The sequence below is a fragment of the Telopea speciosissima genome, chromosome 5 (genome assembly GCF_018873765.1).
Source record: "Telopea speciosissima isolate NSW1024214 ecotype Mountain lineage chromosome 5, Tspe_v1, whole genome shotgun sequence".
NCBI classification, from domain to species: Eukaryota; Viridiplantae; Streptophyta; class Magnoliopsida; order Proteales; family Proteaceae; genus Telopea; species Telopea speciosissima.
The window spans coordinates 5,730,100-5,873,768 of record NC_057920.1 but is presented as its reverse complement, the minus strand read 5'-3'; the positions used below and the strand labels follow the sequence as shown (position 1 = coordinate 5,873,768).

Here is a 143,669-nt window from a genome sequence, read left to right as displayed (position 1 = left end):
TAATGAGTATCATTCCAATCTGACGTCTGAAAGGCTCTCCCATCATATTATCGTCCCTTTAAAAATGTCAGGGGCAAAGCAGGTAAAATAATGATATTATTTACCCTTTCTGATCAGTGAAAACGACCAAGTTGCCCGACAGACAAGCGAGAGTGTCGCCGTCCATCAGAACAGCAAAGGACGGGGACAGATGTTGCCTCGTTATTAAAGGGGGTATAAGCAAGCAACCCCAGTTTGTTTAGTTGACGAATGCTAACCCGGTCTCTCTGAGGCACGCTCGCTCGCTCGCTCCAGGAGACCAGGACCGATTCGCTGCTGTAACTACGTCTTTGTAGAAAATAGCGAGAGACATTACGCATGAGCTGATGAGCAGAGCAGAGCATGGCATGGAAGTGACTTGCCGCGGTTTTATCGTCTCGAATATCGCCGCAAAATTGAATTTCTACTACTTACTTCCCACCCTGGTTGCATTTCTATACCTGCATTTGCGAAGACAGCGAGGAAGAAAAAAAGTTGCAGAGAGTAGTAGTGAAAGAAAGCGTCTCTCTGTTCTGCTTTCTCCTGACTCCTGAGAGACCTCATCTTGATGTTGCTGATTGCCTCGATCTTCGGCGGATTCGTTGCATATGCACGAGATTCTTGATTTTCCTTTGTTTCTGGAAAATTTTATGTTCGGATCTTGGTTACGGATCTGAATTTGCCAGCCATTTTTTGCTTTTTGCTCTGATCGATAGAAGCTAGAAGCTCTTTCCGGACCTTATGAACTAGATAAAACGTGTGAAATGGTATAGGGTTCCTGTATGCTTCAAAACAAAAGTTGCTTGTTATGGCTTCATTTCGACGAACTCTATCACCTGCTTCTCACGACCGTTCTTACCAAAACGGGGGTAATTCGTTTGTGGTTCATTCTCCAACTCATAAGCTTCTCTCTGGTTCCAACTACTCTTCGAATTCGCCATCTTTTACTGTGTTGGGTGTTGGATTCCGCCGATTCCTGCCTGGGATTTTCTTGCCGAGATACTTGCGCAAGGGGTATCCACCAAGGAAGCGATTCTTGTTTCGGTTATTGCTGTGTTTTGTTCTAGGTTTCGTGCTAGGGCTCACACCGTTTGGTGATGTCGATGACATCAGACGACATGACTTACCGTATGAGATCAAGCCACCCACTTTTAATGTACAACAGGACCTTGATGGTATCGTTGGGCAGGAGAATGTCGTATTGGCGAAAGTGAACCTAGATCTTGAGACCGAGCCTGAAATAGAACCACCACCCGGTGTTATCCCGCTGAAGCAGTTAATAATCGTAACTCCGACATACAATCGGCCTCTCCAAGCATTCTATCTCAATCGCTTGGGTCAGGCATTAAGACTTGTTCGGCCGCCTCTTCTGTGGATTGTGGTGGAGATGAACTCAGCTTCAATGGAAACTGCAGAAATTCTGAGGAACACTGGTGTCATGTATAGGCATCTTGTGTGCTCCAAGAATTTGACAAACATAAAGGATAGAGGTGTTCACCAACGAAACAGGGCTCTCGAGCACATTGAACTCCATCATCTCGATGGGATTGTTTACTTCGCAGACGATGATAACATCTATTCTCTTGAACTGTTTGAAAGCACGAGAGCAATCAGGTATTCTTCTCTCTTCTTAGGCATGCATCTTGTTGGTGCGGTTGTAATTAAAGCTGTGTTTTGTTTTACCTGGAAAGAGTTTCTAAATTTTGTTTTTAGCTAGTGTTTGGATCCTCAGGCTGAAAAATTCCATGGCTTGCATGGTATACCCTCTTTCCAACTCCCCTGACCAGTAGGATATAAAGCATTCACTAGTTGCGGAGTTCAATGAAGCAAGTGAATTTAGCTTCTTTTGAATTCTAAACCATTGAGCAAGTCCAAGAAATGAATAAAATGAAATTATCCATCTTCTAAGGGGTGTTCCAACTTTGAGAATCAAACACAGCCATATGGTCAATGTGCTTCATTGTTATATCTCTTTTGAAATTCCTTCCAAACACACTTGCTCTAACATTGTAATATGATACGAAGTGTATAAGCTATAGTATTGAACTTTTATGTATGTTTTAATCTGTTAAGTGTTAATACATGAAAATTAACTTGGCTTAGTTGTACACGCTCAAGAGTCACCAACTCTAGTCCAAAGTCCAAACATAAAATGTCACTGTGTGTGGTTCCTTCTCAACCAATGATCAGTAATATTTATCATTGGTCAGGAATCATTTTCATACGAGAATGTGGGATCTAGTAAAAATACTTCCCTTTCTCTGAAGTCTGAACAAAAAAATAAGTAGATTGTGGAAAATGGTGTGACATTTTATTTTTGTTTTGGTCTTGTGGTTTAATTTCAGACAAACTCAAAAGTACAAATTGAAATTTCTGAGACATGCGCTCTTAGATCATCATGTTGCCACTCTGGATTGATTATATTCTTTTCACATCCATGAATTGCTTAAAAGTCTGCCTGCATTTCATCTTTGTATCTGCTTACATGTTCTTTCTGGCTTATCAATGTGAATTTTATGTTTGGATTTGTAACTTTTTACTATTTCCACTTGTATATTGTGCCAATATCTTGATACCGAAAACTTCGTTTTCACAGCCTCGTTAACTCAATCGGACTCAGTAAGTGAAGAATCAGGGTTAATTTCAATTGGTCGATTCCGCCGATTCCAATCCGATTTTTAACTGTGGAAGTTAGTGATAGCTAGATGAATCATGTTATTTATGTGAAATTTTTGTGTTAGTTAAATATTAGGATTCTCATAAGCAAATTTTCGAGAAAATTTTATAGAATAGTATAGAAGTGGTTGGATTCTTAGTCTTCTCTTATTCATAAAACTAAGATTGATTATTTAATTGAGCCTTGGCGCAATGGTTAAGTTGCGCTATTACAACCTGTTGGTTGTGGGTTCAAAACTTGGAAACAGCCTCTCCTGCGAAGTAGGGGGTAAGGCTGTGTACATGTGCCTTCCAGACTCTGCAGTAGCGGGAGCCTCGTGCACTGGGATGCTCTTTTTATAACCATCCCACTTTAGGGGGAGGGAGAAAAGTGCAAAGGGGATTTTCCCTTGCATTATGGAGAAATCTTGGGATTTTGGCCAGATTTTTCTCCCTACAAAAGGACAAGCTCTAGGAAATTCTTGTTTTAGAACATTTCATTTTCTTAGCCAAACAAAATTGCTGAATATTGGTATGTTCTGTGGAACCCGCATATTGTCCTCTGCAAACTCTCATTTTCTTCTGGATTCTGCCCTAATGAATGCAGCCTGAAAGTATTTGATAATGATTGTATTATAATTGCTGGTAATCTGAAGAGTTGGAGCCTTGACATAGTGACTCATGCATTTCTTGTATGATTCACAAATTTAGTCTTGGTCATGCACAGACGCTTTGGCACTTGGCCTGTTGCTATGCTTTCTCAGAGCAAAAACAAGGCGATACTGGAAGGTCCAGTATGTAATAGGAGTCAGGTAATTGGATGGCACACAAACGAGAAGAGTAAGAGACTCAGAAGGTTTCATGTTGATATGTCTGGATTTGCATTCAACAGCACCATCCTATGGGATCCCAGGAAATGGCATCGTCGAACTTCAGAACCTATAAGGCAGCGAGACACAGTGAAGGAGGGATTTCAAGTATGCAATTCTTTTTTAAGTCGTTTTTTTTTATTAAATTATTTATTCTTCTAGGAAAATATCTTCTATGCAATGCTATAAACTCTGAGCTGCTTTGTATTTTCCCCAGGAGACCACTTTTTTAGAGCAGGTGGTGGAAGATGAGAGTCAAATGGAAGCCATACCTCTTGGCTGTTCTAGGGTGATGAATTGGCATCTCCATTTAGAAACTCGCAATCATGTTTATCCTAAGGGTTGGGTGCTTCAGAAGAACCTTGATGTTGTAGTCCCCCTGAAGTGATGAACTACAACTGTGTGATATCGACATACTGAGACAGGTTTGGTTCGTAAATACCTATCAGTATTTTGTATGCATTTCTCTGTTTTGCTAACATTCGCAATCATTTTTGGCACTTGGGGTGGTTGGGCGGCATGTCTCTGTAATCATCCTTGGCTGTTTGGGAAGGTGGGCATGTTTGAGATATTAAGCCTACTTAGTTGTCCAGAAATATGTACCCCTAATGCAGGACAATTACATAAACAAGCTTATTTTAGTGGAAATAAGCATTGGGTAGGTTACATATGTTTTTGGGACTTTGGTCCAAAGGGTTTTTCTTTGTAGTTGGTCACTTTAATGGGCTTAGAATGTGGGTAGATGATGGGAGTACGAGATTAGTCAAGTAGGATGAGTTTAGTCCAAATCCTTGGAGTTTTTTTGAGTCAAATCTTTATTGTCCTGTTTGTGTTAGAACTTAGAAGTTAGGTGAGTCAAGTCTTTCTGTTATTAGGAACTAATTGGGTTCTACTTTCCAGTTTATGCTCAAGTTTTAGAGTCCTAGTCTGGGTGGAGAGTCAAATACTAGTTTGTTTTGGCTATTTCAAGTAGTAATTTAAGTTTTAAATCACTTTAGGAGTATTAGAGGTTCAATTTATGAATTTTATATGGGCAAGTGTTTCGTGCCTGGTAACGGACTACACTAGCAGGGCAGAGCCAATGAGGGGTGACAGAATGGTTTCGTAAATAAGGGGCTCAGAGGTCATTTCATCTGAGGAGGAGAGAAATAGAGAGGAGGAGGTGCTAGCGTATGCTTCGCCCCTGGGCAGGAAACATTCTCCCATTTTAGATATCGATGTAGTGGCCCATGGCCTAACACACGAGTTCATGAGTAAAAAAAAAAGGGCGTACCCAGTGCACAAGGCTCCCACCACACACTAGTTCATGAGTTCATGAGTAATATTATTAAAGTTTTTTTAAGATCTGGATGTGTGGATTCATGGTGTGCTTGGATGGATTTCCTGCGGCGGTAAGGTGGATTCCTTAGTGAAAGAGTGAACTGTCTTCACATGCTAGCTAGATTCCTGCTTTATTTTATATCTTCTATCTTCTATCTTCTAGTTTTTATTACTTCAAGTCCTCAACTTTCAAATTAGTTTTCTACTTTTTCCAGAAACCACTGGCACCCTGTTTATGTCAAGTTTTACTGCTAGTTTTCTGTGTTCATATCTCAATGAATGTTGGTCAGAATTGGCCCAGATTTGAAATACAAGCTTCTAGTAGTACTAGAAGTTCTCTGTGCAGTTTAATCTGCAGTTTTGATTGTTGTGAAATCCTGTGGATATATTCTACTGCCAGAGAGCTATACTCGACCAAAAGATCAGGTCATTCTGACCAGCTTCTGTCAGATATCAGTGTTCTCCTTTAATTCTGAAATTTGAGTTGTTAATTTTCTGTTAATTGGAGACCCTGTTTGGAAAATCCTCTTGATTCCTATTGTTAGAATCTGGTTAGTCTTAGATTTGCATTAATCCCAATGGAAAGCATGAAAAAAAAATCTGCATTTTCTAATGGAATACTGACCATGAGGTTCTTTTTCTCCTCTACAAACTGGATTATTGTATTTTGTCGTCATATTTTCTTTATAGGGAAAATCGTAGTTTTGTTGCAAATAGGGTTTTGATTATGCAATTCTTTTTATTACCTCACTTGTTCATTTGACGGTGAAACTATGTTCTTATATATTTTTTGTATTTTGTCCCGACAGTGCTTCAATTGCATCTATTATTTCTTGGCTCCCCCCATATTCTCTGCTGATGATTATTACCAAGTCCACTGCACTGTTAGCCATCAGCAACCTTGGTATATACAAGCACTGGAAGTCACCTAGCGCTAAGTGGACAGTGAGTGGTTTATATTGCAAAAATTCATCCACTTAATATTCTTTTGCAGGAAGCAGCACTTTATATCTTGTGAAAAGTCGGCACTGCATCCAAATGGACTGTCTCAGTTGAGTATGTCAGATCTGTATGAATATCATGTCAGTGAGCTGGCCTTGTATCATCAAGCAGGAGCCCCGTTGCAGCCCTGCCTTAGTATCAGTGTTACAAATTTTGTTCAACAAAATTGCTTAAAAAGTGTATAAATTTTGTTTCATGAAATTGCTTGTGATATAAATTTCATTTCATGAAGTTGCCTTATCTCTGTACTCTGGGAAAATGATTGTACCTTACATTTACTGCCCTCTTTGGTTTCACACTTACATCATCAGGACAGCCTCAAGGACCTCTGGTGATTTGGATTAGTTTGTCCAAAAGAATCATCTGGCAGAAAATTAGTATAATTGGAAGTTCTTGACCGTCAGACTTTTTTATATTATTATTGCAGGGTGCCTACGGTTCACGGTCAAATGTTGTAGATTGTTTCCTTGCAAATTTTCATTTGTGTCCGGGTCCTGAGATGCTGTTAGTTTTGTTTGGATTTTGTGCTTAGGTACTGTGCAATAATTCCTGTGGAGGGGAAAAGAGTTCAGACTTTGGGATACAGTAGATTCAATTGATTATTTGGTTATAATACCCTTGCTCAAGCGGGTTTAGTCATTGAAATGTTAGATTCTCTTTGATGGAGTTGGGGGTTGTTTGTTTGTTGGGGACTTGGGTGGAGAGGGAAAGTGCTGATGTGGCATTTCAAAATCCCAACTCAACCTTGTTTGGTTAACCTAATGGTGAACATACAAAAGCTCAAACAACAACATTAAATGTTGTCTCATTAAATGTTTTTAATTACTGTTCATGAGAAAAGTAATAATCCCAACCCTGTTTCCCAAAAACACTGGTACCAGCCCCACAACATTCCCATCCCATCTTCCCTAGTTAACAGACATTGGATTGTTGGAATAATATTCGACCTATGGATGAAGATCCAGAAAAGTTGTGTTTGGTGTGGGAATAGAATTCGACTCAATTTTTCTGTGTGGATGCCCAATGTAGACAATGAACTAAACGAGGAACTGTGTTGGCGATCCCTTTCGTTCAAAGCACTAAATGCCTTAGAAAATTGTATTACGAAGATAAAATTTCAAGAGCATGTTGATCTATGTGATCAAGACCATCTTCGTTGGAACCGGGAGTAACAATCATATCCCCTCTCCAAATTTGAGTGCTTAATTTTCTGAAATTGGATTCTAAAACTTGGTCAGGCCTCAGGACTGGTTTTTCGTATTTGGACATGTTTGCCTTGCCGGATGACAAACTTCAACATTTAATAAACGGTTGGTTCAGGTTTAATTTACACATTTTGCTTGGTTTGAAAGTTTAGTTACAACTAATAGGTTCCAACAATCCCCAATGATGCATCATTGGGATTTATATTAGCAGTTATTCTTGTTTAGAGTATCACTTTCAGAAGAACAATTATGAGCATTACTTTAATCTCAAAAGCTTCCAATGTTTTTTAAATAATACACAATTACAAAACAAAACAGGAATGAGACAAGATGGAGACCTCCTACCCTCTTCAAGGTCGATAATAGGGATCTTCAAAGCAGATAAAACAAAGGATGGAAGAGGAGTGGCCATTGGCGATGCTAGTGGTCTCTTGACTCTCTTCATAGCAGCAAAACCTTCTTGGGATCAGCTTCAAATACACTCACAAGGAACGATGTGACAGTTCGCAGGAATGGTTGCTTCTTTGTTGTAGCCTATGCCACTCAATCACAGTGTCCAAGCCTGACTCTTTTAAAAACTAGTAAAGCATCAAACAAAAAACAAATTAGATTAGCCGGCAGAAATAATAGTAGTCCACAATATTCAGAGGCCCCCATGGGTTCCTTCCAGGAGGCGTCCATTATTCAATCTTGGCGGCTTAGCATTAACACCAGTAGCTTATTATAGCCAAAGGAGCTGCCGAGTTCAAGATGAGTATGGTGATTTTCCCCACCACTGTCCTCACTCTACTACCTGATATAAGTCTGCATAGGGTATTTGAAATCTCCCATTCAATTACCGAATACATAAGTCTGATAGTCTGAATAGATTATTTATGTGGGATCCATTTAGTGGCAGGCTCTCCTCCTCTCAATGTTTAACCCATGAAAAGATTTGTTGATATTAATTTGCAGTTAGTGATTTAATTTTCCTAACCCAAATACAAATAACAAAAAAACCATTAAATAGTGAACCAAAAGTTGAGTGCTGTCATGATTCATTCGTGCAGGGCAAAAAATGAAAGAAGTACCAGTTCCATGGCTATTCTATCACCAATTACATTTTTTATGAAATGTGTTTCTTGATTCTAAGAGATCAAAGCGAATGAAGAAAACTCTATGAGAATTATCAATTCAACATCCTTACCCAAAATGGATGAATTTACACAAAAGGAACTTAATCAAAATCCAGAAACAGGGTTTTCGGTGCTTTTTCAGAATGATCACCTCAGCAGATCCACTTTATGAACCTTTGTTCCAATTCTGACCCCCAATTCCACATCCCAGTCTTGATAACAATCCATATATGACTACATGATTGCCACAAGTGTTGACTGGTAGTTCTAGAATGAATGAAGGAGCTTAAAAAATGTGGGAAATTTTCAGGTCCCAATACCTAAGTCTTCATTCCAGCAGCCATTGTTTGTTTATCGAGCTGGGAATAGATGATAGGGCATTTGACAACTACGTGGAACTGGAGGATCAGCTTGCTCAAAGAGCAAAGGAGTTGGTATTTTTTGGGACTCTATTTGAGTCTGAAAACTAATATTCGAAGTTCCAAAATGAGAGCTAGATCACAGTATACTGTCACTTATGTTGGAGGTTTTGTTTTTACCAAAAAAAAATGTTGGAGGTTTTGTGGGACGTGCTTTTCAGCCTCTTGCCTTTTTTGGGGCTCACCCGTTCTAATAAAGCTTTCTAGTAAGTAACTAGAAGAACATAACATCAATAATAATCCCAAAGCAGTTAAAAGAATAAAAGATTAGGCAGCATTACATCAACATACCTTCTGGTGTTGGTAATCCAAAACTATATGTTTTTGCAGCATCACAATGACATCAACATCAGCATCTATCTGCCAGAAATAGGTTGAAGAATTAAAAAAAAAATTAATCTGAAAATCATAATAAATTTAATTGAAGTAAAAGAGAACAGAGTATAAAGTTGTCTCCAAACTACCACATAACTTTGCTCCTGTGACATTTGATGTTGGACATTCCCAGAAGTACCGGGAAAAAAACAAAAAAATAAAACAGGAGAGAGGAAGTAAAGATATGCTGGGATCACACAGTGTATCCTAGAAGACAAGGAAAAAAGGCACTGCGAATCCATAGTTGGGCATCAATGGTTATCCAAACCAATAGCAAAAGTTGACCAAAACACAAAGCGAGACTCGAGGTAAAAAAAAAGGGAAGGGAAGCAGAGTAGCAGATGAAATAAAATTCATAACATTACTACCTGAGCAACTAAGCGAGCAAGTAATGTCATTTGTGTTTGGCTACAGCCTGTCAGCTGTATTTGCTTGCATGACTTGAAAATTCTTTCAACTGCCAATTTAGTCACACACTTTTTTTTTCTGCTCCTGTCAACTCAATATGAGGAAGCGAGGGAAAATCTTTAGAGGTCTCTTTGGAGGCAGATGTGCCAGAGTCAACAGGAGAATGCTGATCAGATTCCAGTGCAGAAGATGCAACAACCCCCTCAGTCATGGTAAAATCCGTTGGAATTGATGCCAACAAATCCTGAACAGCTTCAACTGCAGAAATGGCCAGGGCCTGAAGTAGTATTAACATCAACCTCTTGAACCGGTTCCTCCTCCTTATTTCAATTAAAACCTCTGCATTTTCTTTAGATGATAGCTGATCAGTTACAGGAGCCACTGAACTTTCTGAAAGCTATAAATCATTTTTGAACACAATAGGTAATGAAGCATTTTCCACCACCATTACCACAGGAGGTGGAAGAAGTCAACTCAAAGAAGCAAACTGTCAATTCCAGATTGCATATCACCAGTATCCTCCTTTACAGATAAAGGCACTGACTGTACACTACCAGGTACAGCCACACGGCGAGGATCAAGACGACGAGGATCCTGAAAAGACTGAAAACTGTTAGATTGTACAACCATAACTGCTTACAACACCATAAATGCATGAAAGATTGTGAGAAAAAAAAACTTATTATTGTAATACTGAATTAAAGGGATAAAATAGTACTAAAACAGAATCTTTTCTCAGATAATAAATCCAGAATAGGGAGAACTCCAATCGAGTTCTGTTTAAGGGTAGTAACCCTTGCTGAGAATTTCAGGTCCATCCAATGGGGTGGATCTGACATTATGGATCAATCCTAATTGCGCTTGGAGAAGGGTATATCAGTAATTCACAGTTATGATTAAAGATCAAACAGAAGAATTATAAAGTCCAAAAAAAACTGCTATGATGAAGAAAATCTCAGAAAATGAACCAACAGACTAGGGAAATCGATCCAGCAATTAGACAATTCAAATCTGAACACAAGGGCAGAACTGGAAATATGAAATATCTCTAGATCAGCAGGTCTGATCAGTGAAAATTTCTGGTCGAAGGTCTTTTTTATGGTGATGAACAACTCTTCAAAAACTGAGAATAGTCTAATGGCCAGATTTCCTCAACTGGTAAAAACAAAAACTTGCATATGAATTTCAGATCAGATCAAGAATTGCAGAGTAACCAAAGAAAAACTTACTTGATTAATGGAGAGGAAGATGAGGAAGAAGAATCACAATAAGGCAGCATACCCGAACTTCATGCCACAAGGTGGTTGGAAGGATCAAACACCAACCAGCCTTGATCACACACAAGGATCCTTGATCAAACACGAGGGATTCTTCACGCAGGAAGAAGGGAAGCAATGGCAAAGCTTTTCATTAATCAAAATCCATGTACAATGATGAACCCCCTTCGAACTTATATAGAAAACTCAAAAACAGACTCTAACACTAAAAAGGAAACTAATAAGGTAAGTTAGGTAACCTAAACTGACTAGGAAACAGAAATAGTAAAAGAAACTGACTCAAAACAGGATTGGACTTATAGAATCCTAATCCAGCCTAACTAAAACACTTAATAACAATTAAAATAAATAAAGACACTTAACTAAGTAATCCCATATGCCTAGCCTCTACCCATAATATAGGGAGAAATATGATCTGACAAAATCAGGTGGTCAAATTGGACCAGAACTCCAATTGAGTTCTGTTCTAAGGATAAAGAACCCTTGATGAATATTTCAGGTCAATCCAATGAGTGAATCTGAAATTATGGATCAATCCTAATTGCACTAGGAGAAGGGTATATCAGTAATTCACAGTTCTGATTAAAGATCAAACAGAAGAATTATAAAGTCAGAAAAAAAACTGCTATGATGAAGAAAATCTCACAATTAATGACCTAACAGACTAGGGAAAACGATTCAGCAATTAGACAAATAGGGATTCAAATCTGAACACAAGGGCAGAATTGGAAATATGAAATATCTCCAGCTCAGGAGGTCTGATCAGTGAGAATTTCTGATCGAAGGTTTTTTTTATTGTGATGAACAACTCATCAAAAAGTGAGAATAATCTGATGTCCAGATTTCCTCTATTGTAATTCACGTAAAAAAAACCTGAATATGAATTTCAGAACAGATCAAGAATTGCAGAAACTCAGAAGAAAAACTTACTTGATTAATGAAGAAGAAGATGAAGGAAGAAGAATTAGAACAAGGAAGAACACCCGGGCTTCACACCGCAAGGTGGTTGGAAGGATAAAACAGCAACCAGGCTTGATCGCACACAAAGGTCCTTGATCAAACACAAGGGATTCTTCACGCAAGAAGGAGGGTTGCAAAGACAAAGCTTTTCATTAATCAAAATCCATGTACAATGTTGAACCCCCTTACAAACTTATATAGAAGACTCAAAAACAGACTTCAACACTAAAAAAGAAAGGCCCAATCCTTAACTAATAAAGTAACCCAAACTGACTCAAAACAGGAGTGGACTTATAGAATCCTATTCCAGCCTAACTAAAACACTTAATAACAAATAAAATAAACAAAGACACTTAACTAAGTAATCCCGTATGCCTAGCCTCTACCCATATTAATGGCCCATTACAAAGAAAACCCAATGGACGAAAGGCCCAACACATATACAACCCAACCCAAAGCTTATTTCTAATAAAATAAGGCTATTTAGATGATTTAACTGCATCACTTATGAGGCCTGAGGGTAAAAATCTATAATAGCCACAGTTTTATAAGCTAAGACAGCATACCCTACGTGGATCGCGTTTATAGTCACCAGGAAGACTAGGGACTGTGGAGACATCAGCCAATGATGTGCTGCCTGTTACTGCAGAAGAAGAAGGTGATGCAGCTTGTAGTGGGGCAGCAGGAGCCTGCACTGAAATTATAGGAGCGCTGGGTGCCAGTTGTGATGGAATGCTTGACGAACTTGTCTGTGAAGATACTGGAACATTCCCAAGTCTGCTTGATAAGGGAGGGGGAGTCTTAGGTAAGTGCCCCATATTAAATATAACGATATCAGCCAACAGGTCAGGATGGATTTTCGATATTAGAATATCAAGGGACTCGGCGCCTCTTTCCCCTTGTGCCAATAAAGTACCAATCATGGCAATCATTTGTTCCGCAGGTGTCGAGTCACTGTTAAGCAAAGGCAGCTTAGGAGATATTCCATTTACAGTAACATCATCCTGCCTAGAATCATCGAGTATCTTGCCAGGCAATGAGTTTCCTAGAGGACCATAATGAGTGTTTTTACTAGGAACTTCATCAGTATTTGACGGCCCATCAGTACAATGAAGCATAGGCCATTTCTTCAAATCCCCAGAAACAGGTAGTGGGCTTGATGATTGTTCATCCTGATTATCAGAAAATATATTCCCATTAAACAATGACTCAAAGAGTTAATGACAATCCATTAAAGAGATACAAAAAAAAAATTTATATAGGATTAGCACAATGCAAAAAGCCAAATAAGAACAATACTTGCCCAATGTTATTACCTTGCCAAATCGAGCATCACGGGAAGCACGCTCAGTATTCTTTATCATTTTATCACCCTGCCGAATTACTTGATCAGCTGCATCTCCAGCATTCATTGCTCTTAAAGCCCTATGTACTCGGTCACATGACTGACATTGCAAATAGTGTGTATGATGTGTCAGACTGTCATCCATGAATTTCTAAAATCTAAGCATGAGGAAAATACTTTAAATATCCACAGTTTGAAGAAGTTATGTTCACAATGTGCAAACATAAATTATAAAACTAATCAAGTCTTAATTAAGGAATATTAGAAAGTTCAAGAATGGCACAAAAACACTGGTTAAACCATCAGGTCAGCATGGAACTTCATGGTTTTGAGCATCTCAAGTGAAACCAAAACCAGCACATCAACAGCACAATGAATAGGATCACAAATAAATAGAACCAAAAAAAGTAAAAAATGAAAGCACAACAGTAGAAAAATATAAACTCTTCTGCTGTTGTCTAGGCAAGCTCTATAGTTGGAATCTTTTAGTATGACCATTGAGAAAAGCAAATGTGTTTTGTCAGAACTACTCAGAGAATGAGTATCATAACCTGATCTGCTTATTCTTTTTTATCATCTCAATTGTGTTATAGACGACAAGGAATTATGTGATGTAAACACTTGGGATGTAATGTTATTTATCCATTTGGGTGGGTTGAGGTGTTCTTTCTTATTTAAAATATCAGCAACAAGATAATGTATCCTTTCTCATGCCAAAACATGGTTACATGTACAAGTGAAAAAAGGATGATGGAAAGAAGCACCTGCGTCCAACTTCCCTAAATCAGAACCAGCCACACACACACACAAAGAGCAATGGCAAATTAAAGGACAAAAGAATTTGAGCAGATTTTTTCCTTCGGATGATCTCTATGACCTTGAATGGCAGGGCTCTTTCTCTCTGGGCTTCTTCACCCCTCTTTTGGTTAAGAAATTCATTATGTATCAAATATCAATGAGGAGAAAGAAGAGTAAGCTCTACAATTACATTTTGTACTGTGTGGGCCTCACTGAGTAACTCATTCCCATTGCTGGATTTTGTGGAGTTTGTAATGATTAGCACCCCTCTGCAACACACACAACCAACTTGCTTGATGTATCATCACATCCTTTGATTCTCCAAAACCCTTATTCCTTCACATAAAATTTCTTACATATGAAACATCTCAACCCCCTCCCCCAAGAAAAAATAATCACTTTGAACAGAAAACTAGCAAGTAGAAACAAATGGCATATCAGAAAGCATTTAGCCTGATCAAATAGTGTTGTGTCTCGAATTCTTGTACCGTTTTGAAGATTGCCGCTGCGACTTTTTTTGGTGGCAACCCAAATGGGCTTTTTTCTGAGATCTGTGACGGTAGCGGAGGGGTATTTATATGTTTTACCTGTCTTCTTCTAAAGAGTGAAATTTGGGGATTTTCGAGTTTAGGTTTCTGGGTGAGAGCTAGCAGCGCCGTTTTGGGTGTTCTTGTGACTTGTGAGATCTCTACATGTATCATCTTCCATTTTACATAGTGAATCATCTTCAGCTTCGCCCGTGGACGTAGCACATCGTATTGATGTGTGAACCACGTTAAATCTGTCATTTTGCTCTGTTTTTGTTTCTGTTCGTGTTTCTTTGGTGTTTGTTCTAACAAATGGATATCTATCTTCATGGTTCAGTATTTTCTGGCAAATTTAAGCTACTGAAGTAAATATAAACCAAACCGAAGAACCCACACAAAAGTGAGAAAAAATGATTACCTCTATAATGGCTGGATGGGTACACCTCAAGAACCCCAGGAAGGCAGTCCTTAAAGAGTACTGGATACTGGCAGCATGCCCACCTCTTAGTGTCTCAAAATTTGGGTCAAAACCAAGAAGTGAAGAAAGAATACTACTATAGTGGAGGGGGCGCCTCCTTGCAATAGCCGCAAGACTGTCAACCAAATCGTCTATATATCATTAGCTAGAATGAGATTATCCCAAAGAAAAGGCATAACAAGCATTACAAATATAAGGATTAAGGGAATGACAACATATATATTACGACAAGAATAAATTTACAAATAAGGAGCACAGAAAGATAAAAAAAAGGGAGAGCTTTGACCGGTTGAGCATGCTGCCAGCTTTCGGTAAGCTAGTGGCATACACCAATCACAGGACTAGACAGAGCAGGGCAAGGGGGATCTTTTCCAAAGGAGGAAGAGAGAGGAAGACACCCAAAAGATATCAATGAAGAATTACAGAGACAGTAGTACAGTTCTTTAACATAGTGACATCATCCTGGAGAAAACTTGGTCATAGGGTGAAAAGGTACAAGAATTTAATGGAAGGAAAGTGAAGCAAAACCATAAATGTCAAATCCAAAATGGTGGTCCTTCAACCGACCCTTCAAAAGAAAGCATCCAAATTCCAAACATCGGGGCAAAACAGTGAGATATCAACTGATTAGCTCCACAAAAAGTATAGAAGTAATTCATCTCGAAGAATTTCCATTAAAATCCTTCAATAGACTTCCCTCCCTTTTCTTTTCTTTTCTTCTTTTTTTTTTTTTTTTTTTTTTTTTTTTGCCCTGGAAAATAATATGTATAAATTATGGAAAGAACGGAGAAGGAACTCATAAAACCATGCAAGCACCATACATAATCAATAATCAGTATCAGGATACAGATCATTCTAGGGAAATACTGACCTGGATCAAATACATATTTGAACGGAGTAATAAAGCACCAAAGTTTCCACACAGAAGAAAATTGCAATAAAAATGCTTAAAAATATTTATCTTTTCTGCAAACATCATCTGTTTGAATACTTCACCAATAGGAAAGCTACCCTTGCCGATTCAGATTAGGAATACCTAAAATAAGAATCGGCTAAGGGATAATAAACATAAAAAAGGACAAGTAATACCCCTATCGGGTAGAACTACTTATTCTCACAATATTCAAGAAACATGGAAAGATGAGGTAAGAAACTAAGAATACACGAGTACAAAATCAAAGCTATCACACATAAAACTAACAAAGTTGCATAATGCTAGGCCACATTACCTATTAAACAACTACAAGCAAGGTAAGTAAATGCACAAGACAACATCACTATGGTAACCAGGCCACTGGCTTAAATCAGCCATATAAGATTAACACTGAAAACCAACCTTGATAAGTCATCAAGAAAATTAGATTTTCTTTAGAAATAAAAAATAAATAGTATGCTTACACCAAATTAAACATTTACATGTATATCATATGTCATACCACCAACAAAAAAAAACCAAAAGAGAATCAAACATCACAGACATCATGTTTGTAAATTTTATGACTTGTATTCACATCGTCACTGTAATTTTCTAGACTGGATTGAATTTTATCAAGATAACATACATAAATCATAGTGAGATTTCAAGAGCTCAAAAGTCAACTTTAAGAAAGGACAAATAGCAAAACTTGAACAGCTGGACATATTGAGTGCTCCATGAATATTTGTAGCAAGTATTTTTTTCATGAGCCAATTCCCAGGTGTCACCAAGTATATCGACATATTAAAAAAAGTAAAGAAGAAAAACCTATGAAACAGAATATACCAAGTTGAACATCAACTCCAGTACACAGACACATTAAGATAGCTCAGTACCATATCCAACCAAGCAGGGATTACACATACACATTAAAGTAGTTCGGCTTCATATCCAACCAAGCAGGGATTATCGGAAGCCATTAAAAAATTGATTTTTATAGGAAGACAATCATTTGAAGTAGGAAGTATCCCCCTTCTGAAATAAACAACTTCAGGGAGGGGGATATGGCGAAGAAGTAAATAACAGGGTAGGACCATCCAGTTTAGGTTCTTGAGCTGTCTAAAATGGATTTCAATTATCCTTCCAATAATTACTCGGTCCACAAGAAATGAGCGGAACACATAATAGGATGAGTGGCCGTTGATGCTCTTAATCCAATGACCAGGACTGCAAAAAATCTCCCTAGAGTAACCAAAGAGAGTGCTAATGGAGTCATCAAGCAAAATCTGACTGAGTATATCAACCTATAACAAAATGCCCTCTATGATGTAGAATGGACCACTCGAACCAGCAAGCAACTGAGCCCCAATTGGACCAGGTTCATGGGTCTAGCAAACCAGCCAGCTTTCTCTGAGTTCTCCAAATCGTGGGAGCTTAATAGCACAATTAATTGCTTTGTTTTATTTTCCTAGTTCAAGTAAGAATGTTGCTTTGTTAGTTGTTTTTAAATTCAGCAAAGTTGTAAGTACTCCTACGCATGATAGGAGTCTGATTTTCAGTTCATAGTTTGAATAAGACTTTATTTTGATCTCTATAAAGACAATGTAAGGCTGCTCAGCCATAATATGATTTGATAATTTTAGTTTTTAAGTTGCCATTGGCCTTAAGGATCTGTGACAGAGAGATTGTGTGGGATACCCTAGCCTATGATAGGTTTCTTTCCCCTTTTCTCTGTTCTACCGCCAGCCACTGCCTGTGACTGATCTCTGATCAATATCACTAGTTGCTGAAGTTGTTCTGTTTAATTCGCGTATGTTCTGTTTTTTCACTCTATTTGAGCAGGAAGTGTTTTGTCAATTAAACCCAAACGCTTAATCAGAATCCACCAAGACTTTGGGAAATCTTAGGTCTACTCTAGACCTATACTCCACCAGAACTTGGGGGCTGTTTGATCTGTTATTTGACTGCTACTTAAAAATCACCCCAATTCAATTTCTAATGTATAACACTCCTGCAATTTAAATTACACCAGTCCTGACTAAGGATAATCGTATTGCACCAAGCCACATTGCAGGCTCTGACTACAAATGTTACATTGTTTGTGGTGGGGGACAGAAATCGAGAAGAGGATTGAAGGAGGTAGAAGAAGAAACCAGAGGGGGAGGGGAGAAATCACACAGAAGAAAAGGGAAGAAGGAGACGCAGCAAGAGAAGGGAGCGTCCAAGAAGGGGGGGGTTTGCACACACGCACAAACTTTCTTTTCAATTCATTCTTCCATATCCAGTACCGTGGATTACAGCCCTATTTAAAGAAAATAAAATCCTAACTATATGGAAACTTGCTAACAAAGAAACCGAAAGTAAAATCCTAACTATATGGAAACTTACTAACAAAGAAACCGAAAATAAAATCCTACTAGATCCAAACACTCAAACTGGACCCGATTCATCTTGATTTGGGTTCACAAACGAGTTTGGGTCAATCCATCGAAATTGTCCTGCATCAACTCTCCCGATGTTGAGAAAAACTCGTCCACGAGTTTTAAAAAAGGAGAGGATCAACACCACTCGATCAACATCTATGATCAACAGCTTGGATGGGGTGAACGTACGGATGTAATCGTAAAGACAAGGACGACACTCCTCAAAGTACTTCAAGGGGATGACGAATTCTATGTGCCCAACCTTAACGTCGTCAGGCGTATTCATAGGGCCATATGTGTCGCCTTCCATTGTGTTCTTGACCTCCACAGTTTCAATCTCAAGTTCCTTAGGACCCGCTTGGCTGGTCACGATCAACACAATTGTTAAAGGGCCAAGTTCCTTGGTCTCGACCTCATAGCCCACTAATGCGAACATATTGCTTTCGATGTCTTCCACATGAGTCTCAATAGCAGGAACTTTGCGGGCTGGATCTTCCTTGAAGACAGAAATTATTGAAACTTCTTTATTCTCAATCAGCGTTGCTTCAAAGTCAGGCTCTTCAGGGACTGTCCTATTAGCAGTCGGGGCAGCCATTTGCATTTCATGGTTAACTGGAAGGTTTTTCAAGACCTCTCCAATCAAACGATCCAACCGTTCAAGTCTCGAGAGCTCTTCATCCTGTGTTGATTTGTTCATGAAATCCCATGACCATTCAGCATTGTAGTTCACTAGTAACTGTCTTAAGCATGAAAATCGAATACCCAGTGTACAACAATCATCATAAATATTACGCCCTTGAAGTGCCTTTCTTGCTGAAACGGCACTCAGGAGTGACTGATACTGGATAAGGGCTTGACTGCTTGAGAACTAGCAGACTTATGAAATGTTGTCATGATCTTTTCCACAAATCCATAAGGAGAAAATACCTGATGTAGTGCTTCCATTGTTACAGGATATAATAGGTGATGGATTGTAACCACGAGAATTCGGTTGCATTGTATCTGAGTCCTATAATTGGTCAATTCTGGTAAATATGGTGAAGTGTAGAACATTGATGGCACAATTGTAAATACAATGGGATTTATGATATCAATGACAGAATTGTAAATATGGGATGTTCAATTAGAAACATACAAGAAAAGAGTTACGGGTATGGGGAGGGGTAAACTTGGAAAGTAACAAAATTAGAGGAGAAAAGGAAATTAGAGGGAAAGATGGGGGTAATTCTGGAAAAATAAAGAAAACAAATAGGCAACACTTAGGGGTGAGGGTAATATGGGAAAATGGAGAAGCAATAAAAGGGAGGAGCCATGAGAGGGAGGGGTATACTTGGAATAAAAAGAAAATAAGGGAGGTCAGAATTAGATAAAAAGAGGAGGGCAGTTTAGGAAATAAAAATAAAGAAAGAAAAGAGAAAAGTAAGATCGTGGGTAGGGGGAATTACCGTCTCTACTTGTTAGAGTCTGATTCTGGTTCGAAACCAAAGAGGAAGAATGGAGGAAGGTGCTGCAAGGAAGGAGGGGCTTCACGACTTCGAGGGATGGCGGTAATGTGAGGGAGCTAGGTGGGGAGTTGAATCGCGAGAACTTCTGAAACAGGTATGTACCTTTTTGTTTTTTTTGTTTTTTTTTTTTGGCTGTCAGAGTTGTATACTTGTATCTCGCTGCTCTTCTTATCTCTGCACTTTTTTTTCTTTTTTTTTTGGATCGGTTCTTGCGGAACCAAGAAGCAGGGGGCGGTGGTTGTTAAGTGAAAAGGAGGCGGTGGGAATGGGTGCCGCTGGGGATCGAAGAGAGGGAGAATTTTTTTTTTTGGGTTTGCTGTTACAGCGAGGAAGAAAGGAAAGGGAAGGTGGGCTGGGTTCTACTAAGAGGATGGAACGAAGGGAAGGCGTGGTCTCTGGAGTCGAAGGACAGGGAAAGGGGCAGGGTTGCAGCGGGAGATGGGAAAGGGAGGGTTGCTGTGGGAAGGAGACAAACGATTTTTATTTTTTTTTTTTGGGTGGGAATAGCAGGGGTTGTTGCGGTTGGGGTTTCAGTGGAGTTGAAAGAGAGAAAGAAGGGTAGGGGTGCTGCAGAAGATGGAGATTGCTGTACCGGTAGAACGGCAATGGGAAAAATAGAAAAAGAAGGAGAAGAGATGGGGTTACTGTTACCGTAGAACAGTAATGGGAAAGGAAGTTTGGGAAGAAGGAAAAAGAGATGAGAGAGATTGAAGGGAAGGAGATGGATCTTTGCTCTTATACCAAATTGGTGGGGGACAGAAATCGAGAAGAGGATTGAAGGAGGTAGAAGAAGAAACCAGAGGGGAGGGGAGAAATCACACAGAAGAAAGGGGAAGAAGGAGACGCAGCAAGAGAAGGGAGCGCCCAAGAAGGGGGGGGGGGGGTTTGCACACACGCACAAACTTTCTTTTCAATTCATTCTTCCATATCCAATACCGTGGATTACAGCCCTATTTAAAGAAAATAAAATCCTAACTATATGGAAACTTGCTAACAAAGAAACCAAAAGTAAAATCCTAACTATATGGAAACTTACTAACAAAGAAACCGAAAATAAAATCCTACTAGATCCAAACACTCAAACTGGACCCGGCTCATCTTGATTTGGGTTCACAAACGGGTTCGGGTCAATCCATCGAAATTGTCCTGCATCAGTTTGTGGTCAAATTGGTCCCTTCAAAAAGAAAATCACTACCAAAGTGGCACACCAAAAATTGAACTCAACATACCATTAGGATAAAGCTAGCAACTAATTTCATACAGTGTGAAACCCATGCTAAATAGAGTAGATATGACTCACCAGTTGATTAGAGCGATTATCAAAGAGCCACGAAGGGTACTGGCTGATTGCAGCTGATCCAGGAGAAGACCAAGAGTTTTGCTTGCTTCCAAAGCGAAGAAGGCTGCATCCAGAATTGGGTGGCCTCCAGCCACCCATGAAATATTGAACATCAACCCCTTTCCTGTGAACAGTTGAAGAGAACGGCAAGAACTTGCAAACATGTCAACTGCTTCTGAGTACTTAAGTATAAACAGGCTAAAAACAAACAAGAAAGCTCAATAAAATGGAAAACATTAAATGCTTTAAAACATCTACAACTCAAACCTTTCAGTATCACAGTTGATCAGAATACGGTACCTTCTTTAGTAGATGTTTCAGGATCATTGACATCTGGTGTGAAAAGTAGAATGTACTTTTCCAAAAATTTCATAGCGAGCAACTTTGTTCCAACAGAACCAGGCTACATAATCACGTTTAAGCAAATTACCACATTAGCCAAATATTTGAAGCACCAATGAATAACAGATAGATATTCTTAAAAACCATCAGGCACCAGTTTCTTGTCAATTCCAAATAAGATAGGAATCAAATGGAAATATAGGTGGAGATTGTCATGACAATTCATTGGATACTTCCCAGTCTATTGAATCACAAACACTACAAGATGCCAGTAAGAATGACCATGAGAATAAAATTAAAATTAATAATGCAAAACCAGATCTAGGATGATCTAGCCTCACAATATAACCCAGTAGACAATAGCTCTAATCTGATTACAGTAGGATAAGCCAAACAAGTATACTACCCAGCAGCTTATAAAAGAATATTCACTTCCTTTCTCTCTCTTAAGGCCAAAGGCCTTAGCTTAGTGAGCGGATTCAATAAGTTCTTGCCAATAACCACGGCCGCTGAATAAAAACATTAAACTGAAAGCCCATACAAAATGAGCACCTAGGAACAAAAAAGACCATATGCAGATAATGAAGAACCAGAAGACTGAATTACCTGGGATGCATGTGCCCACCACTTCTTCTTTAGTAGGTTCATCTACAACATCTGGTGGTGCCCTCGTGGGCACGTTCCTCTCTAGGTCGGTCTGGTCTAATCGAAGTCAACTGACTCACATGGAATACGGGGTGAGTTTTCACCGAGCTGGTCGCTTGAGTCTATAAGCTACCTTTCCTATCCGCTTCTCTACAAGGTCTACTTTTTCCTTTAGAATGGGCCAAGCCTGTGAGTTGTTTAAGTAGGTTGGGCCAGGTTTGGTTGATTGTTTGGAGTTATCTCCAAGAAGGATCGTCGCTCCCTTCATACGCCTTGCTGCTTCATATTGAGAAAATCAAGAACCACAGTTTGAACATTCAAACAGGTCCAAGATTACCATCGAACCAAGATCTGGAATAGAGGAACAAACCCTGAAAGTTTCAGAAGATTCTGACAGCACATGGATAACGGTAGAGGAGCTGCAGAAGCTCAACCCGGCTATGCTACTACACGAGTCTTTATTCACCAGAGGTGAATTCTTCCAAGCCAAGGAGATTTGATGAGGACATCACACCAGCTGATCGTGGATTCAGAGTATACCAAAGGAGGCATCACAGATCTCAGTCATCCACTGCTTCTATGTGGAGTGATGAAGAGTTCCAAGGTTACCATATTGCTAGAGCACAGCCGGTGGACCCCACATGCAGTGGCATATGTCCTGCGCATGCTATTTATTAGTTTTAGTTTCACCTTAATTTTATTTTATTAGTTTAGTTTTAGCTTATTTTTATTTCAGTTTGTGTATTTCTATTTCAGTTTTAGTTAGTTATTTCCAGAACGTGTGTAACTGCTCTGTAACTAGGTTTAGTTGCTGAAATGAAGAACTAATGGAGCCCCTTTGTTTCCTATGCGAAAGTCTCCCTCTACCTCTCATCTTCTTCTTCTTCTCAACTTCTTCTTCTCCTCTTCTTCTCCTCCACGGTTGCATATTTCCTTCTTTTGCTGCCCATTGAATGCACTGATTTAAAGGTAAGATTGCATTTACATTCTTACTTTGATCCCTTTTAGTGCCTATTGTCTCTGTTATTTTCTTCTCTCTCCCTCTCAACTATTGTTCTGTTATGATGACTTTACATTGTTATGCTGCAGTAATATCCCAGAATTTGAAAACCTGAAAGAGTTTTAAAATATATATTTTTGCCCAGGGGTATTTTCATAATTTTACCTAAGGGCAATTCTTTAAAATTATAGTTATTCTTTCCTAATACCTTTATGCACAGAATTTAAGCTTAGTTGTAACCTAGTATTGGATGGCATAATGGTATCTAAGATACTTAAGAATTAAAGAGTGCTTTGGTTCTTTTTTTAAATTAATTTGTGGATTTAGTAAACAATTGAATTGTTCGTGATGTAGATCACAAGTCCATATGTACCCGCAGGAACAAATCCCAAAACCAGCTCAGCAAGGTTATGGATTCGATTGCTGTAACACTGTAAGAGGCAGCGTGGTCTGATGATGTGGCAAGTTTTTGTTGGTTCGATGGAGCATCACCTAAGGCAGCCCCAGCCCAGAGAGAAGCATGAAGAAAGGACAAAAACAGACTTCAAAAAAGAAATTACTGTTCACATGCACAGTACCCGAACTACTGTTCATGTGAACAGTGTTGTGGGTCCATAAGCCTTGCATGGAGAAGGAAATCCAAAGAAATATTTGAGATTATATGGGCCCCCACTGAAGATAGCAAGACAAGGCAGATTTTATTGCTGATTTAGTTAGTAACTATTTACTTTAAGTTTCTATTTTTTTTACTTTCTAATTTTATTTCAGTTTACTTAGTTAAGTCTTACTTAGTCAAGTCTTAGATTACTTGGTGTACAAGCCTCAATATTCTCTTGTAAGAGGCTTATAGTTGTTTCCTTTTACATTACTTCATATTTTCAACTTTCTATTTTGTGAAGCTTAGGCCAAGCTATAAATAGGCCCCATCAGTTGTACTTGAATCAGAATTAATGAATGAACTTTTGAGGCAAACTGTTGCACTCGACTATGGGAGTAAGACCCCTGTTCAACAGCTGGGATAACTGTGGGTGAGAGACCCAGGGCTGAGAAAGCCCATCCCCCTTCCCCCCCTTCTTCTCTATATCCACTTCTTCTTCTTATCCTTTTTTATCTTCTTCTTTCATATGTAAACAGAACAATAAAAAAAGGCCACAAAAGTTTCAGTTATTCAATTTGTTCATCATTATTGTGTTGATCCTGGCTGCAATCGATCTCCCGCTGGTTTCCCTGGTTCGAGGTTGACTTTTGCATTACAGATTGAATCATTGTTATCCGCTATTCCTAGTTTAATTTTGCAGGGACAACCCTCCAGCATTAAAATTTGCAAGATCAGTGTGAGAATAAAAGGCTGATACAAATCCTAGCCATTCCAAAATGTGTACCTCATAAGACAATGGTAAAATTTGACTTTCATCAAGTTTGAATTGACAGTTGAAGTAAATGCATACCTCCAAAGCAATGCCACAAACAACATCTTTGAACTTAGCCATCCACATCCAAAGTTCTTCACGCCACATTTCAACTCTACCAGATTGATGAAACTATGATTTCAAAAATATATATAAATTTATTAGTTTCACAACAAAGGAAGAAATAACCAACTGCTGGCACACATGAAAGTATAATGAAATAAAAAATAGATTATACTAAAAGATAGTGTGCACAAATTGGTATTTAGTGTGCACATATCGGTGCTATTGACAAACATAACAACAAAACTACAAGAAGTAAAATTTAAAAATAAATAAATAAATAAAGTATTTAAGTTTCAACTTCCTCCCCCAACCAACTCCCCACCCCCCCCCCCCAAAAAAAATAAAATAAATAAAGACCTAGTCCCTTGTTTGTTGAGGCATTGCTTTAAGCCTTCAACTTGTACATACAGTTCTACCTCTCCCTTCCAAACAGGGTGTTCTCTTTATCCAGAAGAAAAAGGAAAGAGGTAAAAGAGAGTGAAATTGAAAAGTTGGAAACCTTTTATGAAAAAATTCCTCATTGTTGAGGAATGTGGGCTAAGAGAATTTTATAACACAAACTAAAATGACCATATTCCCATATAGAGAATCCCATACTCTTCAATGACATGATATAGACCATATCGAGACAGTATTTTTCGCCCTTCTGAAACCCTTAGCAGTTATTGCAGCAGGTTTTTATCCTTCTCTCTCATCCAAGTTTCCAGGTCATTTTTGAGTTTAGATAGAGCCCATCAGAATCGATTTGAATGGAGAAGTCCTAATGTGACAAGGGTAACTTGGTGCTGAGTAGTGATTGAAGATATAAATCATAGTAAACAGCCAATCTGGCAATTGTTTCCATCATTTTTTATTTAATATAGCAGAACTTTCTCTTTTCCAGATCTTCTACAATCTGATTTTGGAGCTCTACATAAGCATCCCTTAACCCTTCTTCACTATGTTAGGTACCGAAACCCAGTTGACAGCAACCCCATCACAGCATAAATCCTTAACTGATTTTTTATTATGGTTCCAAAATATTTTTCTCTTTTAAACAAAAATGGAATTTCTTCACATCCCCAACATATAGCACAACACCACACATCCCTTACTATTTTGAGCAGAATGTGTTTTTTTTTTCCCTTTGATAAGTCTCGAGATACTGCAAATATCATCATAAACATTAAAACTTCAACATTAATATATAGCAAATAATAAAGCTGGGGTGGAAAATACAATTATGAAACCTACAAGAATTTGATACTTATCATAGCATGTAAACTAATCAGCATCAGCAAGGAAATATTAGAAGTCAATTGCTGAGACTGAAAAAGGAGATTTTAATAATATAATTGCAGAACTAAAATAAAGTATCAAAGACAAAACAACAACTAATCTCTACTACAAAATGGGAAATTTATGAGCAATGAGAAGAACCTGCAGTGCCATCTTTTCAAGGACGCTGCAGTAGAAATTTGTGCCACTAATAATAGATTGTCTCACTACAACAGAATCGGCATCTTTTAACAGTGCCAATAGTACTGGCATCAATATAGATGAATGCTCCATCACCTTAAGACCAAGCTCTTCCACCAACCTGCCACAAATAGAGGAACTGAGAGAATGACAACTGAACAAGTGATACCAAACAGGTGTTGATCAGTTCAAATAATACAATGTGAAAAAATTGGAGCACACATTTAAGCCAAAGGCAGCATTTACTTATTTAAAAAGATGGGGATAAAAGGAAAGAAATGTAATAGGTCCTTGAGAAGATGCCAAAAAACAAAAAAAACATGTAATGTCAGCAATAAGGACTCTGACGTTGAGCTATTAGGGAAGACAAAGTGCTGCAGATATTAGAGAAAGAGTTTTACTGAAATGTACCATGCCAATCCATTAAAAAAGATACAAGAAATCAGCAAGAGTATCACCATCTTCACCCATAAAAGAAACTGATACAGGTGTAAAACAGAGAACCAACGAGCAGATCATCAGATAGCTTATTCTCTGATATACTTCTTTATTTCATTAAGTATTTTATTTGTGATTTAAAAAGATTATTTAGTGTTGGCACTTGAGCCAACTTGATCTTGTGAGGGGTAAATTGAGAAGTTACTCATTTATTCTGGCCATACCATTGTATTGTTTGAGGTCTATCATTATTCTTTTGACAAACAGCAACAAAGAAAGGAGATCCGGGGACTGCTGCCAGCACTGGATGGCATGAGATCCATTCCCCTTGAATATTGTTTTCGGCCTATTAAATCTTGGTTTCTGCTGCTGTGTTCTGCCATTTGGCTTGTTCTTTATATCTTGTGCATCTGCCTTTATTATCTCCAGTAGAAACCCAATGCCTACAAACAGCAATTTATTCACACACACACATTCAGAGAATTGCTCTCTGGCAACGTGAACACAGCTGGACACAGGATCAGGATGCATATTTTATCTGGGAGAGAGAGGAAGGCTGGTAGAAGTTGACAACAAATTTTCTTTTTCTCTCAATGAAAAAAGACTCTTTTTTGTTTTTCCTTCCTTCTTTATTTACAATTTAAATTTCCTATTTACTTTATTACACTTTTATCTTTTAATTTTTCTCTGGCACGTCAATACTGCAGGAGTTGGACACAGGAAATTTCTTTTCTATTTCAAACAGACAAACAGAGAAAAACTGAGACTCAGACATTCTGGCAGACGGCAGCCAGTTCTCTTCTCATTCTATAGATGAAGTCCTCTTCTCAGAGCCCTATATCCACCATGAACATAGGTAAACAACTATCACTTATCGATATATCCTAGAGAATATATGTAAACTAGCTTAAGAAAAATAAGTATACAGTTAAGTTGTACCCTAGCAGGTTCATGAGTAACACCATGCATAACTCTCAACTCAACAACTAAATGGGGTCAAGTAACATCATCCGTATAATGAATTTCCCTTAACTTACCTATTAAATTAGCATTCAATAGTAGTAGTGAAGACAACAATAATAACAAGAACAACGATGACGACAACTGTTGCAGATTGCTGACTAGTGTCAAGCAACCAGGGTAGGTGCCAGACATCAAAATACATCTCATATCATAATCAAGTACAAAATTAGACTGTTCTACATAGTCTGCAAGCTTACATGTATTACTCTCACATGCAGGACTGACAAGGTTCATTTTCCCATATTTAACTTTATACAGAGGTACCAATACGGGTTAATTGCAGTATCTTAGCTCCAGAAAATATAAGATGTTTGGCCTCAGTTGTTGACAATATATTTAGTGACTTGCTAATTATTAAGTTTGGTAGAACTTGCTTTACAGAGGCTAAAATACATTTAAAACTTTGACATACATGTTACGAAATTAATAAACATTTATGTTAATACATAAATTCTAATATATATGACATATCCGCCTAATTGAAAAGGAGTCATTATCATAATTCCCTGCTTTCACCCCTTCAACCATTTCACATATCCATAAGAATCTCTATAGCCTTTCTTTGTTATTAAACAAGACATAGAAACCCTCAAGTCCAAAAGGCCCTGTAAATAGATTTACATAAGGTCAGAGAGCACTTTTCACCAGCACAAGAATGACGTGTTATATCTCCCAATTCCCATGGCTGGAAAGGGCTTGAACCTTACCTAATCTGTGAAGTTTGATCTCTAATGGTGGTCGTTAGATGTACACGAATCTAAGTAGGCAAGTAAGACTACAACTTTCTCTTCAACTACCTTAAATATTTTCTCTGCTGCTCAGGGATGTATTGAAATCAAGTTCAAGTTTTTCAACAAACAAATAATCAAGTTGACATTTGGTTTTGAACACTTCCAAGTAGCAGTCTGCTTCCACATAAGGAATCATCCCCCCCACCCATCACCCCGCAGGTCCCTTACCATCAATGAATTAAAGCAACTAAGTATAAATAAATCAGTGTAAATAGTTGGTAACTAGCCTTAAGCAGAGCAATGGGAAACCAATATTGAATGATGCACTAAGGAAACCATGCAGAAAATGATGATATTGCATCGTAATTAGAAGTAATAAGCGGATCAAATTTGAGAATAACGAACTTACTCGACGAGGGATTTCCTAACCAAGCTTTCGGGGGACGTTTGAAGCTCAGTAAGGTATGGAAAGAGATCCGCTGCAAAAGACGGTTCGACAGATAATAGATTCTCTTTCGCCTGTTTCAAAGAAGATAGTTTTACCGCCAAATCCCCGTGGTTATTCGCGGCAGCAATAAGAGAAAGTGCTTGCTCTCGAGAAGCTCCAGCCATGTCTGCCCCGTCGTATATAATCTCAGATGAGGGAGTACATGTAACGTTCAAGTTCAGATTTTAGGGTTTTACAAATTTTTCCTCGGCGTCCCTTCTGCAAACATTAAAACGTGCCAATCTCTACTGTACCCGCCGTGGCACCGTGTTCCCTCTTCTTTCGGGCAAATAAATCAATTTTTGAACGTTCACAACTCACAAGGGTTTCTTTCCCCATGAGGAGTGCGGTGTGTCGGAGGGAAATTTTACACGGATCTATGATATTTGGGATCGTTATCGCCTCCAGTACCGGGGGCGCTGCTGTGCGCATCGTGCGGCGCAACAGCGCCCATATGTGCATGGTGGGGCCCATGGTGCACACATGGGAGCAGCGCCCCCAGTACTGGAGGCGATAATTTTCCTGATATGTGTCGTATTTTTATCTGCTCCATTTCCTGTCCACTCCATTTCCCCAATCTCTCATAGAGGAGGGTGGACCCCATATGGGCAATGTGCCCGGGCAAAGGTAAGGTGGTCATTTCTACCCCCTCTATTAGAGGAACTTGGAGCTACCCAAAAAATGGAGCGGATAAAAATCCATGTAACAGGGGTGCAAGTTTGGGCCGGCGAGGCCAAGCCCATCCTGAGCTGGATAGGGCTTGGGTTGGACTTTTCAGCCTGCATGTTGTTCTAGAGTTGAGTTTTTCTAGTTCAATGTCGGGTTGGGTCAAGCTGGGCTAAGGTCTCGGTCTAAACCTGCCCTAGCCATGTGTATATAATATAATATAGTATGGGAGGGGATCGCTGCCAAGCAAGGGGGCCAATTAGAGCGCGGTGGCTATAGAGGCATCAAACAATGAAACAGGGGTGGGATTTTTCATTTCACAAGGGTAGGATGATCATTTTGCCTTTCCTGTGTCTAAGCATCTGCGCCACACAGTCTGGCAGCCTTCTTTTTCCCATATAATTTATAGTTATTGGAGAAAGAAGACCACCCAATCGCACAGCACATGCCACCCTACGCCCAGACACAGGGGTATGTGAAATGACCACTGGACCCTTGGTCATTCCCATCTTTCTAGGGGTGCAAGCGTGCATCGCTCATTTCACACACCCCTGTGTTTGGGTGTAGGTGCGGTGTGTGTTGCGGGGCCAGGTGGCATTCGTGAGCCCTATAGTTATATAGTATACATACACTAAAAAAAAATAGGGCTAGCCCTAAGGGTGTCAATTTAGAACGGGAATCAAAAATCAAAACCGAAACCATCCATTTAAAACTAACTGAATGAAAACAAATTTGTTCGATTTTGGTGTCAAAATCTATAATCTTTTCTCGACTAGGTTTCGATTTCAAGACCGAATCGTTGGCTTGAATTGAACTGAACCAAGTTACCCAATTTTTTTAACCAAACAGAGTTGCATTCATTTTTAATGTTTAGAAAAAAGTTCGGTGGATTATGGTCCTAACAAATTTTTTTTTTTTTGTAAGTTAAAACGTAAAAAATTGATCCAAACACCTAAAATAAGTCCCACGTCAAATACAAATCGGGCAAAATCAAATCTGGAATCGAATAAAACCGGTTCGGTTATAGCTTGGAAAAAACATGTTCATATTCAGTTTTCGTTTTCCACATGTTTTTTTCCTCCCTGTGAAGATGATACCATTCTCCGTGCCGACAGTGGTGTGACATGAAAGATCCCTGGCTAGATCTCTTTAAAGGGCTCACACCCTTATAAAAGCACATTTTATATTTATACCTTTCCTTTTACCTAAGGATGTCAAAATGGAATCGAAACTGAATACTAAAAGCGAAACCGATTGTTTATGACCGAATGGCCGAACCAGAATCTGCTCCCTTTACTTCTTTCGTATTAAAATCCCTTAGTCCAACAACCCCCAAACTTTTATTTTTCTGTTAAAGAGTTTATTTATCAAGAATTTAGAGATTACACCATGGGCATCTATAGCTAACCACAAGGTTGCTAGCCACAGATAGGAAATTGGCCAAACAATCAGGACTCCCAGCTAACATGGCTTGCAAGGGAGTGAGCAATTTCAAGCAATTAAGGTCTCCACAAGATGAGTTGCTAACATCTACAGAGGCCATTCCTATCAAGGTTGTAGATATCGGTATTAGTGGCTGTATTGATCACCCCCGATAATGATACCGATACGATACAGATTGGGCCACATTTATACTCCCGATCCGCATTAGTTGTATTGGTATTCAGTATCGGATACCGGAGATACCAACATTCAGGTTGGAGAGAGTATTCACCACCCTAGAGAATCATACTTGAGAAGCATTGTGGCAGGATAAACCTGTATGAGAAAGAAATGCTCCATCTATAACAACATGGAAGATTTGTGAGGGAATGTGGTTGTGGATGCAATTGATATTATGGGATTGCTCCTGTAGGACCTTAGTCCTTTTAATTCCTGGTTGGCTCCATTTGTTTAGATCATCCTTCCATCTTTTAATCATTTGGACAACAGTTTGTGAATCCTTTTGTTTACCACATAAACAAACTTCATTCATATGCAACCAAAAGCATGATGTGATCTCCGCAATATCTGATAATATGACTCTTCTATCTTTCTTAGATTATGATCTAATGACTTCATGGAGAGAGTTTGCAAGGATATGAAGTAGAAAATAAGTCTACAATGTTCCTGTTGTGTAGTTCAATGTGCCATCTCCTCCGAATCAGTCCAGATTTCTAAGCTTCTCCATCGAATCTGCATTGCACTGATGAATCCTTGCTGAATTCCTCTAGCCTCTGTTTCTTTGGAATTTCTTAGAAAGTCAAAACCATTAAAGTAACCATGAAGTTGTGATCATTAATAAATAATTTTTGCTCACACCCTGCTTCCTCATTAATAAATGATTCTTGCTCACACCCTGCTTCCTTTGTTTGTGGGTTGAAACTTCCATCTGTAATTAATAAGGGATGATCCTTGACAGGTAGATGGAGATAGCTAGAGCGAAGGATCAAGACTGGTTGGGTTGGGCTTGACATCAGAAGACTCATAATCAATATGGATATTGTTTTCCTACCTGATTCACAGAATGATAGGGATGAGCTCCATGAAACTTAAGCTCAGCACCTGAAATCTTAAACCCAATAGAGAAGTGCAAACATAATGACCTGCAATGCTCTCAGCTGCCAAACATTTTAAGAAAACTTGGTTATTTCCTGAGATTTGACTGAGTGACAAAGATGCAGTTTGTATGACTGACCCACCAATCGGCCTTCTTACCTGTCGAATTTATCAATATCATGCTGGTGGGGTGCCTATGCGTTTTCTCGTCATGGATGCAAGTTCTCATTTCTTAGGGCAAAGTTCAGTCACCATTTTGAATCCATCCATTGATGAACCTGACTTCTATATGTATATTATCAAAATAAATCAAAGCTGCTTTATCAACTTATGACACAAACTAACATGGCAGAGAGCATGTAAACAAGAAGAAGATCACGTCTTCAACCTGTTGAGTCTCGAATCCACAAGAAGAGGAGAGAAATTTCAAGAGAAAACACTTTGTAATTCATTATTGAATAGAAATCAACTTACATCCATCACAGATAGTAGACTAAATTGAGAATCTCATTTAGTCTAAACTGGACTCTTTTAGGCTAAGAAACTAACCAAAGATAACTTTTGAAAACATAATGATAAAAGAAAAGAATCCGAGTTTTCGGACCCGACCCGGCTTTGAATTCTCTTAGTTCTCCAAGAAACCGAGTACAACCTGTTCTATATCACAAACATAATATCAAAACAAATCTATATGTAACCCTATCCACTACACTTCCATTATATAACCTCTTTTTTATTTTCACACTCGACCAAAACCAGTACAATGTTTTCATTCCATTTCATCTTCCATTCACCCAGATCAGAAGATAGGACCAGCTGCAAGGATCTCCTCTGTTAGTGAGTTGTCATTGCCAATCTTGTAATTCAGAAACCCCTCAAAGTTATTCTTGAACAGACCTGCAAGCTTCAATAGAGTCTCCTCATATGCCTTCTTGTCTGACCACTGCAATCCAATACTCAGTTTGTCAGTGAAACTGAATCTTAGACATATCCAAATGCAGGGCAAATACAATATATAGAGCTAACTTACAGTGTTTATCGGATCCAGAATTTCTGAAGGCACACCCTCAATTTCGGTGGGGATCTCTAACCCAAACACTTGAGTCTTTTTGTAAGTAGCCTTCAGAAGACTGCCAGAGTGAATGGCATCGATAATCTTCCGAGTGTGTGCCAACTTGATGCGGTTACCTGAGCCATAGCTGCAAGGAAGAAAAGTAAGAAGCAATAGCAAAGAGTCAGCCAAACTCAAACTATCTGTATATAAAGAAGTTGAATATTTTGTAGATAATATCATAACAGCACATACCTTCCACTAGACCAGCCAGTGTTGACAAGCCATCCCGTGGCTCCATGCTTCTGCATCTTCTCAGCCAGCATGGCCGCATACTTGGTGGGATGCAACATTAAAAATGCTGCACCAAAACAGGCTGAGAATGTTGCCTGTGGCTCTTTTATGCCATCCTCTGTCCCAGCCACCTGTTTTCATCATCAGGAGGCCCGTCACAAAACTGCTCATCTCCTAATATGTAAATGGATTTTGAAGTGTAAAAGGAATTATGCAGCTGTGCCTTGTGGATGGCACAGAAGATCTGTACCCACTATGATTCTAGAGCAAATTTGGAACTTGGATACATAACATAACGATTTCTATCAGTTCCCTTAGAGATTGCATTAGTTTGAAATTTATAGAGTCATATAATACCAGAGCAGTGTAGCCACTGATGAAGTGGTACATGGTCTGGGCCAGGCTCAACTTGCTCACTGGTGGGAGCACACCAAATGCATCACATGCAAGAAGGATGACATTCTTTGGTTGTGGGGCCACACATGGTATCTTTGCATTGGGGATGAACTCAATTGGGTATGCTGCACGAGTGTTCTCTGTAAAAACAAAACAACATTAATCAATATTCTATTCATCTTTATGCAACTCTTCTTGTTCTCCAAATGGTAATTCTTGCACCTACACTATAAACATTGACTTAATATACTTACATCCCCCAAATAGGTTTTACCCGACGATACTTTTTTAACTACTAAAAAGTACAACCTTAGCAAAATGACTCGAAAAAGGGTTTGACAAGAATTTGACTTCACATTTTATGTTTATCACTAAGTCCATCTTTTTTTTTTTTTTGGCAAGAAATGAATAGAAAAGATATTGTACTTTCTTAGTTGTTTGTTTGTCAATGGAAAAGAAAAGAAAAGAAAAAATATTCTAAAATATTCTTCTTTCAAATTTGAAATCACCTTGGGGATGGTAAAATTTGCTTTCTTTTTTCTAACAAAATAATTAGAATGCAAACAAAACAACTAAATAAATAATCTGCAACTAATTTATGCTGCACCTTACCATGACCTGAAATATATGGCTCTTCCTCAAAGTATTGGAATGTCCCCAAGTACTTGGGAACTCGGGACAAAGCTTAGTGAAGTTGAATTTTAATAAATGGAAGAAAAAAAGAGGGTTCATAGGCTTGACAATTTCCTAGCTAATCAAAAGATTGGCAACAGCCCTTTATGATATTTAACCAAAAAGAGAAAAACAGCAACTATGACACACTTAGTATTGGAAAATTATATGTATGTTGTACTAGTTTACCTGTAACAGATTTGTCTGAATAGTCCACCTCTCTTGTATGCTCATCAAACACCACATTTTCCAGCACTGCCACAACACAAGGAATTTTTAATAAAACCCATTACCAGTCCTTATCTGATCAGTTGAGGTAGGGAACAAATATCATGTGGAACAGTTGTTCTATGCTTTCAAACTGAACTAATAAGGGTGATGATGTGTTTAGTTGAGAAGGCCAAATTATTACCAGTCCCGAACGTGATAGCATTCCAGATATCAGGTTCCTTCTCCTTGGAAAGATCAATGCACTTCGCATAGCAACCTCCCTCGATATTGGACACACCATTTTCACTCCAGCAGTGCTCATCATCTCCGATTAAATACCTATTATGGTCAGTTGACAGAGTTGTCTTTCCCGTACCTAAGGCAAGCATTGTCAACAAAGACTCGTCAGTAATAGAGCGTATCAGAATCAGACAATGGCAGGACAGATCACTGTACCTGATAATCCAAAGAAGAGTGCAACATCTCCATCTTTTCCCATGTTGCAGCCAGAGTGTAAAGAGAGGATTTGACGCTTAGGCATGAGGTAGTGCATGACGCAAAACAGACCTTTCTTCATTTCCCCTGCGTACTGTGTTCCAAGGATGACCATTTCCCTCCTAGCCAGATTTAGATCTATGCTAGTCGAGGATGTCATGTAGTGCGTGTAACGGTTACATGGGAATTTGCCTGCATTGTAAATGGTGAAGTCTGGAGTACCGAAATTCTCCAGTTCTTCAGGCGTAGGTCGGATACACCTGCCACCCCACACGGTTATCGTACTGTACACTATACGGTATAGGCCAATTTGAATTCTACCTAGAACTAAAAGAGGGTTATATCCTCAAGTGATAGAGATGAACAACAGAGTATCAAGAAGACTTATCTGGAGAAGCTTAATCTCATTATGTAAAAAGAGGAGAGTATTGCTTATTAGCTTGTTCTAATGCTTTACTCACATGTTGTGCATGAATAAGGAGTGGTAAGCTCTGGCTGAGACGATGCGGACTTTGATACGGTGCTCTGGGTCCCAGTTCAAGAATTGATCATTCACATACACCTGAAAATTTCAGAACCATCCCATTATCAACAATTCATTTTCATTAGATTTTTTCCACAAGAAGAATATCAGACAAAATGCAACACATCAAGTCTGCCAGACGATTGATCAGAGGTTTGAAGCCTAACTAATTCTGGACTCTGGAGTTAACATAATTCAGAGGACCCTTCAATCTCCAGCACTAACAAGCAGGTCTTTGTGGCATTTTATAGATCAATATTCATACAATCATGAATAGTGGGGATATTTTGTAATACACTTGTTTCCAGAATTAAGTTATCGTGAGCAGATTAACAATACAGAGTAGGAGAGAGAGTGGATGATACCTTATCCAAAGAGTTCAAGTAATCAACGGCTCTTTCTCTGTTAAGCAAGTAGGTGTGCTCGTCCATTTCAATGTTGGGTGAGCCCCTAAAAAGCAAAATTGAAAATCCACAAAAGAATGAATTCGATTAATCCATTCCATGGAACGATGTATCACGAGAAAATTAGAAAATGAGGGAGGAAAGGATAAGATGGGAATTGATCAGAAACGCAGAAGAGGAACAACTTACTTTCCCCACCAAAGTTCATCTGCTGTGGTGTCATCCTTCACCACACGTTTATCTTTTGGGGAGCGACCTGTCTTAGCTCCAGATAACGTCGCCAAGGCACCGCTTGAGGTAATGAAGGATCCGTGCTCGTACTTTATAGCCTGTTCGTATAGCTCTGCAAGCAGAGAGAGAGAGAGAGAGAAAGAGAGAGAAAGTTAATTAGAGATAGAAGGACAATGAAAGCTAACTGAATCAACAGAAGGACCAGGCTCCGAGTTCACAGAAAGAAGAAGGAATGAATTGAAGGTATTTTACCGGCGGGAGAAAGGTTGTAGAGGATGTGGGTAAACTTTAAAGCGCTATCACTGTTGTCCAAGGTAGGTGTGACATGATGATGTGCGACGTGTTCAACCTTTGGAGTTTCAGATTTCTTTTCTGGGTCCCCTTTCACCACCTTTGGCCCTGATTCCCTCGTCAGAGAAGCCAGTGAAGCACTGTGAAGACATGGAGAAAAGGGTCATCTAATCATTTAATCAAGTGATTAAAATCTGATAAATCATCCGTGGGGAAGAAATTAAAGTTGACTTATCGAAGATTGCCTTTTCATATGCATTTGCCCCCCCCCCCACCAGATATTGCCATTCATAGTGTCAACTGGTAGGGTCTGGTCAGTTTTGGTTGGGTTTGATTCCCATTTAAGGCCTTACAATGTTACTAGTTGTTTAGATAGTCGGGTCTCATAAGCTAGGATACAGGGATCCAGATCTTTTATGGCGCGTTGCCTGTAGCGGTTTCTGCGACACAGATTGAGCTGTGTGCGTAAAGACCGTCTTACCCTTGCCTAAACGCCTTGCCTGAGTGGGGGTAAAACGGTTATTACACACGTGGCCCAATCTATGCTGCATAGGCCGCTACGGGCAGCGAGGCTGTAGACGATTTGAATTGAGGATATAAACATGTTTCTATTCAATTGGTTGATTACCAATACATTGGTGTGCGGGGAATGTTCAGAGCATACGTGAACAACTCACAACCGTTCAAATGGAATCTATTATGTGAAAATGTTCCATCTGAACAACAGTTTTGAATCATTCACATATGCTCACGTACGTGAATATTCACCCTCCTCATACATTGCATGTATGGTCAGAGAACGCCAGGTGTCCATTTCACTTCCATTAGTATCTTTCTATGCATGCTAAATGGCAATGAATGGACACCTGGGTTCTATAGTGTATAGACGTACACAAGAACTCAACTCACCATGAATAAAGAGACAGTCATGCCTTTTCCCTCATTTAAAATTGGGAAAATGTTGATAGTAACCCATTTTAGTTACAACTACAACAAGATTGTAATCTCACTTTTTTTTTTTGCTAATATAAATTTTGTAATAAAAATAACTCTAATTGATCCTCTAACTCTTGTACCAAAACTCAGGAGTGTGCTAAGTTATTATTCTGGCCTATGAAAATCGAAAATCCCATCTACGTTGATGATTGTGCGCACACTCTCTCATTGACCCGTGAGCTAGTAAGGGGTTACACGCCCGAACATACTCTCTTGCCCAATTTTTTTTCTTCCAATAAGATTAAATCCCAACAGAGTTGTGTTTTTCCCAGTGATTTGGTCATAAAATCTCTTCCTCGTCAAGAGTCAAGACTCAAGAGGGATGTGGACCCACATGGTAAAGGAATCAACAAATTCACTATGGAGTATGGCACACAGACCAGCGACGGGAGGGATTATGAGAGTACAATATATACAGTGGCGTCTGGAAACAGCCTCTCTTCGAAAGTAAGGGTAAGGCTGCGTACAGGACCCTCCCTGAACCCCGTAGTGACGGGAGCCTTTTGCATTGAGTACGGCCTTTTATTATATACAATGGCTATTGGCGTGACGAGCGTATAGAAAGGAGTTGGCTTCACGTTCACGTACGTGAAAGTATGAGAACTGGTGGGGTGGATTCCATCTGAACGAATGTAACCTGTTTTCGTACGCTCACGTACGTGAACGTGAACCTGTCTCTGCAGCAGCAGGCGCGTAAGCGCCGGGAGAGAGTGTGTTTTTTTCTTAAAAGCTGTAGTGGTATGGGTGACTGGATGTGGCGTTAAAGAATACCTGATGGACTGGAGCTGAAGCTTTTGGCGTTCCTCTTCGGAAATGGAGGCAAAAGCACCTTGAGCTCCCTTGACGGGCGTAGTAGGCGCAGATTTTTTCTTCTGGAGCGAATGCAGTTCGTTGATCGTCTTCGCTTTTACGGGAGGAGCAATGTCATCGTGACATTTCTTAGGATGGGTTTGGATACTTGCAAACCTTCCAGCGTGCTGGAAGCTGAATTCCGTGTTCCTGCCCAAGACCTCTGTTCCGTTCCCCGCCATTTCTTCTCTACAGTTTGATAACCCAACATTAATCAACCGCTACCAAAAAAGATCTCACTTTTATTATTTAATTTGTTACAACAAATGAAATAGCTTCTCTCGGTTTATATAAAGAGAGATCAATAAGAAACCGTAAAAGCAGGATTTTAAGACAAACAAATATAGAAGAATAATAGCCAAAAGATATATATATATATTTTGAAAATGTTCCAATCCACTATTTAGACTGACAACAACTAGTTTCGTCTGCAAATTCTCCAGACAATCAGCCACCGAAACTACGATAAACAGACGGAGACAAGCGGAGACTCGCAATTCAAGTACTGAAATCGAAGAAACCAGAATATATCTCCAAAAAATGCAATAGATTCATCAAAGTTTATCATGCATAGAAAGACAAAAACAGAAGATCGGAGAGGGAAAGAGCTCATCAGAAGTCGGAAACTCGTAAGAATATGGAAAATTGAAAAGATAGATACAGAAATAGAACTCTTTAACACAAACGAGAAATAAAGGAATCAATCATCCAACCTCAGTAAAGTTGTAATTGCTCGAACAACAGATGAGAAAGAATGCGAAAACAGAGCACAAAGGCCGCCTTTTTAAAGGCCTCCGTCGAACCTTCCCCCCTCCCTCCCAAACCCCATCCAATCTAATCATGGTTAAATCCTAACCTCGCGGTTATGTCCAATAGTGCGGAAAAAAATGAAAAACAAAAGCGAAGGCATAACGGACCGTGGGGGAGGAGTGGACTACTAGAGTAATATTCCTTTAAAATCATAATATGTGACATTTTTTAATTCAACGGTCATGAGAGTATCCAAACTTAATCTAACCCAAATCCTAACCTAATCTATTTTGTCTTCTCTCTCTCTTGCTCCTCCCTATCCCTCATTGCTTAGGTTTCTCTTTCTTTATTCTTCTCCACCGTCACACAGTCTTTCAATTTCCGACTGATTCCGGCAAAAATCACACAAGCTAAAATCCGAAACCAAATTGAACCAAATAAATTTCATTTTTCAAGTCCTAATCGATTTCATTTTCAATTTTGATATCGATTACAGATTTTGGTTCTAAACTGACAACCTCAAAACCAAGGATTTAGATGTTGGTATTGTAACGACAGCATACGATATCGATATCTAACCAACATAGTATCTGTAAATTAACTAGAATTGAGGATTTCAATTAAGAACCAAAACCAAAAGCACCCGTTTAAAACCTAAGCAAACCCAACCAAAACAAATTAGTTCGATTGCGGGCAAAATATGAAATCTTTTTTCGATTCAATTCGATTTTGTTCATGATTGAAACTATCCGTTCGACCCGAATCAAATCTATTACTTTTTAAAAATTTGAAAAGTATATAAGCTTTTCCATTCCATGAACAATACCAAAACCTCACCAAATTAGTGGGATTTTGGGAAGGGATGGAATGGAGAACACCTCACTAATGTGTCTTTAAAATCTTAAGTAATGGGTGTTCAATGCATGGTTTTAGGTATTGGGATCAGATCGTCGATTTGTATTGATATAGACCATGGCCGATATTGATACCTGCTTGATATCGTACCGGCGGTATTGAAAAGGCGCAATAAATCCATATTTGTATTTTGTGAGACAAAAATGTCCGATCCAGCTTGATTCGACTCGCAAACGATCTCTTGCTCTTATACTTTATTTATATAATGTATATTTTTCAGTTTTGTTTAAAATAAAATATAGTAATAATTTGAAATGCATTGGAGTTAATTACATAAAATGTGGACCTTTTTTTTAAAAGTTACAATTTAATATTAAATTTGATTTCATTAAGGAGGGGGTTCCAAGCTGGAGGATAGAGGACATCACCTCCCCCTATGGCTTAATTATGTGTCACACTCAGTGAGACTACATTGGATATAATGATTGTTAATCTCACATCGATTATGAATAATTAAAATTTTTTATTTTTCAAATATACCTACTAATCACACCCACTTCTTATCAAATCAGTTGTTTGAAATGAAGATTTACATTACACCAGAGCTGATTACGTTCTCCCCTCAATATGCCTCTTATGAGTGAGCCGGCCATCAACCATGCATCAAATTAGCATGAGTCGTGAATATCGTCACTGACCTCAACCACTGGTTGTAGTGATGTCTGGGGTATGTTGGTATTGAGTTCAAGACCTCTCTTTGCCTATCACTTGCAACAAGTCAGGTATGATTTCTGGTCTCTCACTTTCTTGATTGTAAATTCTCTTTTATTTCTAGGGATCTAAATAGTGTAGTAGATTTCCTAGCATGGAGGGCCCTGTCTAGTGCATGTTCGACTGTCTAGTGCATGATTCCTGATCTCTCGCTTTCGTGATTGTAAATTCTCTTTTATTCCTAGGGATCTAAATAGTGTAGTAGATTCCCTAGCATGGAGGGCCCTGTCTAGTGCATGTTCGACAGTCTGACCTAATTCCACTCCGTGGTTGATGGAATCTTGTAATCTGTCTATTGTGCGTTCTACATATTGTGAATAAATTTCTCTTTACCAAAAAGCAACAAGTCAGGCTTTTTTTTTTTCTTCTGGAACAAGTCTTGGTCCTTCATGGGCGGTGGACCCCTCTTGGTTCCTTGTGGATCTATCCCTAATGGGCTAAAGTCTAGCACAAAAAAAAAGGCCTCACCAAATGGGGAAGGGAATCATTTTCCAAAACCCAAAATCTATTGTTAGAGAAAATATTTATTGGACTAAGTTTCCCTCCACCCATAGAGGATTATTCACCCACCATCCTAGGGTTCACAAACCCCTCTTAGTATGTTCCAAAATACCCTCCCGATATCTTTTCCTGCTCTCTCACGCCCCACAGTGAATGGAATCCCCTTCACCGTAGGTGTAGGAAAACTCGATCCATATTTATTTGTGGCTTTCTTTTTTTTTTGGGTAACAATTTGTGGCTTTCATTTGATGTAGTATGATATGGTATTTTGCACCCCTTATCTGAGCTATGAGTAGATCAAGCCCAAAACCTGTTGTTAGATAATAAAAAAAAATTATAGGCAAGAGCAAGAGAACACTAGTTGGTTAACATTCTTTTTCCTAATATTTTATTTGTTGCTTTATTTTGTTTTAGTAGGATGTGGTCTTTTGCACCCCTTTAACTTTTTTTTTTTTTTGGGGGGTGGGGGGTGATAACTGATAAGAGCACCCCTTAACTTGCATTGTCATTTGAAAAATTATGCTCTTCAATTCCTTACAGTGTGGCAGTGCGGTAGTGCTAGGTGGAGATGTCAACATTTGGCAGCTACTGTATCCAAACAATCTATATCAATTGGATTGGACCGCTGGATGCGACAGCTGCTAGGTGTCAACGTGTCCACCTAGCACTGCCGCATTGCCACACTTTAAGACTTGGAGAGGATAATAATGTCATCCTCTCACAATCAAACATCTAACCTTTATTTGTCATTCTTACACGTGTAACATAATAGCCTTCTACAATATCAGCCGTTGGCTCCACACAACTTAAAACCTATTCAAATAATAGGTAGATGGGTCAGGGTTTTAACTTTTAAGGATCAGATCAGATCTACTGATTTGGATCGGAATCAGTCGAGGTTGACCCCGATTCTCTCCATCCAACTCGGGTGTATCCTGTATCATAGTTGGAAAACCAAGTATTGACTTGGCTGAGTCGAGTCATATTTTTGTAAATCCTGGTGAAAAGTCGTGTCGACTCGTTTAGTGTAAAAAATGATCAAACTCGTTCTGTGTTTGACCAAGTCAGAAGTGACTCGACATTTTCTTCTGAGCCACATATAACTCGTCGAGTCAGGTCTATTGGTCTTCTTCTTCACATGGCCTTTGATTCGTCCTCAGAGTTTCCGTGAATAAGGAACCTAACATTTAAGGGTTTGTTCTTCAAATCCATAGTGAAACACAACAAAATCCCAAGTTGACTCAAAAATTTCAAAGGACAAATAAATGAATACAGCAAGAAACAGAGTTCTTTAGGTGTCTTCTTCATCCTAGGCGACCCCCGCAGCTGTTGCTACCTCTCTCCCTTTATCTATTTTTGTTTCTCAAGGCAAGTCTCAATCACGGCAAGTCTCTCCCTCCCAAATCTTCAAATAACGGTAACAATCGAGCAGCTATCACTTCTGTTGGAGATGGCTGCAGAAGCTGCCATTAGTGCAAACGAAAAAGAAGTCATAGGGAAGAGGGGAAGAAGGGAAGATAGCATAATGGAGCCAATGCCCTAGTGGAGACTCTGGAGAGACAAGGGTCGAGTTTCGAGAAAATGATGGCTGTTGACAAATGTGCCCCCTTTTAATTTAATTATGATATTGTATATCAGGATGTATGGAGAAAGGATACATCCTAGCTGAAAATTGGAAAATACATGACTATCTGACCAGGTTTGACTCGTCCGAGTCACCAGGTTTTGAGGAAGACGAGTCGAGTAAAAAAACCTAGTTTTCCAACATTGTCCTGTATGGAAAAACCCTAAATGCATAAAACATGCTGATTCTAGGACGATGTAGGCCAATTCCAATCTAATCTGGATCGGAATCAACCAAGGATCAATCAAGATCCTGATCAGAGTTTTTAAATCCTGCGAAGGGTAGGGGAAGAACAAGAAGAAGATTACATCACAACTTCGATAGTTTCGCTTCATTTTATATATGTATTTTTATTTTATTTTTTGGTAAAGTATATGTATTGTTTTAAAGATATGAGAAAGTGGTCAAGTATTCTTGTACTCAAACCTAGTGTTTAAAATTCGAAAACCTAACTCCTTCCAAATTTTGTCTATTAAATCATAGAAATCTGTCTAGTTAGTTCATGTATCAAATTTCACCTATCACAAATACATCAGGGCATTTGTCTAGTCAATTCATGTGTCGATAAAAAGCATGCAGCGATATTCAATATTAAAGTCAATGCCAAAACTTTGTAGACATGTTATCCACTTTTTCATCGTATAATGTTTATGTTTAATACAACTCCACATCACCAAATACTTGAATAATTTTTGTCGGGCAGGTTGTAGTTTTTCTCAGGCAGTTATGGAAGCTGAGGCCATTTGGGATGGGTTATTACTGGGAAGGAGTTTGAATCTCCATAATATAGCTCTCTTTATCTCTTTGGTTTTTTTTTTGCTAGTGTCTCTTTTTCTTTTTTTTATAGAAACTTGAACATCTAGTAGCTAGGTTCACCCCCCTTTCACTGTTGATCCTACCCAGTTGACAGGTAGGAGAGCATACTCTTTTGTTTTTTAATAAAATTTCGCTTGGTGGAGGGGTTTCTCCATCTTTCTCTGATTTAAAAATAAATAAATAAACTTTGAAGTTGTCTATAATAGTCTATTTAGTTTGAAGAAAATGAACTATTTATCAAACAACCATAAACGTTTGGGCCAAACTATTGGAATAGGCAACTAAAGACATGTTGCTCTTGTAGAACCCCATTCTTTCTAATTCCTGGTTAGCTTCCTTTGTATAGATCATCCTTCCATCTTTTAATCATGTGGGATACAGTTTGTGGATCATTTTCTTTACAACATAGACAAACTTATTGTCATGAAAGTGCCATGTAATCTGTATGTCCTGGCTTTTTTACACAAGTACAGACTCAGAACATTTAATAATGTTGTAAATGCCCCATAAGATTGCAAAAAGTTCCCATGGCCATGGGTGACCTTCCTGTTGTGTAGTCCAATGGCTATCTGCTGGTAATCAGTCCAGATAACCAAGCTTCTGCATCTCATCTGCAATGCACTGATGAATCCATGCTGAATTCCTCTAACCTCTGCATCTTGGGTGCTTCTTGCAATCCCAAAATCCATTGAAGCAACCACCCTGCTTTCTTTGTTTGTGGGTCGAAAATTCCATCTAAAATTAATGTGAGATGATCCATAGTAGGTGGTAGATGGAGACTGAGTGAAGGATCAAGACTGTTTGGGTTGGGTTTGCATCAGAAGAGTCAAAATCAGTATGGTTATTGTTTTCCCATCTAATATTAATTTGATGATTTGTTGTATTGGATTTCCCAATTTTCACCTGGTTTTTATGAAAACTTGTGTTTCTTTCATGAGATTTTGACAGATTGACAAAGATGCAGTTTCAATGGAACTGACCATCCACATCTGCCTGAAATACCTGCTGAATTTATCAATACCAATCTAGGCAAATTCCTGATTTTGTAGGGAAAAGTTTGGTGGTCACCATTTTGAATCCACCCATTGATGAAGCTGCCTCCTATATGTATATTATAAAAATGAATCAAAGCTGTTTTATCAATTAATTCCACAAACATATATCAAACCAAATCTATATGTAACCCTAACCACTAACCACTAACCACTAACCACTAAACTTCTATTAGATAACCTCTTTTTATTTTCCCACTGAATCAAACCCATTACAATGTTATCATTCTATTTCATCTTCCATTCACCCAGATCAGTAGACAGGACCAGCTGCAAGGATCTGCTCCGTCAGCGAGTTGTCTTTGCCAATCTTGTAATTCACAAACCCTTCAAAGTTTTTCTTGAACAGACCTGCAAGCTTCAATTGAGTGTCCTCATATGCCTTCTTGTCTGACCACTGCAATCCAATACTCAGTTTGTCAGTGAAACTGAATCTTAGACATTTCCAAATGCAGGGCAAATACAACAAATAGAGCTAACTTACAGAGTTTATCGGATCCAGAATTTCTGAAGGCACACCCTCAATTTCGGTGGGGATCTCTAACCCAAACACTTGAGTCTTTTTGTAATTAGCATTCAGAAGACTGCCAGAGTGAATGGCATCGATAATCTTCCGAGTGTATGCCAACTTGATGCGTTTACCTGAGCCATAGCTGCAAGGAAGAAAAGTAAGAAGCAACAGCAAAGAGTCAGCCAAACTCAAACTATTTGTAAATACAGAAGTTGAATCTTGTAGTTAATATCATAACATCACATACCTTCCAGCAGACCAGCCGGTGTTGACAAGCCATCCTGTGGCTCCATGCTTCTGCATCTTCTCAGCCAGCATCGCCGCATACTTGGTGGGATGCAACATTATAAATGCTGCACCAAAACAGGCTGAGAATGTTGCCTGTGGCTCTTTTATGCCATCCTCTGTGCCAGCAACCTGTTTTCATCATCAAGAGGCCCGTCACAAAACTTCTCATCCCCTAATATGTAAATGGACTTTGAAGTGCACAAGGAATTATGCAAGTGTGCCTTGTGGATGGCACAGAAGATCCGTACACACCATGATTCTGGAGTAAATGTGGAACTTGGATACATAACAAAATATACAGTCTAATTCTAACAGTTCCCTGAGAGATTGCATTAGTTTGAAATTTGAAGAGATAATCATAAGTGATACATAACAAAATATACAGTCTAATTCTAACAGTTCCCTGAGAGATTGAATTAGTTTGAAATTTGAAGAGATAATCATAAGTGATCTATACCAGAGCAGTGTAGCCGCTGATGAAGTGGTACATGGTTTGGGCCAGGCTCAACTTGCTCACTGGTGGGAGAACACCAAATGCATCACATGCAAGAAGGATGACATTCTTTGGGTGTGGGCCCACGCATGGTATCTTTGCATTGGGGATGTACTCAATTGGGTACGCTGCACGAGTGTTCTCTGTAAAAACAGAACACAAACATTAAACATCTGATAACTCTCTCACTCAAATGATTCTATATCATGACATCGCTATTCTACTCTCCAAATGTTAATTCTCCCACATACACTTCTGAAATTGCCTAAATATACTTAAATCCACCAAATAGGTTTGACCCAACAATACTTTTTTACCTGCTATAAAGAACACAAGTTTTGCAAAATGATACTAGAGATTCAAAAAGGGGTTAAGCAAGTACCCTCACCCCCCCCCCCCCCAAAAAAACAAAAAATCTAGATTTATTCTGTTACAGTAGCAATTGTGTTTGGTTTGAAAAGAATTTGACTTCACATTCTATATGTTAATCACCGAGGCCATGTTTTTTTGGCAAGAAATGAACAGAAGATATTTGTTTTCCTAGTTGTTTGTTTGGCAATAGAAAGAAAACAAAAGAATAAATGTTCTTTCAAATTTGAAATCACCTTGGAAATGATGAATTTTGCTTTAGTTTTTCTCACAAAATGATTAGAATGCAAACAAAACAAATAAATATATGGCCCTTCTAAAAGTAGTGGAATGTCCCGAAGGAACTCAGGACAAGGCTTAGTGAAGTTGAATTTTAATAAATGGAAAAAAAAAAAAAAACTTATATAGGCTTGACAATTTCCTAGCTACTCCAAAGATTGCCAACAGCCCCTTATGATATTCAACCAAAAAGAGAAAAACAGCAACTATGAAACACTTTGTCCTGGATAGTTTACCTGTAACAGATCTGTCTAAATAGTCCACCTCTCTTGTGTGCTCATCAAACACCACGTTTTCCAGCACTGCCACAACACAAGGAATTTTTAACAAAACCCATTACCAATCCATATCTGATCAAGTTGAGGTAGGGAACAAATAACATGTGGAACAGTTATTCTATACTTTCATAAGGGATCTAATAAGGGTGGTGATGTGTTTAGATGGGAAGGTCAAACTATTACCAGTCCCGAACTTGATAGCATTCCAGATATCAGGTTCCTTCTCCTTGCAAAGATCAATGCACTTAGCATAACAACCCCCCTCGATATTGGATACACCATTTTCACTCCAGCAGTGCTCATCATCTCCGATTAAATACCTATTATGGTCAGTCGACAGAGTTGTCTTCCCCGTACCTAAGGCAAGCATAGTCGACAAAGACTCATCAGTAGAAAGAAAACAGCAAACCAAAGATACATAAATGTTGTAAATCACATATAAAAGGGGTTCAAGAATGACAGAAAAAGGGCGTATCAGAATGAGACAATGTCAAGGCGAGAGGAGCGCATGTGAGGATGCCACGATCCAATGGATGATACTGTACCTGATAATCCAAAGAAGAGTGCAACATCGCCGTCTTTTCCCATGTTGCATCCAGAGTGCAAGGAGAGGATTTGACGCTTAGGCATGAGGTAGTGCATGACGCTAAACAGACCCTTCTTCATTTCCCCAGCATACTGCGTGCCAAGGATGACCATTTCTCTCCTAGCCAGATTTAGATCTATGCTAGTGGAGGATGTCATGTAGTGTGTGTAACGATTACACGGGAATTGGCCCGCATTGTAAATGGTGAAGTCCGGAGTACCGAAATTCTCCAGTTCTTCAGGTGTGGGTCGGATACACCTGCCACCCCACAAAGTTATCGTACAGTACACTATACTATCACTAATACAGACCACGAGCATCTCTGCACTTCACAGTATGGGCCTATTTGAATTCTACCTAGAGCTAAAAGAAGATGATATACTCATCTGATACAGATAATCACCAGAGTATCAACGTTAAGAAGACTTATCTGGAGAAGCTTAATCCCATTCTGTAAAAAGAGAAGTATTGCTTATAAGCGTAAGTTGTTATCATGCTTTACTTACATGTTGTGCATGAATAAGGAGTGGTATGCTCTGGCAGAGACGATGCGGACTTTGATACGGTGCTCTGGATCCCAGTTCAAGAACTGATCATTCACATACACCTGAAATTTTGAGAGCCATCCCAATATCAGCCACTCACATTCATTCGAGTTTTTCTACAGGAAGAATATAAGACAAAAAGTAATAAATCAAGTATGTCAGTCAATTGATCAGAGGTTTGAAGCCGTAAGTCTGGCATCTGGAGTTTATATAATTCAGAGGACCCTTCAATCTCCAGCGCCAACAAGTCTTTGTGGTATTATATAAATCAGCATTCAATACAATAATACATGGTGGGGACATTCCGCTATACAGTTTTTTTCCCGCCTTGTGCTTGCTGGTTAATCCCTGATTTATATGCGAAGTGGCATGTAGGCAGGAACTGCTGGATCTAAGCTAAATATATAGGGAAAAAGATTGCTACACTGTCCTTGTACAGATTCCTTTATACCCTCCTCACATATAAACAGAGGGATTCACACCGATATTTCTCTCCTGTATGGATGATACCATTTTCAACCCCTCATTGGTTTTATATATTTCAATTTGTTTTCGATGGTTAAGAACTTAAGATCATGTCGATAAGATTTAACACATTGATTTAGGAGAGTGAGGCACGAACATCTTAAGATGCCTTTTGAGAAAGGAGGGTAATGGATTAGAAAGGGTTAAAGTAAGAAACTAACGAAGTTGGCTCTTTAACCATGGGAGGGAACGACTGAGCGACATCCCCCTGGCCCATAGTCCATAAAATTGTAGGGCAGGAGTAGATGAGCGCTGCAATGAGTGACCCAACCTGACTTACTCTGTAGAGCTGTAGAGAAGGCGGCTGCACTTTGATGTCAAACGACCTATCGGAAGCTATGGATGGGTCAATAGTGGCCCTAGTATTTATTTTTGGGAGTGGATTTCCGACAACAAGAGTGAAGGTATATCTCCTACCCTATATCAATCAAGACCAAGGAAACAGTTTCGTTTAATAGCCAGCCCATATGGTCAAGATGTGTGACAGCATAGGAAAGCATCCCCACATTGTCGCGTGGTGTGGGAATCACTTTCCCTTTGATCAATTATGAATACCAATCCCAGTCCCACCACCATAAAATCCAGATTTAGACCCACATTGATTCACCATTTAAGCCTAGCGGAAACCTGCATGCAAGTTGACAAGAAATGGGATGGTCCAAAAACCCAAACCCCACAGAGTTTGAGGCATGAGACTACGCTGGTCACTTTTCATAGAAGACTAAGTAATGAAGAAAACAAAACAACACCAACCGTACCCCATAAGTCTTTTTTTTCATTTTTTTTGGTAAGAAAAAAGTTAAAGCGTGATCAGAGTCCGAGTTACAAAGATCAAACAGCCAAGCCAAGGAATAGAAATGGGCCAAAAAGTCCTACAAGCCACCAAACCCCATAAGTCACCAACTTGCTGATGCAAGGCGTGCTTTTACAATTAAATTAATACTGATCTATTATCGTAGAGGACCATCTTCCAAGCAAGCATGTCATCAAGATTTTTAGATATCAAAATCTAAAAGATAAAGAATTAATGGTTTAAGTTTTCAGGGATATCAGATCAAGAATCAAGGTAACGGAAGCAGATTAGCAATACAAAGTAGGAGAGAGCGGAAAATACCTTATCCAACGAATTTAAGTAATCAACAGCTCGTTCTCTGTTAGTCAAGAAGGTGTGCTCGTCCATTTCAATGTTCGGTGAGCCTCTATATAAATAAACAAAATAAAAAAAATCCACAAAAGATTTCATTAGATCAATCCATTGCATGGAACGATGTATCACAAGAATATTACAAAATTGGGGGATTTGATCAGAATGTAGTTGAGAAGAGAAGAGGAACGAACAGCTTACTTTCCCCACCAAAGTTCATCTTCTGTGGTGTCATCCTTCACAACACGTTTATCTCTTGGGGAGCGACCTGTCTTCGCTCCCGATAACGTCGCCAAGGCACCAATTGACGATATGAAGGATCCATTCTCGTACTTTATAGCCTGCTCGTATAGCTCTGCAAGCAATGAAAGCTAACTGAATCAATAAAAGGACCAGGCTCCGACCAAGTTCACGGAAAGAAAGAAGAGGAACGAATATTGAAAGTATTTTACCGGCGGGAGAAAGGTTGTAGAGGATGTGGGTAAACTTTAAAGCGCTATCACTGATGTTGAGGGTAGGTGTGAAATGATGATGTGCGACGTGAGACAGTTTTGGTGTTTCAGATTTCTTTGCTGGGTCTCCTTTCACCACCTTTGGCCCAGTTCCCCTCGTCAGTGATGCCAACGAAGCACTGTAAATATCAAACAGAAGACGTCACTCATTAGCTTGATTTTAAAACACAGCGATCCCTTGGTGTTTGGGTGTGAATCGGCTGTATGTAACGGACTGGAATACGAATCCATCATGATCGATTCGAGTCTGATTCCTCTACACGTATCAACAAGTAAACAATAGGTGAACGTACATGTGAGAACCAACCATTTGTCCTATTTCTGCCATTTATCAAGGGAAAAAGGTTTTTATGAAAACAAAATTAAAATATGATTAACTCTACGTTCACCTGTTGGTAAGTGCAATGATCCATTCTCGATTCTAATATCACCGACCTCCCTCCTTTCGGGGTAAACTTCAATATTTTTTTACCAACTCTATTTGACTCCTTGTTTTAAGAATCGGGCATTTGATCAGCATCGACCGATTTGGATCGGAATCGACTATAAAACCCAAACTTTGACTAAATATTTAGACATCAATTGAAAACAAGGGTCAATGGTCAATGCCTAAAAAACACAAACAGAGGGTCAAGAAATCTGTTCCGGTAAAACTTCTTAAAAAATGTATGATAGTGATATTCCCAAACCTACCTCTTGCACAAAAAAAACAGTATCCTTTTATTTTCTTAGGAATTGGAATGGACATAACCTCTGATGGCAGAATAGATACTTTGTGAGACATTTGAAGATATAAAAGCCAGTTAAGACAATCATAATTTTTTTTATGATAAACAAAATAAAATCACCATTATTTTTTTTTGATGAAAGTATAATCACATAAATTACATACCAATTCCAAAAGGTTAACCGACTCTTTTTTTTTTTTGTGATAAATAAAACAAAACCACCATTATGATCTATGGAATCAAGTGTTTTTTTTATTGGATAAAATCATAGTGATAATAAGTTGTCACCAATCTATGGCCACAAAAGCATGGTATTGATGTATTGGAATCCAATACAAATTCTGAAATATTCTATAAATTATTTTTTGTACATTTCACTTTATGTAATATAAAATAAAAAAAAAGTATATTTTTTATTCTGATTTCTATTTTTATATTAAATGTTCTTTTAAAATACCTTTTTTAACAAACTTATTGTAATATTTCACAAAAATTGATTAAATTAAAATTTTTCATTTTTTCTTTTATTTTTCAGGCCAATACCTAAATCGATACTAACAAGATATGGTTGCATAGCGAATCATCAATACGATCAATCCGTATCGAAATACCAGCACTTATATCATGCACACAAAAGACAAAAACTCTTTCCATATGAGACAAAATGCAATAGAAGGCAATTTTTCCATTACCCAAAATACCTTGTGCTGAGCACGAAAGTTTCAAGCCAGTATATTTTTTTCAATTCTATCACAGGTTAAGTTTAATAAAGATAATTTTTCTTTTTTCAGCTATGGAGAAAGACTGAAAGGGAATCATTTGACCACAACTTTAGGATGAGTTAGGAGAGAATATTGAGCGACAGTGTAGGGTATGTTCCACCATTCCTTAAATAGAAAGGATATAGAATGATGGTTGAACCCTTCTTGTTTTCTTCGCTATTTTTCAAATCTAAACATCAAAAATTCATACAAACCGTTTTTGTTTGGGGTTTTTTTTCAATATTTGACTCTATTTTTTATCATCTGGTTCTAACTTTAAGGCTTTTGATCCGTCTTAAAAACTCTATGCCAAACAAAGTTTTTTATGTGATTCCTGTTTTTTATGTGACTATGGTGTGCTTTTTCCTATACAAATAAGACCCTAGGTTTTAGTAATCGGGAATTGAATTGGATAGGGATGTGTCTTGGCCGATACCAATCTAGATCGCCCTAAAATGGGTAGGATTGGACGGATCTACCCCTGATTTTAATTAAAATATGGCTTTTAATAATTTTTTAATCTTGGTCATAACCGAATCATCAAAAAATCATAATTGCCCTTGCTCGAGGAAAAAAACCCTCTACAGTGCGGCATGGGTTCGACATGTGGAAGATAACGACATTCAATAGTGCCAAGCTCAAGAAAAAAAAAAAAGAAAAGACTACCTTGCATGGAACTCATACCGTTGAAAAAATTTCTTCCACATCTCGAGTTCTCATGGCAGTACACTGCCAGATACCCACACTACAGAGGATTAAAAATCCTATCTCGAGTGATGCTGATCCGATCCTAATTATTCCACCAATCCTAGACCAGTACTCTGAACCATGCACAAGTGTTTCCTCAATTTGGATCTGCTACTAGACACGATGTTGTGCGTAATATCTACCGTATCCCTACCCGAATGTCTTGCCTGAGTGATGATAAGATGATCATTGCGCACAATACCGTGTCTAGGTAGCACGGTCTGTCGGACAGCTTGGCTCCTCTAGATCCATGTTTTTCAAAAGAGAAACATCTGCATGTCACATCAATTGTCCTAAAGAAAGATAAGGCAAAGATATGGAGCGTAACTATGTACCATGCACGGTCGAGCACCAACCGCAAGATGAGACAATAAAGCATGAAATGACTAAACCCCACCCTAGTTGAGGCATCGTAACCCTCTCCCTCTTATACGGCTAATTTGGTCACAAAATCCCTTCCTTGTCAAGACTCGAGACCAAAGAGGAGTGCTGGCCCACACGGCTAAAGAATCAACAAATCTCCTGTGAAGCCTGGCTTACCATATGAATACCATACAGTAGCGAGTGTGCAGCAGCCATAGGCGCGTAAGTGTTGTTTTACTTAAAATGAGGAGTCCGAGTAGTGGTTATGGTGTTAAAAAGAAGCGATTTTACCTGATGGACTGGAGTTGCTGCTTTTGGCGTTCCTCATCGGAAATTGGGGAAAAAGTGCCTTGAGCCCCTTTGATGGGCGTATTGGGGGCCGACTTTTTCTTCTGGAGTGAATGCAGCTCGTCGATCGTCTGCGCTTTTACGGGTGGAGTACTGTCATCGTGACAGATCTCGTTTTGTTTCTTTGTATGGGTTTGGATCCTTGCAAGCCCATTCCTGTTGGTTCCTGTTTCACCGTTCGGAAAGCTGAATCCCCTGTTCCCGTTCCCCGCCATTTCTTCTCTACAATTTCATCAAACATCAATCAACCAGTACCAAAATAATATTCTTCACTCAGAGAGATCAGTAATAATAGGATTTTGAGTACGCTTAAAGCTTCCTCAACTTTTAAGAGGAAAAAAAAACTATTTGAACAACTTAATTGTATTCCATGCAAGAAAAAAAAAACTATTTTTGGCAGGGGAAAACAACTCATAAGCTTCATGCCGGTCTCGGAAAGATAAAAAAGAAAGATTTTTTCGAAAATGTTCAATTCTACAATTAGGACTGACATCAGCTAGTTCGTAAAATTTACGATGACTTCGTCTGCAAATTCCCTAGACGATCAGTCACCAAAACTCCGATAAACACAGTAAGACAACAGGAGAATTTCAATTCAAGGTACTGAAATTGAAGAGACCAGAGTATATCTCCAAACATGCAATTGATTCATCGAAAGTTTATCATGGAAAGAAAAAAAAAATAGAGGATCGGGAAAAGGATTATCATAGCTTCAAAGATAGAGAGAGAACTCACCAGAATTCAGAGACTCGAAAGAAAACGGGAAAAGGAAGAGAGAAATGCAAAAACAAAACTCTTTAACACGAATGAGAAATAAAGAACTCCACCATCAAAGTACAGTGAAGAAGTAGCTGCACGCACAACAGATGAGAAGGAATGTACAAAACAGAGCACTGAGGCCTTCCTTTTAAAGGCCTCTCTTCGACCCCACCTAACCCGACCCACAACCCAATCCAATTTAACCATGGTTGCATCCTAACCTCTCGCGGTTAATTCCAATAAAGCGGAAAAAGAGAAAATCAATAGGACATACCGACTTTAAAAGTTAAAACGTGAAACGGAACATGAGGATATCGGAAGACAAAGTCACGCAAGCCCTACCCTCTCGCCCTCGCGGTCCCACACTCTCACCACCCTAAAAGTATTCTAACGTTATCCCAACCGTATATGGATTATGGTATTCCGTATATTATACCGCGTTTGGTTTAGTAATATAATAGGTTATGACTTATGAGAGGGTTCTCTGAACAAGGAGAGACGTAGGAATGATAGTGTACCCTGTCCTGCGGCCCAGAGAAACTTTTTCCCTGACAAGTTTTAAATTACGTTCAAATCGTTTGAGGGTGTTTTGGTCAAAGCAACGGTCTGGGACTTCTATCTTTAGAATTTGCTCTATATATGTCACATCAGAAATTAAATTGCAAAATCTCACGAGAAACAGCGAAAATCAGCAAAAACCCGACGCACTATTTTGCTTTCACGTCAACAGCTTCACACTTCTTCCGCGTTATCATCATGTCCACGTCAGCTGCTTATCGCTCGGTCGCTGCCTTTAAGTACTGCCATTACATAAAACGCCACGTCACACGTACTTGCCAGGAAACTATCCGAGGTATAAGCGGAAAAGGCTTCTGTCCAGGACCTACTAGTGAAATGACCACCCCACCCTTCTATTTTAGATGATTTTGCTAGGTTGAACGTTTCAGCTCCCACCGTCCATTTAGAAGCAGGGATTGAGATATCGATATCAGTGTCACTATTAATATCGATTCGATACTAAACTAGATAGATCGGGTGTTGGGTTAGATTGATAAATTTTATTCTTATAGTATCGGCTTTGGCTTCGGTTTCAATCGGTATTGATGTTATCTGACTGATCTGGCTAATCCAATTGCGATACCTCAATCCATGTTTGGTAGGGGGAAAAATCCGTATTGGATCGGATTCTATCTAGGTCAATACTGATTCAAGTTGATCCGGTTCTGTGGCTATTATTTTTGAAAATTTGGATCGTAATTGTCTGTGATTGATTCAGATTTTGGACTTTCTGATTCAGCTGAGTCACTGGGTTCTCAGATTTATAAGGTCAGTTTTAGAGTATCTGAGACCGATTTCCACTGATTTCAATATTTCAGATCAAAATCGACACTGATCGATTCAAACCCTATTCCGATTCTAAGACCCTGGTTAAGAACGATTCATACCAACTCTTCATTTCGGATTTTTAACCCTTTCTTGGGCCTTCGAATATACCGTCTACAGCGAGCGGCAAACACTATCCGTAACCGCTAGGAGAGATGCAAACGAGACCAGGAAGAAGTGCAGATGGAGTTAAAATCAGTGGAGAGATCGACACGTGGCAAATCATTTGCCACTGGCACATCCTTCAAGGAAGATAAATTTTTGTGGGTTCCATCTACCTAGTTAGATGGTGGTGTTGTTCAAGCGAGTATATAACAATTCGACTCCTACCCAAAGGGGTCAGTTCGGTTGGCAAAAGATCAACTCTTCAAATAAAATGTCATGAATTCAAATCACCGTGGGTCTATCTCCATCCCCTATTCCCCTATTAAAGCTTTCTAATTCCAGAAAAAAAAACAATTCAGACTCCTGTGTATCACATGACCATCGATTTAGTAAGTTAGTCTACGTAAATGATATGAACGGTTAGGATGCGCTTGGCAATGCCCATTACCCTGTTAGTGCGCATGGTGGTTAGAGATATTTACCCAAAAAAAAGTGGTAGTTGAAGAGTCAAGTTTTTCCTTTTTTGTAAAAAGTTAAAGAGTCAAGTCGTGACTCGTGAATCATGCTCTGGAAGAGGAACAAAAAAAATATGGAAAAAAGTTCTCTGTCCGGGAGTGTGGCCTACGCCAGCACTTTCATCCGAGTCAATATGCTGAATCTCTCTGTTTATTATGAAAATCTCGAGCCATGAGATCTTTATCAAATCGCAGACGTCATCTTTTTCTTCCTGAAAATCAAATAGGTGGCCAAAGTTGTTAAGGGTAACGTCCTTGACACCATTTTTCAATACATAAATCTTTTTCCCCTTCTAGTAAAAAAAAAATTAAAAAATATTCCCTTTTTTGTGTATGGTATCTTGAAAATTATCACCTCAATTTGCTTGTTCGTCAATTTTCTCAATTCCCTGGAATAGAGGGAGTCCGAGCATTGTGTTTGGGCAGGAGATTGGATTATTCGCCCCCTATTAGATACAATTGAGGAAATTGATTGACAATAAATTGAAGGGATAAAGATGAATTTTTATCATGTCCTGTTCTCTGCCCGAACAGGACCATCCAGTCCTCTCATAGGGGGCGCAAAATGACAACTTAACCTCCATCGGGCAGGGGGTTAGGTCATCATTTCGCACCCCTATGAGGGAACTGGACAATCCTGTTCGGGCAGTGAACATGAGACGATAACTATTCGATAAAGATCCCTATTTTACCTCCAAAAAAATTTATGGTATTGTGATTTCTGACTCTCCGCAAGTCACGATCAACCCCTATATATACTTTATGTTTTTTTTGATAAAGATACCCCTATAATTGAACGGTTTTGTTGTGACATGTGTTTTGCTCCATAATGCCGTTCATGCTATCCAAAAAAATAAATGTACATGTATATCGTAAGACAACCACATATCCTGTTTTTTTTTTTTTTTAAAGTATGGAACCACATATGTTGTTAATGCCATTTTTTTTGGTGAAAAGGAATCCTATTAATACAGATGATCCATTCTCAATGTCATTATGAAACTATACATAAAGGTGATTCGAGGTTGTGTGTTGGGACCCAAATTTAAGGAAGAAGCCGGAAGGGGTTACATTACCGCAATGGTAAGATTTTCCATTGTGATTTAGTGGTCGCTGGTTTGAATTGGGAATTAGTCTTTTTGTAAACGTGAGTAAGATTGCATACATTATGACCTTCCTCAAACCCCACAATGACGGGAGGTTTATACACTAGGTATGCTCTTTTAATGAGTAAATTCATCCAATTTTGGGTTATTGGTTCGGCTCTTATTTTGTTTTAATTATAATGAACTCAAATAGAAATGGAAGTGATTATAATTGGTTCTAGTTTATAAACCTGACATCAAATAGTAATTGGTGCTAATTCTCCACAAGCTCAAACCAAAACCGATCTAATTAATAACAGTTCGATCAATTTGTTTACCCAAAAAATTTTAAAAAAGTAAAATAAAATAAAACAGTTCGATCAATTTTGATTTTTATTGGCTGAGTTTAGTTTCCATTTTTTATTCTGGTTGAGATTGGGCAGCGTTAAGTATACGTTCTCTGTTGATTTCCTATTAGGATAAAAATAGTTATTTTTATCGTTAGAGAATGCAAATCGATCTAGAATGCATTCCGAGAATGCATACCAAACACAGACTTGGTATCCTTAATCTAGCACGAGACGATGATCAAGTCATAAGCAGCCCATATATGGTGACTAGATCAGATGTTATGGCTTTAGATCACGGTTTAGTGTTGACAGTGAATTACACTAATACATTATCAACGAAACAGCTAGGAACCCTAAATTTTAGGTTAAAAAAACAGTCTTTTAGACTGATCTGGCGATATGTATCAAGATCAGTATCGATAATAACTGATACCAATGCCATTAGTGTATACTTAGAGCCTACTTAAGATGTTCTCTCTTCACCATGGGTGTTTCTATCAACTAATTAAAGGTTTGTGTTTCTATCATACACCAAGAAAAGTGGGATAGAGTAGGGGTCCGTGAACGCTAGACTTTATATGGATTCCAGTTTTTCTCGTAAGGTGGTGGCAGCAGGCAGCCACATGAAAAATGCCATTCATAGTGACTCTATGGTCACAAATCAACCCAGAAGGTGCTCTTTCTCATATTTTCATTGGTTTACTTGTTTTCACAAGTCTACTTCAAGGTGTGATCTGGTACCGGTGGGTAATACAAGGAGATTAGGACTAGGGGAGGGATATCTGGTGAAGAGGCCAAGACTTTTACTGCTTTTACTACTTTTGATTGATTTTAGAACCAGGTTGTGATACAGGGCCTACACCCCATAATATCTACCCCTATTTAAAATCATTACTTTCTAATCCTTTATAGTGAGTATTTAATACTACGAACCTTCCCGTAAGGGTGTCAATTTGAGACCAAAATCACGAACCTTCTCAGAACTAATCCATTAAAATTTGATACCAGACCTTTTCTTTAATGAACGGGGCAATATTGAAATCTGATTTTGGTATCAAATAATAAATGAGACGGGTTTCCAATGATACTAATACTGAAATACGAATTAGGTACCAAATGAAACCATAACTATCTCTCCCGTTTCAAAGGGTAATTTTGATGTTCTTGTGCTCATCTTTTATGGTTGTAGTTTGATGTATTTGGGTGATATTTTCTTTTATGACGGTTTAAGCTGATGGACCTTTAAATCTGTTTCTATGAACCTGTTGAGTGATTGCATTAAAATCATACATGGACTTATTTATTTCGTCCTCATTAATTGTTAATCGTCGATCATTTTGAGAAACTTACATATGATCTTAGAGAGTTGAAGAAGTAAAACCACGAAATTAATCACAGTTTAGTCCTCTAAGTTGCCTTCTAAAGTAAGAAACACAACAATAATAATAGAACCATCTCATTAGAAACCATTAAAGTTCTTCTATTTTTACCGTACCTAGAACTGGTTAGGAATTGGTACTTTTCGTTGCACTAATAATTGAGACTGGTACCTAGGTTTGATCCCGTTAACTAAATGGGACAGTTCTAGGATTGACACCTTTGATGCTAGTACCAGTACAAACCCATCCCAAATACCAAAACCGTCCCAATTGACACCCTTTTCTTGTATGCAAATGCTTTATTTATGATTTCTTGATGATATATGTCCTTCTGTGTTCACAAATGTTTCTCTATTCTTTCACTAAGAGTATTTAAAGGAGTATTTGGTGTGTATCTATGTCCATACACAATTGAGCACGAAATGATCGGCACACCCCCTACCTTTCCATGGGGATGGGACCGTTATTTTGCACCCAGCTATGTCTAGGTGCAGGTACACGCACAACGCACGACTGCTTACAAGTTACAACTGCACAGAGAGTTATGATCATACTTTCTATACAATGTACTAATTTACACCAATGTAGGGATTCTTTCCCGGATTTTATTCTTCTCCAATTCCTAAAAGCATGCAGTGCGATAGTGTTTGGTGGAGATGTCGACACCTGGCAGCTTGGACATCCAATGATCCGAGTTCATTGATTTTTTTTTCTTTCTTCTTAAGCTCAACACTGTTGGATGTCCACCTAGTACTACCACACTACACACTTTTAGGGAATTGGAGATGATTATTTTCCGTTCTTTCCCACACCATCTCACCTAATTCTCTCCTTCCTCCTAGGCCCGGACGATGCGAGTCCCACCAGGCCACCATTGACGAAACCGATTCACATGCATTGATTGATATGACATGAGAGATGAACAACACCAACAGCAGGAGGAGAATTTGGAGAAACCATGGGGGGCAATGAACAATGATACTGGCCGGGTAAATGGAGAATTTGAGAAGGCTTTGAGTGGGGTAGATTAATGGAAGTTTGGCACGAAAAGTCGAAAACGGATGAATTGGACTTGCGAAAGTAGTATGGTGTCGTTTTGGTCTCCCCTACGGCTTATGGCTAAAAAATGGGAGAGAAAATGGATATAAAGAGGGACTTAACTCCTCTCAGGTTCCCTGTCTATTTAGGTTCGTAGGTTCCTCTCATAGGGGGTTGGAAATGACGATCTCAACCCCTACGCGAACACACTGACCGGGTGGGATGAGGTCTTCATTTCTGCCCTTCCTATAAGAGGAACCTACGAACCTAATTAGGCAGGAAACTTGAGAGAAGAAAATTTCATACGGGAGGGGGGAATTTTTTTTTTTTTTTTGAATTTGGGAAGAGAGAATGATAGATGCATAAATCAATAATTGTGTCATCATGGTTTTTGTTTTAATTGCATTTCTTACTTCTGAGCTACTTAGGCAAACACTACTATCATATAATATCAAATTATTTCAATTTTAAAAAAATAGATATAATCCCACATCGATTGTGGATAAAAAAATTATTTTCCTAATATACCTGTGAACATCCTCTTCTTGTTAAAACTCTAAACCTGTCAGGAGTTTAAGGATCAGATCAAATTAATGGATTGGAATTGATCAAGATTGATCCCGATTCTCTCCAATCTATCTTGGGTCAGTATTGTATACGGAAAAACCCTAAATGCCTGAAATATGTTGATTACAAGGTCAATCTGGACTGATCCAGGCAAATTCCAATTCGATCCGGATCAGAATCAACCGATCCCGATTTAGATTTTTAAACCCTAAGAGGGGTAGAGGAAGAACAGGAAGAAGATCATGTCACAACTTAGATAGGTTCCATTCATTTTTATATGTGTATTTTTTTTTATGCTAATTACATCGGTATCAAATTTCACCTATCACGAATAATTTTCGATATTTTTGGGCAAGAGATCTTTACTAGGTGGTGTTTCCTATGCCCTCTCACAGGGCAGCATGAGATGACCCCTTTGCCCCTAGGTAGATACCTAGGCGTGCTCACCCATTGGAGAGTGTAGGAAACACCACCAAATAGAGATCTTTTTTCTCAAAACTTTATAGCATGTTGTCCACTTTTTCATTTTATAATGTTTATATTTAATACAAACCCACATCACCACATACGAGAATAATTCTTTGAGAGTTGTCTAAAATGGTCTATTCAGTTTGAAGAACATGGACTATTTGATCAAACAACCTAAAAAAGCCCATAAGAGTTGTCTAAAATAGTCATTTACTGCTGGTGTTTCAGATCACCAGACTCCATAAAAACAGCCGGACCACTTTTAATTGGGCTTAGATATATGTACCCAGCCCAGCCTGTTTGAGCTCTAGGCTTGGCCAGGTCTTGGCCAACAACAAGGCTTGGATGATTGGGGCAGACTTTCCTACCGCTACCTAGTTCAAGAAATTATGTCGAAGCTTTAGACTGGTGGACTAGAAACAAATTTCTGATCTGCACCTTTGTATTTGTCACATGGTATAAATCCGAGTAGATTTTGTCAAGTGGCAAAACAAAATATTGAAAATTTAAGAGATATCCAATAGTTGTTTGAGTACCAATACGCGTGAATAGACATATATGGGGATGTATGATGATATTTGCAAGGGAGAGTATTTGATTGAATTAAGCTCTAAATTTCGACTTAAAACTCTACGCAACCATTAAAATAACAACATCACTCCACTACATGATGTGAATAGGCGTGTTACATCTATCTGTTTCTAGTTTGTCGGATCATGGTTTTTTTTTTTTTTTTTTTCCAAAAACAAAAAACAAAGTAGAAATCACAAAAGTGCTTAACATATGGGGAGAAGAGTTTGTAGTCCTTAAAACATGCATGAAAAAAATAATAGATTGGAACTTATAGAGTAAACTTCACATGTCGTGAATAAACGGCAAAATTTCTCAAGAAGGATAAGATACTCACTTGATACATTCCACAAGTTCTGCATAACTTGATTCCACAACTATATTTTGATCCAACTCTAAAGTTAATCGAAGAAACATTCTCATGGCTGCACTAATCAATGAAGAAGACAATTTTGGACTATCTTTTAAAACAACACCCGGAAAAAAAAAAAATCCTTATCATCCTAGATACGAGCACAATAACCAAAAGATGCATCTTTAAGAAAAACATCATCATAATTCATCTTTGTATAATCTTACAAAGTAAACGTTGTTAGTGTATAAATATTGTTTTGATGCTCACCATTGGCTTGATATTTAAGATGCCCATATAAGGAGGCAAGGAGGCAAAGTTAGATTCCTCTCCTCATTTTTTCATGTATAAGTTGCTTACAACATTCCCCCCTCCCCTCCTCATTTTTTCATATATAAGTTGCTTACAACATCCTCCCCTCCACTCCCCTCCCCTCCCCCTCCCCCCCCCTTTAATTCTTAAGGCTTAACCCTCCCATCCCAACCATTGTTTTAAGCATCCGTATTGGCACCCTTATCAGTCACCATCAATAAAGATATGGATCGCTCATATCAGAAATTCAAAAATAGATAGGAGGCCGAGCAACTGTGACCACAAATCCTTGACACCTGTAATGTTAGTGAAACTCTCTGCCATGGCGCTCCATGAGACCACAAAAATGTAAGAAAAAAGCAACGCTCAGAGGGTATGGCCGATAAGAGTGTTTACAAATGCAGCAATCCAGGAGGGAGTAATCTCCTTCACATGTGCCCAATCGAGTCAATCCACACAGATTCCATTGTGCCCAAACGCCTTATCAACATTATCTGCCTTCTTTTTATTCTTTTGTGTGTGTGTGGGGTAGAATCAACCTTATCAGCTCCTCCTCCAAAATCTTTGTTCCTCTCTAACTTAAATATCAACTCAAGATCATGGATTTAGATTTCGGTATTGTAGTCATATCGTTGATATGAGTTGATATCAATAATGACCGATATGACATCGATACATATCATCAGCTGATATAGTATGATAAAAAAAAACACTGGGCGTTTTAAAGTGATTTTTTAAATTCGAATCCACCTAATATGGATTGATACGTCCAATTTGTATCAATATCAGTATTGATATCGGTGGAAAATGATACCAGTGCTACCTCTACCACCACCACCACCTCTACCCATCACCATCACCATCACCACCATCACCATCACACCTCTACCGCCACAACCTCCTCCACCCCACTGCCACCACCGCCACCGCATCTTCACCATGTCCACCACCTCCACCTCCACGATCGCCACTGCCCCCCACCATTTCCACCACCACCACCACCACCTCGATCTACCACCAACTCCACCATCTCCTCCACCTCCTATGCTACCGCCTCCACCACCACCATTGCACCACCACCACCTCCATCACTCCTGCCACCACTGCCGCCACCATTTCCTCCATTGCCATCACCACTTCCTACATCAAATTTTTGGGTAATGCAATGACATTTTTTAAAATTTATCAAAGTTCCAAAAACAAACACGTTTTTGTGTCTTTTCTGACCCAGAAATAGAATTTACTATGCATTACAAAACACCTTTTTTTGTCAAGAAATTTGGCACAATAATAGAAATAGAAAAAGTTTACTTTTGGAATAGAAACATGGCTCATAAACAGAAGTGTTATCATGCAGATCCTAATGTATCAATTGGATGCCTTGTGTGCTACTAGGAACAATACACATTTCCCTCCCTTTATGTATGATGTACAGACTTTCCTTTTGCTTTAATATAAATTTTATTTTTTCATTAAAAAAAAAAATTAGATGGAGGGATATCAATTGTCAAATTAAAGGATTAAAATTCTCTATAGTGCGGGCATCTTGCGGTGCATTGCAGTGCAGGCCTGATAGTCCAACACGTGGAAGAAGCTTCATCCAACAGTGCGACCTTGATGCAAGGCATTTTTTTTTCTTTCTTCTCAAGCTCGACACCGTAGGATGTTGCACCTTCCACATGTCGAGCTCTCAAGTCCGCTTTGGGGAGAAATCTTGTTCCCGAAGTGGTTGCTACTTGATTGGTGCCTTCTTAGGGAGCCGCATTAAAATGCCAACTCTATGAGATCTCAGTGCGACTACCCTGCCATAAGAGCATTGAGACTATCACAGGTCAACCTCCAGGGGTTCGACTTCCGACTGCAATGCACCGCAAGATTAAGGCACTGTATATGATTTTTTTCCTCCAGTTAGGAACAGAACCAAGAATCAAACTGAGATTGAACCGGAATCGGCTCACCCAGAAACCAAGCATCAAACTGAAACTGATATGTGACTGATGTTTTTGCTAACGAAATATACTTAAACAAGAGGTAAATTAGAATCTCAATTTTCCTTTTTTCGGTAATAAATAAGAATCTCAATTAAGGAAGAGGTTTCCAGAAGGACACTTAATTATTTTCTCTAATTCGGAGAGAGAAAATATCAAATTTCTCCATTTCCAGTTTCCACATCCGTGGATTCGGATTTTTTGGATGGGATTTTTGGATACTTTTTTTTTTTTTTTTTTTTTGGTAATGTACAATATTGTGTTTGGAATTAGGATTGAGCATTTCCATCCAATAAAAAGGTGAATGGTCCAAATCAAATGGAAAGAACGAAAGCAAGAATCAACATCTGTTTCCGTAGGGTGTGTGGATAATGCGTGTCTTCCACCCGCCAATCAGAACGCGAAGAAATCACAGACCACCAGGAAAATTCAGATTTTGAGATTAGACGGTCAATGCTTTCCTACCAAACACACTTTTTCTTCCATTTTGACGGAAAAGGAAAGTAAAACCACGAATCTCTACCAGTTCCCACACACGCCTAATCAACAAACCTCCTCTCTCTCTTTCCTTCGTTGCTATCTGAGTTTCTCGATACTCCCTTCGTCTCTGTGGGATTCGTTCAACAACCCCCACAGAGTCATTGACACACTTTCCCACGGGTTTTTCCTTTTTGGCGTCCCTTCTCCTCTCATCACCTGCAAAGGTTTCTGGGCGAGGGTTCTGAAGCTCCGGTGCTGCTGCCCTGCCATGGCAACTTCCAGTGGTGTCGCAGTTTCGTTTGCAGGTGTGAAGTTGGAATCCCTCATATTCAAGGCATCCTCGAGGTCTTATAACTCTCGGATCGGGCTATTTTCCAAGCCTGCCGGGAACAGGAGACGGACTGTTGAGAGAAGGGTTTCTATTAGGTGTGATGGTGGGTCTGATGTTTTTGTTAAAGACGAGAAGACCGATTCCAGGGCTTCCAGCATTCTCGCTCTAGAGCAGCTGAAGACGTCAGCCGCCGACAGTAAGCCCATTCCCTTATTGTTATCCTATTGTTTCTTCTTCTGTAGGATTTAGGTATAACTTGGTAATTTGTAATGCCATCGATCGACATTCGCTTCTCTGTTCCTGGTTTTCTGTTTTGTCCCCCCTTCAATTGGAAATTATGAGAATTTTCCTTTAATTTCATCGACTTTTAATTATCAGTATTACAGTTCTCTGTGGAGTGCAAGTAAAATCGGGAACTTTATCTTTTTACAACCCCTTTCCCTTTTCTATCGGATAATTTCTCTGGATTTCCTCTTTGAATCTGAAAACCCAGAATAACTGATCATTATGTAGAGGTAGAAGACAGAAAACTGCAAAAAATTATGTAGAATTATGTGTCCCTCTGTCAAGCACCTCGTTACCTGCAGTGTAGAAAGTGTTTTGAGCCCTAAAGTTTGCTTTTGCAGTGCCCAATCCCTGATAAGCAGCTGCATAACTGTCCTTCAGTTTTTTTTTTGGTTACTGTCAAGTTCATTAGTCTTCAAGGTATCTGACAGATCTAATGTTATTCTTATATTTGGTCTCTATCAGGGTATACAAAAGAAAAGAGCAGCATTGTGGTTGTAGGGCTTAGTGTTCACACCGCACCAGTTGAAATGCGTGAGAAACTTGCTATTCCTGAAGCAGAATGGCCACGGGCCATTGGAGAGCTCTGTGGCTTGAACCACATAGAAGAGGCTGCTGTTCTAAGTACCTGCAACAGAATGGAAATATACGTGGTGGCATTATCTCGGAATCGTGGAATCAAAGAAGTAAAAGATTGGATGGCTAAGGTAATGCTCTTAGTGCTCCACTTCCACTCTGTATTTCTTTCCTCTGCTTCCAAAACCTTTTTGTGAGACACGGGGAACTCAGCATTTTGTTATGTGCACATTCAAGTTGATTGGGGTTTACAATTCTATGGGTCAGAATTGGGAAACCTCCTCTGATCGAAATGAAACCCCATGTCTGCCCAATTTTATTGTGATTGTATTTATCGACACTTCCCCCTCCCTATTCTAGTGGTAATAATTATCTGAAGCTGTAGTAGTTGGTTTATGTCATATAACTGGCTTCTTTATTAGCCAAGTTCTCCCGTGGCTGAATGAGGGATTCTGATTCCTGACTTCTTGATCATATTCAATTTATTGATAACAATATTCAAAATCCATTGTGGAGCTTCTCTGTTGATTATGTATCCTAAGTTTCCTCTTACAGACATGGAAATGTGATTGTAGTTAACAATTTCACCTTTCTCTTGACAGACAAGTGGAATTCCTGTTTCAGAGCTTCAACAACACCTTTTTTTACTATATGATGATCATGCTACAAATCACCTGTTCGAAGTAGCAGCTGGGCTTGATTCTCTTGTTCTAGGAGAAGGACAAATCCTTGCTCAGGTTAAGCAAGTTGTTAAAGGTGGTCAGGGAGTTGTTGGCTTCGGGAGAAACATCAGTGGGCTGTTCAAGCATGCTATCACCGTCGGAAAACGTGTTCGAACTGAGACCAACATTGCAGCTGGTGCAGTCTCTGTGAGCTCAGCTGCTGTGGAGCTTGCCTTGATGAAACTTCCAGAATCATTCTTGTCCTCTGCCCGGATGCTGGTGATTGGAGCTGGAAAGATGGGAAAACTTGTGATCAAACATTTGGTTGCAAAAGGTTGCAGAAAGATGGTGGTTGTCAATAGATCTGAGGAGAGAGTCACAGCCATTCGTGAGGAATTGAAGGATGTTGAAATAATCTACAAACCCCTCTCGGAAATGCTTTCTTGCTCTGCTGAAGCTGATGTAGTTTTCACGAGCACAGCTTCAGAAACCCCCTTGTTCTTGAAAGAGCATGTTGAGTCATTCCCCCTTGCCAGTCCAGAAATTGGGGGTGTGAGGCTATTTGTTGATATATCTGTTCCAAGGAATGTGGGGAGCTGCGTCTCGGGTCTCAATAATGCACGAGTCTACAATGTGGATGATCTTAAGGAAGTTGTGGAAGCTAACAAAGAGGACCGACATCGGAAAGCAATGGAAGCTCAAGCAATTATCAGTGAGGAATCAAAACAATTTGGAGCTTGGAGGGACTCCCTGGAGACTGTTCCCACAATAAAGAAGCTGAGAACGTGTGCTGAAACAATTAGAATTTCAGAACTGGAGAAGTGCTTGTTGAAATTGGGTGATGTCCCAAAGAAGACACGGAAAGCTATCGACGACCTTAGCAGGGGCATAGTAAACAAGCTTCTTCATGGTCCAATGCAGCACCTGAGATGCGATGGAAGTGACAGTCGTACTTTGACTGAGACACTTGAGAACATGCATGCCCTTAACAGAATGTTCAATCTTGAGACAGAGATATCTGTATTGGAACAGAAGATCCGAGCCAAAGTTGAACAAAACCAAAATAACTCATCTTGAGACCGAGATCTCCGTATTGGATGGAACAGAAGATTCGAGCGAAAGTTGAACAAAACCAGAAGTAACTCATTTAACTGATTTATTTCTCCCCAATTTCTTAAAAAATTGAATAAGAGGAGAACTTACTCACTTTGTATGTTCTCCTTATTAGGAAACAAGCGAAATTTTTTTATGTGAGCTTGATAAGTGTATCAAATTCTTATATTTCCAAAATTGCAGGGAGCGGACAGCTAGTTGTATGAAATAGCTTTGATGCTTGTAATCAATGTATTTTTGTTACTGTACTGTAATCAATGTTCTTATTTGTCCAGTTTTCCAACCAGATTATTCACATTTTTGTGGGAAATTCTGTTTAAGGAAATCCTTTTTTTTGGTTTTTGGGTGGGGGTGGTGGGGGATCCTTGACTAGACGAGGAATCGGAGGTATTGAACTTGAAACCTCTTGGGGCTAGACTCTACTGCACTTGCCCCAATCCAGCTGCACTAGCAACTGTCTTCGGCAAAGGATATACTTTGCCAATCAAGTACTATCTAAAATTTTATTGATCTTTATTTAACTCAACAACATTTTACATCCAACCAGCTGGAGCTTTAGAGAAATGTACTAGACTGAATTGATTTGAATCTTTCATGATGTATCAGATGGATATGGCATTGTAGATAAGGATAGATGAAGATAGATATGGGAAAAATCTTGTAATCTCCGTCAACTCATATTAATGGCAAGAGAATATGAGAATCACAAGGCAAGGACCCTGCACCCATCATAAAGTGCAAATTTCAGCTTGAAAGTTGAAACAAGGCAAGGGAAATGATTAAAATAGAATTTAAATTTTCACAAGTTATGAGAATGCCAGTTCCTGTTGTGGAATCCAATGGCATATTTGTAACTATCTTGTTAAAATCACTTCCTCTACTATGTTTGAACTGAAATTGATTGGTGAGATGAATTCTGGGGTTTAATATCAAGTTCATCCACCCTTGTCCAAAAAAAATGGTTTCACACCAACCCTTGTTATCTTTCAACAAGATGAGCAAATGTTTATGTACCCAAGTACCAATGATTCTAAAAAAAATGTATAATTAAAAATCAGACTGTCTGAATGGCACCTCTATAGGTGTATTTAAAGGCTTTTACATGAAAACGCAGTGTATTGTAGATAGTCTCATCAATATCCATTACACAATAAGGGCCCTTTAAGATGGGTGAAAATGCTTTCTGGCTGAGTTGGTAAGGCCTTCGACTTGTAGTAAAGACTTGGGTTCCAGTTCCATCACTCTCTCCTCACTCTTATAACCCCCACCTCGATCCAATTGGTTATCTGACTGCAACAAATGTCAATCTAATACTTAAGAAATGTATGAAAAAAAGTTCAGTCTGGTGGGGGAGCAACAAACATCAAGCACTTTCAATATATAGGCTGATGCACTTTTATCAAGGTTGATTCAGATCAAGTGCCAAGTTGCACTTACGTGCCTCGACAGCTTCCTCAGACTGATTTGCTTCAGCTTCTGCCCAAGTTCTCCATATTCTTCATGGGCTTTATCTTGCAAAGATGTCTGAGGACCCAAAAAATTCAATATAAGCTGTTCAATGAATTCCTCAAAGGTGATCAGTTTAGAAACCTGAAGTTGTCGGTATTCACCAAGAGACATGAACCAATCTCGGACTGTTCTTTAGTGAGGTACAAAACTTAATAATGACAGTTTTGATTGAAGATCCTTCAATCATTTGTTCTGTTGTGAGTCATGCTAGAAACTCAGAGAGTCTTTTAGGCTACTCGAATATCGGAAGGTTATCAAAGGTGAAATAATGCTTAGGGTTCTGATTCTGATTTGGTTGGTAAAATGGGGGTTGGGGCCCTAACTATGGAGGAGGAACTCTAGAAGTGGCTTCACCCATGAGTGGCAGAGGTACTGGGAGGATATGCCATTAATTGGTCAGGAAGACCAAAGTGCAGGTCATCGGAACAAACATCAGTCTTCTGTGCCAAAGAGGATTGCCAATGGAGGTGGTGTAGAGAGGGTAAGGGTTTGAAGGAAAGAAGAAAGAATATTGAGGTTTTCAATGGTATAGATGGTAGGGGAGAAGGGGAAAAAGTGGAGGGGTTGTGACTTGTGAGGATTGTGATGGTGGTTGTAAGGGAGGTGGAGAAGGAGCGAGAGGTAGGTTGGGGGGGGGAGGTGTGAAAAGACGGTTTTGGGGTCGAGGGCGAGGGTGGCGGGGCTGAGGTTGGGTGAGTAAATTTTGTTGTTGTCTCGGACTTCTTTCAGCATATAAATGGCGAAAGTACGTCGAGGGCTTGGAGAAGATGGAGGCAAGAATGGGAAAGTAGGTCGAGGGTATAGGGATCAAGATAATTTTCATAGGGGCGAGAATGGGGCAGTGTTCTCTGGGAATTTTTTCTTTTTTTTCTTATTAAAAAAAAGAAAAAATCTCTGGGATTTTTTAAGACTGCAGAGTTGAGTTTCAAAATGTTTCTTTTCAGTTTCTTTTTCTCCAATGAGTGTGTAAGCCAACTGATAATCTTGGATTGTTGAGGCAATCTGAAGCAATTCTTGATGAAGAGCATGGATTATTCCTTTAAAATCAATGATGTTAGAGTTTTGATTTCGCAAAGAGAATTTCATTTTCTCCTGATTCTGCACATTTCTTTCTAAATATTGATTTTGGATGAGAGCAGTTTCATTCTACCAAATTAGGGCTGCATCCCTGCATTGATATCTAGACGAGTACCATCATGGCGGACAATGGCAGAAGGCTTTACTTTCCAAACATGTTTAATCTATTGGCTATCCGCTATCTTCATAATCAGCAGGAGGGACAAAGTTTTTCAACCGGGAAGATGAAGATGCAGTATTCAAGCCTGAGCAAGGGAATGCCTGTCGAAGGGGGTGTTCTCTTTTTATTGGAGGAATCACCATAACTGACATAAAACTTGTACCAGGCTTCTTCATTTAAAGGGCCAACAGTTGGGTCCCCTGCTTCATATAATTCTTTAACCTGTTGCTGAGAAGATTTCCGTCATCGTACCTGAGGTCGCCGACACACATTATCTTTTTCCTCAAATAAAGCTGATTAGGTAGGACAATCACAGATATCAAATCATTTGTGGCCGTATGCTGCTTGAAATTCATAAATTAGCTGACCTTCATGTTGGACAAGTGTGTCCATCAAACCCGGTTCAGTTCGATTCAATCCGGTTCATCTTTGTATTGAACATTTATACATTTTAGTTTAATATTGTCACATGCGATATAAACTTTTTGAGCATTATGTGTCCGTATGTTATACTTAAAATGGTAGCCACGACTAGGGTTTGGGCTGGGCACCCTTATCATATTGTCGTCACATTGGGTATGCCTAGACATGTGATGTCAGGGTACGAATGCGAGTGCTCACATGTTTGATGTGTGCATTGGCGAAGAATCTACTTTGTCGATTCCCTCATGTATTCTGTCGGATGTAGGAAGGGATAGACATGTGTCACCGACACCACTGCACTGAGGGAACCACATCACTGCAAAGTGTGATCGCATTCTTTGGTTCATCAATGACTGAGACTCAAGCGAGTCAAAATCGGTGTTCTGGGAATGCATGAACACTTTGTGAGTGAAGGAGTTATCCAACACGGTCACCACTGCCCGATTGGGGAACACCAAGATAGAGACTGTCTGTGCATGGTCGAATCAGAATCTGGATCCAGTACCGTTTTGGAAATGGTTTTGCAAAATTTATTTTACATAAAATGATACATTATTTATAGTTATTTCAAATAAAGTGTTTTATCGAGTTTTGCGGGACCCGATTGGATTCACAGACGCTCTTATACGGACATATACCATGGATTGGGGTTTGGTAGTACATGTGTACATGCCCTAGATTCCATAATGATGGTGTTGATTAGTGGGGGGTTATATATGATAAATTGTTATCATATATGAAGTTATTTGGAATTTGCTAATTTAATTGGCTCTTTATTTAATTAATGAATTTGGTGCTAATTGTAATTATCCATTAATAATTAAATAAAGAATCTAATTAATACTTTCCCTATTAGATTTTACTTCTTCACTTGTGTAGCACTTTGAGTTTAAACAGAACTGCCAGATTGAGAGAGAGAGAGTCAGACTCTCACTAGGGCTCTATTAAATCTATATAGGATTTAATTAAATCCTATTATTATAAATAGGGGACCATAAAACGCAGAAGAGAGCAGCTCTCCATGTTTTTGGAGCAGACATTCTCTCTCCTACGTTTTTTGTTTCTCTCTCTCCCTCTTGGGATCTCTCTTCTTCTTCTTGCTTCTCTCACCTGTGTTTGAGAGTTAGGGTTTGTGAAACCCTAGATCTGTGCTGAGGAGTTTGAGGGCATCTGGGATTGGCGTGTAGAACCTTGGTAGCACCATTGGAGGTTCAGATCTGTTTGCTTGGAGCGCTCACTGGAAGAAGAACCACTGCCTATTGGGGGAGCAACACTTGAGGCTCACCAGGTAAGCGATTCTTTATTAATTCCTTCGTTCATTGATTATTAATATTTATGGGATGCGAAAGAAACTCGAATCGATTAATTTTCTGCGCATTCGAGTATGGGATGGATCCCTCTTGCCATGTGATGGACTAGAGACGAATTTCTCCGTCCCTATTGTGATAATTAATTTTATGGAATGCAATAGAGAAGGAGAAACCCTAATAGGGATGCACCAGGGTTCTCATGGGCGACCATGGGAAACCCTAAAATTAAAATGGGGCACCCATGGGACACCATGGGCTAACCCAAGGCGTGCAAAACCCTAAAGATAAATATCTTGGTCTCTCTAAGGAACCATGGTTTGATCCCTGGACCGTTGTTTGGCCAACACTTCATTCTTAAAAAATCGGATAGGGATGTTCTCAATGAGATTGATATGGATAGTGAAATTGGACATGCAGAGGCCGTGGGACACTTAAAAAACAGGAATGCTTCAATACAAGGTGAACCATACAAGGGATTCCCAATTCTGACTGTGTGAATCATAAACCTCTTCGTGCCACCCCCCCCTCAAATGGAGATGGGTTAGTTCAGAATTTACCAATTAGGTTTGGAGTGGGTCAAGTAGAGCGAAGCCCATCCAAAAGCTAGCCCCCTTAGACCCTGTTTGTATCAGGCCAGGTTAATCTCGAGTATTTCATCACCTAATCGTACATAAAACATATATGGGAAAAAGATATCTACTTGGTGGTGTTTTCTACACTCTCTCACAAAGCACCGTGAGATGATACCTCTACTCCCTAGGTAGATGCCTAGGCGTACTCACCCATTGGCCCATACGCTTGTTTAGAGACCATGCGACCAAGTAGAGATCTCTTGCCCAACATATATATATACATATATACATATATAGTGTCATACTGAAGAGTGATCTGGGCTCAATCCCAAGCTTCTCCGCATTCAATTATGGAAAACAGTTTGAACAGTAGGGTAGAGTCACCCACGCTAGCACATCAATGTCTAGTTCTCTCTTCTTCACATGAAATGATCTGTGTGTCCTTCAATCTATGATACATGCTTGTTGCACATCATTCGTATGAGAAAATTATTTTCTCCAATTTCTAAAGTGTGGCAATACGGCAATGCTAGGTAGAGATGTCACCTGACAACTACCGCATCCCACGGTCCGATCTCATTTAAATATACGGATGGGTGTGCTTTCCTTCACCCGCTCAGTAGAAAACTTTCTCCTAGTTTTATTGACAGGTCCAAGGCTGGGCGGACTCGGTTCGTCGTGAGTCGCGACAGCCTGCCCATGCACAGTTGACCCCGTAGAAAAGCAAAATCCGTTTCCAGCGCTCCAATCTCGGAGCGAAAGGCGAAGCCTTGCGAGGATGGAGTACGAGAACAAGATGGTCCTCGCTCCCATGGTTCGAGTGGTGAGTTTTAATGTCTTTCCTGTTTCTTCTCTCTCAAGCTCTCTTAGCATTCATAACTCGATTATCGAGTGTCAAGCAGGAAATCCATATTCCAGCCTCTCCCCCCCCCCCCAAAAAACAAACTACTGTAGAGTGAATCGGTAAGATTTAAAACTGTGGAAAGCTGTTCGGTCTGCAATCCAAGTTTGAAAGAGAGTAAAGGATTCTGCATAAGGATGCGGATTGTTGGAAGCGTTGTATCCAAGTTCAGGAGTGAACCAATGACCTCAATCCCAATTCTGCCCTATTTTTGCAATCTCAATCCTATGATCACAACTTGTATGGTTTACCTAACGTACCCATTTAAGCCTACATTCAACATACCCCGTAGATTTCGGTGAATTTATTTGTTGCATATTTGGATTTTGGATACAATTTATCCTTCTTCTAGTGAGGTTCCTTATTTTGAAGTTCTAGTTTCCCATTCCCCTGTCTCATCCTTATGATTATCTTTCTCTATTCTTCTTATGTTTCTCCTGCCCCTGTCTCAACCTTATGATTATCTTTCTCTATACTTCTTATGTTTGTTAGGTATGTTGCGTTTGGATTTTTCTTATTTATTGCAGGGTACTTTACCACTTCGGTTGCTAGCTGCTCAATACGGTGCAGATATTACCTATGGGGAGGAGATTATTGACCATAAATTTGTCAAATGTGAACGCCACATAAATGGTAATTCTGTTCTAAGTTTTTCCTTCCTCTCACCCTTCTTCATTCATCTTTTCCTTCATTTTGCTTGCTGCTGGACTTGTACTTGCAGTCTTATGAATTACGATTGCAAATGCATGATGCCAACGATGAACCATGTGCTGGAGCCCTCTATGCTTATCTGTTGTCAACCAACATGGTTATTTGGTTGGGGTTCTTAGCTTTCAAAATAAATAGTTTGTCTTTAGTTGAAGTATAGAGTAACATCTCTTGCTTTTCCATGTTGAAAGTGACATTCAGGGGGGATTATTTCTTGACTGTCAGTCTGTGTTTTCAACTATTTAAAGATTTAAGACTGTTGGATAGATGCTGTAGTTAAGAAGCATTGGTTCTAAGCATTTGGTGATGATGCGTGGCTGTTGTCACCATGCTTCTTAGCCTTATTTTGCAGTGAATTTCAAGGTTGTAAAAAATTTGCAGTTCAAAGTACAAGTGTGAAAAACAAGAAAATGTGAAGATTTTCTTTTATGATTACCATGTTTATTGCAAATACTGCAAGTTTTTTTTTGTGGGAGGGGGGTGTGTGTGGTGGTGGTGTTGGTTAATAGCCGATACACAAAAGGAGAGGGGTTTGTCCCTGTCAAGCTGGGTAATTGGCTTTATTAAGAAAGGAATGTCAAAAGCTATGCTTTATGCTCATTCATTATGTGGATTTCAGATCTTAGTCTTTCTTCACAAGTTTCTAACAAACTGTCATATAGTAATCCGTATTATTTTGAAAACACTGTGCTAGTATCACTAATTCTTTGGCCTCTGGGAGAGAAATGTCTTTGGAGATTATTGCACCTTATGTAGCATTTGAGGAAATTCTGAATATCTAATGGTCACTTCTTTTGAGGGTGACTAATGATAGTGGGGTCCTTATTAAAAAGTAAAATATTGTTCTGAGCCACTTTGCTTATTTGTGATTAATTTTCTGGATTATATTGTTTGTAACTATCTGGCCCCTTCTTCTAACCCAGTTTACTTATTCCCTTCAATTTATTGAAAAGAAAAAATAATGTCATTACTCATTAGTAATATTAGCGGAAATTATGAAGCACATATATTTTTGCTTTGACTATTGTTGTTGTTGTTTTTCTTCCCCGCCCCCCCTCTTTTGAAGCTAACTCATACTGCTTTTTTCTCCTCCTCCTCTGTTCACTAGAATCTCTTGGGTCTATTGATTTTGTGGAGAAAGGAACAGGGAGTGTTGTTTTTAGAACTTGCCATGAGGAAAGAAATCGGGTGGTATTTCAACTAGGCACCTCTGATGCTGTGAGGGCTCTCAGTGCTGCTCAGATAGTGTGAGTTTCTTGGTGGTTATTTTTCTTCTACGTTCATTAACTATGAAGATGAGATAAACTTTCATATCTCTGAGTAAGCTTATTATTAATTCTGCATATGGATTTTCAAGTTTTTGAGTTTGGACTATGTGTTAGAAGTCGTGTAATAGGGGTAGTTTAGGAACTAGTCCCATTACTAGTTACCTTATTATGTAATACTGTTTTTCTTCTTTATTTCCCTTGTACCTCCCTAGGTAGGTGGATGTAATTCTCTATTTGTTATGATTGAATTAATATAGGTGTATGGAGAAGCCTCTCCAACACAATCGATTACAACCCGAATATTCTCTTGCTATTTTCTTCCTCCTCCAACTTCTTCCTTCTCTCTTCTTACCTTCTCAACCTAAAATCTAACTTGGTATCAGAGCAGGCTCAAGGTTTGAGAGTCGTGTTCAGTCCCTGTTTCCATTCTTTCTCTTCTCTTTGAAATCCTTTGTGTCTAAGGATTCTAAAGAGGAGATTCTTGTGTACAGCTGTGCTTAAAGAGTACGGAATAGGCTCATTCTAGCCTCTTTTGATGATTGAAGGATCTACTTGAGTTGTTTTGAAGCTCTTTTGAAGATTTGGATCTCACACAGCTGCTGCTACAAGTTCCGCCAGGTTCAGGTTGCGGGTTTTCTCTTCCCCTTTCTCGGATTGTTTTTGTGTCTTTGTCTGGTTCATTTGCATCGCCCTAGGACACCTATTATGATGGCTATGTTCTTCCTTGCTGATTGAAGAAGCCATATGAGCAGATTTGTTTCTTTTGTGGGATGCTCTGTTCTGCCCAGGTAAACCCGAGAGTGTTTAGCCTTTTTTTCTTGCCTGTGAGCTGCAGTTTGATGCTCTCTTGGTTGAGGGATGTGTATGCACAACCTCTGTGAGGCCTCTCCTCTTGTTTGAAATTGATACTACTCCTTGCAAGCTTTGTGGTACAGTATTATCGGGACTCTCTTGGGTGATGTTGAAATGCACTAGAAGTGCTTGATTTAAGTCCTCTTTGAGATTTCTTGCTAGGACTGCTTCGGCGATGTGCTATCCTAGGTGCTTATTGGACTTCTTCTGTTTGGGTTGAGTGTGTACTCCCACTTGTCTTTGGTGTTCTTGTTTATTGTCAAATCCCTTCCATCATGCCTGATTCGGATACATCGTGCTTGATGCTGCGATTCACGACCCCCTCTTGTTGTCCCTCGTTGGCTTATGAGAGTACTCACCAATGCATTTCTTTTGTGAAGCTTGATGGTACTAATTACCTAGATTGGTCACATTCTGTGAGACTTTCCCTTAGGAGTAGGGGAAAACTTGGATATATCACAGGTGCTATCAATGTTCCCACAGCTGGTTCACCTACTTTTGATAAATGGGAGACTGAAAATTCTACTGTTATGACATGGTTGATCTTCTCCATGAAGCCCGAGATTGGGAGAAGGTTTATAAGGAAGGAAATTGCCAAAGCTATTTGGGATAGTGTCTCTGTGGCCTTTGACAGAGTAGGTGACACTGCTAAGGTCTATCAGCTCCATAAAAAAATTCACTCATTGAAACAGGGTGACAGTACTATTTCTGAGTACTACAGTGCGTTCCTTAGTCTTGTGGAGGAGTATGATCACTACAGGGACCTTCATTTGACCAACCCAGAGGATGAAGCAAAAGTGTATCTGACTCTTGAAAAGGAGTGTGTCTTCTCTTTACTTGGTGGTCTGAACCCTGATTATAAGCCAGTTAGACTCCAACTGTTAGGCCGGTCTCCCCTTCCCTCTCTTAGTGAAGTCTGTAGTTACTTACAGAATGAAGAGACCAGGCGACTTGCTATGGCACTACCACCAGCATCATCTGAGAGGTCAACCCTCAATTCCAGTTCTGTTTGAGACACCCGTGGAGGTGGTAGAGGCCCAGGTCCTAACCGTGAGGAAGCCAGTACTGTGGAGACAGTTGGTGCCAGTGGAGTTGGGCGAGACAGATTTAAATGTGATCATTGTGGACGCACTGGACACACCAAGGATAGGTGTTGGTCTCTCCATGGTCGTCCTCCTGGTACGCGTGGTCGTGGTAGCCATAGAAGGGGAGCTCGAGCTCATTCCGTGGCGGCGACTGATGCTGATGCCCCACAGGATGACTCCACCTTCATGGATGTAGTGGTTCGCAGGGTTGTGTCATAGTTGAGCACATCTTCTACATCTAGTATGGCCGGATCCTCATCATCCTTAGCTTTGTAGGTCTCCACCTCAGCTTCTACTGCCGCCCAGTCTTGGGTCATTGGCTCGGGTGCCATAGACCACATGACTGGTACATCTCATTATTATGATTTCTATACCATTTGCTCTGGTAAGGACAAGGTTAAGGTAGCTGATGGCTCCCTTTCCTCCATATCTGGTAAGGGTAATATCCCTGCGACATCATCTATTTCTCTCTCTTCTGTTCTACGTGTCCCTAACCTTACACTGAATTTTTTATCTGTGAGTCATCTGACTAAATCTCTCAACTGTTGTGTCACATTTTTTCCTTCTCACTGTCTTTTTCAGGATTTGGTGACGAAGAGGATTATTGGTAGTGGACGTGAGGAGTAAGGCCTCTATTTTTTTTATCTGTTTTTGCCCACAGCTCATTCCTATGTGTGTGGCCGTAATGATAGTAGTTCTGTGGATTCTGTTATGTTATGGCATCGTCGTCTTGGCCATCCATCTTTTGTTGTAATGAGGAAACAATTGCCTTACTTATTTTCTTTTATTGCCTCTTCTCATGTTTTTTAATGTGAACCATGTATGTTTGCCAAACATTGTTGGTCTTCAGATCCTTATCATGGTAATAGAACTGTTGCTCCTTTTCATATTATGCATACTGATGTTTGGGGTCCTTCCCCTACTACTTCTTTATGTGGCTATCGTTACTTTGTGTCATTTGTTGATGATTTTTCCCGTGCCATATGGACTGTACTTTTGAAGCATAAGAGATGTTTGTGATGCCTTTCAGAATTTTTACCAAATGATTCTTACTCAATTTGAGACCCGCATCAAAATTGTGCGATCTGATAAATGGGGAGAGTACATGTTTGGTGGCCTTCAAACCTTCTTTACTACTCATGGCATTATCCATCAGCTAGCGTGTGTTGATACGCCCCAACAAAATGGGGTTGCTGAGAGGAAAAATCGCCACCTCCTAGAGGTCACCCGTAGTCTCTTGTTTGGCATGCATGTCCCTAAGACCTTCTGGTTTGCGGCTCTTCTAACTGCCTCCTTTCTCATCAATCGTATGCCTACCAAGCTTCTTAATTTCAAATCTCCCTTGGACATCTTATCTCCCAAGGCCTCTGTTTTTTCTCTTCCTCCTAGAGTCTTTGACTGTGTTTGTTATGTGCATGTTAACAAATCTGCTTGCACTAAACTTGACCCTAAAGCTCTCAAGTGTCTCTTCCTTGGGTACTCTTCTACTACCAAGGGGTATAAGTGTTATCATCCTTCTTCCCGCCGATGTATCATGTCCAAGGATGTTACCTTTCTTGAGTCTGTCCCTTTCTTTGTCCCTTCTCAGCATCCTCTTCAGGGGGAGAATTGTGGGAGTGAACAGGCTACTGATGATTTCTTCCTTTCTCTTCTACCTACATCTCCTTTTATGCTTGACATTGGAAAACACAGGACTGTAGATGTGGTTGAGGTTGATGATCAACCAGGGGGGAATACAGATTTGGTTGTTGAAAGTGGTTCTGGTAAGGAGAAGGATTACCACATTACATACAAAAAGGTGAAGGCTTGTATAATACAAGAAAGATGACTTACCAAGAGTCCTCTTCAGATCCAGATCCACATCCTGAGATTCATTCTTCTCAATCAGGTGACATTTCTTCTCCTCCATCTGATTTGGACCTTCCTATTGCTATTAGGAAAGGGAAAAGAACTTGTACTAATCCTATATCCCAGTTTGTTTCCTATGATGCAATTTCTCCTACATGCCTTGCCTTTATTACTGTTCTCTCTACTGCTTCCATTCCCAAGAATGTCATTGATGCTATGTCTGACCCAAAGTGGAGACAAGCCATGTCTGAGGAGATGATGGCACTTGAGAAGAATGGTACTTGGCAACTTGTAGACCTTCCCAAGGGACGTGTCCCAGTTGGATGCAGATAGGTCTACACAATCAAGTATAAATCTGATGGCAGTATTGAGAGATACAAAGCAAGGTTGGTGGCCAAGGGGTACAGTCAAGTCTATGGAATTGACTATCAGGAGACATTTGCCCCTGTGGCCAAGCATAACTCAATAAAAGTTCTTTTATCTTTGGCTGCCAATAAAGATTGGCCTTTATATTAGTTGGATGTGAAGAATGCCTTCCTTCATGGTGATTTGGAAGAGGAAGTGTACATGCAAACTCCACCAGGCTTCAAGATTCCTTCAGCTGAAGGGAAAGTGTGCTTCCTTAAGAAGGCTCTATATGGTCTCAAACAGTCGTCAAAGGCATGGTTTGAGCGCTTCCAACAGGCTATTCTGAAGAATGGATATTCCCAGAGCCAAGCTGATCATACTCTCTTTACCAAGCGGAGTAATGGTACTATCACAGCTCTCATTGTCTATGTTGATGATATCGTGGTCACAGGAGATGATACAGCTGAGATAGGTAAATTAAAGAACTACTTGGCACAGCAATTTGAGATCAAAGATCTGGGTCCCTTAAAGTACTTCTTAGGAATAGAAGTATCAAGGACCAAGAAAGGAATCAACATATGTCAGAGGAGGTTTATTCTTGACTTGTTGACAGAGGCAGGGATGTTAGGTTGCAAACCAGCAAGCTCTCCTATTGAGCAGAATCACAAACTAGGAGAGGATTGTGGTCCTTCTCTTGTTGATGCCGGGAAGTATCAAAGGCTAGTAAGGAAGCTTATCTATCTCTTTATGACTCAGCCAAATATCTCTTATGCAATGGGAGTTGTCAGCCAATTCATGCATGCTCCCAAGAGTGGCCATTTGGATGCTGTGTATCGCATTCTAAGGTATTTGAAGTCCTCTCCAGGGAAAGGACTGTTGTATTCAAAGCACAACCACTTCAGAGTAGAAGGTTTCACAAATGCCGATTGGGCTGGTTCCATTACAGATAGGAGATCTACCTCCGGCTATTGTACCTTTGTGGGAGGTAACTTAGTCACATGGAGGAGTAAGAAACAGCATGTTGTGGCCAGATCTAGTGCCGAGGCAGAATTTAGAGCTATGACACATGGAGGGTGTGAGCTCATCTGGCTAAAAAGACTTGTTCAGGAACTGGGACTTCACACTGAAGGAACCATGAGACTGTACTGTGACAATAAGGCTGCCATCAGTATTGCTCACAACCCTGTTCAACATGACCGGACTAAGCACATTGAGGTTGATAGGCATTTCATCAAGGAGAAGATAGACTCTGGCTGTATTTGTACTCCTTTTGTGAAGACTGGTGATCAGTTGGCAGATATCTTCATCAAGGCTCTTGGCTCTCCTCAGTTTAGTTCTTTCCTAAGCAAGCTGGGAATGCATGATATATATTCTCTAGCTTGAGGGGGAGTGTTAGAAGTCGTGTAATAGGTGTAGTTTAGGAACTAGTCCCATTATTAGTTACCTTATTATGTAATACTGTTTTTCTTCTTTATTTCCCTTGTACCTCCCTAGGGAGGTGGATGTAATTCTCTATTTGTTATGATTGAATTAATATAGCTGTATGGAGAAGCCTCTCCAACACAATCGATTACAACCCGAATATTCTCTTGCCATCTTCTTCCTCCTCTAACTTCTTCCTTCTCTCTTCTTACCTTCTCAACCTAAAATCTAACTCTGTTCAATTCTGAGAAAATTTGAATGTTATCTGTTGTCATGTTAATGTCTCAATCACTATTGCCATCCTATGGTTTTGTTGCTTCTTGTTACTCAACTCAGCTAATCCTATTACCTGTTGCTTATTGTTGATATTCCCCCAAGGAAGTCTAAGATGGAGAAACCTTACAATTGTTATCAAACATAGTTTTGTAAAAGTTGAAGGTTAAGTTTGATTTCTTGTCTGAAAATAGCCAAGAATTTATACTCATACGGCTACTATTTGATGCATCTAAGATGAAACCGTGGGTCATACCAATCAAATTACTTCTTTTAAATTTGAATAGATGTAAAACCATTGGTGGATAAAAACATCAATGGAAAAGAAAAAAGGCATCGTTTTGCATCATCCAATAAAAAACAATTCTTGAATTAGAGAATCAAAAATAAGAAGAAGAACTGCTAGGACAGGGATCTTGCAGTTTTGCCAAAGCAACAAAGATATCTTAAACAAGATTATGCTGGACAAGCATTCAAAAAGGTAGGAAGAAAAAGCAATTCAAAAGAAATGCAGAGGTGTGGTTAGAAATATTCTAATGTTGGTGATGTGGAGGTTATTTGCCATGCATGCAGGTGTGAGACCTCCTTTAGTCCTTCGTGTTCGAGAAAGAAGATTGTAGGTCTAGTCTATTGATTTTCTATAGTTTTTAATGGGGATTCCTTCACTCTGCCCCCCTTGGAAATGGTTATCGGATAAGTAATAGAAGAATTGGAATAATGTAAGACTAGAACCTGAGTAGGTCTAATCCCAGGTAAGATCAAATTGGTAAACCTCCAGTGAACAAGAAAGAGAACAATGGTTCTCAAATTTGTAACCACAAGTGATCAAGAGAAGTAATTAATAGAATCCCACAAATCAGTGACCTGTTGAAGCTGCAAAATAGGGTTGAAAAATGAGACTTGTTATCAATCACTAGCCATTGAATACATTCCTGGCTGATGACAAGTTTCCTATGCCAACCAGACCGCCTCTTCTTTTCCTTGCTGGAGCCACAAATTTTTCAAAGTTTGATCTCAAAGCAGGATTTTGGCAGCTTGACATTTCTCCGGAAGACCGACCAAAAACAACTTTTTGCATTCCCGGCCACCATTATGTAGATGTAGGATGAAACCCCAATTAGATGACCATGAACAGAACAGAGAGAAAAGAGATCGATCCGGTTTTAGGGTTTTTGAAAACCCTAATTTTCTCTCAAATCAATGATGGGGTTAGTCCCTGTTGTAATGGTTGGTAATGATGGACCTTGGCAGCAATAATGGATGATGAATACCAAGAGGACAATGTAATAACTCGCCAGAAAACCCAGCAGCACTTGAAGAATCCCTTGAGATCGATCTGGGCAGATTCAGGGTTTGAAAACCCTGACAAACTTGACATCAATGGGAAGGAGTTCCTCTGGTCTGCAGCTGTTGTTGATGATGTCTTCCTGCAGTAATAGTAGTGGATTGAAGGTTGAAAATACTCCAGCAGATTGACAGCAACTAAGGTTGAAGGAATCTCAACAATGGAGAAGAACCGAGGGGATCGAGTATGGTAAGAATGGGGGAAGGGAACACCCTAGGCCTCTCACCTATCCTGTCTCAGGATTTCAACATTGCATAAAGCAAAAATTCTTCTATTCATTCAAATCGTGGGAGCTCTCAAGAGCTGATTACATGTTTATATAGCTTAATGGCTGAAACAAAAATAGAAAGTGAAGTCTAACTAGGATTTTAACTAGGATTCCCAATTTGGAATATAACTCAAACATAACTAGGAGACTAAAAGTCTAATAATAAAAAAAAATAAAATGAAACCTCAACATCAGCCCACGATTTTTACTGCTGGTGTAGGGTAATCCCTACGCTTACGATTCTGCTAGTGTAGGGGAATCCCTACCCTTGCAGCTGTCCTTTCTGGCATACAGCCTAGATGTATCAACTCCTCTCTTAAAATCATTCGTCTTCGACAAATGGATTAATGACATGTAGCGCTTGTAGAGGTCTCGATCAAGACGCTTGAAATCGTCGGTGTGAATCCAGGTACTATCAATCTCGGGCCGACTCTTCCACTTGACAAGGATATAGTAGTAGCCGTTACCACCCCGCATCATAGTAAACTTGTTGTGAAGCACGTTTTCAATCACATTGTCAGCTGGAGTGGCAAACTGTGGGAGCCGCAGGGTATGCTTAATGTCACCTTCATCAGAGTGGTGGCCTACATAGAGTGTAAGATCAGCCACGTTGAGAACGTTACTAATCTTCATAGATGGAGGAAGCTCTAGCATGTAGGCATTTGTGCCGATACGTTGCACCACTTTGAAAGGACCCATCTTGCAAGGATGGAGCTTGTGATTGACTCCAAAAGGAAGTCACTCAGGAGAAATTAGAACCATTACTAAATCACCAGGCTGGAATTCCACATATCGGCGATGGCGAGTAGCTGCTGCCTTGTACCCATCATTGCTAATGGCAATGTGTTGTCGAATATCTGCATGTACTTCCATGATGTGCCTCAAAAAATCATCAGCCTCCACACTATCTCGAACATGAGGAGGTAAGGGAATCAAGTCCACGGGTCATTTAGGTTGAAGACCTAGAATGATCTCAAAAGGAGTACGACCAGTGGTACGGTTGTTGTATGCAAACTCGGTTTCGACAGAAATCGAAATGGAGTCAAAACCCGAAATTTCAAACCGTGCATCACACAACACACAATGGCCGCTGCTAGTTAGATCTTTGTGGACCAAACTATCTCCTCTTTGCAGCTTTTCTATTGCTACCACCCACCACAGTTGTCAAGTCCTTATCCATGCCAGAATGCAACCTGGGATGCCCTAGGTGACTTGTCCCCTTAAGTGTTTGGGCAAGGTGCTCAGACCAGACCGAGGGGAAAACAGGGAAAAAAAGAAAGTTTGAAATTGGTATAAAGTATGGGCACCTAGGCTTTGCTTAGGCCTTATTTAGACCTCAAGGAGCTGGCCGCCACTTTGGCTTGCCTCTTTGGCATGTTAATCATGAATTCATGATACTTATTATGATGCTTCTTAGTTTTATTTGTTGAAGTTGCATTTTGTTGCTTAATTGTTGCCTAGGGTTTTTAACTGACATGATATATCTTTCTTTAGGTGCAAAGATGTAGCAGCAGTTGACATCAATATGGGTTGCCCCAGGTCATTCTCTATTAGTGGAGGAATGGGTGCAGCATTATTGTCTAAACCGGAGCTAATTAGTGATGTATTAAATTTATATCCTTTGGAATTTAAGTTTGATATTCCTCATGTTCGCAGTTTCATCTCCATTCCTCACTATGTTTTCCTCTTACTGCAGATATTGACAACATTAAAGAGGAATTTGGACGTGCCAGTAACATGTAAGATTAGACTCCTCAAATCGCCTCAGGATACAGTAGAATTAGCACGGAAAATTGAGAAAACTGGTGTTTCTGCTCTTGCCATTCATGGAAGGTAATCTGCCTATGTTCTTTTTGAATGTTCAAACTCAAACTACTTATTTATCCTATACTGTGCTAGTTTGTTCCTTGGTGTCATTGCATACATACTATGTGAATTCATCCATCAGTCTTATTTCACAAGTGTATTTTATGTAAATTTTCTTACTTTTTAAATATAATTTTGGGATCTTTTGAGGTTAGTAAAGCTAGTGGTTAATGATTATTGTAGGTGATTTCTAATTTTAGTTGGAGTTTAAATCTAAGTAGGATTAGTTATTTTTGGATCTAAATATATGTTGTGAGGGAAAGTTGACCAGCAGATATTTTTACTTTAGTTTGACTTTTCCTACTTCAAATTTTATTGCAAACAAATAAGGGGGAAATGGGAGTTAGCTGATGGGTAATATAAAAGGCCTAATTGTTTCCATATAACAATTGCGAGGACATTAAGCAGTTTATACTTTATTTTTTTTTAATAAGTTTATAGAAAAATGGAAGACACACCTGTTACTTGGATGCAAGGTTTTAGATCTCGGTTTCGCCAGGCCATGAAACTGAGATCTTGTATTTTTTTCTCTCAACTCGATGGTTGGTTTCGGTGGCCATATGGCTAAGATAGGTCCTGAAACTTGACATTCACCCTATTTTATGCTTTCTAAACACAGTGGAATCATTAGTTTTTCCAAATTCAAACCCAAAATGGTACTTTGACTACGGACCCTAGGTTGGTAGTCTACAACGTGCTTGAGATCTACCCTAGGCTATTCCACACAATATTTAGAACTCATATAATTAAAGTAGAGGTGTAAAACAACTTATATAAGTACTAAGAATTAAAATACATCAAACCATAAACCATTTAAGCATTATGCATCATATTCATATTTCATTATCATGCATAGTGATGGTTCGACTGTTTGTTCATAATTATTAGAAACTTGGAAATAGACATAGTCACATAGATTAAATAAATGCAAGTTAGTACTGAAACGAGTGTCGGGCCGGATCATCATAATAACCACGGTTTTGTTGTTGTCGAATCAAGCTCAATCAATAGATTGGTGGACATTGTATAACATATAATAATTTCATAGTCAGCAAAACAAGGTTAGATCATGTTTCTATGAAAAAAATTGTTTTTTAGAAGGAATTTTTACCTAAAAGTGTTCTTGAGATGCAATGCAACTCTCAAGAGAGATGTTGAAGCTTCAATCTTCAATTGGAGGTGAGATTTGCCCCAAAAAATCATAAAACTTCCACTTTGTATAAGTTTTCTCTTCACAGCAAACCAACAGAGGCGAGATTTCGACTCCAAGGGGGGGATTTTATAAGACTTAAGTTGGTCTGGTTCAACTCGAGATCTCGGCCGAGATATTGTAGTATTTAGGTATCGACTGTGATCTCGTCTCGTGATCCATTGAAACTGAGATATTAGCGAGATCTTGTACCATGCTTTGATGCTAATTTATATCTCATCAAAACCAAATGGTAATGTAGGACAGGATTGAAAGTTCAACCAGTCCCATAACAGGATCTGAAATCAGGGAAAAGGGTACAGCTTGATGGGGTAAGATTGGGTTGGATTGGAGGATTAATGGGTAGGCTTAGGATAAGGAGAAGGTGAGGGAATAGGTCTGGAATAACAGGGAAGTCAAGGGATTAGTGAAACAAATCTGGAGCAGGTTCTTCTTCTCTGCTGATTTGAGTAACAGGGTAGAAAACAGGGTTTTAATGGCTTTTGTGATAAATTCTGTAGCAGATAATCTGCTGGGTAGATGGGGATGAAACAAGGATCGAGTGGAGGTCTTAGTGGGGGGAAGGTTTGCTGAAAAGATGGGAGGAAGTTGATGGTTGGATTGAGCAGGGGAGGGGAGTAATGGAATTAGAAGGTTAGTCCAAAAATAGAAACTAACCAAGGATTTGCAGTGCAGGCAACAACAGTGAGCCTCGGCTGTAGTAGAATGGTCTTCTAAGGTCTTGAAAGCTTGAAGGGGATGAAGAATAGCAACTGGAAGAGACCTCCTGGGCTTCCCACCGCAAGGAGTCAGCTAGATCAGACACCAGCTCCTTGTCCAAGCATCAAACACCAAGGGAAAACTTCAGTAGAAGTAAACTTGCATAGTAGCAGTAGTTGAATATCAAATCGTGGGCTTCTTGCAGCCCCTGGGTTGCTTTTATTAACTGAGGAAAAGAGGTGAAGGGTTCAAAATTGGAAAGTCTCAAAATTAGAAACTTCCAATTTTGGACCTTTCTTGAGACACAAGACACTATCAGCCCAAATAACTCGTGGGTGATGTGAGACTGACTTTCTACTAACAGCTTAAATAAGTAAAAGGACTTACTACCCTATGGGACCATAACTTAAATTAGACCCGCTGAACCAACCGGTTCACGGGTTTATTATAGGACTCAAGAATTAAAACATAGCAACCCAATAGAACAGCACTGTTCACGTGAACAGTGTTACACCAACAGTTGGCTGCCAATGTAGGCAGCAGCCTTCTTCTTCTTCTTCTTCCTTGAATACACCCTGCATCAAATGGTCTCTACATTTTGTTGGTGGCAGTTTCTGAAACTTTGGCTTCTGTTAGGTGATACTGCAAGGTACTCATGTAGATAAGTCAATGAGACACATTGAACTCATCATAATAAAATCAATAAGAAACATTGAACTCATCATAGTTATAATCATCTTTGACTCACTCAAAATCTTTGTTGTCTGAATACGTTCTAGAATTGTACTGTAAATTCTATGTTGTAAGCATGCTCTGGGAAGTAGGACTTACCTCAGAAGTATGCTGCTGGTTTGGCAGAGAGCAGATTCCTTCCACATAAGACATGAAACGGAATGAGTCAAATCTAGGATCTGGTTCATCACCATTCATTTATCTTGGCTTGGACCTTAAAATTGATTCATTGGAATTCAGATGGATCTTATTCTGATCCAGATCCAAATCTGGGTATTGGAAAGCTTCTTTTTTTTTGGGGGGGGGGGGGGTTGAATAAATAATTCATTACCAAAAGGCCCAAAGCCGAGGGGGCGGGATATACAGGGAGGGAGAAGAGAAAGAGCCAAGAAAGCGCCTTCCCTAGGAGAGGGGGAGAGGCTGAATCAAAGATTCAGGTAAACCCCAGGAGACAACAATGAGCTTGTGATGCAGATTCATCATCAAATAGGGCTTGTTTCAGTGGGAATAAGTGTAGGGTTGGGATATATATATATGTTGGGCCTTTGTTCCCAAGGGTTTTCTATGTATTAGGCCACTTTAATGAGCCTAAACTAGAGGTATATAGGTTGCATACGGGATTAGCCCAATACTTCGTTTTTATTTTGTGTTTTTAATTGAACCGGTTTAAATTGGTTGCATCCAATTGGTTCAATTGGTCTAATTTAAGTGAAGTGATCCTATTGGCTAAGAGGTTCTTATATCTTATTGGCTACTAGGGAATCTTCTTTATTTTAATAGCTTAAGTTGTTTTTAAGTCATTAGGACTCTATTTTGAGTCTATTTCAGTTTCCTAGTCAGTTTAAGTTAGCTAATAGGTTAAGGATTGAGTTAGGCCATTCCTTTTTAGTGTCTAAGTCTAATTTTGAGTCTTTTATATAAGATTCTAAGGGGGCCAAGTATTGAATACGAATTTGATTAATGAAAAAGCTTTTGTTTGCTGCCACAGTTGCTGCTCTGCTCTGTTGAGTGTTGCCTTGTGAGTAATATCAAGGTTGCCTTGTGAGTAATATCAAGGTTACCTTGTGAGTAATATCAAGGTAAGGGATTGGTGGACTCCGATCGACTCCTTGCATCTTGTAGATCGGGAGGTCCTTCTTCTAGTTCTTCAAAGCTGCTACCATTGAAGATTTAATCTTTCAAGTAAGTAGTTTATTAATTCAGCATTTAACCTTCTTCTTTTAATCCTCTAACGTAAACTCCATTAAACCTGCAACTCCTTCCTCAACTAGGACTCCCTTATAATTCCAGATTTAGCCTTCACCCTCAAACCCTACTTCCAGCCTATATCCCCCACACCTCTCCCTACACTCGACCTTAACCCTAGCCCTTAGTCTCCACTTTATCCCCTCCAATCCTTCACTCCATTAAAACCCAAAACCTGCAACACAATTCTGTCCAGAACTGCAGAATTTTAAAACCTTCCCAAATCCTATTATTTTTATACCATATTGACCCCCTAGACCTGCCCATTAATACCCTATAAACCCCTTTCCCAATATCCAACCCTCACCCTAGGAATTGACCTAAATCCTAGTGCTGTCCATTCGAACCAGCAACCCCTTTTGTTATTTGATCCTGTTGTTTGGCTCCTAGTAGGCCTCCTACCTATCTAGGACTGCATTAGCTTGTTCCTTAGGGTATCAAGAACATTACAATGAAGTAAAACTAAAAGCTTGGAGCTAACATCAAAGTAGATGGCTTTCCAAATCTTGTCAAAGGAATGAGAGTTGGAGGTCCATCTGCGAAGATTGCACTCCATCCAGATGTGGTAAATAGCTGCGCCAAAAGAAAGCTTCCCTGCAGTGTCACAAATCAAAGGTCCTGAGATGGTCATGTCGACCCAAAACCATTCCCTGGGGAAGGGTAGGATTCTTATGCGGCGGGGCCAGCATCTGCCTAAAACCTTTTTCCAAATGGAGGACGAGAAGGGGCAAGAAAAAAATAGGTGGTCAATGTGTCTTCAAGGCTGTTCCAGGCTCCAGCATAGGACACAAGAGGGGGGCACAGCCGCACGGGGATATGTCTATGAAAGAGGAAGGCTTGGGTTGGGAGGCAAAGGGAGAGGGTTCTCCAAACTGTAAAGCTGTGGCAGGGGATATGGAAAGCTTAGTTGATATGCATTATATAAAATGTGCTTAAACAGAAGTATAAGTATCAGATCTGGTCCATCTTTCAGATCTTCATGATTTTTGGATGGGTAGGGGATCCATAGACATGGATCCGAGTTGAATCTGAATCTGGACCAGAATCTACTAATTCAAATTTGGATTTGGACTTGGATCTGAATGGATTCAAATATTTATGCCATAAATATGAGGATACACCAGAGCAAAATATTGTGGATGAGGCCCTACAGCTAAAAGTAGCACTCTAATCAGTGGAATAGTTTTTCATAAACACAAAAGTCCCTTTTTTATTTTTTTTTGGAATGAGATATCGAATTTGTTGGCTTAAGAGAGTATATATGGTGATACTATGGGTTTCTAGAAGCCTAAGGGAATTTCTTAACATTAGCACTCATCTTACTGATGCTGTTTCCCTGAGTATCTTGCCGTTCTCATGAGGGACCTTCCCTCAGCACATTGTTTGGACTTTAGACCAAATGTCTAGGAAAGGAACTCTGCCCTTATTCAGGAAAGAATTCGATTTTATTCATTCAAAATGACTGAAACATTCTCATGACTTGTTTTTCTAGTCATTGGTTGTGCAACACTCCCGCAAACTATTTTATCCGTATATACAGCAAAGGGTACAACGTTGGTATGGAAAATATTCCATTTTTCGCTCTCATCAGCTTATAATTGTTTTACACAGGTACATCTCATAATTTGAAGTATAGTTCTTAACCATGAAAACTCATAAAGTAGCTGGAAATTACGTTTTTGTAGTCCTAATTCAACATATCAACTTTGAAAGTATTTAGAAACTTCAAATTTCCTTATCCTCGTAATGTGGTTCTGATATATATGAATCAGTACCAACAGAAGAGGATCACAAAACAAAGAAAAATTCCAGAATTTAGGAGAAAATTCACCAAGAAAAATCCAGAGATCAGATGGCTGGATGACCCTGGTTGAGTGGTCCTCTTTAGGACTAGAATAACTGAAAAGATCAGCAAGATCCAATGGTTGGATCTGCTGAATCTGACAATTCCTTGTTGAAGTAGGAAAACTCAAGTTTGACTTGTCAACTGATATTTTCAATGATCAGGTTTCAGATTTCATATCCGTATTATTAAACATATAATCACCACTGAAATCAGACTCAACAGAATTTTAAAACATTGTTTCTTGAATATCCACCCAAAATAGCAAGTGATGATTTCAACTTAGACTAGGATTGCATCATTCAATCAGCAAAATCAAAACTTGATAATCGGGTGGCATTTAGGATATTACTATGAGATTTATGAGATCAGAATGTAGATCAGACCTTTGTTACATTGATTTCCAGCAAACCTGATGTGACTAGGAATTCTCTATTGTAGAAGCAGAACTTGAGTAGAAGCAGAACTTGAGTCTCAACTACAGGCTAGAACAGGAACAGCTTTGATTCTTCAAGAAAGACTCAAAGAAATAAGAAAGCAGAACCTGGGGTTCTCACTGCAAGGATTTGATTGGCTTCACGGCTTCACCTCCAATCGTGGCCTTGATTTATCACAAGGAGAGACTGATTCACCACAGAGCCAAGCAAAACAGCAACTTTGATTATGAAAAACATGGGGGTCAGTAGAACCCCCAATCCTTTATTTATAACAGCAACTAAAACAGTTTTAACTAGACTAGGATATCCCATAGCTATACTCCCTTATAAGCTGTCCCATCCCTTTTAAAACTCAAAAAGAAAATAAGCTAATGTGGACCCATAACTTAAGCTCTAAAAGAAAATAATATAACAACTTAAATTGAACCATTGGACCATTGGTTCAACCAAACTTAAATTAAAACAAAGTGGACCCAGGCCACGTTAAGGTTGTCTAAATTAGAACTGGGCCATGTTAAGCTTGTCTAAACTAGAACGGGGCCACGTTAGACCTGGTTCTTCTTGGAATTCTTATGCTGGTAAGTCTTTATTTCTGCATCACCCAGGCAACCATTAACTTGAATTACAAATTACTGAATACCTTAACTTGAAATTTGTCCAAGGGAAAAAGAACTCCGAAAGGCAGCGTGGCCGCTGCGCCTAGAGACAGAGGGGGCGAAATGACCGCCCCGCCCCCCATGAAGGGCTTTAATGACCGCCCTGTTGATGCCTCCGTGAGCGCTCCCATCACGCTGCCTTTTGGAGAATCCTCTCCTTTTGGCTAATTAAGAATCTATGATACAATAGAAGAACTCCTATCCTCTTAGAACTTTTTATAAAAGTGTGATGAATAAACACTGCCTAATATAAGCCCATCTTAGATTATAAAACAAATGAATGCCAGATGTTCTCTCATCACTTTCTGGCACATGTGTGGTGTGGTGGTATATGGTGTAGCAGACTAGCAGTGGTATACTGACATTGCATACTCCATGGTGTGCTGTGTTCAACAGTTATAATACATGTAAGGCTTTCTAAATTTATTTATTCAAATGTGGCTTGTGTCATTTGGACTACAATGTTTTCATGAATGTGGCTTGCGTAGTTTGGAGTTTGGACTACAATATTTTCATGATTAAACAACAAAGACAATATCATTCAGATGTGACAACTTCAAGAAATGTGAACTGTAAATTGAAATGAAATATTTGATTCTCCCATTGTCTTGAAAGTAATCTGTCCTTGCTTAACCTTTCTCTCTGTGTCTTCACTGTATGTCCTCATGCTGAATGAAGTGCAGAAAAGTTTCTGATAGGCCAAGGGATCCTGCCAAGTGGAATGACATTGCTGATGTTGTAGAAGCATTGTCTATACCAGTTATAGCTAATGGTGATGTCTTTGATTACGAGGATTTTCAACGTATTAAAGTTGCAACAGGTGGGAATACTGTCTATATAATATTCAGATGCTTCCTACTGGTCGAACATTTTGGATGTTTATTTTATTTTGAATAATTTCATTTACACTAGTCCTTATCTCAAGTGTCCACTATTTGAGCCATATGACAGGATGATGTGGCAAATCTGACCGGTGGATAGACAGTTCTTTGTTTGGATTACCCACGTGTCAAATTTCAGAACCTAATTCAATCAAATATCCTCCCTGTATGCGGCATCCTTGAAACCTCCTATAGTCTTAGTTTTTCAAAGCTTTATTTTGCCACTTGGCGGTTTCTCTTTGGGTTGAAACTTGACATGTAGGCAGGGACATGAGGTCTGCCCTTCCACAAAATTTATGCATTGACCGATTGCCACATGGCAGATATTTGGGCAGTTGAGATAAAGCTTATCTCAACAGGCTGTTGAGGAAGCATTTGGCTTTTTAATTTGTGACAGATCTACAATTGATGATAGTCTGTTTACTCTGTTTTCTGATCTATAATTGGTTATGCCATGGAAATTTATTGTATGTAGTAGCTCTTCTTTGTTGCCTTCCTGAGATCCTTGTGACTTTCTACGGCAACTTAGAAGCATCTGTATGCACACTGATCCACATATTCCCACAGGCACCCAGATGTACACACATACATGAGCATGTATATCATAGTTGTCAAGGTGTCGCTTAGGTGTTTGCCTAGGTGCCTTGTTTGTGTCTAGGCCCACTCCAATGCTTTGGTTTGCCTAGACTCGTGACAACTGTGATGTATATGCATTATATCTCTATGCACTTCGTTACCCTTAAAACAATCTTTATACTATCCACTACTTTTTCTTGGAGATGTATTATGCACTGAGAGGGTTTGTGATGCAGTCAAGACTGCCCGGTTGGGCCTAGGAGGATCTTATTTTAGGCAATGGAGCACTTGTTCATGGGTTATTTGTTGTAACGGGCCTAATTTATTAGGCCATAAGGTGAGGGTGTGATCTGAGTATGAGATTAACAGTAGAAGAGTCTTAGTTTGCTAAGTTAAAGGCGTTTGAGTTAGATTAGGATACTTATTAGTTAGAACAGAGCTCAGATTTGAGTTTTTTTCCCCTTCTTTTTCTTATTCAGATTGTGAGTGTGATTAGGAGACCAAAACACTGGTTGATTAGGATTTTCAGAAGGTTATATTGATATGTATACCCCATCATACAGTTAAATCACCTAAGTAGTTGTTTTTTTTATTGTAAATAAGCTTTGGGTTGGGTTACGTATTTGTTGGGTGAGGTATGGCTAGGTCAAAGATAACCTAACCTACAGTAAGATCGTAGGTACTAGCTAAGTGGGTTACGTATTTGTTGGGTGAGGTATGGCTAGGTCAAAGATAACCTAACCTACAGTAAGATTGTAGGTACTAGCTAAGAGCAGGTTAATATGAGATTCCAGCAACACAATAACATAGAAAAAATTAAAAGAAAATAAAAGATAGAAGAAGGTAGATAGATTCGGGTTGAGCCTCTCACCCTCTCTTAGGTCTCTCACCTCACTGCATCTCACAGCCATAGTTTGCAAACAAACTCTCATGCAGATTTATCACCAAACTGGGCTTCTTTGCTTAGGAATAAGTCTAGGGTTGGGTTATATACATGTTGGGCCTTTGATCCCATGTGTTTTCTATGCAGTAGGCTACTTTTATGGGCCTAAAATATGGGTAATTAGGTTGCATAAGGGCAGTGAGGTGAGAGACCTCATATTTTAGGCCCATAAAAGTGGCCTATTACATAGAAAACCCATGGGATCGAAGGCCCAACATGTATATAACCCAATTTCTAGACTTATTCCTAAGCATAGAAGCCCAGTTTGGTGATAAATCTGCATCAGAGAGTTTGTTTGCAAGCTATGGCTGTGAGATGTAGTGAGGTGAGAGAGTGAGAGGCTCAACTCAAATCTATCTTTTTCTTTATTTATTTATTTATTTTTTAAATTTTATTGTGTGGCTGGAATCTCATATTAACCTGCGGTTGGCTAGTACCTACAATCCTACTGTAGGTTAGGTTATTTTTGACCTAGCCCTACATCACTATGACTTAACATAAACCCTCACTCTCGACTTAACACAAAGTCTCCCCCTCAAGCTGGAACATATATATCAAAGGCTCCAGCTTGGAAGAATAGATGTTAACAACAAAACCAGTCTTGAACATCTATAGCAGTCATAGACGCCAGTGATCATAGAGATAACTTCATTTTGGTACCAACACAAGCACACCAATCACCATCAACAACAATAGAGAAAAATCTTCATGTCAAATAAATCCAGACAGCAAAGAACAAAATAAGCGGCACAGAATATCATCTGCAAGCTAAAATATCATGATAGCAACAACAACATCATAAGCCCTTCTCAAGGAAGGCAAGTAGTCATCTTTGCAAAAAAGACAGATAAAAATGCAGCATAGATTGTTGCGAACCACAGATAAAAGAATAGCATAGGTTGGTGTGAACCACATATAACAACATAAGGTAGTTTTTATTTTTTATTTTTTTATTTTTTTTTGTTTAATGTTAACAACATAAGATAGTTGTGAACCACAATTACAGCATAAGGTAGCTGCGAACCACAAGTAACAACATTGTTCGGCATAAGTTAGTTGTGAACCACTAACAGCATAAGGTAGCTGCGAGCCACAAGTAACTGCATAAGGTTGTTGGGAACCACAAGTAACAATATAAGGATGGTGGGAACCACAAGTAACAGCATAAGTAATGGCATAAGGTTGCTGGGGACCACAAGTAATAGCATAAGGTTGGTGGGAACAAGAAGTAACAATTTTGTTGCTGCAACCAAGTAACCATCTTTATAAAGATAAAATTGTTGGGACACGAGCAGATGAGACAAACTTATAATAATAGTCTTCAAATAACAAATGACACTAGTGGATAATAATCTCTGATCTCCCCCTCACATGTAGCACTACGTGGACAAATAATGCAGGGAAGAATACCAACGGATAATCCATCATCATGTGGCAGATGACACTAGTAGATAATAATAATAATCTCTGATCTTCCCCTCATGTGTAGCACTACGTGGACAAATAATGCAAGGAAGAACACCGAACGATAATCCATCATCATATGGTAGCAATAACCAGCATCACGAAAGATCAGCAGCACTTAAAACCCCAAACCAAAAGCAGTTGTAGCAACTAAGATCCCAGATAGGCCAGATTTAAACATATCTGAGCAAAGAACAACAACCCAACAGTTGCAAGAGCATCAATAGCAGCAACGGATCAGATCAAGTAGGTAAATAGTCCAAGATGACATCTGGTGAGTGTCTGTACGAATGATGCAATCTCATGTCAAAACTTTGCCTTGGGATTGGTTATGGGCTCACTCAAGGATGAAATAATTCTAATATTAGAAGTAATGGCAATCTGGTAAATATGCTGAAGTGTGAAGGTTACACTAGGGTGTGGCAATTTAGTAATATAACAGAATCTTGAAGGGCTAGTGAGACATGAGAGTAGGGAGGGACAGAATGGAGATTAAGAAATAAAGATCAGGACAAACTAGGATGGAAAATAAAATAAGGACAAAACAAGGAATAAGTACAGAAGGGAGGGGCAGAAAAAAGTGTTTTATACCAACCCATTGTTAAAGTTGTCTTCAACCTTTGACCAACAAAACAGGGTTGGAGCAGTGGCAGCAAACAGCCGGAGGTGGTGGAAGCAAACACAGCTGGAGAGGTAGCTTGTGGGAGCATTACGGAATGGCAGCAGCAGGGACTAAAGCAACAGTAACACATTGCTGCAGCAGGGATGGAAGCAACAACAACGAAGCGACAGTAGGTGTGGGAGACACCAAGATGATAGCAGAGGTGCGCTGTAAACTGCAAGCTGCCGATGAAGCATCGGAACTATGACACCAGTAAATGTAACAGATCAGATTGTACAAATCACAATCCCTCAGGCAAACGATAACAAATTCCACAACCTGAACGAAAATCACTGTAGCAGCAGGTCTGAACTAGTTAAATCCCAGTGGAAGCAACCTTTCAAGCTCAAGTTCTGGGTTTTGGGTCACAACCCAGCAATTATCAGGTCAAACAGTGATGAATCGATGGGATTCCAGCTCCCTCTTCTAGGTTCAGCCAGTCGTGCTAGAACCAGGGGGGGGGTTCAGGTACTGAAACAGAACATCTCCAAAATAAACAGAAAATATTTGGGTTTGAACAGGGAAAATTGATCAAATGTGTACGTAATTAATGCATACACTAACAGAACACTTAACAGAATAGAAGAGCAATAAAATTCAACATAGAATTCAATATTCTACTCTTCCCCCCCCCCCCCCCTTTTCTTTTCTTCTTCTTCTTCATGGCTCTGATACCATTTAACAACCGCTTATACCAAAAGCTCAAGATATTAGGTAAGGACTGCAATAATGTATATCAACATAACACCTCCAGTGCGTGCACAGCCACACACACACTTAACACCATCACGTGGCACCAAAGGGTGCAACACACAAAACCCCTCGTACATACCAGGGATCGAACACGAACACTGACCTCCTGGCTCTGATACCATGTACCAAAATTGGTTTTTTTTCCCTGGTGAATAAACAAAATCAGATGTTAAAGGTCAATTACAGAACCTATGCAGAATAAGATGACTAATGTGGCAATCTAAAGCGAAATCATTGTAAAATACAAGGAACCACGCGCTTTTTTGCTGGTGGTCCAACCACAATCTGACCACTTTGTCCATCAGTCATGAAAAACTGAGAAATATAAGAGCAGAACCCTATTTTTTATTTTTGTTAGCTCCAGGTTGAGGATGATTATGATCTTGCTAACTTCTGTTTCTTTCAGTCTCAAAATCTTTATATAATAGTGAATGCTTGATAGAAAGAATTTGTTCTGCATTTTCATGATCAAATCCAGCTAATTATTGTCCTAGCCACATGTTAGCTAAAATTCCTCTTTAGTAGGAGGTTTACTTTTAAGGTCAACTAAGATGAGCAGGAGGCATTCTTAGTCAAGAATAAGCCAGGTCAGACTTGAAAACTGGGACTTTTCTTTGATTTCCCTTGTATCTGCCTCCTGTAGCCTCTTCAGTGTTCTGTTTGCTTCTTTCCAGGCCATGATGCCAACAGTCTTTTTCTTCCTTTGGCAGAAATCTTTGTCCAAAATAAGTCAAAAATTTTGAGTAGTTGGAATTTGAAGCTGCAGAAAGGCAGAGTGACACTCTGTCAATGGAGCTTTGTTCAAAGCACCTGTGCAGCATATGCTGTCCTATCATGCGGACTTTGACAGGTATACCAGTCGATTCTAAAGCCGTGGATAGGATATATTAAAATATAGTGGCTAGAATAGGGAGATCTCTTCAGAGTACCTAGGTGTATTTTGCTCAGTGTTGTTAATCTCTTTGATTAATTAGATCTGCCCATCACAATTTTCAGTTGTGGGGTGTTGTATGGCTTGGGGAAGAGAAGGTGGAGAATCTGAGACTTTAGTGATATAAAGTTTATGGGAATGTGTCCCACTATGACATTGATAATATTTACATTTGCTATGCTAAGTTTGAATTTAGTGGTACTATTCTGATCCCCTTTCTTCAGGTTAACATTCGAGATGGGTTTTGACCTGAGTTTTGATAATTTTTTCCTCATGCTTCCCAATGCTTATCTCCAGTTGCATGGAGCCCACTTGCATAGTGGTCTCTGTCCTTAATATTCTATTTGCTGAAAAAATATTCACAATTGTTTGGTGTTTATGGTTTTCTGTAGGTGCCTCTTCAGTGATGGTTGCTAGAGGAGCCTTGTGGAATGCTTCAATTTTCTCACCCAGTGGTATGTTACCCTGGGAGGATGTGAAAAGAGAATATATACGGAAGGTGCTTGGTCTTTACGCCTTGAGAATTGTTTCTGTTTTCTGTTACACTTGATGATGAGCTTATACTGCTATGATGTTCTTCAAAATGAAGCTACTGTGTGATCCTGGAGTCAGATTCAGTTAGGCTTTTAGCTTGTCTGGATTGAGTATACCAATTATTGCCAAAACTGCTTTCGGTTTTTCCTGTTTCCAATTTTTATCATACATAATAATTTTTAGGGAACATGTTGTACACGCCGGCAGCATGGCATGGAATCTCCCAAGTGTGCATGACGATTCACCAATGCTCATCTGTCCCAGTTCCTTCACAACCCACTGCCACTGCGCTCCTGGCTGTGAGCTTTGTGGGGCGTTTATATCTCGCCGATCTGATTCGATTCAGCTGCATCTGGAGCACATGGAGACTGATTACTCCTTTGTTCCTCCATGGAAAGCTCCTCCCTCCCCCCCTCTCTGCATCTCTCTCCACCCTCGCTGCCCACCTCTTTGCACTTTCTCTTCCCCGCTGTTCCCCTTTCTTTGCATCTCTCTCCACCGGAAGTTCTTTCACGGAGATCCTCGCTGCCCATGGTTGGGAGTACCTTGAGTTCCCAGGTCAGCAATCACCTTTGCGAAGGGATACTTGAGCGTTGTGGAGTCGCTAGCGTCAGCATTTCCCACTAACGTAAGACTAGAACCTGAATAGGTGTATTCCCAGGCAGGATCAAATAGAAAACCCTCCAATAAACAAGAAATCAAATGAGGGAACCAAGAGAACAGTGGGAACTAAAATCATATGAGAGAACCAAGAGAACAATGGGAACTCAAATGAGGGAACAATTTCCTTGGTTGAAGTAACAAATAAAAACCCACAAATTTGTAACCTATTGAAGCAGCAATGATCTTGATGTGGTAATCTTCAAGAAATCGATGCGACAATTAGTTGAAAGAAATCTTAGCAGCCTATAGCATTCTTGAACTCAATTTGATTGAAATTAGGGTTTGGAATCAAGAACCAATGATAGGGAATGGAGAAATGTGGGGGTTGGCTATCTCAGCCTGGGCATCTCACCCATTCGATCTCTGGATTTTCATGAAGGCTAAAGCCAATATTTCATTAATCAAATTCGTGTACAATGCTGGCCTCCTGTACAAACTTATCTAGAAGACTCAAAAATAGACTTAGACACTAAAAAGAAAAGGCCTAACCCTATCCTTAACTAATAAGGTAACCTAAATTGACTAGGAAAGTGAAATAATGAAGGAAATAGACTCAAAATAGGACTCTAATTAAACTAATGAAGTGAATCCCGTTTTCCTACTTTCTACCCATATTTTAGGCTCATTAAATTGGTCAATTACAAAATAAACCCATGGGATCAAAGTCCCAATACATATATGACCCAACCAAAAGTTTAAGAGAGAGAGAGAGAGGGTCCATGAAATTCAGGAAGACATTCTTGACATACAATTGTTGAAGGTTCCATCCCAAATTGGCAGAACATGACAGTAAACATAATTCATCTTTGCTACAAGTGCAAAGGTTTCTTGGTATATTTCTTAAAGATCTCCATTCAAGAAGGCATTCTTGACATCCAATTGTTGAAGATTCCATCCTAAATTGGCAGCACATGGCAGTAAACAGAATTCGTCTTTGCTATAAGTGAAGGTTTCTTGGTAGTCAATCCCATAGGCTTGGGTGAAGCCCTTGACAACCAAACGTGCCTTGTATCTCTCAATGGTGGCATCTGCCCTTTGCTTGACTGTAAACACCCATTTGCGTCCAACTTCCCTTCAGGGCAAGGGACAAGTTCCCAGGTACCATTTTTGTCTAAGGCTTGTATTTCTTCTAGCATGGCAGCCTTCTACTTTGGATATTTGATGGTTTCCTTCCAATCCTGTAGAATAGACACAAAAGACAAAGATGAAACAAAGGCTTGATAGGAGGGTGATAAAGGTTCATAAGAGACAAAAGTGGTCAATGGGATTTTTTTTATTCAATGGGATGTTGTGTACATAAATAAATTCCTTTTTTAATAGCAATGGGATGGTCATCATGCATAGGGTTAGCAAGATGAGGCACATTATCAGAAACAAGAGAGATGTTACCTTATGGTTTAAGTGAATCTGGTGGAGGCGGCACCGTGGGTAATGGTTGGTCATCCGTGGTATCCTTTTTCTTGGTTCTAGTCCGAGTGTAGGTTATCATATCTGGAACAGGAGCAAGAATAGGTTGAACCAACGTCTCCCTTTACCTCCATTAATTGTATGCTCCCCTTGAATTGAGAGACTGTCAATAACTAAAGTGGGTAACAACAACTCTTCCTCAAGACTCTCCCCCTGAATAGGTGTCGTGAAATATGGTTTAGACACGTGGAAGGTGACATCCATGGTTACATAGAGATGGTGAGAAGGAGGGTGATAGCACTTGTAACCCTTTTGAGAGGCCAGGTAACCAAGGAAAACACACCGAATAGCTTGAGGATCCAGTTTTGACCAAGGGGATTATGGGCAAAGCAGACACACCCAAATATTTTAGGAGGAAGGGAAGAGGCAATGGTAAGGTTTGGGAGGAAAGAAAGAGGTGCCTTAAAATTCAGGACACTAGAGGGAACCCTATTAATAAAGTATGCAGTAGTAAGGACAATATCCCCCCAATAGGTTTTAGGGACACCAATAGTGAACATCGAGGCACAGGTCACATCCAGGAGATGATGATTTTTCCGTTTGGGGATGCCATTCTTTTCTGGTGTCATAACCATAGTTTTTACAACATCTAGGCGACCCAAGGCGGTGGAGGGGGTCCAAAATCAAGGCCACACCAACTAGGCGACCAAGGCATCCAAGGTGCTTAAGTTGACTAAAGCACCGGACGCCTGGACAACTATGGTCTTAACACAAAATTTTGGTAGAGTAATGCCATGGGAAGAAAGATACTACTGAAACCTACCATCGATGTACTCCGTACCATTATCACTTCTAAGAACCTGAATAGTGGCATTAAACTAGGTTCGAAGCATGGCATGGAAAGACTGAAAGCAAGAAAAGGCATCAGATTTACTATGTAGAAGGTAAACCCATGTGAGACGTGTGCAATTGTCAATAAATGTAATGAACCAACGAAAACCATTACGATCAACAATCCTAGAGGGACCCCATCTATCAGAGTGAATAATAGAAAAAGGAACATCACTTTTAACATCATTAATAGGATAAGAATTTTTAGTGTGTTTAGCAAATCCACACACATCACAATCAAGTTGTTCCAAATCGCAAATTTTAACCAAGTCTGGAAACATAGAACGCAAAATATGAAAAGAAGGGTGTCCCAAATGGCGGTGCCAGTAATGAAGTTTTGTCAATGCACTATCAGAACGAAGGGTGAGTTGAAGATGAGAGTGGGATTGTTGGTGTAGATTCCAAGTAATAGAGACCATCATGGACCCGACCATATACCCAATCTTTGTGCCCTTCACCAGATCCTGAAACAAGCAATGAGTAGAAAAGAAGTGAACAGAACAATTCAACTCACTGGTTAAGCGGTAAATGGATAGTAGTTTGCACGCAATTTTGGAACATGTAAAACAGAAGAAAGAGAAAGATGGAGAGAACAGAAAACTGAACCTTTACCGAAAATGGAGGACATAGACCCATCATCAACATGTACCTTATCCCGTTAAGAGCAAGGAGAATAGGTACAAAAGACCTCTGAGTTACTAGTCATATAGTCAGTAGCACCAGAGTCAATTAACCATAAGGGACTCGTAGAAGAGACAAGAAACTTACCTGACTGAGTAAGGTTGGAGACAGGAACAGAGGAAGAATTAGTGGTCAGTTGTGTCACCAATTTTTGGATGGTAACCATCTAATCCGGGGAGATAGGTGTCATAGTAGAGATAACAAGGCAATTATCAAGTGCTTCAGAGACATGAGTTTGGGAACGAGTACTACCTTGTTTGGTATTGCGCCCTCCCTTGGGCCGCTCACGGAGCTTCCAACAAGTATCATGTGTATGACAGGGCGACCACCATAATCACATTTCACGGGTTCTCGTCTAAAGGAAGGAGCTTTGGTAGAATTTGCAATGAGAGTGTAGGTGGTGTAGTGAGCAAGGCAAACCGTACGAGAACAGCTGGAGGCATCATAACACTTTGTTGATGCCGCCTTGTAAGAATCTGCAATTAGAGGTGTAGGTGGTGTAGTGAGCAAGGCAGACTGTACAAGAACAACTGGAGGCATCATAACAGTCTGCCGATGTTTTTTGGACTGAACCAAATTATATGCTTGAAGAAGAGCAGGGAATGTATTATACCCTAGTATCTAAACCTGAACTTGATCATATTTAAGGTTCAAGCCAGTCAAAATCATACACACATTCCATCTCCCTCTCTTTTGAATTGCTAGCATCATCAGGATGAACCATGGGAATGGGATGATAGAAGTCCAATTGTTGCCAAAGAGTGGTCAAGGCATTTAATTGTAGGCAGTGAGGGATAGCTCTTCCTAAGTTGTGCTACGAACCTGACGTCGTATCGCATATATTTAGGCATAATTCCTTACTTGAGAATGTCAAAACTTGCATCCCATTACCCATGGTTCCTTAGCAGAATTGAAGAGAGCAAAGTTGGGATTGACAAAGGGCTCCATAGAGTTGAGCAGGAAGGACATAACCAACGCATCATTAGACGACCATGTGGTAGCTACAATAGGATTCGTAGGCTTGAGGGTATCTCCTGTAATGAGACCAGAGTAGTTGTATCCCCAGAGTGTGAGAAGACATGCAGGGGACCAAGTGAGGTAGTTATGAGTTCTGACCATTCAACTTGATGGGGCTAGGTTGGAGAGTATGATGCCCAGGGTTACTCGAACGACCAAGTAGAGGGCGCACCAATGGAAGTAGCTAGCATTTTCGTTGGCCATGGTATTCGAAGAGTAGGAGTATCATTGTACAACCAAAAAGCAAGGCAGCACCGGCGGTAGGAGAGACTGGTGGAAGAGGCGCAACAACCAAGAAGGTCTCTGTGGCTTCGATAAGAGAGTCCGGTGATAGGCGTGACGACCTTGCAGGTCGTAGCAGATAGAGGCAGTGGCAAGGGAGGCCGACGGGAGTGACCGGTGAGAGACGAGAGCCGCGACAACCTAGGTTGGTCGAGGCGACACTAGCAAAAGAGGCCGACGGACAGAGGTGCAGCGATTAGGGTTGCAGCAGACAGAAGGCATGGCAGCAGCACCAAGAGACGACTAGAGGAGTCGCTGCTCACGGTGGATAGAGGCACGGTAACCAAAGACGGGTCTCAGCGGAGAAAGGCGCGAGGACCAAAGGAGAGCTGCAGCGGACAGAGGTGCGGCATGGCCAAAGGTGACCAAGGTGGTGTCGCGGTGTTGGGAGTGCGCAGTGAGTGAGACGCGATGGAGAGAAGACTAGGGTTATATGGTTCAGATTTCATCTACCATGCTAGACAAGGAGACTATGGCCTCTAACGGGCGGCAGTGGTGGAGGAGAAGAGCAACTTGGAGAACGCAAAAATTTTCTAGGGTTTTGGGTTCTGATACCAAGTTCGGAATCAGAGGTTGAGGAATGATGTGACTTGTCATTAATGACAGAGGTCCTCTTTATTTATAATGTTGTTACAACCCTGAAGGGGTAAAAAGGTTAAAAGGGAAAAATAGGGATTAAAGTAAAAACCCTAAAGTAAGGTTCTAACAAAACAATCCCACGGTTCTCAACACTAAGTAGTATTATGGAAGTCTGTTTACCATTAGATTGGTTATATTATAGTATATAACCAGTTTATATGTTTTCTTTGCAAGATGAAGTAATGTGTTATGGAGAAAACCACTAGTAGCATAAGAAGATTAAAATATCATGTTGAGATTTGTAGTTTGGCAAAAGGAATGTTAAACTAATTTTGGTATAATTGTTACTTCTCAAGTACATTAAATCTCCCGTCTTGCTAGGTTTAGAGTACAGATGAGCTAAACAGTTTCTTTGTTTTCAATTTTCCAGAGCTTCTTCTGGGATAATGATGTTAAAAGCACAAAACATACTTTGAAGGAAATGATAATGCACTATTCTTCCCTTGAACTACCAGAAGGAAAGGCTGTGATTAAATCTGAGACTTCAGCAGATTTGGCGTAAGTTTATCCTATCCTATCATTCATCTTCTTTCTTATTATGTCTATGTTCATTGATGAGTCAGTTTTCAGATACACTGAAATATGTTCTCATGTCTCTGTTTTACTTTCTATGCTTTGAAACTATGCCTAGGTTATTACTAGATAAATTGCAAATAAAGGCTATTTTAATTGGTTTTGGTTTCCTGTATGTCCTACATATATCTTCCACGAGGCAGTTTTGGTGGGGCCCAAATTTTGTGAAGTAGGTCAGATTCGTCTGTTCACATTTTAACTTTCAGATCTAACAGAGTTGGCTATGTAGAGAAGTAAAATTTTGAAAATCTGTTAAAAAAAATTTTTGGACATAGGCTGAAAACAATGGATGGCTGAAAATATTATGGAAAATATACATATATGGAGGGGGGGGGTTAAATGATTGAATTTGGTTCTAAAATTTGACATGTGGCCAATCTAGACCTTACACTACCTATCCAACAATGAATTACCAACTCTTCATTTCCATGCACAAATATGTTGATCATATAGGTGAACAAGTGCCTAGTGCATTCGGTACCATGTGGTGTGTGGAAGCCCATTGCTACCAGGAGGTCTTGAGTTTAAGTCTCTTGGTTCACATCTCCCCTCCCCCCATAATAGAGTAGGATCTATCAAAAAAAAAAAAAGAAGTTGATCATATAGGAAGCCTTCTCTTGTGGGCCAGTATAATCCATACTGTGCTCAAGTTATCCAACGGTTGGAATTACCTCATCGTCCTTTCATGTGACACAAATAGTTGGACCATATCGGAAGCCCGTCCTATGTGGGCCATGTAAAGAAACTTTTCCATTGCTAATTTTTCCAACTTTCCCTTTCCAAGTAGTAATCTGAGCTCATCCACATCTGATTACTCTCACTTTTGAGTTCACTGGTTTTTGGGACAATAACCCTAAACAAGGTTGCTTTTGCTTGAGTAGTCCATCCCCTATAAAAAAGAGAAGGAAAGGAAGATTGCTTCTGCTTGCAAACATCAGGCATCAAATTTAGATGATTAGTCTGGTTGTGAGTAATGGGAAGAGAAACTAGACCTTTATAAGTCTTGATGTGAAACTACAGTATCTTGACATATTTTAAAACATTCTGACCTCTGCATTAAGTTGACCACAAGATGCACTATACATTTTTAACCTCCTGAATGCATATTGATGCATCTGTTTTATGGTACCATAACTTTATGTAGTTACTGTTATTTTGATTTTCAGGCAACTTTATGGGGAAGAAAAGTACTATCAGTTTGTTAGCAAAAACCGTGTGTTAATGAATGGCAATAATTGACTGTTTGATATGCTTCAGTACAAGTACATTGCTCCTCACCCCTGTTAAAACACTTCTGTGGAGGTTACTTGGCACAGTTTTGACATTGAGAAGGTCTCATTTTCTGCCCATAGAAGCCCATTTTCACGCAAGCCCCATATTGGGATTTAGCCGCCTTATATTCTTCTGTTGTGTTCTAGAATGCTCAAGTTGAAGGTTTGATACAATTGCTAATATAAATTGGTTATAATACGATTTATTTATGAATTATTTTCTCTGTTTGAATTTTTAAATGTCCTCGGATGGCAAATATTTCCTAGGGTGTATGTGATTATTACTAACATTTATCTGTTTGCTGCAAGGGATTGTTATCTCTTAGGCAGAAAAGTGTCATAACCAACATAAAGAAAGGAGGAAGAGGGGGGGGGTGTTCAGAATCTCACTTTTCTGGGCAGCTTCTTGTCTCCTAAACAAAGCCCTACGGTCTTTAGAGGCATGAGTGGAGGGCCTTTTATTATTATTATTATTATTATTTTATTTTTGAGGGGGGGTGTTAGGGCTTTAATCCCCATATGATACTAGAAAATATTACTAATGAGGCACACTTATGCTCTGATGAGCTCTCTTTCTTTTGTCTGTTGGACACTAATTTGAAAGGAAACTGTTATTCTTGTCACTGAGTTTGCTTTTGAGGCAGAACCTGAAAGAGGAATGAAAGGTGCCTGACCAATAAGGTAAGCAGGCCAGTTTCAAGGTGCCGAAGCTCAATTCTTTGACAGAAGTTTTTATGTTTTCGTTCATTCTTTGAAAGTATGAATTCTTTATTTTTTTTGGAGGGAGATTTGAGAGTATGAATTCACAGGTGGATCTCTACTGTGCTCATTCTCTCTATTGTTATGAATATGTGTGTCCATGTGGATGGTACTTTTTCAGTGTAATCAATGGTGGCGTGTAAAAAACAAAAAATTTCCTTCCCACACTGGCATCGTGGGAACCTATCCCAAAGCGGCAGAAATCGAATTCCAATTCCCCTCACCTTGAGGCCCTATTTGGGTTTTTTTTTTTTTTGTAAAAGGCCCCTTTTGTTTAGAGGGAACTTAGGTGCGGTGGGAATATTTTGATATTGTGGGTAGGGATGTAAACGGATCGGATTCGGATCGGATACGGATCGGATGTGATCGGAGCCAGATATTCCCTGGCCGAATACGGATACCTCTAAACGGATTCGGATGCGGATCGGATTTGGATTTTCGACCATCCGTTTACATATCTGCCTTGTGTAACCCGGACCTTCCTCCCCTTAGCGGATACAATTCTCTCTCAGTCCATATCTCTTAGATCATGATTCTCTTTTCATCATATTCTAGAACTTGTTTAATCTTCAAAAATCCTAAAAATCATTATTTATTTAATTTTTTATTATTAAGTATTCGGATTTTTTTTCGGACGGATTTTAATCGGAGTATTCGGATTATTTTTCGGATATCTCTAAACGAATACGGATGCCCCTAAAAGAATACGGATGCGAATTCGGATTCGGATTTCGATTATCCATTTACATCCCTAATTGTGGGGAATCTATCAAAAAACGGTAGAAACAGAATTAGAAATAGAATTGCAATTTCCCTCACCCTAAGGCCCCATTTGTTTAGAGGGGCCTTAGGTGGGTTGGGAACATGTTGATGTGAAATTTTAAAAGTCCATCTCAACCTTGTTTGGATAGTATGTTGTGGTAAATTTATAAAAGTGAGGAAAAAATTATTAATTATTTTATTTGTTAATATATCACTTCAAAATCCCATCATTTTGCTATTCAAAATCCCACTATTTGGTTTCATGAAAAAAATAACAATTTCAATATTTTTACTTCAACAAAATCGAGTTCAAATCTGCAGTGGAGTCGATCGAAACCCTCCATAAAGTGTGGGTCCCACAGCCCAAAAGTGTATCCCACGCCCTATGGAAGGTTAGAATCTGTCATCAGTCCTCCCCAAGTGGGTAGCTGATCCTAACTCAACAAAACCTCACGTACACGCGGGCCCCGGCTTCCTAATAATCCCACCGACCTTCCTTCTAAACTAACGGGTCTTAAAAGAACAAAAGTTAGGAAAAAAACATTAGAATAAGAAAATCACACTTTCAGATCTTTTGTATCAATCAATCATATTTCTGTGTCAGGCCTCTATAAGTGACACTTTGCAAGTCAGGTGGGGCTGAAATTCGGCCTACAACTAGGTCTCAGCCTCCCTAATTCAGGTGTCAAGTTTTAATCTAAATTAGTTCTCTGTGCCTCATGGTAATGGTTGGAAATTTGTTACTTATAAGATTTAACTTTATAACGTTGGAGATGCAAAGAAAATAGTGTATGAGAGGCTGTATGGTAGGAACAGACCACATTCTCAAAAATGAAGCCTGATTTTTTTTTTTTTTTGGGGGTAGAAAAATGAAGCCTGATTCAAGGTGAGAGGGTTTGAGTGATGTAGAGAATCTTAACTCAAAAAACACTTTGCCCAACAATAATGTGACTGAAAAAAGAAGATTTTGATCGACCAAACCTATTATTAACCCAATGGTACAATTTAATCTGATTTAAAGTAGTTTAATGAGTTTCATTTTTTTTTATTTGTCCTTCCAAATTCCAACACGTAACAGACTCTAAAAGATAAATGGTGAAAATATTTGGAGAAAGTCTCTTTACCAATGTTGAAGCCACATCAATTAATGGGCATAATCCCTCTCCCCTTTTTGTAAGTGTTTGGAACGCCCTTCGAGTGTCCAAAATGTCCCATCCAACAAGAGTGTTAGGGAAACATGCATTCTATTCCATATACAAAGAGGTTTAGGGGTTACTTGAACCGAATAGAATCGCAGCAGAAGAGATGATCAACCACGGCTTGCGGTTACGAGCACTTCACCATCACGATAGCTTTCTCTTTACGAGAGAACTCCACACCACAAAAACCCTAGGAAAAACACAGAACTTGAAAAAGAGGGAGAGAGATTCTATTTCTGATCTAATCTCTCCAAGGTTTTAGGCTGTCTATTTATAAAGCCATAAACCCTGGGCCAGCCACACGTTTGAATCCCATTGGGATTCTCCAAGCTAGATAGAGGCAAGAGGAGTCGGTCACTTAAAGTGACCGCCTCTCTCTTCCTTTTGCACGGGTCTGGCCGGTGCCCCTTGTGGGCGGTCTAGACCGGGCTTGTGGCCCAATCGTCCTACAAAGGGTAAAGGCCAAGGGATTCTTATGTTCACCGTGGATGCAAAAAATACTCCATTCAGATTTAAATTACCAAACACAAACCCGCAAGGCCGCAACAGATATTAGAGTTTTACTACACCCAGCTATATTGTGTTAAGTTACACTAAGTTGTGAGGACAATATAGTTCTTACTTCATATTTGCTTGTACAACGTACTCTGAACATGGATTTTGGTTTCAATATTGTATGGCGGCGGATACCAATATACTGATATGGAACAGTGGTTTGGGTATCATTGGAGGGTAAAATGGTCCAGAAATAAGTGGTATTGTAGTAATATAAAGTGAGGCAATAGAATGCTAATTGGTCATGTAGCCCTTGCACCAGCGTAGTAACAAATGAAAGTGTGTACATAGGCATTGGTTTGGATGCAATTTTTGATTTAACTGGGGATTGAATGGTTTTTTTGCGCTTAGAAGCAAAAACCATTTAACTGGGGATTGAATGGTTTTTTTGCGCTTAGAAGCAAAAACCACGCTAACCACGCGACTAATTAGCGTTCTTTTTCCCTATAAAGTAATGGGCAGTGTATGAGATTTATCTAACTTCGTGTAGCAATAGTATATCACCAATATATATCGTCGCACTAGTTGATGTAGAGACTAGCATTGACAACATCGGTTGATGTATATCCTCTTCTTGTGTTAGGAACTGATGCTAGTATTGTTGAGTCGTATCAAAAGGATACTATCCTTAAGGTTTTTAGATGCCCTAATTATGCAATCCGGGTTGACCATGCATCTATACCTCGAAGATAAAACCACTCTTAAATCACATATGTTGCAGTTCTTAATGTAATCACGTACAGAGAGTCCAAAGACTAAACACAGTAAAACAATTAAATATGAATTTGATAGACAAAAACTAAGACTGTATGAAAACAGAATCAGAATAGTATCTCTGTAACATTTTCATGTACGTATGAACCCTAAACCCAACCAAGACATCCCCAATGAAGGATGCTTCCCTTTTGAACCTACATCCCTTATAAGTCTCAGTATTACTTATAAGCTGGTCTTCACTCCTGTTTGTGAGCATGTAGGACTATTCTTATTCCTTTACTCTTTGCCTTCGTACAAACCAACATGGTTGTCCAAGTCTCCAAATCTCCCGACAACAATTTTCATTAAAAAAAAATCTCTAGACCACAAAACCAAACAACTAGGGAAATGTTTTTTATTTATTTTTTAAATATTTTGAAACTTTGACAATAAAAATAATTAAAAAATAACAAGTATCAATAATTTTGGGGGTAAAATGGTATGATCAAATCATTCAAAAAAAAAAAAAAAAATTCTTGTAATGATCGTTATAAAATTTATTATGTGCAAATCACGATTAAAAGGTAAAAATTATTAGGTCCTAAATAAAAAAAGATATATCATCTAGTTAAGTCATTTGCCACCATTACTAATTATCTGTCACACCTTTAATATATTTACAGATCCAAAATAAGATAGAGTTTTCTTACCAAAAAAAAAAAATAATAATAAGAAAGAATTTTAGAGCTATAAGCATGTTCCAAGGCAAAGTCATTTATTGTTGTCTTGCGATTGTCAATCGACCACTTGCTTACAATCCATCCAAACCTCTATCTCCTCCCATCCTTGCTTGTGAGTTGCTAAAAGTCCTTGTACCAGAGCCCAGACTTTTGCATCTTGTGTGCTCCTTGCAAATTCATATTCAACCCAAGCGAAAAGAAAATAGGAATTAAAGAGGAAAACCAAAGCCTAGCTAGGGAGCCATTGTAACCGGATTATATATTTTCTTTAGTCACTTGAAAGCATTACTGAAACACATAAGAGAGGGATTTGGTGGGGGGTGGGGCATTGGACCAAGATGTAAAATTGCGGAACTAATCCAATTTGACCTTTTGGACCTTGCACTGGACCCTCTGTTTTGTTTCACTTGTATTTTCAAAAGATCAGAGCAACGTTTTAGGAATCGGTATTGGATCAGCTGTATCAATATCGACCAACACCGATATTGATACCTGGCCGATATCAGATCAGTGATATAGTATAGTCAGAGAGTAAAATGGTGAAAATCCATATCAGTATCGGTATCTTTGAGGGTAAAATCGTACAGACCGATACATATATCGGTTTTAGAACTGACCGATATCCGATCCGATAGATACGTGAACTAAAACTACGGATAAGGAAGAAGCCACGTCCCCCCAAATAAATTTCCCCATAAACAATCCCCCAAAAGCAATATCAAATTGGAATGGCAGCGTGGAATTAAGATGATTAGTGTTTAATTTATGTATTAGTATGCATTATTATATCTTTAATATAATAATAATAATAATTAGACATAATAATAATAAAGGGGTGAGTTCTTCCGAAGTAGGCAAAGGATTTCTCTCTCTTATGCGTTTACTTGCAAGTTTTCCTCTATGATGTGCACGCGAGTGTGCAGTGCTGCCTCCTTCAATTCTTCCGTTTCCAGGTCAGAGAAGCAACAGCAGAATTCAGAGAGAGAGAGAGAGGTAACTTCTTCAATCGGGTTTTCCATTACCTAATTCATTTTATCCTTCCCCCTTTCATCCATGGAAGCTTCAGTTTTTTGAGATTTTGGAACCCTAGTTTGAACGAAACCTCCCCGATTTGATTTTCTATCTTCTATCTCATCTTTACGTTTTCCTTTTCTTTTTTTTTTTTTCACTTTGGCTCTTAATTTCCGTTTCGGTCTGCGGCATTTGGAATCTCTGATTGATCTGAATTTCCAGACTGGAAACTATTCTTTCGCTTTCGTTCAATTCGCTGTTGTTTTTGTTCTATCTCCTTCAACTTTGGGCTTCAAAAACAGGTGTTTTGGGCTACCGACAGGTGGAGCCACTATTTCGACCGGGCCTTTTATTTGTTTATATGATTCAGTCACTCCAGAATTTCGATGTCTACTTAAGAAATCGAATCTTAGGATTTGATTGGGCTAGTACTATAGCTTTGCATATTAAAAGATATCCTTTTGGCTGCTCAGAGTCTCTGGTTTCTTAAGTTCGGAAGTTGTAGTGTTGGCGCTAGATGCGTCATATATATTGTTTTGGAGTGCCTTTTCTCATTTTAATCACGTTTATGTCAGGTTGTGAAAGTTTAAACTTTTATTCGTGAGTCAGTGCGTCCGAAGCTTGATGTCTGTATTTCATTTATAATATAACTAGATGGTTTGTCATCATATTTAATCTTCTCATGTTTTTCATTTGTTTGTTCCAGGGGACGGTTAATTTATACTGAATAAACTGACAATAAAGACAGGTATTCCTTATTTTCCTTTGAATTTTTTGCTTTTTTAGTTGCATGGGCTTCTAGATATTCACAAGAGTGATGAACTGCCATATGTAAAATATTTACTTCTTTCTGATCAATTAAACGTCCTTTTTGTTTCTCAGAAATGTAATTTTTGTCTGAAATATGAAAGCAATGATGCAGTTAATCTAGCTCTTTGGTCCTAGTTTGGCTGCCTAATTTGTTGAATGGATATCCTATCTGACCCTTAATAGCTCTCTTTAGTTTGATTGAGCGCCCACCTATAGAATTGAAGCTTTCCTGTCCAGTTTTCTACACTGATATTATACATGCAAAATTCTCTGCAATGATCCCTCTTCTTTCTTTTCCCTACTTCCTGTGTTTTGCTTGGACTTCTTGTGGTTTGCTTTCAGTTGAAGATTTAGGGAAACTACTACTTTCTGAAACTACCGGGAAGATAATAGACATACACGGAACCCTGGCAAATTTTCTTTTTCTCTTGCTGAAGTTAGTTAAAAATTCTGCCATTCTCCACAAAATTTTATTTCAACTGGTGGCTAAAAACTGTAAAATGAACATATGAAGCTTAGCGTTCTTATGATAGAATTGGCAAGGGATGTTAATTTGCACCATGGGAAATTTTGGTGCGGAATGAGTGATTGGCACCAAGACTATGTGTCAGAATTTTTTAGAGGAGTTTAATTGTAACGCCCATTAGTATTAGCATCTTTCGACCGCTATTTCTTTTGCTGGCCCTACTTTTGTGTGATGTAATTTCTTGATTGGAAGTTAAAGTTTTGTCAACATGGTCAAATTCTATCCTTTAAGGGGTCATTGCTTGGAGCAATGGTAAAAGGTTCGGACTGCCAGGGAAAATGTCCAGGTTCAAATCTTGAGAGCGGCCACTTTGCTCAAAAAATCCATAAGGTCAGGACCTCCTTTAAACTCATCCCTCCCTGGCTCCATGGACCTTCTGCTCTTTATCTTTTACAAGTACTTGTATGGTCTTCCTATAAGACTGATGGGTTTTACTCCTATGCATCAAGCACTCATGTCAATACATTGGCTTGATACATTGGCTTTCAGGCCTCTTGATGTGAACCATTGACTTGTCAATGTCTATGAGATCACTAGATAACAAAAAGTCATGGTGGTTTCTATAATTAAAGGGTAGTTTAACATATTGATAGCAATAAAGACCACAAAAACGCAATAAAGTATGCTAGATTTGAAGTAACATAGTATTAGTTGTACAATTGTTCTGAATGCTAAAAGAAAATGTTAAAGTGTACGAATCATGGTGCAGGCTGAAATGCCCAACAGGATTTTTTTTTTAAAAAAAATTCGTAGCAAAATTAGAAAAGACAAGGGTCTCGATTGATAAAACCCCTAAAAGTTGCTGACTTGATGCGCACATGGTGACTTGATTCTTAAGTCATTAAATAGTTGGACATAGAGTACTGACTTTCTTGTAGTGCCTGAATTGTGTATAAGTTGGGCAGTTCATGCCCCAAAATGCGTAGGTGGTAGCTTATACGATGCTTTGATAACACTTGGATGAGGATCCCCAACCTTTTTTTTTTTTCCATAAGAGTGATGAATTAGGAATTTGTGCTGTTCTTCATAATCCTCCATTTTAATTCCTTAAAATCCTAGACAATGACTTTGATCACCTTCCAGCACCCTTTAAGGAAAGTAAATTTTCAGCCATCTGATCCAGTGGCCATCTCCCACCCATCTCTTGACTAGCCACCTGAGATTTGTTCTTCATTCAAGCTTCTTTATGACCATTTCATTTGTGCTCTAGATTCCTGTTAATTCATATGCATTCTAGGTAGGGGGATTTGTGCAAGGATCTGTAAAGCAATTTATGGATGGCACTGCCTTGACTCCAAGGTACCAAATCATTATCCTGTCCCTGGTCGGTGTTGCTGGTCGATTTCATCCGTAAATCAAGAATCAATTTACCTTGAGGAGTTTAACATTTACCAACCCATGGAACTTGGAGATCCTTCTTCTTCATTTACTGGTGATCTGAACATCTGGTATTTTATGTTGGCTGGAACATTTCAGAGGGGCCACTCCCATGTCTAATACTTCATTTTTGGTACAGAACTGTGTGTCCAGGTAACATAGCTGGTCATATGCATGTCCGAACTATGATATATTTCATGTGTTCTTTCTTTAGGCGGGGGGGAATTGGAGGAGGGGAAGAGGTGGAGAGAAGAATTTGCTCCTAGAAAAGGAACCATTTTGTATGTACTATGTAGTGGCATGAAGAGGACACATAGTTATAGTTGCACATGGTGGTTTCTGATTCAGTTGCGTTAGCTTGGCTGGACCGGAACAATCCTCTTTGGAGACCTAAGCCGAGACGCAACCGGCCCAACCTGGTTTTCTGGTCTAAAGGGGGCGGGGGTGGTAGACTACATAGGAATAATCTTCTTTTATTGTAATCTTTTATTTTAGGTAGATTACATAAGAGATAGTTTTCTTGTCGTAAGAGTAGTTTCTATTTCTTTGTTGGAGTTTTACTTATTTATTAGCATGTAGCTTACGATGGATTCTTAGAATGAAGTGAAAGAGTTTTTTTTTGAGTTGCTAATGTTTTGTGGCTTTGGTATGATAAATTGTGACTGACCAGTCACTGCATTCTTCTTCTTTCCTTAGGTATGATCTCCGCTTTTTACCTTTTTTCTTTATTACTAATTTTCTTATAATAATGCGGCAACCCTTCTTGTTGGAGCGGAATGTTGTGCAGTGAAGAAGAGTAATATAGATAAGATGAGTGTAGCGGAGATGAGGATGTTGAGGAGGATGTACGGCAAGACCAGGAGAGATAGAGTAAGGAATGTTTATATTAGAACCGAATTGGGAGTTGCATCAATCCAGGACAAGCTTCGTGAGAGCCGCTTGAGGTGGTTTGGTCATGTCCAAAGGAGACCCATGGATGCACCAGTAAGAAAGAGTGACCACATTCAATTTGAAGGAGCTAAAAGAGGTAGGGGGGCAGGCCTAAAATGACAGTTGGAGAAGTGGTAAGAAAGGATATGCATATGGTAGGGCTCGATCCTAGTATGACTACGGATAGAGTTGTTTGGAGGACAAGGACCCGTGTAGCCAGCCCCTCGTAGGGGGATGTTTCTAGGATGCTGCTTTGACTACTGTTTAGACTTTTTCCTTTAGGCTCCGTTTGTTCCGGCACAAAATTTTACATGGAAAATTTTCCTTGATAAACTTTACTTCATAAATGTAAAATTTTATATGTTAAATTTTTTTTCAATGTTTTTTTCCATGAAAAAAAAAACATTGGAACACTTTTCAACAAGTAAAATTTTACATGTCTAATTTTTTAAAGTAAAAATTTTCAAGTAAAATTTTGCAGGTAAAATTTTACGTTGAAACAAACAAAGCTTTAGTAATTTAATATAATTTTAATTATTTAGTTATTTATCTATTCTTTTAACCCCTTTTTACTTTTTTTATTTCCTTCTATTGCTCTTATTTCTATTTTTGTCATGGCCCCTTTGGATCCATGTAGCCGACCCCATTTAGTTGGGATAAGGTTATGGTTGTTGTTGGAATGTGGCAACCCTTCTTGTTACCCACTCTGTTGATTGAACTCCTTCAAGAGTCACTGAGTAGTTCTGAAACTTTGGGTGAAGGCTAACTGCCATAGGTGGTCTGATCCCTAGAACCTCCTTCCCAGTTGTGCTTCATGATGTGAGACATTATTTATAGTTCAGAGTTAATCTTACCTCCATCGCCAGATTCTGTTGCAGCAGGATTAATACGGTATTGCATGATTTGTTGAATTGGCTGTTGGTTGTTTCTAAGAGGCTTAGAAGATAATACCCTGGTCCCGAAATTTCAGATCAAACCAAAGTCTATTGAGTTAGTTCTTCACTTGAGATCAAACCTGGTTCTGCATTCACAATCCAGCATGGTTTCAGCAACTTATTTCTCAACCAGATCTTGGGTGTGGAACTTTCTTTGGTGTAATGTAGTTCTAGATTGGTAGGAGACCAACTAGAAGCCAGAAAACCAGGACCTAACTTGAACATGTAGTTGGTTAGGTCAAAATAGGTGAAAAATATGAAATTAGGGTTAGTGTTTGATGGGACCTAGGGTTTGATGGTAGGGTTAGGTCAAGTTGATGTAGGGGAGTCTATCAATGAAGGTTACGTTAAGTTTTAACAAGTCTAGGCATTTTAATTACAATCGGCAGCAAGGTTAGGGTTAGGATTTCAGGTTTTTTAAAAGAGGAAAAGATGGATTTTTAAGGTTTATGATGGTCAGATGAGGGAGCAACTTGGATCGAGTTTTCCCTAGTATGAGGAGAATTCGATCAAAGTTTGGCATGATTTGGCTGGCTGGTTTGGTCTGGGCAGAATTTAGGTATTGGGAAAATTGAAAACAAAAGGGAAAATCTTAGGGTTTGGGTGTATGGAAGGATAGAAGAAGATTGGTAGGGGTTGGGGATGATTCAAACTTACATTAGTTGCAGAATTTCCTTGGCAGCAGCTTGCTTGATTGTAAAACTTGAATAAAAATCAGAAATTGAACTAAAATTTGAATGTAATAGCAATGGAGAACAAATACAGCCCGAACAAACCACCTAGGCTTCACACCGCAAGGTGTCAATTGGATCAAAGACCAATCCCACCAGCCTTGATCAAACACAAGACAAAAATCTTCAATGGAGAAGAAGAGTAGCAAAAAGCTTTTCATTAATCAAAATTCGTCTCCAATGCTTGTCCCCTTTACAATCTTATATAAAAGACTCAAAAATAGACTCCTACAGTAAAAAGGAAAGGCCTAACCCAATCCTTAACATATTAGGTAACTTAAACTGACTAGGAAACTGAAATAGACTCAAAGCAGTGTCCTAATCCAACCTACTAAACACTTAAAAGGAAAACTATTAAAATCACTTAAATTGAACCATTGGTTGAACCGGTTCAATTTTTATGAACAAAAACACCAAAATAAAACTAAATATGGAACTAAAACAACATATGCAACCTAATTACCCATATTTTAGGCCCATAAAAGTGGCCTATTACATAGAAAACCCATGGGATCAAAGGCCCAACATGTATATAACCCAAACATAGACTTATTCCTAAGCAAAGAAGCCCAATTTGGTGATAAATCTGCATCATGGTGTGGGTCAATAGGGGGCAAGGGTTAGGATCCTGTTCATGATCTTCCATGAGATGGTGACCTTGTTTGAGGAGCTGGATCGACTTTGAAACTGTTGCTGCCACTGGTTTGTTTTCTACCATGACCCGAGGTTCAAGATGATCGACCTTATTTACAAACAAACCAATTTCTGTAATTACATGTTTGCCCTTTATTGATGTTTAGTTCCTCTTTTATTCAACTTACAGAGTTATCCCCTACTTTAGCAACCCCAATCACTTCAGATTATTTTCAGACCACCTACCTCCAGAAGGGCTTCTCACCCACGTTGTCTCTTTGATGTAAAGAAGTCACTTGAGGGCTTATTTTATTGGGAATAAGCCTTAGGTTGGGTTATGTATGTGTTGGGCCTTTGATCCCATGGGTTTACTTTCTAATTGGCCAATTTAATGAGCCTAAGATATGGGTAGAAAGTAGGACAACGAGATTTACTTCATTAATTTAGTTAGAGTCTTATTTCGAGTATGTTTTCTTTATTATTTCACTTTCCTAGTCAATTTAGGATACCTTATTAGTTAAGGGTTGGGTTAGGGTTTTCCTTTTTAGTGTCTTAAGTCTATTTTTGAGTCTTCTATATAATTTTGTAAGGAAAGCCAGCATTTAACACGAATTTGAATGAATAGAAAAGTTGCTTATGTAATGTTGAAATCCTGAGATAGGATAGGTGAGAGGCCTAGGGTGAGATGCCCATTCCATTCCCCCATCCTCTTCCATCGGTTCTTGATTCCAAACTCTAATTTGTTCAAATCGATCTCAAGAGTGCTACAAGCTGCTGGGATTTCTTTCAATTGATTGTCACATTTTTTCTTAAAGATTACCACATCAAGATCATTGCTGCTTCAACAGGTTACAAATTTGTGGGTTTTTATTTGTTACTTCAACCAAGGAAATTGTTCCCTCATTTGAGTTCCCATTGTTCTCTTGGTTCCCTCATTTGATTTCTTGTTTATTGGAGGGTTTTCTATTTGATCCTGCCTGGGATTAGACCTATTCTGGTTCTAGTCTTACATTACTCTCACAACAGCTGAATCACATAGCAAACCAGCATAAAGCTATTCTTTGCATTCTTCAAATCGTCCCCTTTGTCCAGCCCCTTCTCTTTATTAAATAACTGAACAACTATTACAAAATTGGGAACTTCAAAAATAGAAACTAAGACTCCAATATTGCTGTTACATAAAACGGAAAGTCTACCTTCTAAAAACTGAAATAGAAGCTAGTAAGGCTTTATAGAATCCTGCATTCTAAACAAACATGGATGCTAAAATAGAAACTTAAGGAAATAGTAACCAACTAAATCAGCAATAAAATCTCCCTTCTCTTGCTATCTTCAATGGGGCCCACAGAGTCTCAAATATTCCTTGGACTTCCTTCTCCATACAAGGCGTATGGGCCCACACCACCGGTCATGTGAAATAGTACCACATGAACAGTGATCAGGGTTCTTTGAACAGTGTTTTGGTTTTCTTGTTCATGCTTTGTTCTACATCAATATGCCTCTGCCAACTCTTACTGCCACTCTTCATTGTTTGCAGCCCCTCTGTCATTCTGATTGCATCATTTCTTTGAAATCTAATGCACATTACTTGCAAATATTATCAACATAACGGATTATGCATTCCTATTTGTCTTATGTGTCTTTCCCTTATTTATTTTTCTTGGTGGTGTTGAATGTGATAAATCTTGTTCATATAGGTATCTAGAGAGTATGATATGCTAAAGATACTTACTTTGCGAGGCAAGTATTCTTTATTTACAGCAGTTTCATCACTCCCGTACTGTATACCCTCGGTTTTGTTGCAAAACCAGTATTGCCCTGGAGGTTATTCTGAAAGATCCTTGGTCAGGTACTCGAAGGTTTTCTTTCTTTCTTTCCTTCTTCTTCTTCTTTTTTTTTTTTTTGAGGTTTCGTAACAGGGTTATTAAGGTTTCTCTAACCTCTCAGCAGGGTTGATAGGAAAATGTTCTATTAATAGAGGGGATAGACCTGAAAGTAAACAGTACAATGATCGTAGAGGAGAAATTAGAGAGATATAAGAATACCATAGTTGTTAAGGCATCACCCACCTAGGCATCCAAACACCTTCTTGGGTCCAAAGTGACATAATGCCTTGTTTGATGCAAGAAAGGCGATTGCCTTGGACACTTAGGTGTCGCCTTGTGATGACACACCTTATTTTATATCAGTTTTACGTTGATTTATGCTTATTGTTTTGTTTTGATGAAGATACTTATATTATATCCTCTGCTTTGTTTATTATATGTTGTTTTTTTTTTTTGGGGGGGGGGGGGTAATAGGTCATTTATAGCATAAGTATATCATATTGCATTGATATGGATCCTATGTTGCATATAAGCATAATTATATAAAATTATCATTGTTATATTACATATACCGCATGCCTGGGTCGGTACCTTGTCGCCTTGAACACTATGAGGCATACAGCTGGACCCAATAATTATCCTGCAGACATATTCTCATTGATTTACAAATCGCTATTAAAAAAAAAGTGGGAAAAACAGACGTCCTCGTAATGTTTCAAGACTGTCTACCATTGAATGTCATATGATCTGGCTTCATTTTCTGCAGGACTTGGCACACCAGGAAATTGTCGACATAATATGTCACATGTTTAAGTTGAATCACTCTCTGTTGTAGCATTGTTTTGTTGAATTTGATATCTTAACTTTTTAATAGCAAGATCTAATGTGTTTGATGTGGTTTGATCCCAAAGTCAAGGTTGTAGATTTGATGTTGTATTAGTTTTCTTTTGTTTAAAGTTTACTTAAATTAGGGTCTCTCAAGCTGTCCTACTCATGGGTTAGAAGTGGAGTTGTTTGTTTTAAGTTGTTATAAGGAAACTAGGGTCCTTACTAGAAAAGTTGATTTGCTGTCCAAGAGCCTTAGATTTAGAATTTTTTTCTTCTATAAATAAATGTGACCCCACCCCTACAATTATGTGTTAATTGGATTTAGTTTTGTTGATTTGGTTGTGTCCTATCTCTTTTTCTTCTAGATCTCTCTCTCTCTCTCTTCTTCTCCTTTCTCTCAATTTTGTAAGAGGAATTGTTTCTCTTCCTCATATTATTTTCTCTTTTCGTCACCCATTGACAACCCATTCTTCCCTCCTTCCTTCCATCCATCGCATGTTCATTTAGATCTTAATTTTTAGGAGTTAACTTTCCTACGTTATCTCCTCCACAATGTCCATCGACCTCTGATATTTAGCTAATTTATTCCTTCTTAAATCTGGAAAATCATATTTGAATCCTGTTACATATTTTCCCTTAAATCTGAACAATTGGATCTGAGCAATTGTATCCAGATAGATTTGATTGGTAGTTCTGGGCAATATCAACCCTTGAAACAGAATCTTGGAGATAGACTCATCACCTGCAGATCCATCTTGATTGATCTGCATCAGTCTGTCTGGATAATCAATCTATTCGATCTTAATTAGTTTACATGTGTGTTAGCGAACTTATGATCTGATGTAGATCCACACACGGGGCTGTATTACAGCCGCAAGAAAAAAAGGAAAGAGGGCTGCAGCTGAACTGAGGTCTAATTCTGGACCTGTTTGAACCACCCGGCTGGGCTGGACTTATTCAAGCTCGCATGAGCTAGACAGTTCTTTATTTGATTGCTTTAATTAGTTGTTTTTATTCCTAATTGAAGTAAGAGTTGGTTTTAAGTTGTTTTTAATTTCATCACAGTTGTAAGAACTCGTATTCCTACTAGGTTTTGTTATTTAGTTTACATATACATTGTAAGGCTGCAGAGCCAGATATGATTTGATTAATTAAAGTTTTGAGTGCTGTTTAGCCTTGAGAATCTGTGAGTGTCAGATTGGGTGAGATACCCTGACCTGTGATAGGCTTCTTTGCCCTGAGATAGGTCTTCTCTTTTTCTTCCTCCTGTTTATACTTGTTTTTCTGCAACTGAATATTGTTTTGAGTTCTGTCGATTACCAAGGCTGGTGGATTGTATTTGATCTCTGATTTCATGAGGATATATTACTATTCTTCAATCCATATCGATTCCTAACACCAGGTAATGTTAGATCTGAACTTAATTTCAGTTTTAATCAACCAGCAGATGCTCTGTTTTTCGATCTATTTCAGCCTGTTGATTTGTTAATTAAATCTGATTTAGTAACCTTCTTGGGACATCAAAGAGCATCTCCTAGGTGATATTTAACCTTGGTTTGGTGGGCATCAGATCTATATCTTGACTGCTATTTAAAAACTATTCAAAATTAATTTTAATCCATCTTTTGGATTGTTGTGAAAATTTAGGGCTTTAATTTAAACTATTGAGATAGAGGTCTGATCCAAATTTCAATCTGTAGGTCAGATTGAGTTTAATTTCTGTTTCTCTGTTTCTGGGATCTCTGCCAGTGAGATCACTGTTTCCTAAATTTTTCCCAAACCGCTCATCGGATCATTCCCATCTTTTGAAGGGTTCTTATTCTTTCTATTAACAATTGTTTCCTAGAGTTTGGCTTTTTTGGGTTTCTAGTGGGGTTTTGACTTCGGATCCTATCCAGGAGGGTTTGAAGTCCTTCCTGCCTACCCCCCACTATGATCTTAAAAGAGATCTATTGTAGCTCATTGGACAAAGGATTGGAAAGGCATATCAATGGAAGTTTGAATTTACGTAGACAAATCTACAAAGAGGCAAAGAGTCAGAAAGTGTGGGACTCCTTCCTTCTCTTCTCCCCTCTTCTTTTTTCTGTGAATTGGCATTTTTGGAAGCTTTTGAGTATGTTAGAATGTGGAGAACTGCTTGGAGCATAAGATGTCAATTGTCCTGTCTCCCCCCCCCCCCCCCTCTCTCCCCTTTTCCTCGCTGGGGGTTGGTGGTGGAAGGGGAAGAAGCCATCAGGCTGAATAGCTGGATTTGTCAGATCCTTTTGCCATGTTCCACATTGAAATGTCTATGCTTTCTATAGTTTTTAGTTTTTTACGAGGATTAATTGCTTATTTAAGAAAAGGCAAGAACATGCATATTCTCCAAAAAAATGGACCTGCAACTGTTTTGGTAGCATGGTTTTATAGTATTTTTAAATCCTTAAACATGGCTGTATGAGTCCACCAATAAGGACTCAGTGCTGCACACAGCTCAGGGACTTGCTTGGATCATCTAATTTTATGTTCAGATGCTTTGTTAAACTGCAAACACTGGCATTTTCTAAAAATATTTCCCCGTAAACTATATGGAGTTCCTGATCACAAGTTGAATGGCTTAGAACCGGACTTAAGGTACCTAAATGTTCTCATAGAGTACCATGGAGTGTGATCATACCACTGTAGGCTGTAGCCACCAAACAAGGAATGAAGAGCTGTTTACTTCTTCGAACTTCTCATCATATTTCTGTGTTTGGAAGTTGAATTCCTCTCTTCAATTTATCCGAAAGAAGCTCCTTATGCCAAAGCTGCCATCCACGGTGGGATCAGCCTTTCTGTAGAGCTAAGGCTCCAAACATCATGTTACCCAGAAAGAATTAATCAGTCAAAAGCACAAGTCACAAGACATGTGTGAGTATTCTGCTTGGCTAAACTGGAGGAATGTTGTTGCTGTTTATTTTTTTTTTTCCTGGGGGAGGGGGACTATGGTTGGTGTAATAGAGAAAAGGTTTGTGAAATAAAATAGGTTTGGTTTTAGTGGATTTATCGTTTTAATGAAGTTGGATTAGGGTTTAATAGGCTGGGGTAGATTATTAATAAAAGGAATATTAATTGAGCATTGAGAAGCTATCTACATTTTTAGATTTTAATGGTTGTTGATGTCTGTTTTAGGGCTGAATGGAGCATGTTATTGGGATGGTGGAATCGTGAATTAGTGATGAAAGTAATGGTAGGAGAGGCTCGTTTTGTTATTGGATTAGATTGCTGTAATAGTAATGAGAAAAGAGAGAGTAAAAGGTAGAAGAAGAGAAAATAGCTACGTATCTACTTAGGGTGAAGGAACCTTCAAGGGAACCTTTTAATCTATATAGTAGAGGCACAAAGCTTTGAAAAATGGCTAGGAGGGGGGGGGGGTTGTGTTTCATTCATTTTGGCGATTGAAGAATGGTAGACACTTGGCAATCTCTCCATCAACCAACAGTATTCTATTTATTGTATCATTTTGAATCTCCAGATATTGGCTTGTTAGTTTGTAGGAAACACCTTTCTAGGAAACACCCCTCAAAACTTGAGCATCAGTCATGAAGATGCCCTCATCTAACCTTTTATATTCCAATGGAGGTTATCTCTTCTTTCCTCCTTAAATGAAGATTTTAATTCTGTTCTGGTTCAAAAATAGGCATGATATTAAGAACAGATGGATATGGACTTTTGGTAGGGTCCACAGTCTAGAATGCAATCTAGAAGATCACAGGGACCGGGACCACACTTAAAACCAGGATTTGAATTGACATTTTGAAGGAAAAACAATCTGAAAGTTGGACAAAATTCTGAAATTAATGCAATTTGAGAGGGGGAAAAAAGTTATGAGGTATTTACCAAACACTATAATGGGACCATAGTTGTGGGTAAATAATTTTTAGGCTTCAGAAAAAAACATGAAAGAGAAGTAGGCGGGCAATAAGGACTTAGAAATCTGAATTGTAACTTCTGAGAACAGTATCCAATGGTGCTGAGATTTTACCAACAGAATCGCCTAGGTCTTTAGACAAATTCCGGGCCAGAAAACAATGTTCTAATAGAGTGGTAAAGGGTAATTGCAGAGGAAAATAAAAAACAGGACAGGTTCTTAAATCGATCTATTAAGTGAAGAATAAGTTGGATGGTAGAATCAGTGAGAAAATGTTAACGAATTGGAACCACTGAATTTCGGAGCAAGTTATCAGCTATTGGATAAGATATATGTCAAAGTAGCAAACTGAAACTTGATATAAAAACAGGGCATCCACCTTCAGCAAAAGGGAGAAAAATAAGGAACTAAAAAGATAGAAGGGAGATAGTAGGGAAGAATGCACCTGAACAGAGAATTAAGATCTGGACTCTAACAGTTGGAAGGAAGATCAATTAATCCACAGCTCAGCAACTCAAACATATAAGTAAATACTTTTGTTCAACTCTATTACGATTGAGGTGGTAGGCTTACATATATAACCGAAAGAAGATTATTGATCCTCAGGCTCAGAAATTCAAACATAAAAGCAGATCTTTAATTCTTTAAAATAGGATGGATGAAGTGGAGAGGTACGTCCGGAGTGTTGTGTGATCAACATATTCCTTTAACTTAAAGAAAAGTTTATCAGTCAGGCATACGACCAGCTGTGATGAATGGTGTGGAATGTTGGGCAGTTAAGCAGCATCACATAGATAAACTGGGTGTGGCGGAGATGAGGATGTTAAGATGGATGAGTGGCAGAACTAGGAAGAATAAAGTAAGGAATGATCATATTAGAGCTGAGTTGGGAGTAGCTCCGATACATGATAAGTTACGAGGGAAAGTCGTTTGAGGTGGGGTCATGTTCAACGGAGGCCTTTAGATTTTCCAGTACGGAGGAGTGATTTGATTCAGATTGAAGTAACTGAAAGAGTCAGGGGCAGACCTTAAATGACCCTAGGATAAGTGGTGAGGAAAGACATGCATAGCTTAGGCCTTGTATCAAGTATGACCTCGAATAGAACTGATTGGAGGGCAAGGATCCATGTAGCTGACCCCATTTAATTGGGATAAGGCTGAGTTGTTGTATTATTGAAAGAGAACTATTCTGTGATTTTTATTAGGGCCTATTGTTGGAAGAAAAATAAAGATAGGCATTTTTATTTTAACAAGTTTTGGATCATTAGATGGATATTTACTTTTCTCTTTGGGCCTATTTGTTGAAGTTCAAAACTTGTATGCCTATTGTCATTTGACATTACTGAATTTTTTTTGAGTGCTTTTTCTTTGAGACCAAGAGGGTGGGCCTTGGTGCAATGGTAAGGTTGCTTTGTCGTGACCTGGTGGTCGCGGGTTTGAATCAGGAAACAGCCTCTCCGTGGGTAAGGCTGTATACATATATCTGTCCATCCCCAGACCCCGCAGTGACGGGAGCCTCGTGCACTGGTTATTTCCCTTTTTTTCCTCTCCTTTGAGACCAAGTTCTTTGGACTCCTGGAGCCTGTTTGGAAAGTTGTTGGCCAATTTACCGGAAGTGTGCAAAGCAATGATTTTGTGCTACAGGAAATACTAATTTAGACTTCAAGTCCATTTGTGACTTGTTATTTTTCTTGTTTAAAGAGAAAATATCGTTGGAATTGCTGTAATTTTGATCAAAGTAGTCTTTCAATTGAGTCAATAGTAGGAATCATAACTGTCATAGTGCCAAGGTGACCCTGGTGGTTGCCAGGCACCAATGCAAGAGCCATAGTTGAGGAAAATATGCCCCATTCAATGTGTTGATTCTAGTTCCAAGTTCTTCTTCTTCTTGTTGTTGTTTCCCCTTTTCCTTCCTTATTTCCCCCATTTTTTAATCTGGCAACCCAGACTGACAAGGTGCAGTTGCCTTGGACATTTGTTTCCCCTTTTCCTTTCTTATTCTCCCTTTTTGAATCTGGGAACCGAGACTGACAAGTCGCAGTTGCCTTGGAAATGTCGACACCATGTTGCCTTGGCGGCACCTTGACAACTATGGTAGTTTGGTTTTTTTAAATGAGTTAATAGGATTTGGGTATGTTTGCTTTATATGAGGGGCAGAGATGTGGTAGGTTTATGTTTGATTTATATGGGGGCAGTGATGTGGTAGAGAGTTGGATGTCTTTGATATTGTGATTCAGAAATTAAATGTAGAATGTGGAGTTCATTTACTGGGCTATTTAGCTTTTTCATATTTTCTGTGGGAATTTCTCTTGTTCCTAACTATGTCCTGTGGTTTTTATCATATGCTTGATTCAAATTCTTGGTAAGTTTCACTTCTTGAGATTGTGAGTTGGATATCGAAATTCAGAGTGTTTTGATTTTTTTAATTACATACTCTTTTCAGGTTTCCCTCCTTTTATTTCCTTAGACCCATCAAAGGAGTCACCCTCCCTCCAGCCAGATCTTTTATCTCCGAATCCCTGTTTCGCCGATATCTCATTTTCTGTGTTATGTTTCCTGTCCTCCTAAATTTAGACTAAGCATGAGATTATAATAACCATTTAAAGCTCAAAATCCTTCAGGAACACTACTTGCGATATACATATTCTGCATCAGAATATTGTTTTAAATCTCAAAATTGCGAGAGGTACTTACTTTTGTCTATTTCATTTTGGGGGAGGGAATGTAACAAGGTTGTCTGTGTCTGTTTAGGTTATATATTCACAGTTATATTTTCATCTGAAAAGTTTTTTGAGGTGGAGGCAATCTTTAATTAGATGGAGAAGGGTTCCATAGAATTTGATGAATAATGTGTTGAAGTGCACCAGGCAACGACTATTAATAGAAAGAAAGATGATATCAACAATTCGACATGTCAAGGGCATGCAGGCATGTCGCATGCCAAACAAGCTATGCCCATGTTGCAATATATATTATATGGGTCTGATAGAAGTAGTGGATTAGGGGGTGGGGCAATGACCTTAAAAAAAACAAAAGTTACTCCTTTCTTGGGGGGGCAGTTTGGCTTAATTTAGTTGGGAGCAGCCTCTTCATATCAACAAATTTTAATAACATCTGGGAAAGGAGAAGATGGGGAGATGGCCCCCATTTCTTCCCCTTCTAGTTTTGAATTGTATTCTTTGTCATAGAATGAACTAATATATGCTTGATTCACACTGGATGTGCTGTCCTGGCTCTCAAAAACATGCATAACGGTGATGTTTCACCAGAGTATATAGCCTGAACTCTCCATGGATGAACGTGGACAATGCAAATCCGCATGACCTTCACTTGCCAATAAGTGTCCTTGAAGTAGTATAGTTTTGAGGATCTACTCATTTCTTTTCTGTTTCACTAAAATAATGTGGCATCATATTGTTGGGCCTTGAAAAGCTCTAAGGTGACACTTTTGTATGCCTGTAATCTGAAAAACTACATGGTCTGTGATAGCTACCAATTTGAAGTATATGTACATATTTATTGTTTGCCGATCTGATAATGGGAACTTTGTGGTCTCATGCAAAACCATGGAAAATTTGAGATCCCTTATGAAACCCAGACTTGATTATGATGCCATTTACTTCCATGGCTTGATATTGGAATGCACTTCCAGAGCATGAAACTATCTCTTCCATTTTGTCCAGGTCTTCTGAGTAATTTCAAACAGAGATTTTGGTCGTTCTAACTGTGTAATTAGTTTTAATCTAATTTAGTGTCCTTAACGTTAGTTTTATTCCATCTATCACTTTCTTGCAGGTTCTTGGCATTTTAATCACATCATCCAATACATATTAGGAAGTAAACCGGGCTATTGAATAGTGGGAATGGAGTTGAATACCATCAAAGATGCATTCGATCGTGTTGCAAAAAAGCAAAAGTTATCTTCTTCTAAAACACAAGAGGTAATCGATCAGGTTGGCCGAGAAATTGAACAGGCACTGGCAAAAATGCACTCCTTGCATGACACTACTTCTCCAGCTGATCTGAAAACCATTCTCAAGGAACTTAACATGAAATTGACTGATATGGGCCCTCTCAATCAGTTAGAGGGTGCACAGAAGGAGCTGAATGTGGGACTGAGCAAATATGCTAAGCTTCTTGAGAAATCGTTTAATCCAGACATATCTAAGGCCTACAGAAATGTTGACTTTGACATACACACAGTAAATCAAATCATTGCTGGCCATTTCTACCGACTAGGCCTGTTTGACCTTGGGGATTGTTTCATAAATGAAGCCAGAGAACCAGAGGGAAACTCCCTGAAATCTTCGTTTTTGGAGATGTATCAGATACTTGAGGCCATGAAGGCTAGGAACCTTGAACCTGCCCTGAACTGGGCTACAATTAACCGCGAGAAGCTAGCACAAAGTGGTTCGAGTCTTGAGCTGAAACTCCACCGGTTACAGTTTGTGGAGATACTGCAGAAGGGAAGCAGGGTGGATGCTCTCAAGTATGCTAGAACTTTCCTTGCTCCTTTTGCCTCCCTGCATATGGCTGAGATACAGAAGCTCATGGGCTGTCTATTGTGGGCTGGAAGGCTCGACTGCTCTCCATATTCTGAGTTTTTGTCTCCGACCCATTGGGAGAAGCTGGCGGATGAGCTGGCTCAGCAATTCTGCAGTCTTTTGGGACAATCCTATGAAAGCCCTTTGAGCGTCGCAATAGCAGCTGGGGTCCAAGGGTTGCCTACTCTGCTGAAGCTTGCAAATGTGATGGCAGGAAAGATGCAGGAATGGCAAGCGATGAAGCAGTTGCCAGTGCCAGTGGATTTAGGGAGGGAGTTCCAGTTTCACTCCATCTTTGTCTGTCCAGTTTCCAGGGATCAAGGTAGTGAAGAGAATCCACCTATGCTGATGCCTTGTGGACACGTGCTCTGCAAACAGTCCATTGTGAAGTTATCTAAGAGTAGCACTCGCACATTCAAGTGCCCTTACTGTCCACTCGAGGCCACAATAGCAGGGTGTAGGCAGCTTTATTTTTGATGATGGTCAACCAACCACCTGAAAATGAAAATGTTTAACTATCGCGTATGAACAGCTCTCTCGTCTGTCGACCCCTTGACGAACTGAAAGCATGTTGTTTACATGGCTGTGATCGTTTATTGGCGGTGTAGGGGTGGGTGTTTGGTGTACGATTGTAAATAGATATTCTTTCTAGATTCATGTGGGAAGCCCCAAATACATAAATCAAGATCCACGCAACTTAAAAGAAATGATGGGCAAGGCAGATTATCAGTGACATTGCTGTGTTTGGTTGCAGATTATATTGTCCCGCAGTGACAAGTGTAAGGTAGTGAACTTATCCATAATTTAATTCATACATCAATGGTTTCGGTTGTTGTTGTTGTTGTCGTTGTTGTTGTTGTTGTTGTGTGTGTGTGTGTTTTGTAGTGTGTTGGGCTGCAGGGTAATCTTTGTGCACATTGAGATGCGACCTTTGAGGAATGTGCATTGAAGCTATGGCAGGGTAAGGGTTAATTCGATACATTGTGCAGGACATCTTCAATCTCCGTTTCAACCTTGGATATAGTGATTCTCTATTATCTCCACTAATTTAGTTCGCTCATTATGTATTTTTGTGTGCCAAAATCTCAGTTTTTTGCTGAAACTGACGTAGCGTTTCAGACCAGTCTGCATCAAACAGGAGTCCCAATAACGACAACACGAGTGAGTGTCGCCCATGGTGTCGTTGCCCTGCAAGTAACAATCCTTGATTGTTAAAAGGTTTGATTTTTTCCTTAAAGCTGTGGAAATTAGCTGTATGCTTAAGACGCGCATAACCACAGATCCGGGTCCTCTGTAGCGCGACAGGGTAGCGCAACAGGGTGTGTAGCGCACATCGGATTGCCCTGCCGCCCCGGTGTTGGGCTGCATTCCCGGGGCAGCAGGGACGTCCAATGTGTGTTACATGCCCTGACGCACTAGAGAGGAGCCCCATCCCATAATCCCAGAGAGAGAGAGAGAGAGAGAGAGATTGGGTCCTGGTAATTCCTTCAACGCATTCCGTAAAACACAGTTTCAGCTGTAGTAATGGCTTTAATAGCTTCATTTTTTAACCTTATTTTTATGTAGGCTTAGTTCACAACCAAATTCAGTTAAAATAGACTCTTTTACTCGAAAATTTTCTTTTTATGTTATTTTTAACCGGAAAAGAAACAGAGATTTAATGAAGTTACAAAGAAATGTAAGGACTATAAATCGATTGGCAAATGTATACAAGTGGCTTAGGGATGGCAAATTTTATTTTATTTTTTGATAACAAGGGATGGCATTTGAGAAACTAATTTAAAGTACATATCACTAATTCATATAATTTGTAGAATATGAGAAGACATGGAAACGCATCCCCACAAACTTCCATTGGGAGTTTCTTGAGAAAATAAAAATTACATAAGAACGCCATATATTAAAGTCAGTCACCAAAACCGAGTAAAAGAATACCCAAATGTGGTTACACATTTGAAAAGTAATAATAGAATGGGGGAAGGGAATTGCTGTTAGGTTGTGTGACCCTGCACCAATGTAGGAGCTACTGGGAGAGTGTGAGGGGGCACTTAATAGATGTGGGATTTTTCACCCTTCGTGTGTCTGGGCAAAGGAACAACGCGTAATCTGACAATTTTCTTTTTCCATTGAATGAGAGTTCTTAGAGCTGCAGGGTCAAGGTACGGTAGCACTTTTGTGTCTATATCTCTGCTTTTCACATGAAATGACTTTTTTATTATCTTACCTTACCTCATTAGTGTGTTTTCCCATGCCGCTTGTTCAGAAAACCCTCTACCAATAGAGTAACTTAAAATGGAGAGAATCTACATGTCGCCGGCATGTAGTGGGATTTATACGCCCATGGAAGGGGATGAGAGGGGATGCTGATAATTCCTTAACAAGGATCTAAGATGTCAAAAGAGTAGAGAGTGTGTAAAAGGTGAGAGAATGTGAGAGCCATTTACAATGAGGCCAGGAGGGTGTCCAGCCTCTTCTCCCCAACATAAAATAAAGAAAGAGAGAAAGAGAAGCAGAGAAATTGGATCATGTCTTCCTCGTATCTCTTACACACCCACGCCCACGCGCACGAAGACACCTGCCGAGAGAGCAGTCCTCTTCCATCCCAAATCAAGCGGGCCCTGAGGAAAGCAAGAGCAAAGTACACGACTTGTGCACACCCACTGTCAATAAATACATGAAAAGCAGAGCTAATCAATAGAAAGATTAGATTAAAAGTTTCTTTTTTTCCTTTTCTTTTTGTAATCTCTCTCTTTTGTAGTTTTGTTTTTGCTCTTCTTCGAACGTGTTGCTTAAAGCAGAGCCATGGTAAGGCTTTCTGGTGTGTTTTATCCTTTGCTTTCTTTCTCTTTCAGATCAGTCCTGGTTTGGTTCTTCAAATTCGACAAATGGAAATTATTAATTGGGTGGTCCATCTCCATTCTCCATATCCACCCAAAAGCAAAACTGACCCATCTCATGAAACTTGATACGAACAGAATTCTCCCAATTGGTTCAGGGAACCATTGAAAGGGACTGAGAAACTACTAATTATTAGGCTAACAGGTTCAGGTTGCTTTGGTTGACACGTAGACTATATCAAAACCATTGGTTATGGACGGCACACTTTATCTGATAGTAATAGTAACCATCTGTTATGGATTTTGGGCCCCAGAGGGTGGGTTCCACAGATGATGTTGAGCTAGCTGTGTGATTGTGACTCCATGCATTTGTTCTCCCTAGGATCCACACATCCATTAATGCCTTCACAGAGTGAAAGATACTATTTTCATATCTCATCTTCCATCATTCCAAAACCTTGGGGACAAGAAAGTGACAGTTTCATATTGGACAATGAAAATACCCACAAAAGGGAAAGGGAAAGGGAAAGGGAAAGGGAAAAACCAATTAGTTGCTTGGGTTAATAGTGTTCTACAATTAAGAAAATTAAAAATAGGATTTGTTAAAATGAAGAAAGAATGAACGAGGAACAAAAGACAACTTAGTTGGCTCTGTACTCTGGCCTCACATAGTTGAAAAACTGGGAAAATTCATCGAAGAATGTTAGATTTCAGATCACCCAAGAATCACATATATGCATATAAACTCACATGGCAACAGGATCATTGGTGCTACATATAATATTGATTTCATGTGGAAAGATGTTGTGGCAATTCTTTTCAATCACAAGTCTAAGGAATGGTGTAGGTAGGGATGTAAATGAATAGTCAAAATTTGTTTTCGTATCCGTGTCTGTATCCGTTTAGCACTATCCGAATCCGTCCGAAAGCTGAACGGATATGGATACGGATAGATTATAGCTATTTGAAAAGCCATATTTACATGTAAACGGATAAAATATCCGATCCGTATCCGTGTCCGTATCCATTTAGCACTATCCGAATCCGTCCAAAAACTAATCAGATGTGAATGCGGATATAGCACTATCCGAGCCGAATCCGATCCGTTTACATCCCTAGGTGTAGGTTAATCGGTAGTAAAATTTTCAGGTTTTACTAGTCCATGAATCCTTTTGAATAGTCTCCCTACTCCCTCCTTTTTTTTATCATATGAACGAAAAATTGCGGTGAAATTTAACATGAGTAAAGGATCTTGGGGTCTACCTGTCCTCCAAATACCATTTGCATTTGATTTACCACATGTCACAAATAAGTTTCACTAGTAGACCTTAGCTAGGTGACCCTCTACCATTTCACCCTTCTGATTATTGCAGAATTTTTTTTTTTGTTGTTGACATCGTCCTTAATTTCCATTAACACAAGAAGCGGGAGAAATTGCAAAAAACATTTGATGTTTTTGGGAGTTTAGGGAGTGAGGAGGTAATGTCCATGACCAGAAAAGAGAAGGAAACCCTACAAAAATTTCCCAAGGAGGAGAGGCTACCAATAAAATCATGCACAAGTAGAACTCTTTGGTAATCATTAGAATACAATTCTTGGTCACATTCTTATGAGTTGTTACTTCCAACTTAAGTAGGGGTAAGTTTTGTATTTCTTTGGAACAAGTAAATATGATGATAAATTCACCTTTTTTTTTTTCTTTTTTTTTTTCTTTCAATGACAACTTAGCTATATTTTTTTGAAGACTTTCGGAATTATATAGAAAGAGTCAACTTTGAAATCAGGCAACCCATAATAATTTTCCCCAAAGAAAAATGAGAATTGAAAGGAGCAAATGATTTATGATGTGAAAGGACAATCCATGTCTTTTTCAGTTGATGAGTTGTGGTGCGCTTCATGCCCATGATCACTAAGAGGTCTCGAGTTCAAGTCTCCGATCACTAAGAGGTCTCGAGTTCAAGTCTCCTGGCTGGTACATTCCTCCTTAAAAAATCAAAAAGGACAATCTAGTGCCAAATTTTAGAGTCAAGTTCAACGTATTTTGCTTTGCACCCACCTAAGACTTCAAGCATTAATGTACAACCTCGGTATGGTCTAAAGTTTCTATATATGCTTCCTTTGAGATAAAAGCTTCAACATGTAAGGTTAACTTAGGGTATACCTATCCACAACATTTTAATGTCATTTATTGTCTTATTCTATTTGCAACATAGTCCATATAGATTGTGTAGAAAACAACTACCATAGTGAGGGAGTTGACACACATTTAGGCTCTGATTGGTTGGAAGGTAAATTATAAGTGAAAATTTTAATCTAATAAAGAAACTTTTGTAATCATTACGATTGTATAAAATAATTAATTTTTATTCTATATTTAGCAATGATACTTTTTAGGGGACAAAGAAGTATTCGATGGCGCTACACCTAGACACAGAGATGAGCGAATGACCGCCCCATCTCCCATGAAAGACAGAAATGCTATCCTTGTAGATGCTTCCATGCAAATGTAGGGGTCATGCTCCAAAATAGCAAACACTTGTCCTAATTTTTATTATATTTTTCAAATCCAACATGATTGTATAAACTATTTAAATTCCATATTATATTTAATAATGACATTCTATATTTGATTATTAAAATTTTCACTATACTTAGTATCCTAACTAAATTTTGTATGTTGAATAATGATTACAAAAATTTTCTTTCTAATATTAAAATTTTTCACTTCTCTTCATTTTCCCTTGCAACCAAATGAAGCATATATCCTTTTAAGACAAAAAGGAAATCTAAAAGTAAAATTCAATTAAGACAGCCCAACCTGTTTTACATACATGAGACATGCTTTCATTTACACAATAACATCCCCATCCCCAGCCCCCAAACAAAATAAAAAACCAAACCAAACCAAACCCAACCCCCCACCAAAAAAAAAGAAAAAAAAAATCTTCCTCCATATCTGTTAGGCCTATGGTCACACTCTAATTACTTTTTTTTTTTTGCTTTTTCCAAACAGTTCCAATCATTATCATCATCATAAAGCATGGGAAAATCGAAAGAGATCTTTGGAAGGTAAAAACAAGAAAGACAACATGAATAGTCCCTCCCAGCTCCCGCACCAATTAATTCTGTGGGGGTGTATCCCTCTCTCTCTCGAAAGGCCAATTCCGTCGAGTACTGTTTGTCTCTCATGGACTCATGATGGGCCGGGCCGGGCCTCTCTCTCTCTCTCTTTCATTTTCTATTATTTTTTCCGTCGTTCTCATTTTTCCCTTTTTTTTTCCCCTCTCCTAATTTTTTCTTTTAAAAAATTAATCATGAGAGATCGAGGGATCAGAAACTTTAGAATCTTGCGTTCTCGAAGCCGTGTAGATCGCTGACTCTGTTCAATGACTTCCTCATTATTGCCACCTTTGCAAGCCTTTCAGCCGCTCTCCAAGCCGATGTTGGCGTCAACGGCTCCCCATTCTCATCCAAGTAAGCCGTCGCCGGCATCTCCCTTTCTGTCCTCCGCCGTTGGATCTGATTATGATCCTGTTGTTGTCTCCGCCGCTGTAACTCCACCATCTCCGCTTCCAACCACCGCACATACTCATCCGCAGAAATCGAGCTTGACTGCATCAACAATGCCCTCGCAGAAGCCAGTAACTGGTACGCACTCGACAGCTCATTTTGCTCCACCAGCCGCTTCGCCTCCGCCACCGCCTTCGTCGTCACAAATTGGTCCCTCAGCCTCTCAATCTTGGGTGCGGATGACCGTATCGCGTGCGGCCTTGGTACCAGCAGCGATTGTTCTCTCTCGTACATCACTTCCTGACTCTGACTCGCCGGGTTCTTGTAAGAGCACCGCACTGACATCACGTGGTGGGCCCCAATTGCCGCTGCCGGGACTCTCATTTCCACCAACAGCTCCCTCTCTTCCTCCGCGTACAGGTCTCCCATCCGTACCTTCCCTGACCCCATCAGCGTAGGCTTTCCACCGCAGGAATATACGGCCGTTATCTCCGCCGGAGCCGAGCCAGAACTGAAGCCGATCTGGAGCCGCAGATCCTGTACCACAACGCTCAACAGCCCACCCACGCATTTCGCGAAATCGTCTTGAGATGGCTCGTGGCTCTTGTGGTCCTGACCGCCATTTTCTCCGAAGCCGAACGTATGGACAGGGATCTCGAGGTGCGCGAATCGTGTGGACGATACATGGGAAGACGGACACCGTCGATTGGCCACTTTCGAAGAGACCTGCTCGTCCTGGCTGTCCGATAGGAGCATGATACTGGCCACTGGATTTCTCTCCCGCCGATCCTCTAGTACCTTGGTGGCTTTCCTCAGAGCCTCACCGACGCTCGTGCCCTGCCCGCAGACGAGCCGGTCGATAATGAGCCGCGCCGAGCGCTGGCCCTGAGCCGTCATCCTCCTCAAGGGTAATAACCTCTTGGAGCTCGCCGAGAAGGCCACGATGGAGAGCCGATCAGCCGAGCCAAGCGAGGAGAGGACAAGCCGCATGGAGCGCTTCAGCATCTGCAATTTAGCGCCGGTCATACTCCCGCTGACATCCAGAACCGTCACCAGATCGATAGGCGCGCGGCGCGAAGGGTCAAGCAGCGGTGCCGTCGTGCTAGTGCGCGCCGGGGGTGGTGGAGCCTTTAACTTCAGTGCCACCACATACGTTTCATGGCTCCGCCCTACCGAGACCACTGCGGCCTCTGGGAGCAGCCTCACCTCCACGGTCCTCGCATCTCTGCCGTTGGTTGTGGCCTCGTTGCTGGTGGTCTTTATGGAAGAAGAAGGGAAGAAACCTTGGAACTCCTCGATTTCATCCTCCGGAACGTCTTCGCCGTCCTCATCCGCCTCGGGTATCGGAATGAAACGCGCACCTGCTGTTGGGGATAGCAACGGCTCATCATCGTCGTAAGCCCTCGGATCTGAAGGTTTCGATTTCTGATCTTGTTTTGTATTGATGTCTCGAAGTGAAGAAGCCACTCTTTCTCCTCTCTTCTCCTCCTTGTGGTTTGGTTCGGTTTCTTCTATGGAATGTGAAAGTGGTGGTGGCGGTCCATTTTTGTGGATCGCCAGCAAAGGTACTTCTCTCCAGCTGGTGTTGCAGACAGGGCAGACGAGGGTGCCGTTCTTCCTAACGTGCGCTGCTATGCAAGGGAAGTGAAAAGCATGAGAGCATTCCGCCGTGAAAATGGCTGTTCCCTGACCCGTCTTCACGCTCTGTAAGCATACCCCGCATCTACTCTGAATTCGCAAACAAAAAGGAAGGAAAAAAGCCATTAAAAAGTGATATTCCATCGTCATCATTCTCCCAAACACTCACACGAACGAACTATTACAGCCTCCAGAATGTACGATTTAGATAAGAAAACCCAAAAAAAAAAAAAAAAAAAAAAAGAGAAAGAGGAAAAGCAAAAGCGAGAGAGAATTACAGATTGATTGTACATAGTAGTGATTCTTACCTTGGAGAGTCGTAAGCTGGCCTTCAAGAGAGAAAATCCCAAAGGCGATCTGGGAGAAGACTGGTTAGAACCTTGCAAAAATCTAGGGCTCTTCGATGTCGCTGCGGCAGCAGTAGTAACTGTTGTCTTGCATTGGAGTCGGGGACTGTCATGAACAGATGGAGTCGGAGCAGTAGCCGCCGTCGTACGGCAGCGCAAGCTTGGACTTGAGACGGTTTGAGACGGCAGACGCGGCGTTGAAGGGTTGCTACCGCCTGAGAGAAAACCTCCCAATTTTGAACAACTTCTTGGACTGGGGCTTGGGCTTGTATTGCTACTGCTGAGATGCTTCTCAGCGATGACGTTTTCTCGGTCTCGAGGGATCGATGAGCAGAAGGCTCTTCGCCAACCAGTACCCATTTTGAAACTATTCCTTGCTTTGCTTTTCCCCTAATCTTCTATAACTCTTCTTTATCTTGCTATCTTTTTTTTCTTCCCTTAAAGCAAACTGTAGAAGGGTTGAAAAACTGAGTTTTTGTTGTATCGAACTCAACTGCTGCCACAGAAGACAAAATGTCAGGATCGGATGTAGTACTAGCAGCAACACGAGCATGGACTGATCGAAGACGAAGAGACAATAACAAGAGGAATAGATGTAAGGGACCTTTCTTTTTCGCTTTTTTTTTTTTTTTTTTTTTTCTTTCTCTTTCTCCTGTTCCTGCTTCTCTGCTACTACCCTTTCTCTCTTTCGATTGTTTTCCCTCTGTTCCTTTTTTATTCTTCGGCAATTGCTCTTATCGATAACCCCAAAAAGATCTCTGCAACCAAAAAGCTCTGCCAAAATATTGAAAGACTCTTATCGATAACCCCAAAAAGATCTCTGCAACAAAAAGCTCTGCCAAAATATTGAAAGACCCTCTCTTTCTTTCTTTCTTCCTCTTTCACTTTCTCGCTTGTTCTTGAGATCAACTACTACTAATACTACTGCGAGTCTCTTTCTCTCCGAGAAGTATGTATACATGTACAGATAAGGAGAGAGACTCTTTTTTCGATGAATATTTATATTAGTTGAAAATGCCAGCTCGAATTTTCCGGTAACCGGCAGGTGTCCATCGCTTCTTTTGCCAAATAGGATCAACGGTCGGCTACTCCGCCCACGTTATGGCCACCGACCCGTCGATAAATCTCGCTCTCCTCACTGCCTTTTTTTTATTGCTCGGGGTTACCTCGATATAGTCACCTCTCTCCCCCCCCCCCCCTGGCACTTGGCCTTTGGGTGACCGGTCTTCACTGCTCAATCCTTACCTCACCAACTCTTTTTTTGTTTTTCTTCTTCTTTTGGGGGCGGGTGTGTTAGATTTTCGGATGTTTCGCCAACTTCCCGTTTCTGGTTAAGTAACAGCTTAAGGATCATCTAACCTCACCAATTATCAGAAATTTGTTCTGTGCCGGCTTCTGCAAAGGTTCAAATCCAAATAATGTTGGAAAAAACTCTATTTGAAGAAGGAAATTTCAAACTGCTTTGAACGTGGTCTCGCTATCTTAAAGGAGATATTTGCCCCACACGATAAATTCACCTTCAGGAATCAACAAAGCAATAAATATAAAACACAGAACTCCACTTAGAGATACTGAATTGTAAGAGGGAGAGATGATTTGTTTGAACACATGACTCCTATTTTATAGAAGTGGAGCACCTCTTCTGAATAGACATATCTATTCATTCTGTATCCATTAGATCAATTGTCATATGATCTAACGGTCCAGATTAAACCAGAGATGAACCTGTTCACAACAGTCATATCCTATCAGACGTGACCTTAGGATCTTCTAATCCGACGGATCTGATCATTTAAAAAAAACAACGTACCAGATCAGATCGCTTGCATCGCGATGCAAGCGTGCAAAGTGCTAAATGCGTGCGTACGCCACTAACGCCTCTACAGCCCACTGCCCACGCCGCGCGTGTGCGTGCACGTGTGCGGACGGCTACGCCGTCCTCGCATATACACTGTAGAATGTCTCCCTTTTCCGATTTAATTCAACAGATAAAGAAGGTAATATAATAAATACCATTTATAACTTTTGTAGTTTTTCGATGTGGGACTAAAGCATTTTTCCCAAAATAACAAATTATTTATTTAATCTCTCTTTTATTACAATCTATCTAACAAACAATTCCTTAGTCCAATCCGTGATTATTTTTCTACAAGAGTCCAGATAATTTCTGCGGATCGCTGTTTGATTCCGAACGAGCTAACGTGATTACTTTAGTGTATTGTTGTCTTCTCATATGAATTTTTTTTAATATTTTTTTCTCATCTACCTCATCATATAGGGGCTATAAAAAGTTATTGATTACAAAATTTTCTATTTCAACATTGATTTGATTTCACTTTCTGGTTTTTATTTCTTCTAATCAAATACAAGAACATTGAAGGAAGAAAAGGATTAGGATCGTCTCCAGGGAGCAGGGGAAAGCCCAGGGTGTTACCAGTCGTTGGATTATACCGTACACATTCCTAGGTATGTACCGAGCTATATGCGACATAGTTCAACCGTTGGGTACCCCCTGATAGCACCCTAGGTGCACGCCACCATGGAGACGAGCTAAATTCAAGAAAAAAACCTAAACAGGACATCTAGTCAACTTTAATCAATTTAGAAATTGAATTTGTTTTTTCTCATATTTCATTTTCTTGACATGGAATTAGCCTAGGAAGGTTGTTAATGTGATGATTTTGTTCTCCTCACTACACTATAGATTTCGTGATATGAGCATGGATGGGAACCTGTTCAAAATCATTATTATCTATTGTTTTATATATTTTTTGTAAAATGATATTATTTAATATAATCATTAAGATTAATAACAAAAAATAATATATTAATCATAGTTATATAATTTAGGTTTGACTTTTGTACGAGTAAGAAAATGGATTAATTAGTTATGATGAATGCAAATTAAGTAATACAGTTTGACCCTCCAAAGGATTGGGAATCGGGACCAAACTATGTTACAGAACATTAACAGCTACTTATGCAACTACGGTTACTTTTACGTTCAAATGAATAAACAGTATTTTTTCTACCAAAAAAAAAGAAAAAAAAAAAAGAAACAGTATTTTTGTATAATTAATTACCTTATACACTCTCATCTCTGGCTCATAATTATTTTTCTTGGTAAAACTCTAGCTCTCTCATATGTTAATAAACCCAGATAGACCACCAGAGGCCCATATTTGTATATAAAAACAGGTCAGGAATCAATAGTTTATAGTGTGTTTTTTTTACCCAAAAAAAAGAGTTTATAGAGTCTATTTATTGACTGTTTAGAGCAGTGTAGGGGGTACGGTCTCGCATCAGAAATTGTGCAACGGTCTATCAGAAATGTCTTATCAATTTGGAGAGAGAAAGAGATTCTGAAAATGAATTCTGAGTCGGTTCGGGTCGGATATACTTGGGCTTCCTTCGCCCAAAATCCAACTGAACGAAACTAGAGGATGGAGTGCGAACGCCGTGCTTACGTGTGTCCTTTTCCTAGGGAATTGTGGCTCACAGCATCCCCCGTCGTCAACTCCTCTCTCTGGTCTAACTTCCACCTCTCAAATTTTTTCTTCTTCGTTTCTTAAGATATTGTGATTCATCCGTTCGGTAAAAGATTTGCTCTGTCGCTAACTTTGGAGTTGATGAAACACCTAAGGAGTTGAAATTTTGAAATTGGGAAAAAAGTCGCATACTTTGATAAGTTTTCCATAATAAATCATCTTCAAATGGTAATAATATAGTACTTATAATCGTTGGACTAATTAGACAATATCTTAAGGGAGAAAGAACCCCATTCAGTCACGCTAGGCCCACAACCCCTGCACTTGATACTGGGATGCACGAAATGACCACCACAATTTTGATCATTTCTAGGGTTTTAGGGGGTGTGGCAGTCATTTTGTACGCTCGTATGTCAAGGTGTAGGGGCAACATGCACTGCAGGACGAGGTGGGGTTCTCTTTCCCTTATTTTAATTATCTAGAGTGTTGGATTTTATAGACTAAGTTAACTCCACCAATTATCGCCCACCAATTGGGTGAGGACACATGGCAAAAGGGGGGATCGTCTTAAGCCCATGTTGCCCTCAATCTTCGACCCGATGGATAGATAGACCATTCTAGAAGGACCAATACGGTTGATCCAACCCTAAAAACCTGCCCGCAGAGCATGACTTGTCTCATTGAAATACGGAGCAGGACAAACCAAGATCGGCAATGAAGCAGCAAAAGGCGACCAAACCTTTCTATGTTAGACAAACGTGACCTGATCTCATAGGTTGGAACTTGTGACTCGACCTTACAGGTCGGGCATTAGATAGTGACTACGAGATTTGCCAGGGCCAAACTGTGAGGTCGACCAACGCGATCAAGACAAATATGAAGATCAAAGCATCGGATCACCCTGCAAGTTCGCCCCCAAGATGTTTGAGCTGATATCCAAAGGTCGCACCAGAACCATCCTGGCCTACTTGATAACCAATCCATCTATCAGCTAATCTCTCACCAAGACATTCAGACCGCCAACTCTGTAAGGTTAATCACTTGCCCAACAAGACAATAGCCCAGTGCTATGTTCTAATTAAAGAAGGGACTCTTTCCAAAGAAGAAATCCCTCTTAAGAAGAATCCACGTTGAATCTCCTATTATAATAAGAATACCAATTAAATCAGGATTCTCTACAACTACTTCAACCTCGACTTCAAACTATAAATAACCAGGTATGACTTATTAAATGAAGAGCATCGATTTATAATTTACTTTAACAATTGATCTACCGCGAAAAAAATCTGACTTAGGCATCGAAAAATCCCTTTCCGGCCAAACCCGACTCTCCCTGGATTATTTTTCTGTGCAGATCATTCTCATAAGAACGGTCCAGACCCCAAACAAAAATGTACCGTTATCAAGAAAATAACGCAAGTAAAAAAGGGTAAAAGCAGTAAGTTTTATCTCGCGGTTTGACTATGTTTTTACTGTTTAGATTGTGGATCTGCATGGATGTAAGAGCCGGTGTGGGTGGGGCCTCCTGCAGGGGTTCAGTGGGGGCACGCATTCTGAGATATTTTTAATTAATTAATAAGCTTCATTATTTGAGGCCTGACGTGGCAGATGAAAGAGAGAAGTCGTATTTTCCGAGGCAGAGAAGCAGGACTGGAGACTACGGGCATGCATGCATGGGTTGTGTCAAATATCAATCGCTCGGGTAGGTGGGCGGGTTGGTGGGTGGGGTCAGTATATATCGAATAGTAATAAGTCCCACTTTGGGTGCATTAAATGCACGTCAGTACGTTGAATTTGATTCTGTTACGCCCCCCGAGGAGAGGAGAGGATATACTTTGTACTGTATTGTATTGTATTGTATTGTGTCGTATCATATCGTATCCGTATTGTAATGTCAAAAGAAAGAAGAAGAGTCAATATATACATTCTGTGTGGGGTCGGTCTTTCAATAGTCTCCAGTCATCCCTGGTTGATCAATCATATGATTGATGATGGATGATTGATGATTGATGACTCATAAAGACAAGTGTGTGGCATATCCATGTCATCAGTACTCCTCTTGCGTATGCTCTCTTTGCTTCCACGTTTCATCAATTCCTTTCCCCAATACCAAACCCCACGTACAGGCCCCTCTCCCTCTCTCTCTCCCTCTCTCTCTCTCTCTCTCTGTCTCTCTCTCTCATTTATACACAAACAGAAGACTATAAACAAACAAAAATAGAAATAGTTTTTTTTTGGTTGAAACAAAATAGAAACAGTAGGAGTCTTTTTGTTTTTTCCGAGAACCTCCAAATCAAAATGAGGTTAGGATGGTCTTTTCGTCTTTTACTTAGATTTTTTTAATTTTATTTATTTTTTTGATTGATGATAGATGATAATGTGTCAATTTATCATCCAACAGCCCCACCCCCTATGATTGATTCAAAATCATAGCTAAGCTATTCTGATTTCATAATTGGGTGGAACCTCACTCACAAAAATATATAGTACTTCACCACTCCAACCCTTTCTGGTTTGGGTTCCGACGGGTGAGCCAACCAATCCTCTGAACTCTGGAGTGTGGTGGACCCGACCCCACTTCCCCCCCCCCACCCCCACACCCACACCCCAAAAAACGATCCAAGTCCATATGATCTGGAGGAGAATTGCCTCTTCTTAAAGTCTTTAAATCATAACAATGATTGAATACTGTAATACAGAACTCTTACAAATGCATTAACTAAAAGGATGTTTTTCCTTTTTCTTCATCTATGACGAAAGAAGACATTAATGGGATGAGATGGGTGTCATAAATGAAAAAAAATAATTTTAATTTTTAACTAATAGAGAAACAATAATGTCAATCAAGATTATGGGTTTTTCTTTCGATGTTCTGGTGAATGAATTTCCTTCTTATCAGAAAAAAAAATTTTAAACAAAGTATTTTTTTAAAAAAAATAAAATATATTATATAGCGCTTCTATCTCCTTGGTGAAAGGAAAAGAGGCAATCCTATGACTTCTTACAATGCCTGCAATTTACTTGCAAGTATATCAACAATTACATAACTATTAATTTGTCTTCAATTAAATTCAATGTGGAGGTCTTCTGGTTTGTGTAGTAGACCATAAAATTTTACTAGGTCTATATATATAAAATATGTCTATGTTGGATGATTGAATGAGATTAAAATTTTGTAGATAGCTAAATCTCAAGATCTCCAACTCACATATCAAGTTTCAGTCTAAAAGAAATTTGTTAAATGAAAATTTATACCAGTGAAAATTCTAGGACAACCAAAAAAATGATAAGGTAAATAATTGAATTTCATGAGACTAAAATTTAACACATGACCATCCCAGATCATTTACCAAGTTACATGATTCACATAACAAAAAAAAAAAACCTTGCACCTTAAATGTGATTGGGAGGTTGGAAAATAAGAAAAAGAGAGATGGTAGACAAAGAGCTACATGCATGTGCCTTTGGCCACACTCTATAACTAAAGAGAAAGAGAGAGAGAGGATTCAAACTCAAGCTATAAACTAGGAGTCTCAAAGAA

At 39.4% G+C, this 143,669-nt stretch overlaps 8 protein-coding genes and 1 long non-coding RNA gene across 11 annotated transcripts; 4 read left to right on the top strand and 5 right to left on the bottom strand.

Moving 5' to 3' along the window:
* The first annotated feature begins 686 nt into the window (after positions 1-686).
* LOC122662540 (probable beta-1,4-xylosyltransferase IRX9H) lies at positions 687-6,095 on the top strand. The gene is made up of 4 exons (XM_043858195.1): positions 687-1,632; positions 3,401-3,650; positions 3,760-3,967; positions 5,672-6,095. The coding sequence occupies exons 1-3, from the start codon at positions 827-829 to the stop codon at positions 3,928-3,930; spliced, it is 1,227 nt and encodes a 408-aa protein (XP_043714130.1). The 5' UTR covers positions 687-826; the 3' UTR covers positions 3,931-3,967; positions 5,672-6,095.
* A 3,765-nt stretch (positions 6,096-9,860) lies between these two features.
* LOC122661788 lies at positions 9,861-28,775 on the bottom strand. The gene is made up of 9 exons (XM_043857294.1): positions 28,476-28,775; positions 25,836-25,995; positions 24,390-24,482; positions 21,255-21,357; positions 20,916-21,078; positions 14,712-14,886; positions 12,940-13,068; positions 12,190-12,795; positions 9,861-9,980 (listed from the first exon to the last, which is right to left on the bottom strand). Exons 1-9 carry the CDS (start codon positions 28,676-28,678, stop codon positions 9,861-9,863), a joined length of 1,752 nt encoding a protein of 583 aa, XP_043713229.1. The 5' UTR covers positions 28,679-28,775.
* A 3,655-nt stretch (positions 28,776-32,430) lies between these two features.
* Positions 32,431-38,366, bottom strand: LOC122662539 (phosphoenolpyruvate carboxykinase (ATP) 1-like). The gene is made up of 12 exons (XM_043858194.1): positions 38,092-38,366; positions 36,286-36,464; positions 35,992-36,145; positions 35,764-35,848; positions 35,337-35,437; positions 34,837-35,135; positions 34,583-34,756; positions 34,360-34,425; positions 33,460-33,638; positions 33,064-33,233; positions 32,788-32,956; positions 32,431-32,700 (listed from the first exon to the last, which is right to left on the bottom strand). The coding sequence occupies exons 1-12, from the start codon at positions 38,349-38,351 to the stop codon at positions 32,557-32,559; spliced, it is 1,980 nt and encodes a 659-aa protein (XP_043714129.1). The 5' UTR covers positions 38,352-38,366; the 3' UTR covers positions 32,431-32,556.
* Positions 38,367-44,722: 6,356 nt separating this feature from the next.
* LOC122662537 (phosphoenolpyruvate carboxykinase (ATP) 1-like) lies at positions 44,723-53,269 on the bottom strand. Its single transcript, XM_043858193.1, has 12 exons — positions 52,959-53,269; positions 50,009-50,187; positions 49,758-49,911; positions 49,527-49,611; positions 47,849-47,949; positions 47,302-47,600; positions 46,940-47,113; positions 46,715-46,780; positions 45,795-45,973; positions 45,297-45,466; positions 45,023-45,191; positions 44,723-44,935 (listed from the first exon to the last, which is right to left on the bottom strand). The coding sequence occupies exons 1-12, from the start codon at positions 53,228-53,230 to the stop codon at positions 44,792-44,794; spliced, it is 1,992 nt and encodes a 663-aa protein (XP_043714128.1). The 5' UTR covers positions 53,231-53,269; the 3' UTR covers positions 44,723-44,791.
* An 11,294-nt stretch (positions 53,270-64,563) lies between these two features.
* LOC122661939 (glutamyl-tRNA reductase 1, chloroplastic-like) lies at positions 64,564-67,395 on the top strand. Its single transcript, XM_043857458.1, has 3 exons — positions 64,564-64,893; positions 65,448-65,689; positions 66,161-67,395. The coding sequence occupies exons 1-3, from the start codon at positions 64,635-64,637 to the stop codon at positions 67,295-67,297; spliced, it is 1,638 nt and encodes a 545-aa protein (XP_043713393.1). The 5' UTR covers positions 64,564-64,634; the 3' UTR covers positions 67,298-67,395.
* On the bottom strand, positions 65,598-65,834 carry LOC122661942. The gene is made up of 2 exons (XR_006332943.1): positions 65,768-65,834; positions 65,598-65,735 (listed from the first exon to the last, which is right to left on the bottom strand). It is a non-coding gene; the product is annotated as an uncharacterized LOC122661942 (long non-coding RNA).
* Positions 67,396-73,058: 5,663 nt separating the features above from the next.
* On the top strand, positions 73,059-105,774 carry LOC122661941 (tRNA-dihydrouridine(20) synthase [NAD(P)+]-like). The gene is made up of 9 exons (XM_043857462.1): positions 73,059-73,207; positions 73,813-73,918; positions 75,102-75,240; positions 84,197-84,305; positions 84,399-84,535; positions 92,074-92,210; positions 97,992-98,098; positions 104,084-104,211; positions 105,453-105,774. Exons 1-9 carry the CDS (start codon positions 73,163-73,165, stop codon positions 105,523-105,525), a joined length of 981 nt encoding a protein of 326 aa, XP_043713397.1. The 5' UTR covers positions 73,059-73,162; the 3' UTR covers positions 105,526-105,774.
* A 5,335-nt stretch (positions 105,775-111,109) lies between these two features.
* LOC122661940 (protein RMD5 homolog) lies at positions 111,110-129,122 on the top strand. 2 transcript variants are annotated; one of them, XM_043857459.1, is made up of 4 exons: positions 111,110-111,261; positions 111,986-112,027; positions 118,919-119,070; positions 127,560-129,122. In XM_043857459.1, the coding sequence occupies exon 4, from the start codon at positions 127,628-127,630 to the stop codon at positions 128,783-128,785; it is 1,158 nt and encodes a 385-aa protein (XP_043713394.1). In that variant the 5' UTR covers positions 111,110-111,261; positions 111,986-112,027; positions 118,919-119,070; positions 127,560-127,627; the 3' UTR covers positions 128,786-129,122. The 2 variants fall into 2 exon arrangements, with proteins under 2 accessions (XP_043713394.1, XP_043713395.1); XM_043857460.1 differs by lacking the exon at positions 118,919-119,070.
* A 5,290-nt stretch (positions 129,123-134,412) lies between these two features.
* On the bottom strand, positions 134,413-137,330 carry LOC122662343 (E3 ubiquitin-protein ligase WAV3-like). 2 transcript variants are annotated; one of them, XM_043857950.1, is made up of 3 exons: positions 137,314-137,330; positions 136,602-137,007; positions 134,413-136,383 (listed from the first exon to the last, which is right to left on the bottom strand). In XM_043857950.1, exons 2-3 carry the CDS (start codon positions 136,998-137,000, stop codon positions 134,485-134,487), a joined length of 2,298 nt encoding a protein of 765 aa, XP_043713885.1. In that variant the 5' UTR covers positions 137,001-137,007; positions 137,314-137,330; the 3' UTR covers positions 134,413-134,484. The 2 variants fall into 2 exon arrangements, with proteins under 2 accessions (XP_043713885.1, XP_043713886.1); XM_043857951.1 differs by lacking the exon at positions 137,314-137,330 and adding an exon at positions 137,046-137,082.
* Positions 137,331-143,669: the final 6,339 nt, after the last annotated feature.

Bases quoted from the DNA above. Each gene is read 5' to 3' on its own strand.
- LOC122662540 (XM_043858195.1), top strand. From the start codon at position 827: ATGGCTTCATTTCGACGAACTCTATCACCTGCTTCTCACGACCGTTCT. The intron at 1,633-3,400 runs GTATTCTTCTCT...GGTCATGCACAG, and splicing joins GAAAGCACGAGAGCAATCAG to ACGCTTTGGCACTTGGCCTG. The intron at 3,651-3,759 runs GTATGCAATTCT...TATTTTCCCCAG, and splicing joins CAGTGAAGGAGGGATTTCAA to GAGACCACTTTTTTAGAGCA.
- LOC122661788 (XM_043857294.1), bottom strand. From the start codon at position 28,678: ATGGCTGGAGCTTCTCGAGAGCAAGCACTTTCTCTTATTGCTGCCGCG. The intron at 13,069-14,711 runs GTAATCATTTTT...TTGCAATGTCAG, and splicing joins CCCATCCAGCCATTATAGAG to TCATGTGACCGAGTACATAG. The intron at 9,981-12,189 runs GTATGCTGTCTT...CAGTCTTTTCAG, and splicing joins ATAAACGCGATCCACGTAGG to GATCCTCGTCGTCTTGATCC.
- LOC122662539 (XM_043858194.1), bottom strand. From the start codon at position 38,351: ATGGCGGGGAACGGAACAGAGGTCTTGGGCAGGAACACGGAATTCAGC. The intron at 36,465-38,091 runs GTATTCTTTAAC...ATGTCTTCACAG, and splicing joins CTTCAGCTCCAGTCCATCAG to TGCTTCACTGGCTTCTCTGA. The intron at 36,146-36,285 runs GTAAAATACCTT...CTCTGCTTGCAG, and splicing joins CTACAACCTTTCTCCCGCCG to AGCTATACGAACAGGCTATA.
- LOC122662537 (XM_043858193.1), bottom strand. From the start codon at position 53,230: ATGGCGGGGAACGGGAACAGGGGATTCAGCTTTCCGAACGGTGAAACA. The intron at 49,912-50,008 runs GTAAAATACTTT...CATTGCTTGCAG, and splicing joins CTACAACCTTTCTCCCGCCG to AGCTATACGAGCAGGCTATA. The intron at 47,950-49,526 runs GTATTTTCCGCT...TCAAAATTTCAG, and splicing joins ACTTAAATTCGTTGGATAAG to GTGTATGTGAATGATCAGTT.
- LOC122661939 (XM_043857458.1), top strand. From the start codon at position 64,635: ATGGCAACTTCCAGTGGTGTCGCAGTTTCGTTTGCAGGTGTGAAGTTG. The intron at 64,894-65,447 runs GTAAGCCCATTC...GGTCTCTATCAG, and splicing joins GAAGACGTCAGCCGCCGACA to GGTATACAAAAGAAAAGAGC. The intron at 65,690-66,160 runs GTAATGCTCTTA...TTCTCTTGACAG, and splicing joins TAAAAGATTGGATGGCTAAG to ACAAGTGGAATTCCTGTTTC.
- LOC122661941 (XM_043857462.1), top strand. From the start codon at position 73,163: ATGGAGTACGAGAACAAGATGGTCCTCGCTCCCATGGTTCGAGTG. The intron at 73,208-73,812 runs GTGAGTTTTAAT...TATTTATTGCAG, and splicing joins TCGCTCCCATGGTTCGAGTG to GGTACTTTACCACTTCGGTT. The intron at 92,211-97,991 runs GTGGGAATACTG...GGTTTTCTGTAG, and splicing joins ACGTATTAAAGTTGCAACAG to GTGCCTCTTCAGTGATGGTT.
- LOC122661940 (XM_043857460.1), top strand. From the start codon at position 127,628: ATGGAGTTGAATACCATCAAAGATGCATTCGATCGTGTTGCAAAAAAG.
- LOC122662343 (XM_043857950.1), bottom strand. From the start codon at position 137,000: ATGGGTACTGGTTGGCGAAGAGCCTTCTGCTCATCGATCCCTCGAGAC. The intron at 136,384-136,601 runs GTAAGAATCACT...TTGCGAATTCAG, and splicing joins CCAGCTTACGACTCTCCAAG to AGTAGATGCGGGGTATGCTT.